The 138,563-nt window shown below is 34.0% G+C and overlaps 17 protein-coding genes and 1 long non-coding RNA gene across 29 annotated transcripts in view; 7 read left to right on the forward strand and 11 right to left on the reverse strand.

Moving 5' to 3' along the window:
- Positions 1-3,081: 3,081 nt before the first annotated feature.
- Positions 3,082-7,981, reverse strand: LOC127901915 (uncharacterized). The gene is made up of 2 exons (XR_008054241.1): positions 6,135-7,981; positions 3,082-5,275 (listed from the first exon to the last, which is right to left on the reverse strand). It is a non-coding gene; the product is annotated as an uncharacterized LOC127901915 (long non-coding RNA).
- Positions 7,982-8,686: 705 nt separating this feature from the next.
- Positions 8,687-10,831, forward strand: LOC102630467 (uncharacterized). The gene is made up of 5 exons (XM_006484378.4): positions 8,687-9,050; positions 9,177-9,280; positions 9,382-9,553; positions 9,778-9,900; positions 10,011-10,831. Exons 1-5 carry the CDS (start codon positions 8,862-8,864, stop codon positions 10,677-10,679), a joined length of 1,257 nt encoding a protein of 418 aa, XP_006484441.1. The 5' UTR covers positions 8,687-8,861; the 3' UTR covers positions 10,680-10,831.
- Positions 10,832-11,347: 516 nt separating this feature from the next.
- LOC102630171 (homologous-pairing protein 2 homolog) lies at positions 11,348-13,058 on the reverse strand. The gene is made up of 6 exons (XM_006484377.4): positions 12,937-13,058; positions 12,801-12,826; positions 12,191-12,458; positions 11,992-12,062; positions 11,706-11,894; positions 11,348-11,622 (listed from the first exon to the last, which is right to left on the reverse strand). The coding sequence occupies exons 1-6, from the start codon at positions 12,962-12,964 to the stop codon at positions 11,524-11,526; spliced, it is 681 nt and encodes a 226-aa protein (XP_006484440.1). The 5' UTR covers positions 12,965-13,058; the 3' UTR covers positions 11,348-11,523.
- Positions 13,059-13,200: 142 nt separating this feature from the next.
- LOC102629880 (uncharacterized) lies at positions 13,201-16,080 on the forward strand. Its single transcript, XM_006484376.4, has 5 exons — positions 13,201-13,622; positions 14,078-14,171; positions 14,781-14,818; positions 14,951-15,086; positions 15,463-16,080. Exons 1-5 carry the CDS (start codon positions 13,287-13,289, stop codon positions 15,876-15,878), a joined length of 1,020 nt encoding a protein of 339 aa, XP_006484439.1. The 5' UTR covers positions 13,201-13,286; the 3' UTR covers positions 15,879-16,080.
- A 355-nt stretch (positions 16,081-16,435) lies between these two features.
- Positions 16,436-17,479, reverse strand: LOC102629405 (30S ribosomal protein 3-1, chloroplastic). Of its 2 annotated transcripts, none has more exons than XM_006484375.4 (2): positions 17,108-17,479; positions 16,436-16,987 (listed from the first exon to the last, which is right to left on the reverse strand). In XM_006484375.4, the coding sequence occupies exons 1-2, from the start codon at positions 17,345-17,347 to the stop codon at positions 16,706-16,708; spliced, it is 522 nt and encodes a 173-aa protein (XP_006484438.1). In that variant the 5' UTR covers positions 17,348-17,479; the 3' UTR covers positions 16,436-16,705. The 2 variants fall into 2 exon arrangements, with proteins under 2 accessions (XP_006484438.1, XP_006484437.1); XM_006484374.4 differs by having other exon boundaries at positions 16,436-16,990; positions 17,108-17,474.
- Positions 17,480-21,341: 3,862 nt separating this feature from the next.
- On the forward strand, positions 21,342-25,226 carry LOC102629114 (aluminum-activated malate transporter 4). The gene is made up of 6 exons (XM_006484373.4): positions 21,342-21,879; positions 21,986-22,123; positions 22,219-22,485; positions 22,581-22,717; positions 22,847-22,993; positions 24,392-25,226. The coding sequence occupies exons 1-6, from the start codon at positions 21,504-21,506 to the stop codon at positions 25,043-25,045; spliced, it is 1,719 nt and encodes a 572-aa protein (XP_006484436.1). The 5' UTR covers positions 21,342-21,503; the 3' UTR covers positions 25,046-25,226.
- Positions 25,227-26,033: 807 nt separating this feature from the next.
- On the forward strand, positions 26,034-35,208 carry LOC102628650 (serine/threonine-protein phosphatase 2A 65 kDa regulatory subunit A beta isoform). Of its 2 annotated transcripts, none has more exons than XM_006484372.4 (13): positions 26,034-26,189; positions 26,917-27,349; positions 27,890-28,136; positions 29,708-29,820; positions 30,987-31,066; positions 31,271-31,412; positions 31,499-31,579; positions 31,851-31,955; positions 32,762-32,944; positions 33,193-33,285; positions 34,274-34,413; positions 34,500-34,566; positions 34,698-35,208. In XM_006484372.4, exons 2-13 carry the CDS (start codon positions 26,957-26,959, stop codon positions 34,815-34,817), a joined length of 1,764 nt encoding a protein of 587 aa, XP_006484435.1. In that variant the 5' UTR covers positions 26,034-26,189; positions 26,917-26,956; the 3' UTR covers positions 34,818-35,208. The 2 variants fall into 2 exon arrangements, with proteins under 2 accessions (XP_006484435.1, XP_006484434.1); XM_006484371.4 differs by having other exon boundaries at positions 26,042-26,189; positions 26,904-27,349.
- An 8,499-nt stretch (positions 35,209-43,707) lies between these two features.
- Positions 43,708-45,048, reverse strand: LOC102628354 (probable carboxylesterase 6). Its single transcript, XM_006484370.4, has one exon. The coding sequence runs from the start codon at positions 44,991-44,993 to the stop codon at positions 43,938-43,940; it is 1,056 nt and encodes a 351-aa protein (XP_006484433.1). The 5' UTR covers positions 44,994-45,048; the 3' UTR covers positions 43,708-43,937.
- Positions 45,049-48,845: 3,797 nt separating this feature from the next.
- LOC102621888 (protein PLANT CADMIUM RESISTANCE 2-like) lies at positions 48,846-49,619 on the reverse strand. The gene is made up of 3 exons (XM_025100712.1): positions 49,403-49,619; positions 49,225-49,296; positions 48,846-49,105 (listed from the first exon to the last, which is right to left on the reverse strand). The coding sequence occupies exons 1-3, from the start codon at positions 49,608-49,610 to the stop codon at positions 48,846-48,848; spliced, it is 540 nt and encodes a 179-aa protein (XP_024956480.1). The 5' UTR covers positions 49,611-49,619.
- Positions 49,620-67,345: 17,726 nt separating this feature from the next.
- On the forward strand, positions 67,346-70,150 carry LOC102627865 (protein PIN-LIKES 3-like). 2 transcript variants are annotated; one of them, XM_006484368.4, is made up of 11 exons: positions 67,346-67,562; positions 67,645-67,814; positions 68,059-68,138; positions 68,227-68,351; positions 68,444-68,565; positions 68,675-68,908; positions 69,081-69,173; positions 69,286-69,386; positions 69,466-69,518; positions 69,601-69,786; positions 69,921-70,150. In XM_006484368.4, exons 2-11 carry the CDS (start codon positions 67,680-67,682, stop codon positions 70,043-70,045), a joined length of 1,254 nt encoding a protein of 417 aa, XP_006484431.1. In that variant the 5' UTR covers positions 67,346-67,562; positions 67,645-67,679; the 3' UTR covers positions 70,046-70,150. The 2 variants fall into 2 exon arrangements, with proteins under 2 accessions (XP_006484431.1, XP_052296052.1); XM_052440092.1 differs by lacking the exons at positions 67,346-67,562; positions 68,059-68,138 and having other exon boundaries at positions 67,666-67,814.
- Positions 70,151-70,288: 138 nt separating this feature from the next.
- On the forward strand, positions 70,289-73,333 carry LOC112498819 (uncharacterized). Its single transcript, XM_025100427.2, has 2 exons — positions 70,289-73,107; positions 73,194-73,333. Exons 1-2 carry the CDS (start codon positions 72,756-72,758, stop codon positions 73,247-73,249), a joined length of 408 nt encoding a protein of 135 aa, XP_024956195.1. The 5' UTR covers positions 70,289-72,755; the 3' UTR covers positions 73,250-73,333.
- A 244-nt stretch (positions 73,334-73,577) lies between these two features.
- On the reverse strand, positions 73,578-78,567 carry LOC102627577 (transcription factor TGA2.3). Of its 4 annotated transcripts, none has more exons than XM_025100425.2 (12): positions 78,411-78,567; positions 78,203-78,327; positions 77,914-78,008; positions 77,709-77,800; positions 77,373-77,582; positions 76,740-76,817; positions 76,583-76,642; positions 75,876-75,953; positions 75,733-75,790; positions 74,390-74,661; positions 74,036-74,281; positions 73,578-73,926 (listed from the first exon to the last, which is right to left on the reverse strand). In XM_025100425.2, exons 2-12 carry the CDS (start codon positions 78,265-78,267, stop codon positions 73,780-73,782), a joined length of 1,401 nt encoding a protein of 466 aa, XP_024956193.1. In that variant the 5' UTR covers positions 78,268-78,327; positions 78,411-78,567; the 3' UTR covers positions 73,578-73,779. The 4 variants fall into 4 exon arrangements, with proteins under 4 accessions (XP_024956193.1, XP_024956192.1, XP_052296051.1 ...); XM_025100424.2 differs by having other exon boundaries at positions 77,914-78,011; XM_052440091.1 differs by lacking the exon at positions 78,411-78,567 and having other exon boundaries at positions 78,203-78,404.
- Positions 78,568-84,911: 6,344 nt separating this feature from the next.
- LOC102627086 (uncharacterized) lies at positions 84,912-90,447 on the reverse strand. 2 transcript variants are annotated; one of them, XM_006484366.4, is made up of 8 exons: positions 89,993-90,441; positions 89,095-89,174; positions 88,717-88,954; positions 88,016-88,199; positions 87,697-87,921; positions 87,449-87,565; positions 85,566-85,799; positions 84,912-85,222 (listed from the first exon to the last, which is right to left on the reverse strand). In XM_006484366.4, exons 2-8 carry the CDS (start codon positions 89,144-89,146, stop codon positions 85,007-85,009), a joined length of 1,266 nt encoding a protein of 421 aa, XP_006484429.1. In that variant the 5' UTR covers positions 89,147-89,174; positions 89,993-90,441; the 3' UTR covers positions 84,912-85,006. The 2 variants fall into 2 exon arrangements, with proteins under 2 accessions (XP_006484429.1, XP_006484428.1); XM_006484365.4 differs by having other exon boundaries at positions 88,717-89,174; positions 89,993-90,447.
- Positions 90,448-98,438: 7,991 nt separating this feature from the next.
- LOC102626321 (protein ASPARTIC PROTEASE IN GUARD CELL 1) lies at positions 98,439-100,324 on the reverse strand. The gene has a single exon (XM_006484362.4). The coding sequence runs from the start codon at positions 100,158-100,160 to the stop codon at positions 98,703-98,705; it is 1,458 nt and encodes a 485-aa protein (XP_006484425.1). The 5' UTR covers positions 100,161-100,324; the 3' UTR covers positions 98,439-98,702.
- Positions 100,325-105,931: 5,607 nt separating this feature from the next.
- On the forward strand, positions 105,932-111,361 carry LOC102626621 (GDT1-like protein 4). Of its 2 annotated transcripts, none has more exons than XM_006484364.4 (13): positions 105,932-106,234; positions 106,325-106,393; positions 107,033-107,092; positions 107,192-107,239; positions 108,033-108,121; positions 108,259-108,295; positions 108,376-108,423; positions 109,976-110,044; positions 110,129-110,173; positions 110,252-110,313; positions 110,408-110,480; positions 110,567-110,651; positions 111,094-111,361. In XM_006484364.4, the coding sequence occupies exons 1-12, from the start codon at positions 106,217-106,219 to the stop codon at positions 110,636-110,638; spliced, it is 690 nt and encodes a 229-aa protein (XP_006484427.1). In that variant the 5' UTR covers positions 105,932-106,216; the 3' UTR covers positions 110,639-110,651; positions 111,094-111,361. The 2 variants fall into 2 exon arrangements, with proteins under 2 accessions (XP_006484427.1, XP_006484426.1); XM_006484363.4 differs by having other exon boundaries at positions 105,935-106,234; positions 110,567-110,658.
- A 9,426-nt stretch (positions 111,362-120,787) lies between these two features.
- On the reverse strand, positions 120,788-122,778 carry LOC102625837 (ATP-dependent Clp protease adapter protein CLPS1, chloroplastic). Of its 2 annotated transcripts, none has more exons than XM_006484360.4 (3): positions 122,525-122,778; positions 121,828-121,975; positions 120,788-121,239 (listed from the first exon to the last, which is right to left on the reverse strand). In XM_006484360.4, exons 1-3 carry the CDS (start codon positions 122,586-122,588, stop codon positions 120,978-120,980), a joined length of 474 nt encoding a protein of 157 aa, XP_006484423.1. In that variant the 5' UTR covers positions 122,589-122,778; the 3' UTR covers positions 120,788-120,977. The 2 variants fall into 2 exon arrangements, with proteins under 2 accessions (XP_006484423.1, XP_006484424.1); XM_006484361.4 differs by having other exon boundaries at positions 121,828-121,972; positions 122,525-122,768.
- A 2,975-nt stretch (positions 122,779-125,753) lies between these two features.
- LOC102625370 (lysine histidine transporter-like 6) lies at positions 125,754-128,916 on the reverse strand. Of its 2 annotated transcripts, none has more exons than XM_006484359.4 (8): positions 128,799-128,916; positions 128,543-128,692; positions 127,987-128,370; positions 126,693-127,086; positions 126,500-126,605; positions 126,296-126,387; positions 126,127-126,195; positions 125,754-126,012 (listed from the first exon to the last, which is right to left on the reverse strand). In XM_006484359.4, the coding sequence occupies exons 2-8, from the start codon at positions 128,572-128,574 to the stop codon at positions 125,914-125,916; spliced, it is 1,176 nt and encodes a 391-aa protein (XP_006484422.1). In that variant the 5' UTR covers positions 128,575-128,692; positions 128,799-128,916; the 3' UTR covers positions 125,754-125,913. The 2 variants fall into 2 exon arrangements, with proteins under 2 accessions (XP_006484422.1, XP_006484421.1); XM_006484358.3 differs by having other exon boundaries at positions 128,553-128,692; positions 128,799-128,913.
- A 2,245-nt stretch (positions 128,917-131,161) lies between these two features.
- LOC102624904 (mediator of RNA polymerase II transcription subunit 25) overlaps positions 131,162-138,563 on the reverse strand; it is a 12,768-nt gene continuing 5,366 nt past the window's right edge. For both annotated transcript variants that reach the window (XM_006484357.4, XM_006484356.4), the window contains exons 7-15: positions 137,968-138,178; positions 137,189-137,250; positions 136,226-137,071; positions 135,544-135,597; positions 135,333-135,361; positions 133,739-133,807; positions 133,550-133,634; positions 132,354-132,440; positions 131,162-132,118 (exon numbers count right to left, since the gene is read on the reverse strand). In XM_006484357.4, coding sequence (XP_006484420.1) covers positions 131,669-132,118; positions 132,354-132,440; positions 133,550-133,634; positions 133,739-133,807; positions 135,333-135,361; positions 135,544-135,597; positions 136,226-137,071; positions 137,189-137,250; positions 137,968-138,178 — 1,893 coding nt within the window. In that variant the 3' untranslated portion in view covers positions 131,162-131,668. The remainder of the gene's footprint in view (positions 132,119-132,353; positions 132,441-133,549; positions 133,635-133,738; positions 133,808-135,332; positions 135,362-135,543; positions 135,598-136,225; positions 137,072-137,188; positions 137,251-137,967; positions 138,179-138,563) is intronic.

The raw sequence follows: 138,563 nt of genomic DNA on the forward strand, positions 1-138,563 counted from the left end.
TTTGAAACTTATCCCGATTAAACGAATTACCCAATGAAAAACAACACTGGATGGTAACCCGATTCTTTTTGGAAAGCACGCCAGAGTTGTTAGCGAAAAGAGTTGTTACGTTGTTGGGCTATATCTTAAAATCCTTTTGGAGCCTGGGAATAAGTGTTTTGAGATTGATAATAAAATTCATTCTGGATTTCTGTTAAGAAATTATGGAAAGCGCCCATTAGAGTATTTGACAAGGGAGGAGGTAGCGTATCAGCAATCGATTGAAAAGTCATCACTTGCTAACCTACAAAAACAGATTGCAAAGACATTTACTTCTAGATTCAAGGTGAGAGCGTCAGTCCACATTTGACTATTTCCGATGTATATAATTATTTGATAGATTTTTCTTGTCTGTGTTACTATAGAAGAATTCTGTCCAATTTGGATTATGAACGTGGACCCATAGCAGTTTTATTCGATGTAACGTCACAAGTAATGTCTCTAAATTTCTTGCTAGGCAGGTTGAGGAAGTTTTTCTAATAATAAGAAAGGATGGAGTAATTTCGGTCGTGCTTCCTTGTATATTCAATAAGATCTCTTTCTTAAAAATAAATAAATAAATAAAAAATAGTAATAATAATAGTAGCAATAAAATTTATCACTCAGGTGATGTTGGACTTTCCATGTTCTATCACATGTTCAATTAAATGACAATCAAATATCTTGATTAAACCCAATATTTTTATTCTTATGTTTCATGTAATCAAACACAAAAACTAATGCGACAAGCCACATGATATTTGATATGAATAAGTAGAATCATTTTTACAAAGTTTGATATCCGAAGTGTCTGATACTAATTTTGGAATGCCGCACTTCTCCAAAATAAATAAATAAAAATGTCACACAGATGACGGAATAATGTGACAAGCAATAATAAAAAGTGTACATTTTACATCTAAGATGTAGTTCGAGAGTGGTGTGACTCAAATTGTTGTCGGAAACAACTTATAATTTGGTGATTTATATGTTTAATATTTAAAATGGGTTATTATTTGTTGATGCTAAAAAATGACTTCAACAGTTGAATTTGATTATGGTGGGAAATTAGTACGAACCAAGCTTGAATATTGATATGAACTTCAAGTCTGCAACTTGAAAACCACATAAATTGGTTAGGACTCGCCGGTGGGGGTTCCAGCTAGAACCCTCCGATGCTTAAGTTAAATTAGGAGTAAATTTAATAGTTGACTGGAAGGGAAATAACTCAAGCCAAATAACACAAAAAAAAAGATGAAAAAACCGAAATCCCTCCCCCTCTCCATGGAAGATTAATTTTCTTTTTTCATTCTCCTTAAAAGTGGCTCATGTTCTCAACATGGGTAGTTGGCTCACATAGAATAACTGAACCCAACATAAGTCCCCTAGTTTTCAAGATCAAGAACTTGTGATTGGTCTTGGAAACTTAAGAATAATGAAAGAAAAAGAGAAAAAAAAATCAACTTAACAATATCTCGATCTTAATAAAATCAGGCGACGACCACGATCTCAATAAGATCAAATGACCTCGCTGTCGATCTCAATAAGATTGGATGACAACTTCAATATCAATAAGGCCAAAAATGACGACCTCGATCTCAATAAGATCGAATCAAATAATTTATTCACATTAGACTTCAATAAGGCCAAGATAGCGACCTCGATTTCAATAAGATCGAATCATACGATTTATTCACGTTGGACCTCAACAAGGCAAAAACAATTTATCAAGCTAGACCTCAATAAGGCAAGCAGAACAAAGTCAATTGGACCTCAATAAGGCCAAAATGAACTCCACAAAATTTCCAACTTCATTCTCAATAAGATTCGATCAAATAATTAAATGAAGTTATCAAATAATTAAATTAAGATGGACCCCGATAAGATCAAAAATAACAACCTCGATCTCAATATGTAGATGTCGAATATATAGATGTAATCTCAAAATGTAGAATCAAATATGTAGATGCAAATCTCAAATTGTAAAACCAAATATATAGATTTGGATCTCAAATTGTATAATTAAATACGTAGATGTAGATCTCACATTGTAGGATCAAATATGTAAATGTCGAACTCAGATTGTAGAATCAAATATGTAGATGTACATTTTAAATTGTAGAACTAGAATGTAGACTTAGATCTCAAATTGTAGAATCAGATATGTAGGTGTCGATCTTAAATTGTGAAATCAAATATATAGATATAGATCTCAAATTGTAGAATCAGATATGTGGATGCCGATCTCAAATTGTAGAATCAAATATATAGATTTGGATCTCAAATTGTAGAATTAAATATGTAGATGTAGATCTCACATTGTAGAATCAAATATGCAAACGTCGAACTCAGATTGTAGAATCAAAATGTAGATGTAAATCTCAAATTGTAGAATTAAATATGTAGATGTAGATCTCACATTGTAGAATCAAATATGCAAACGTCGAACTCAGATTGTAGAATCAAAATGTAGATGTAGATCTCAAATTGTAGAATTAAATATGTAGATGTAGATCTCACATTGTAGAATCAAATATGCAAACGTCGAACTCAGATTGTAGAATCAAAATGTAGATGTAGATCTCAAATTGTAGAACTAAAATGTAGACTTAGATCTCAAATTGTAGAATCAGATATGTAGATGCCGATCTCAAATTGTGAAATCAAATATGGAGATGTAGATCTTAAATTGTATAATCAGATATGTAGATGCCGATCTCAAATTGTAGAATCAAATATGTAGATGTAGATCTCAAATTGTAGAATCAAATGTGTAGATGTCGATTTTAAATTATAAAATCAAACGCAGAAGTCGAAGTGGACAAAAGTCAGTATTGAGAAATCAAATATGTTGTAAGCATATGTAAAAATAACTAGTATATGCCACAACTTACGAGGACAACCACACGGCAGGTTCAATAAATTCCAGAACTTTTATCAACTATCATAAAATTAACGGTAGCTTCATTTCAAGCATTTAATTTAAGTAATATCAGTAAAATATGCAATCCCAGAAAAGTTAATTGAGGAATGGGGATGCTTTATAAACAATGACATCTCCAATTCCGAAAACTTATGCTTCATAACCAATTCTTAGAACTTTAGATAGAGGCAATTATTAACAAATATCATAAGTAGATGTACCCTGTAAATAGATAATTCACAAAATATTCAAACACTATGTGACATTGTCTCCCTCACCCTAACTGATTCCATTTGACTTTTCAAAAGTATTCAATAAGAAATACCATGAAATTTGTATAGCCTACAGACGTGATAGTAGACAATTGCAATACTTTGGACAAAGCACACCCAATTGATAGTTGGATAGAATTTTAGGCACAACCTTGAAGTAAGCTTAACAAAATTAAACTAATAAATCATGGTTAGTGAATTGGTAGATAATAAGCATATCACCATGAAGTTCACTATTTCCTCATGGTATTTTTTACCTTTGAAAAATATAATTTTGCTTTAAAGATCAAACTTGCTCCTAACAAAGATTTATAGCACATTGTCCAAGGATGAATAGCATTTGATCATGTTGTTGGTGCGTTTGAGACTAATAAATTTACACATGCATTATCACAATGAATAAAAACCGAAACTAGTAGGCATTTCAAGCTTAAGTAGTAACTTGACTTTGAAAGATAATCTACGAAATTAAGAATTAGAACAAATGCACATGATCAAAGGGCTTGTAGTATTTGATATTTTTGATAAGAAAAGTCATTTCACCAACAACTCGTGAGCTTAGCTTTGCATCCAAAACTTTACGGCAACACCTCGTAGTATAATTCATGTTGTAACATAACCCAAGAAATAGCAGTAAAACTAGAAAGAAATTTCAGCCTTGTTAAGAAAATGCTTTAAAGTCAAACCATATATAAACAATGAGTTTTTCTATCCTTAGTCGACTATGAGGATTTTGTGATCGAAGACACGATTAAAATCAGCCATGGCCAACACTTGGCCTTAACAAATTTGTGCTATTTCCTTTTCATACTTCTAACAGTTTTCAACAGTTATTGGAAATTATGCAATGTGAACTAGAGCCATCGTTTCAAGAAAACAAATATAGCTAATATTTAATATTTTCCCATGCGAAAGTAGTAGTTGAGCAAATATATATATATAGCTCTTCAAATAGTTTCATGCTTATATTAAATAAATTGAAATAGAACCTGGATTTTAGTCCTTGGCTTATGGCAGAGTTCTCTTAAGCAAACAAATTTACATGTTTAACCGCAATATATAATGGCTATATTGCCTAACACAAGTTCCAAACATTCAGTTACTATATTGTTAAAGACAATATAATTTCACGCATTTAGGATTTAGATTAGTAGTCTAAATCGGTTCTTTAAAATGACCATCTTTCAGATATCATGTTGAGCCTTTTGTTAATACAGCTCTGATGCAAAAACAATATTGATAAAAATTGCAGAGCTAGAGTTTAGCCATTTTATCAAAACAAGGAAAATAAATTGACCAACCAATATTATAAATTAGTCTAGTAGAGATTTCAAAACAACTAACCAATAGCCTTTAAGTGAAAATATAATCGATGGAGTTAAAATCTAGAACAAATGCACCTGAGATGGTACTTTGTTGTCTATTAACTCCTCTCAGCTATTTCATCAACATGTAGTAAGCATATACTAACTTGTATATGCAGTAACTTGCAAGGATAACCACACGGCATGTTCAACAAGCAATTATCATAAAATTAAAGGTAGCTTCATTTCATGCATTTTTGGTAATATCAGTGTTGCAAACATAAATCAGTTCTAAAAAATAGTTATACTCTCAAAGATATCATACTAGACCTTTTGTGACTATAGCTCTTACGATTTACATGCAAAATTAAGATTGATAAAAGGCTATACAGCCAGAGTTTTACAAAAATTTTATCTTTTACCAAATTTTTATCAATAAATGACCAATCAGTATTTTAATTTCATGTCTCAAATCAAAAGGCAAACTTTAAGTGAAAATATTACTTGAGGAACTGAAGTTTAAAACAAATGCACCTGATTGGAGTCTTTGCGGAGAGTGGTTTCTTGAGGATCACAGTCTTGGCTTTGATTCTCTTCTTCCCATGAATGTAAATTTAATGGATTCATGATATCCATGCAGGTTCGAAGTGAATCCCGAAGAACAACCACAAGCTTTTTCTTTATAGCTTCTCCCTTTAATCCCTTCCTTACATTTGTTAATAGCAAATTTCTTGCCACTAAAATTTTCCTGGTCAACTCTTTATAAACAAGACATATAATTTTGAAATAAGAAAAAAAAAGGAAAAATGTACAGGGATTCCAAGCATATGTGTAGTTTCGAGTTTGTATGGTGCCAGCCCAGTTTGACTTGGAAACGAGATAAAAATAAATAAATAAATAAAATATATCTAGCAGGAACAAGATCATTGAAGCTTTCACTCTTTATTTAACTTATTACTTCATTTACTAACTTGTAGCATATAAAAAAAAATGTAAGGTATGTTGGAAATAATTAATGTAAAAATCTCTTGGTCATATACCAGTTTATGATTCTTGTAGGACCATTGTTTTGCAATTCTTGTTTTGCCACAACTACTTCCCTTTTTTATGTTGCCAGAACATCCTTAATGTTGCTTTTTAGCTATCTTCTGGTATTGTTGTTGTGACCTTTTAGAAATCATCTTACTCAATTATTTTAAATAAAGTTACGGAATAATTCTTACACCCTGAGATATTTTATCAAACACCTCTTGCGCCAAAGCCACAACTACAAGACTGGATTGGTTACTACATAGCAAGATGCTAAGCTTTTGAACCCAGTGAGTAATGCCAAACCACTCCAAATAGGGTCCAATCAAATTAACCCATTAATTCATTGCTATTAATCTTATCGGTTATTTGATTTCTCCCCAATTCTCAGCTATTTCTCAATCAAATAAAATAATTTTGGCTAATTAGCATTTGTTTGAAAAGAAATTGCACAAGTAGTTCAATCACCTCAGAATCGAGAAACACCATCATAATCAACAAATAATAAAACAATGATTAATCTGTAATTCACGCCCCTTAGTTTTGGTTATACTAAATAATTAAATTGAAACCGAACCTGATTCTCACCTCTGAGAAGTGTTCTTTCGAGCTGTACTTGCCAAAAACAATTTGTTATACTGCCCTCCTATTTCCCATCCAATGAATCTCATCATTTTCTTATGGCTTTTTGTACCGTTCCACAGACGGCGCCAAGATGTTGATGCCAAAAAATGACCTCAACAGCTGAATTTGTTTATGGTGGGAAATTAGTACGAACCAAGCTTGAATATTGATATGAACTTCAAGTCTGCAACCTGAAAACCACAGAAATCGGTCAGGACTCGCCGGTGGGGGTTCCGGCTAGAACCCTCCGATGCTTAAGTTAGATTAGGAGTAAATTTAATAGTTGACTGGAAGGGAAATAACTCAAGCCAAATAACACAAAAAAAAAAGATGAAAAAACCGAAATCCCTCCCCCTCTCCATGGAAGATTAATTTTCTTTTTTCATTCTCCTTAAAAGTCGCTCATGTTCTCAACATGGGTAGTTGGCTCACATAGAATAACTTAACCCAACATTAAGGTGTTGATGCCAAAAAATGACCTCAACAGCTGAATTTGTTTATGGTGGGAAATTAGTACGAACCAAGCTTGAATATTGATATGAACTTTAAGACTGCAACCAAGCTTGAATATTGATCTGAACTTCAAGACTGCAACCTGAAAACCACAAAAATCGACCAGGACTCGTTGGTGGGGGTTCCAGCTAGAACCCTCTGATGCTTAAGTTAGATTAGGAGTAAATTTAATAATTGACTGGAAGGGAAATAACTCCAGCAAAATAACACAAAAAAAAGATTAAAAAAACCGACATCCCCGACCCATCTCCCTGGAAGATTAATTTTCTTTTTTCATTCTCCTTAAAAGTCGCTCAATGTTCTCAACATGGGTAGTTGGCTCACATAGAATAACTTAACCCAACATAAGTCCCCTAGTTTTCAAGATCAAGAACTTGTGATTGGTCTTGGAAACTTAAGAATAATGAAAGAAAAAGAGAAAAAAAAATCAACTTAACAATATCTCGATCTTAATAAAATCAGGTGACGACCATGGTCTCAATAAGATCAAATGACCTCGCTGCCGATCTCAATAAGATTGGATGACAACTTCACTCTCAATAAGACCAAAAATGACGACCTTGATCTCAATAAGATCGAATCAAATAATTTATTCACATTAGACTTCAATAAGGCCAAGATAGCGACCTCGATTTCAATAAGATCAAATCATACAATTTATTCACGTTGGACCTCAACAAGGCAAAAACAATTTATCAAGCTAGACCTCAATAAAGCAAGCAGAACAAAGTCAATTGGACCTCAATAAGGCCAAAATGAACTCCACAAAATTTCCAACTTCATTCTCAATAAGATTCGATCAAATAATTAAATGAAGTTATTAAATAATTAAATTAAGATGGACCCCGATAAGATCAAAAATGACAACCTCGATCTCAATATGTAGATGTCGAATATATAGATGTAATCTCAAAATGTAGAATCAAATATGTAGATGCAAATCTCAAATTGTAAAACCAGATATATAGATTTGGATCCCAAATTGTATAATTAAATATGTAGATGTAGATCTCACATTGTAGGATCAAATATGTAAATGTCGAACTCAGATTGTAGAATCAAATATGTAGATGTAGATCTCAAATTGTAGAACTAGAATGTAGACTTAGATCTCAAATTGTAGAATCAGATATGTAGGTGCCGATCTCAAATTGTGAAATCAAATATGTAGATATAGATCTCAAATTATAGAATCAAATATGTAGATGCCGATCTCAAATTGTAGAATCAAATCTATAGATTTGGATCTCAAATTGTAGAATTAAATATGTAGATGTAGATCTCACATTGTAGAATCAAATATGTAGATGTAGATCTCAAATTGTAGAACTAGAATGTAGACTTAGATCTCAAATTGTAGAATCAGATATGTAGGTGCCGATCTCAAATTATGAAATCAAATATGTAGATATAGATCTCAAATTATAGAATCAAATATGTAGATGCCGATCTCAAATTATAGAATCAAATCTATAGATTTGGATCTCAAATTGTAGAATTAAATATGTAGATGTAGATCTCACATTGTAGAACCAAATATGCAAACGTCGAACTCAAATTGTAGAATCAAATATGTAGATGTAGATCTCAAATTGTAGAACTAAAATGTAGACTTAGATCTCAAATTGTAGAATCAGATATGTAGATGCCGATCTCAAATTGTAAAATTAAATATGGAGATGTAGATCTCAAATTGTAATTTGGTGATTTATATGTTTAATATTTAAAATGGGTTATTATTTTACACAGCCCTTGTTAATGATATGCAATCATATGTTCAAAGACGGAGAATGCCATCTCAGCTAAGAAAACTCTGCCAACTCTTCAATCGAAAATTGAATTGCAAGTGGACAAATTCCTCCGGAAACATTCCTGAACTGCAAGTGGACAAAGTCGCTTCTATGGTAGTAATACAATGGGGTCAGAGCCTCTATTTCCTCGAAGTTAACGCTCTAAACGCGTTTAAAAAAAGTCCCATTAAGCCCTTGCGAAAAGACTTAAATCAGAAGCAAACACAGCAGTAATATTATTACGCGGGCACGTTCACTCGTCATCTCAAAAAGGAGCAAACAAGCCTTCGTTTGCTTGTTTCTTCTCCTTCTCTCTGTCACTGTGCGTTGGGTGATTGCGTTGGAAGCGTGATCAGCTCAGTTACTCATCAGAAGAGCAGGCGTCGGCATGGGAAAGAAACTCGATTATCTTCTTAGAAAAAACAACTTCAAGACCTACAAATTCAAGCCGCAGGTCAACCTTGCAATCTCTCGCCTGGCCGTTCTCAAAAACCAGCGCCAAGTCAAGTGCTCCCAAGCACGTTCCGACGTCGTTCAGTTCCTCCAACAAGGCTTTCAAGAACGTGCTCTCCTTCGCGTAAGACATATGTACATGCATGAAGAATCAAAATCACTCATGCATGGTCTCTTTTTCTGTTTGATTTGTTATAATTATTGATTAGTTCAATTGCATTTGTCTAATGACCTGGTTTGGTTTTTGCAGGTTGAGCATGTGATGAAGGAGCAAAATATGTTGGATGCTTTTGGTATGGTGGAAGGCTACTGCAATTTATTGATCGAAAGGGTCCATCTCATCGAACAAGAGAAGTTGGCTTCTTTTTCCATTTCTTAATATTTTTATGTATTTTTTATTTTATATATTGTTATTATTCTGAGTGTTCTTTTTTTTTTTTCGGTTTTGGTTATAGAATGTGCCCGGATGAATTGAAAGAGGCAATATCAACCTTGCTTTATGCAGCTTCGAGGTGTGGTGAATTCCCAGAGCTTCAAGAGATTCGTGGCTTGTTCACGTCTCATTATGGCAAGGAATTTGTTGGCCGTGCTATTGAATTGCGCAACAATTGTGGAGTGAACCCCAAGGTATTAATTTGATTCACATATTTGTTAGAAAAAGAACGGAGTCTGCCTGCATTGTCAATGAGCGCATACGAATTAGTATTAGTCAAAGCAGCAATTTAGACATTTATCAAAATACATTTTCAAAGCTTTATAGGACCACAAAAGTGAGAAAAGTTTTTTCTGTCAATGTTCACATTTTAAACTGAATTCTATTGGACGTGTTATTATTTCTTTGGTTCCTGTAGATGATTCAGAAGCTGTCAACTAGACCGCCGGATCTGGAGAACAGAATAAAAGTTCTCGAGGAGATTGCTGCTGAGAGTGGCATTCCTTTGCAACTTCACGAAGGCTCTTCTGCTTCCACGGAGGTATCCAAGTTTAACAAACAGAAAGTACTACGATACTAATGTTACAATGAGCACCTAAACATTGATAATTATATATTAATGATCTTGTGGTTTTATTTATGAAAATGCAGAACTTAAGCAGCGTGGCTCACAGTAAACCAGAAGACAGTTCAGAAACTTCACCTAGAGAGATGAGGAAAGAGGATGGGTTGTCTGATTCAGTGAAAGCAAGGAAGAAGTATAAGGATGTAGCTGATGCAGCTCAAGCAGCTTTTGAGTCAGCTGCCTATGCAGCAGAAGCTGCACGAGCAGCTGTGGAACTCTCTCGAACTGGGTCTCATGATCCTGGTGATCACGATAGTCCTAGTAACCATCAAAGAAAGGTAATTGATGGACAGCAACCTGTGAACATTGTCTCCCGATCTAAAAATCAGGAAATTCATGGTGAAATTCAAGCTGAGTCGTCAAAAAAAAGCAAGAATATAGCAGAACTGGAGAGGGCAATGTCTACTTCAAATTCAGATTCAACAGAAGAAAATTTAAATGTGCCTACAATGTCATTTGATGAAGTGGATCCTATCAAGCTACTGGAGAAGGATACAGTTTTTTATGACAGTGACAAGGAGGACGTAGGATCATCTCTTAAGCAGATACCTTCAAGCTCTAAAGCCGTTCTGAAGGTGAAGAGTGGACAACCTGCAGCAGATGCTGCCAAAGGATCTGAGTTTCAAAGCAAGCAGCATTTAGATATGGTGAAGGGACCAATTTCAGTAAGGACTAGGCAAGTGCGTGGATACTGAGAAGCATGAGTATACTAAATATAGTTGTGTGAGTTCTGATTTGTATTAGCTTTTTCTGCTCCATATTCTTCCATTAAGATTTCCAAACAGTTTAACTGTGTCATTATTTTTGAATGTCAGTTTTTGTGTGCAGTTAATTCTTTTTACATCTACATCAAACTAAGGCCAATTTGTACATTATGTTGGATGCTCTTGGTAACATGACGCTAAAAAAAGTGCAATTGCAGATCTTCACCATTTATAAGAGCCTAAGCTTTTCCAAAAATGAAATAGAATAGAAAGAAATACATAAAGTTTTATTTTTATGGCAGAATCAGGAATGTGCTGAATACCCCTATGCAATGCTGCACCTGCCTCAATGATCACTGATGCATTGATACCAAATCAATCATTTGCATCCATCCATTATCTTCCCCCCCCCCCCAAAAAAAAAAAAAAAAAGACCGCCTATACCAGAAGAATGACATCCTTGGGCAGAAAAATATTCATTTACCAATCTAAGAATATCCTTGGTTATGTAAGTGTTCTGTTCGTGCAAGTACTCCAACATAAAACTCATTAATTGAAGATTTAACAAAGTAACCGCTCAATGTTATATTCTCCATGTGCCAAAACTCATAAAAGGAGAAAGCTCTTTACAGAATCAGTTAAAAGTATCATTCAGTGTAGTAAAAGAAAATTTTAACACATTAATGCTTGTGACAAATAAACTAATCACTGTATTTGGAGAAACAAAGATCTAGATCTTACAAAGATGCAGAATCCACAAATATTGTAACATATTAATGATAAGACAATACCAATTAAATGCTCGATCCTTGATTATGTAACATTTTTTATAGGGTCAGCGGCCTCCTTTCGGCTTCTTACCACGCTGCAGCAGATCAGAAAATGACTGCAAACTCACACCAACATCTTCATCATATTCAATTCCAAGTTCTTCCTGTGAAAAACAAAATCAACCACTGTAAACAAGTTCTGCAAAAGCAAACAGTTTTGCTTTACTAGACAAACGACAGAAAGTACCTTAAATTCCTTCAGATTCTTGGGTGAGTTCTCCATTATGGGATCCCATATATCCCTGAGCATCCTTTTACGCTTTCTCCATTGGCTTAATTTTTCCAAGAACATCTCTTCAACTGCCATTCGATCCTCTGGCTTCACCAGGGTTACTCCTCCGCGCAATTTAGCCAATTTGTTCTCCATTTCCTTTACCTGACACAGAAGCAGAGGAAACATAAGTCTTCCCCATACTTCTTCACAAATTAAAACCAACAAAAAATCAAACATATCCATAATTTATGCCACATACCTCCTTTACCAATTGGGCTTCTTTCTCTCGAATCTGTTCCAGGGTCAAATTTGACTGCAGAGTCCTAATTTCTGAAACAACAATGTATGCCAATTGAACATCATTTTTATGTCCAGTTCAATGATTCAAGTCCGATTAATTTCTAATCAAAGAAATTTCCTCTACAGAATATAAATGGATATATTAAAAATAACTATACCTCCCTCAAGTTTGCTGATTGCCTTCCTCTGTTCCTCAAGCTGCTCCTGCAATTTGGCATTTTCTTCCTTCATCTGATTAAGCTCTTCGCTGTTTGGAATGTCAAATTGGTCTTGCCTAGCAATGTATATCTTCTGCTTACCATACTCCTTAAATGAAATCTTTCCATTATCAGCAAGACTATCCAATGCTTTTTGAATTCCTGCCTTTTTAAGATTGTACTTTTGCAAAGCATCGGCCACATTTTGAGAATTTAATGGCCGATTTTGCTGTAAGAAGAAAAAATAAAATTAATAAACAGCAATATTAAAGCTCACACAGCAAAATCGGCATATCAACAAGGAACAAGAGCTTGCCAATTTTTAAAGAAAGAATTATCTCTATTTTCTAGCACAAAGTATTTATGGAATGACGTTTCTCAGGAAATTTGAGATCTAAAAAATAAAAAAGAAAGAAAAAACGACGACAAAAATAATGATAAGCAAATAATTTCCAATTAAATCACAAACCCCTCGGTCAAAATGAGGGTAACTGTATATGTACATAAAACTGATTATTTCTCTGATCACGAATAATTAATAATTTAATGGAACCACGAAAGGAAAACTCACCTCATTGACGTAGTTGAGCACGATTGCTGAAAAATTAACACAAAAAAAATGAAAAAGAAAATGAGATAAAATATGACTCTGGAGATTCAGAAAGCGGAAAATAGCCAACTAAAATCAAAATTGAAAGAACTCTTACCTTCGGTGTTGTCGGATTTAGGAGCCATGAATGAAACTGCGCGGGAAAGTAATTTTAAAAGGAAAAATGAAATATGTGTTATTGTGCTTGGCGAGAACGAAACTTACCCAATAAGTAGACGAAACAGATTCTTCTAACCGGTGTCGTTTAACGGTTGGGTATTGTTTTTTTTCTAAAAATAATTCTTTTCGAAAATGACAATTACAATTTTAGCCTTCTGTAGATGTTATATTACGCTTCTCATGCATCACTATTTGGCGCCTGAAGTTGTCCACGTATGATGAAATGAAGTGAATTGACGCGAGACGTCTAGCGAACAAGCAATTGTTAACAGCACAGCTGATGCGAAAATGATAACGATGAGCGTAGCAGCAGCTACTCCCTTGCCCTGCTTCAAAAATCACTCAATTCTTTCGACCAAATCCTTCAATTCGAAACCACCTCGCCGCCATTTTGACAATGCAACCATCGGTAGCCAATCATTGCCCCCGGTGCAAAAACAAAGGAGAGTACATTTGACGAGGACTGTCGTTTGCCACGCGGCCCGCCGCAAGCCAACCGTTGCTGCTGATGCTAGCAAAGCCTCTGCAGAGGGAAATGATAACGTACGGCGAGTGCTTCAGATTGTCCTGTGGGCTGCTGAGGCTGTTTATATTTTGTGGCTTTTCTTGCTTCCTTATGCTCCTGTACGTTTTAACCTCTCTGCACTCTGCAATTTCTTTCTTGTCAAGTCTCTGCTTTCATTTTAATTGGGTATTTCACCAAGTTTCTTATATGTTTTCTGAGTTTGAATTATCTTATTATGTTTGTGTAAATTTGTTTCTTCCCTATAACATTGTGTAAAAGGAAAAATTTGTTTCTTCCCTATAACATTGTGCAAAAACCTTTCGCCAGTCTCTATTTTCTTCATTTTCAAATTCAATTGCTCTTTTATCATTTAGTACATGTTATTTGACTGTGTATAAGTCTTTGATTATATTGATGATGCTTTTGAAGAATGCTTCAACTTACTTTCATAGCCCACATGAGACATGTCTTATATGTTTTTGTTTGGGGAATAATTTGTCAAACCGAACACTTCAGCAATTGTTTATGTTCTGTATTTACAGAAGAAAGATTAAATAGTTTGTATATCTAACAGGGAGATCCTGTGTGGGCCATCAGTTCGGAAACAGTAAATTCTCTCGTTGGCCTTTCTCTGAACTTCTTCTTTGTCTTGCCCTTGATGAACTCTGGTAAGCTCAACTCTTTCCAATGACTCTTATGCTTTTTCTATTCCAATAATCAAATAGCTGTCAACGACCAGAGTTTTGTTCTTCATTGTTAGAACTCTGGCTTCTTGAATTAAGTTATCTCTTACAAAAGGAACTCATAAGAGCTATACCTACAAGGCAGGGCATGCAATTTGTACGCTGATCGATATGTGAAAAACATGTTTTATTATCATGTGACGTGTTCCTATCTTCTTCATTTGCTTCATTTGTAACTCAACTTGTTTCGGGCCATTTTATACTTCATAGGGAGCATTATATTTCTGTAATTCTTAAACAAATTTTCTTCATGTAATCCTTTTTAAAAACAGTTAAATCTGGTCCGTTTTAATTTATGGCATTTTGAATATTGGGAATCAAATTTTATTAATTTTTTTCCTCATCAGCTGAGTAGACATTTCTGTACTTTTTGTTTTTCTCCTTTTACTTGTGGGGGGTTGAGGATGAAGGGCTCCAGAACTCACCTTGTCTAACAGGACTGAAAGTTGATTTGCTTTTCATTATCGAATTTTAAACGAAACATTCTCCATGCTCTATACTTCATAATTTTTTCATGAACTTTTGGCAGAGTAGTCGGGATTCGTCTGATTGATGCGCCAGTGCTTCATCCGGTAAGGATCACTATATGAACAGTATGTGATTGCCATTGATTATCTAGACCATGCTTTTTAATTTCATGTGGCTGTCAAGAGGCATTTACATCATAGTATGAACATCCATGCTGATATTGGTTCTTCCATCAGATGTCTGAAGGATTGTTCAACTTTGTTATTGGGTGGACTTTTATGTTTGCTCCTTTGCTATTCACGGATTGTAAGAGGGACAGATACAAGGGTTCTCTTGACGTTTTATGGGGCTTCCAGATGTTCCTTACCAACAGTAAGCTTTGCAAACTCTCTCATTTCTGTTACATTAGCTGGACTAGGTCAGATATATACATCCTTTCCCTAAACTTTTGAGGCTGTGGTTCCCAGGCCTGAGATAACCATGATAATATGATCCCGGCGTTATCTCTCAGGATGATGTAGTTCCAAACAATAGCATTATTGCTCTTATGTAGATTGTTTTTCTCTTTGAGATGGTTGTCTTTTCAACAATGGGGGAATGGAGAGGATCCTTAAACTTAAAGCCTCTGGGACATATATGTGCAGTATAAAACTATAGCTCCCCCTTTGATTTTTATTTTTACCCTTCAATTTTGTTTAAGAATTTGAGGCTATCTGCAGTTTTTGATTTATTCCTGTTCTGATGCCAGCATTCTTAATTCCTTATATGGCCATTCGGCTCAATGAGGCTTGCTCTGAAGATACACCAAGGGATCACTCTCAGCTAGCCTCTGTGATGACAAATGGTGCACCCATTGTAGGACTGATTGGTGGTGCCATTTGCCTGCTATCAACACTCTGGGCTCTCTATGGCCGGATGGATGGAGATTTTGGAGGAATAACAGAGAGATGGGAGTTCCTAGTTAGTTATCTAGGATCAGAAAGACTGGCTTATGCCTTCATATGGGATATATTTCTTTACATTATTTTCCAGGCTTGGTTGATAGGTGACAACCTACAAAATGTTCAGCTGAGCAAGGTAGGAACAGTGAATTATCTTAGATTTGTGCCGGTGGTTGGATTAACTGCATACCTTCTCTTTTTGAATCTTGATGAAGAGCAATAGCCGAAATGTTATTTACTACTTGTTATTAACAGCGATTGTCAATCACTCCATGAGGCAAAATAGAAATTATAAGAGAGAAAATAAATTTGTCTCATTTTTGTTGTTGTTGGATTCATCGATTGAGATGTGTAATTGATTACAATGAAGTTCGGATGAGATTGGAGAATTTTGTTATGTATAAGACCCCAAGTGTTTATCCGCATTTGTTTTTGAAAATTTGGAATTTCTACAATAGTGATTGTTATGAACGCCTTGTATAGTTGTATCCCAAGATCACCTCACGTCCTCACCTTCCATTTTCTGCAAGCACTGGTTACATAAGGTTCCATTTTCAAGAATCTAAAAACCTCCAAGAACAAACAGAATCACGATAATTGTGTTTATTTTTTCACGCTTCATTAAGCCGAAGATTCACCCACATAATGGGAGCAGGCACGTATTTAACTAACCATATAGAGATGTGTGTTTCCAAACGTGTTTATACTATCAGTCAAATATCTCATCATGGATTTATTGCAATAGCTGAATTCATCGACATAATTCCATACAAATTCTAGTTACTCAGCAACAACCTGAAAACAAGCTTGCTAATTTTAGCCGTCAACTTACAAGTCTTTATATGTCTTCAAACGGGCTTTCTAGTACACATGATTATCATTTCATTACGCCCATTAATTAAAAAATTTGCCAACACCAACCAAATTACAGAGCCAACTCGTGTCCAATGTAATGCAGATATGAACAAGGTTTCAATTATACAAATCAAATCCAATAACTGAAATACAAAAACGATGAGAACTCACAGAGAAACCGGAATTTTCATCCAACTAAGTAGTAAGATTGCCACCGCTCTGCTGCCACAAATTGATAATATCAGTGGCCTGATTTAGAAGTATAATCATCATTTTCTGGGAAATCCAGGGTTTGCTCTCAAGAGTTGTCTTGAGCTCTTCCCATGCATCTTTTCTCGGCCAAAAGAAGTATTGACTCAAAGGAATGGTGCCATACCCAGGTATCGTCTGGTCAAGAGCTAGACCAATGTTCTTCTCCATCCATATAAACTTCAATACCAGCCTTGGCTTCTCCAATTGCTTCACTGACACCCCCGCCTTCTGCCCAGAAGAAAAGAAAAAGAAAACACACAACTTTTATTAAGTGAAACAGTACACATAGAAACAGTACACATAAACACACATATGTAGAGAGGGAGAGAGAGATTTGGTTTGGACCTTAGTTTCTACTGGGGTTGCTGGGATGGTCTCTGTGGATGTTGTTGTTGCTTCTTCAGCTGTGAGTGATTCTGGGGTTGCTAAAGCAACGAGCCTTTGGTTTCTTGAAATGGGTTTGGTTCTATTTTGGTGAAGAATGGTGGTTTTGGTGGGTTTGACAGTGAGTTTTTGGGAAGGGAATGAGGAGCGTGTGGTGAATGCACCATTAACAGTAGATTGAAGTGCCATTGATGATAACATTTTGTGTTCTTCAAAGAGAAGGAGAGCAAGCACAGATTTGTTTATTTATCAACCAGTTCACTCCTCACTGGTTAGAATTGCCATTGCTTTTAGATAAGGCAGTTTAAGCGGGCGCCCACTGGTTACTGTAATGAAACTCAACGCAACCCAGCCCATCAAAAATGCGAAAGGCAGTTTAAGCAAAACAACTCTTGAGAGCCAAGACAATTTCAGTTGGGTTGGGTTGGGTTTGCCGATTGGGGCTTATGCGTACTTTCCCATTTTTGAGGCCCAATTTTGCAACACACAGATATAGCCAAATTTCCAACTAATGGCGTGTAACTCTCATTCTAATCCAACGCCCCTTTGAAGTTCGTCAGCGCTCACAAGTCACAACTTCACTGCTTTCACATGTATGGAAACTAATTTTGAAGAAAGAGATGACTTCTAAATTAAGCTAATTTCTTTTATCAACTCGTGACAGATTTAATTGCCTTATCGTTTCCTTTTTCATTTGACCTAATAATCTAACCATAACTTTTATTATTATTGTGTTTTTTTTTAGGGGCTTAAATGGTTCACAAAAGTTTCATGATATTTCTTGGTTGCGGCTGCCCATCATGGGAATTTGCCTTCTTTACGTGCTAAAGGCATATTTACCAACCTGCTTGGGCCGTCAATTCAATAGGGTTAGGTTTCATGAATCTTGGTACCCTCATTTATCAAGTGGGAGAACTTTCCCAATTTTCACATGCAGAATATTGAACCCAAGTTATTAAACTTGTAAATGTAGCGTTTGGATGTAGAGAAAATAAAGTGAAATGCAATGAATCTCGTATATTGTTGAATGTGTGATCAGATCTGTACAATGTGTTATATTTGTAGTAGTAAAGCTAACAAAATAACTAAGCTAAGTTATTGAATTAGTAACAAATCTAATGAGTACCTTATACAAATGCGACAACTGGTAGTCAATCACTAATTGTTGTCACACTGGCTTATGCACAAATCAAGCATACAATTCTCATGTCTTAAGCCAAGTTATAATTTAAAAGCTGCAACACTAAAGTGTTTGGTAGATGTTAATTGTTGTATCTTAAAAGCTAAGTTAAATTAATCAAATATATGTATGATAAAAAATCTATAATATTTTTATTAACTTTTATCAAAATTATTTATTTAAAAATCAAATTTATCATACATTATTAGTTTTTATTTCATAATTATTATATTTTTCTAGTAGTAGTTGTGGCTTAAAAGCCACGACACCTTAGTACCAAACAAACGGAGCAATGATTGTTAAGCATTGCTCCTAACACATGTTATTGTTAAATTTCTAAATATGACATATCTAAAAATTCTAATGGCTTAATTTAAGTCTAATACGTTTTTCATCATACCTGATATCGATACTGAAGTTTTAGAATTTAGATGGTATCCTTAAATTTCACAGAACATCCTTTAGAGAATTTGTACTGTGCAAGCAATGAAGAAATTTTATCATTCGAAACTCAAAAACATGGCCACCAAGGCGCAACCAAAGTGCCGGCAGGCAGCAAAGCTAAGGTTGAAAGTTGAAAATGATGTGTTACGGAGAAAAGTATACGACGGCAAGTCAAAAACATTGTTAAATACAGAAGGGATAAGAACAGATTGAGCGGTTTTTTATCTTGTTTTTCTCATGTAGAAAATTTTTAAATAAGGATTGAATCATTATACTTCTGGTTATGATGCCTCTTCGAAACTCGGACCAAATATCTGATCTCGTTTCTTCAACTAAACTCGTGTCAAGTATTATTGTAATGGAACCCGACAGCATGCTATTGTTAGATTCAGCTATTTCACAATTAAAAGGGCAAATAGCCTTTCAATACTTTGAAAAAGGATCAGATAGATCCAAGAAAATGGGCGGTTGGGTAACCCTGCCACGGATTCCCACCATCAAATCTAGTCAATAAAATACAACATGAAATAAGATTTCAGACCAGAGTAGACATGAACTTATCATTAATTAATTTTCTAGCCCATTTTTCAAATCTATTTTTAATTTAAGATCTACTGTACAAGTATAATCAACTTTGTTATAATATGGTGTATTGTCTATATAGCTACATAGTGTGATAGGCCATTAAAATAATATATATGGTATTTATTTTCATTTGACCAATTTGACCGAATTTAGATTTTATAAGCAGTTTTAATCCTAGATTCAACAGGTTGTGATTTTTAATTTGTGTGTCGAACCAAACTTGTTACAAACCGAATCAAATCGAGCCGATACGGTCAAGTTGGCTTGATCTAACCGCCTAACCGGTTTTGTTTTGAAATGCCCACCCCAACGAATAACATTTGAGTTTTACATCATTGGCTTATTGCAGATTTTTCCACCATTCCTTATTTAATTGATATAGATATTTGTCACTTTATTTATCAAAAAAAGCAAATTAATATCTAAGGAATATAGGAATTAAACATGGGAATATAAGAAGTACAAAACCACACTAAAATCCCTAGATAAAAAATAAGTTGTTTATAAGTATTTAATGTTCTTTTCATACCTTTTGTGGAAATTTTCTAATCTTTTTTTTTTTGTTTTGGTCAAAGTGGCATTGTTCTTTTTTTTTTTAAAAAAAAGGAGGGTAGACAAAGTATAAATTTATTTTTTTTAGCCCTAGCCCTCTATTTTCTCTAAAATTTAAATATGAATGATCACTTGAAAAGACTCGCCACTAGTCGACGCTGAACGTTACTCAAAATGTTATCAATAAAAATGTGATCTATGCAACTGAACATATACTGATATACCATTAGGAGTGAACAACTTTCCAATAAAAACAGAAATTGAGCTAGAAAAGACAACTGAGTGAACGACTTTGCAATAAAAACAGAAAATGTAGATCCAAGACAAATGGTTTTTGTGTATATTATTAATGTTGTGTTTACTTGCTGGAGTGGGAGTGAGGAGTGTGGATTCCTCCCACTCCCGCGTTTACTTACTTAAAATAAGGAGGGATTGGGAGTCCCACTCCGTGGGCCCCACTCATTTTTGGAGTGGGGAGTGGGAGTGGGACTCCTATTGGGGGAGGTGGGAGTGAGAATCCACTCCCACCTCTCCCATTTCTACCCTTTTTTTTATTTTATGTTTTATAATTAATAAAATAAAATAAATAATATTATATTTATTTAAATAATAATATTATATTTATTTAAATAATAATATTATATTTAACTAAATAATAATTTACATTGATTCTAAGTTTAAATTATTTTAAATTAATATTATTATATTAATAGAGAATTAATAAATATAATATTATTATATTTATTTTAAAAATAATAGTACTATATTTATTTAATAATAATAATAAATACTTTATTCTAAGAAAATATTAATTTTGTACTAAATAATATTATATTATTATTTTATATAATAATAAATTTAATATAATTATATTAAATAAAATAACATTTCATTTTATATTAAAATTACAATTAATAATTTATTGTTCATAATTAAGAATATTAATAATTATAATAAATTTACAAATATAATAAAATAAATATTATTCATTAAATATATTTTTTATTAGTTTTGTAATTAAAAATTATAATTCTTTAAATAAGGATAAAATTGTAATTTGAAACTATTTACTCCCAATCCAAGACAAAGTAAAAATATAAATTGGATTCTGATCTCCATTCCATGCTTCCATTTCAGTGTAAGTAAACAACCTACTCCCACTCCCACTCCACACTCCCAATCCTAGAATTTCTACTCCCTAGGATTCCCAATCCAATTCAAAAAGTAAACGCTACCTAATTTGATTTGTCGTTTAAAGAAGTTTTCAACCATGGCATGTGACACGTGGCGCGTCCGTCTGACCTCATCCTACGGTTGACCAATAACCAATAGCCAACACTCAATCGTTTTTAAAAAAATCACCCCGCACAGAGAAAACGACGTCGTGAGCAACCCTCGCACGTACCATTTAAGAAAAAAACTGCAGTTGTATGTATCGCCATCATTATTGCTCCCCTTAATCACGTACAATAACGTGTCCATGTCTATCGTCTCACTTTGATTCATTTTCTCATCAGACACCCACTTTACTGCTTCTCTTCATCTTTTAATTTAAAAACCAAATATTGTTTTTTTTCCTTTTCTTATGATTAAGAAATGTCTGCGAAAATTGGATCATTCAGACACAGTTTTGCAGAAAGGAGCAAAGAAAGATTGCTATCTAGAAAGGGTTATTCAGACTTTGGCCTGAACAGCACGGATGACGATGCCAGCGAAGATGGAATCAAATGCAGATGTTTCCGTTGGATATCAGACGGAGTCATCAATTTTTGGACCAATTTGCAAAACATTTTTATTCAATTCTATGACATGGGTCGTAAGGATCCTCGTAAAGCCGTTTTTGCTGCCAAGATGGGCTTGTCATTGGCACTTGTATCATTAGTTGTCTTTTTCAAAGAGCCACTCAGTAATGTTAGCCAATACTCGATCTGGGCAATTCTTACTGTCGTTGTAGTTTTTGAATTCAGCGTAGGTACTAGTTTACAATCATGCGATGCGACTAAAACAAGCAAAATCGTATTGAGATTTGCATATGGAAGTGATTTTGTAATGTTATTGAATCAATTTCTTTCACGTAGGTGCAACGCTTAATAAAGGATTCAATCGCGCTTTAGGGACGTTTTCTGCTGGTGGCCTTGCTCTGGGCATTGCGGAGCTCTCTCTGTATGCCGGGGCTTATCAGGAAGTTATTATTGTCATCAGTATTTTTATAGCAGGTTGGCATCTTGTTAGCAATTAATATCTATCAATCATTGCCTTGGAGCCCATTTCTTGAATTGTTGTTCTTATATTTTTATTTTGTCCTTTTCAGGATTCTGTGCAAGTTATGCTAAATTGTACCCCAAATTGAAACCATACGAATACGGATTTCGAGTCTTCTTGTTGACGTATTGCATTGTACTTGTGTCTGGAACTTCAACAACATTTTTCCGCACAGCATTTTATCGGTTAGTGCTTATTGCAGTCGGTGCTGGGATATGTTTGGTTGTAAATGTGTGCATATATCCCATCTGGGCAGGGGAGGATCTGCACAAGTTGGTGGTCAAAAATTTCAAAGGCCTCGCTACTTCCTTGGAAGGTTAGACGTTTGCTTCTTAGATATTCGGTTCTCTTCGATTTGAGCTGAATTCTGATGAGTAGTTGATTGATTTATCATATTGGACTTGGATTTAGGTTGTGTTAGTGACTACTTGCAGTGTGTTGAATATGAGAGAGTCCCTTCAAAAATTCTTACATATCAAGCTTCTGATGACCCAGTGTATAGTGGCTATAGATCGGCTGTACAGTCTACGAGCCAAGAGGAATCTCTGGTATAATCAGTATAACTTTGCTGGTTCTTTCCTCAACTCCGTCATCTTTTATTTCTTTTTCTTTCCTGTAAGACCTGTCCTTTTGACAGACCAGAAAGTTAGGATCTCTTGTACTCTTGTACTCTGCAGATGGAGTTTGCAATATGGGAGCCACCTCACGGCCCTTACAGGTCATTCAATTATCCCTGGAAAAATTATGTTAAAGTAAGCGGTGCATTGAGGCACTGTGCATTCATGGTCATGGCTATGCACGGATGTATACTTTCTGAAATACAGGTAAGTGGCTTTTTTTAATTTTATTGCTTTAGCTGCTGTTTTAGCAACTTAGGCTTATGGTTAAATCCATACTTGGAGAATGAAAGTGTCATTCAAGGATCCTTTGATTATCTCAAATATGTCTAGTGAACCATATTTCTCTTGGAGTAATGGTAGCCCATCTAGGTAACTGGTCGTTTCAGTCATTCATAGTGAGTTTCTGAGCTTCAATGTACTAATGAAGTTTAGCTCTAGTCCCATCTTTCCAATCTTTTGCCGGTCCCTCTTCTTGATAATTGGTGCAAACCAGCTTAATCAGTACATATCCCCACCAGATTTTTCTCAATCAGAAGCACTTGAATTGCGATCCTCGAACTCCTTTCACAAACTAATAGTTTCAGCTTTGTCAGCACAGCTTTGATGGTCTCAAATGCCAAAACTCCCCTTTTCTTCTCCCCATTCACTCTGCAAATTGCCATCAAATTTGGTTAATTGGCATTTTATTTATTTATTTATTCCCATATTGCAATTCAAAAGAATAGTATATATTCATGCATGCTGGTTTGGTAGCATTATTTTGTTCTTCTTAATCTTAATTAAATTTTTTATATATACGCTATCACTTTCCAAATTCATGGGAATTACATGGTATGTGAAGAAATAAATTGAAAAAAAAGGAAAATTTCAGATGCAAGGTTCTTAATTAAAGAGTGCAGTTAATGAATCAAATTGCCTTGAAACTTTATACTTCAGGAAACATTAGCAATAAAGCAGAAGAAGTCTTGATCAAGTTGAAGTTTGTAGAATTTATGAGTATTATATTTAATTTAGGTTTATTAAAATTTACTTTCTTTCATAGTGGTTTTATTTAATTTAAGTTTATTAAAAAAAATTGAGTGAGAGGTAGGAAGGGTATGAAAAAGCATAGAGAACAAACAACAAATTGTGATTGCCATGTCAGGGACCTCTTTCTATTCTATGGCCCTCATTCCATGTCTAATTTCTGTGAGAAACAAAGGTCTAGATTCTAGAAATAAGAGATAAATAGAGAAGATAAAACATCCTTATAATCTACTGAATGTATAAATCTGCACCTGCATCTGCATATTATATTGCAAACAAAATTAAATAGTTTCAGTCTTATGAAGTTTTGAAATTGATTTCCCTTTCTTTAGCTGTTGCCAAGTCATTTCCATGTGATTCTGTTGTTCATAACCAGTAATTTTTCTCTCCGCTGTTCTAATGCAGCAGATGTCTTGTGGTGATTCCTTTTTGTAAGCTCCATTTCTTTGTTTCATTCTTGAGTGAGTTAACAAAATATGTGGCAAAAACATTCAGGATTCTAAATTTTGTGTTAGGCTGCAAGTATTTGGAGTCTGGATTTAGACGTATGTTTGGTTTGCAAATTTTAATGTGCAGGCACCACCAGAGAAGAGACAGGTTTTTGCTAGTGAGCTCCAAAATGTTGGCAATGAAGGAGCTAAAGTATTACGCAAGCTTGGAGACAAAGTTGAGAAGATGGAAAGGTTAAGCCCTGAAGGCATACTATTTGAAGTTCATGAGGCAGCAGAAGAGTTGCAAATGAAGATAGACCAAAAATCATATCTTCTGGTCAATTCAGAAAGCTGGGCAGCCGTAGCACAGCGCAAGGAACTGCAAGATTCTGAGAACTTTAATGAAGTCAAAGATGATGAAAACAAAGTGATTAACTCCTTGAGCGAAGTGTGCGATGCTCAGAACCCAAACATGGGCATGAACCCTCCTATGCAAGAATGGATTTCCTCGGAAAATATGTCGAGAAATCCAGTCTCGTGGCCACGGATGTCATTTCATAATATTGAGTCCACGCTTGGCTTACAGGAATCAAAAGTATATGAAAGTGCCAGCTCTTTGTCACTAGCGACATTTGCTTCACTCTTGATTGAATTTGTTGCGAGGCTCCAAAATCTTGTTGAAGCCTTTGAAGAACTATGTGAAAAAGCAAATTTCAAGGAACCGGTTGAGCCGCCAATTGGGAAAGGGGAAGTAGGATTTTGGAGCAGACTTAGCAGATGCTTTAAGTTGAAGCGCTGAGATAGCGTTAAAGATCATTATTTCCGGTCCATAAGTTGAAGACATGTCGTTTTTAACTGAGAGTTTGATAAGCTGATGCTTTGTGACTTGTGAATGTGGGTGCTTTAGCTTGCTCTGCCCCCCATATGCATAAAAAATGTAGTAATGCGGTGGAGAGGTTTTGTCATAGAAATTCTTCATAGCATATGGGGTTTAGAAATCAATACATATAAAATCCATTTTCAAAAAATTTTATTGAAACATTAGTCTACAGTATTTCAAAAAAATTTTAACCAAATATTTATATTTTAAGTGTAAAAATATATATATTTTTTAAGTAGTTACAGTAGCTGCAACATAAAATCTACAACACTTCATTATCAAACAAGCCGTACGTTTGAATCATCTAAACAACTTACTAAGATGCCATGATTCACATAAAATTTTATGATTACCCATGAAAGTGAAGTATTTTAGTATGAATCTATTTGACATTTTATCAATAAACATCTTCGTGCTCGAAAATGTAATAACACAGGAAAAAGTTTCTCAATATGTCAATCAAAATACGAAAGCTATGTGTTTTACATTTTTTTCATAGGCGAAATCTCTGTCATCATTAGTTAATTTTATTATAAACATATTTGTTTGTCAAGATTTTACCAGATGAGTCCAGAGACTACGTGTTATGTGCGCTCCACCTCAACTATTTCATGGGAGTAACACTGCAATCCCCTAATAACATCTAACATTTTTTAATTATTACTCAACTAGCACATAATGAGTAGTATGGTACGTCCGAAATTATTTATTTCAAAAAATTATCTCAAATGACGTGACATTTATTAATTTATTAATAAAAATAATATAATTAATTCAATTAAATCTTATAAAAAATTATCGATAATTAATGAATACCATATTATTTAGGATGAAAATTGAAATAAAAAATTTGTGAGATCTATTATTACTATGAAATTATCTTTTAGCTATTCAACCTTTCACTTGAGCCCGAAGAAAGCCCATCGAGGATAATTTACCACAGGCCCAGGTTTGTGGGCTTGGGTAGATAATTACAAGAAATTTACTAGAAAGCAAACAAACAGATTCGTAAATCTCTCTCTTCTCTCTGAGCAGAGGTCGCTGCGGGAGGATATTGAGATCGGTGAGAACATCTTCAGTTCTCAGTCATTTCCATTTATCGTAATTTTAATTATTAGTTTTGTTATTTATCTTCACCAATCAATATTAAAACATTTAATTCTCGCTTAATGATTAGTTGGCGCACAATTTTCAATCAAGAAAATAAAATAGAAATTTTAAAAATTTTAATTATTCTATTTAATGATTTTAGTCACTCTTAGAAATGATTAATGAAAAAACTGAATTCAGTTTAGCCTAGTTGTACTATTAGGCACCTTTTGATTTGGTAACTATTTTTTTTTCTTTTATTTAATTTCTCGTGCCCTTGTTAACTGATCAATTTTACTTTCGTTTTCGTTTTCTTTCGTTTTCTTTCGTTTTCCCAGTTACCAAACGCATCATTAGTGTTTGAGGCCTCAAACTCTTCCTTTTGTTTTCTTTATGGTTACCTTAGTTTCTGGAGTTGAACTCTAGGGCTTGTTGCAGATCTCAACGTTATTGTTTCACATGATTTTTCCTTTTATGCTCTGTTTAATTGTCAGCCAAAAACTATCCGAATGAAAGTACTTCATAAAATTTGGGATCTTGGTGCTGGACAATGTGGAATTGGCATCTTATAGTTACTGGAAAATTCAAACCATTTATTAGTCATCAAATCGGTTTTGAATTTGAATTTTGGAAATCTTTTTGTTGAATTTTGTGATAATATATAAGTTGCAATTCATCTGATTTGCAGTGCTTCTGGGTAGATAGTTGATCATAAGGGTTTTCCAAGCGTTTTGAAACACAATGGCAATGGTTGATGAACCATTATACCCAATAGCCGTTCTCATAGACGAGCTGAAAAATGATGACATACAGCTTAGGTTGAACTCAATACGTAGGCTGTCAACAATTGCACGCGCTCTTGGGGAGGAGCGGACTCGGAAGGAATTAATTCCATTTCTGAGCGAAAACAATGACGATGATGATGAGGTACTTCTTGCAATGGCAGAAGAGCTTGGTGTTTTCATTCCATATGTGGGAGGAGTTGAGCATGCCCATGTTTTGCTTCCGCCTCTGGAGACCCTTTGTACTGTTGAGGAGACCTGCGTGAGGGACAAAGCCGTTGAGTCTTTGTGTAGAATTGGGTCTCAGATGAGGGAGAGTGATTTGGTTGATTGGTATATTCCTCTGGTCAAGGTTAGATTACACCATTCTCGTGTTTGTTTATTGAATTCTTGTTTTGTAATGTTGATCTTCTATGTTCAAGAAACAAAACTGCAGTCTGTTTGGAAGAATTTTCATTTCCTTTAAATTGTTTACTATGCCCTCATTTTGTGAAGCACTTCCCAAACATCTAGAAAAATATGCATCTTGCTGAGTGTTTACCTCTGTATTGGCTTTTGAAGCTTGTTAGTACTTCACATTGTCCATTTCTTACCTGCCTTAATGAAATTATGTTATATTGAAAGAAAACTTTAGTAAAGCAAGCTATTTAATATGAGTAACTTGAGATGGGTATGAAGGTCTTTCCACGGTTCCCTGCATTTATTTTTCTTGAAAAAAGAATTTACTTATATATTTTTGCTATGGCTGCATATAGAAACATTATCTCTTGCAGTTTAACCACGTGCTTCTGTGTAAATGCTTGCTTTTTCCTAATTCCTTTGGTATTTCATTATTCTCATGTGTTTTTTCTGAGTCTCTGCTTTCTACATGTTTTAAACCTTGTATATTCAGAGACTAGCGGCTGGTGAATGGTTTACGGCTCGGGTTTCTGCATGTGGGCTGTTTCACATTGCTTATCCAAGTGCCCCAGATATTTTAAAGACAGAATTGCGGTCAATATACACCCAATTGTGTCAAGATGACATGCCCATGGTTAGGAGGTCTGCTGCATCCAATCTGGGCAAATTTGCTGCAACTGTTGAACCTGCTCATTTGAAGACAGACATCATGTCAATATTTGAGGATCTGACTCAGGATGGTAATTAAATAATTACTTTATGTTTTATGGAGAACATGTTTCTATTTGTTTCAATTGTTGGATATTGCCCCTGTCACTTTGTGGTTCACGCTTCTCCTTCAAGTGTCTTCTAATTATGCAACCTGAATTCTCTGCTGCCTATTTGAATTGAGTGCTCTCCTGATAACTGTTGTCTAGGGTTACCTATGTCCTGACATAGAAGTACTGCATCCTTTCTTGCAACTTCAGTACATGTATGGTGCATACAATGTGTAAAACAAGTATGAGCTGCTAACATGAAATTATAATAGCTGTGCAAAATACATGCAACGTAATTAAAGTTTATTTGAGATGAATATACTTCTGAATGTGAGATAAAAATTATATTAATATGGCTAGGAGAGTAAAGTTGCAGCAAGTCAAGGATGGATTTAATGAGAACGCATGATAGCCTGGCAGCAATCCAATGGTAGGACTGTCGTCTTTCCACTGAGATAGATTCAATGCAGTGAAAATCATCTGGCTTTTTTTTCCAGTTTGCTTATTGTGATCATCCGGTTTGACAAGGAGATGGATTCTATGAAAATGCTTTATGCTTTATTCATCTTTTGGGTTGGGGTTTTCTGGCTGACACTTCATGATGGATTTCTTTTGCATTCAATGGGACTCTTGGCTTTGAAAAATATAATATATTACTGCTAATAGAAGTCGGGGTAGACATAAAATGAACAATTAGATTGAACTAACTGGAACAGGATTGGTATTCCTAAAACATTTGGTTCATGCGAACACTAGCAATTGTGGTGGGCTGGCTGCTTGTTGACATGTCTATGTTTATTGTTACTTATTTTTCTTTCATGAATTATCTTCCGAAATCTGGAAATTGAAGACAGTAAATGTTTATTGTAACACTGAAGTATGACCTCTTTCTTTTTCTTTTTTTCCCCAAGTAACAGAACTTTGTGTGATATTCCTAAACTTAAAACTTTATTAGCAAAGAGATGCTATTTCAATAAATTTAAACTTATGGTCCTTAGATGGTGGATGAACCTAGTTGGCTTGTGAATAACTCCTGGGTAATTTTCTTTATTGGTAGAAGACAAGTGAATTGATTTGGGTGCAGTGCAAAAGGATTAATTTTGATCATGCCTCAGATTGATGCTATTGTGAGATTTTCCACATGACTATCTGAGGATAGTTTAAGAAACTTTCCGTCATGACACATAGCTATATGTTTTATTGTGGTAAATAGGTCAAGAAAGCAATATCCTGAACAACAACAACACCCCCCCCCCCCCCCCCCCCAAAAAAAATCCTTCCAAATAATAATAACAAATAAATAAATGATCTTAGGATATTGATCAATCTTGACAAAGAATCATGTTGAGTTCAAAACAATGTATGAATGGTCAAACAGATGTGTCATATGGTGTTCGGAACATAATTCATTCATTTCATGTATTAAATTTTCGAGTAAATTACTATGTGAATACTAACTTATTGTTTTGCTTACATAGATGCATGTTATATTTTAAAGTTCATTTCATATATGAATAACCCACATGAGGTTTTTTAATTAACTTTTGTCTCAGATCAAGATTCTGTTCGATTATTGGCTGTTGAGGGTTGTGCAGCACTTGGAAAGCTGTTGGAACCTCAGGATTGTGTAGCACATATTCTCCCTGTTATTGTGAATTTCTCTCAGGTACGCTTGTATTGATGATTCTTGCTTCAATGCTAGTTATCTGATTTGTGATTAGTGTGTATTTGGAGAAGTCTTTCCTGTCGATGACACTTCTATAGTTGATTTGTATAAACCCGCTTTTGCTGGAAAGTTCTAATGTACTTCTCCATATGCAATGTGAATTGAACTTGTTGGATCAATTCTTTGGTTGCCTATGACACCACTAGCAAATTGTCAATTTGGTGATTCAACAACACACAGAATATTACAAGCATTACAAGTGTGGAGTTATAGTGAGGAGTGAAGATTTAAAAGTATTGAAGGGCTAATGCACAAAACTCAACAGAAAAATGATTAAGGCCGAAATCCCAAGCTGCTCACTGCTGTACTACGCTTCAAGATCTGAGATAAAGATGCATATAGAAATTTATACCCTCTTTAAGTTTTCCTTGCCCTTGCTCTTTGTACTTCTTTCACCTTTGGATGAATTTTATGTGTCCCTCTGAAATTCAGATGAGATTAGCTTAAAGTGGAGTAGTTACCCCTCAGCTAGCTATTGATGTCAACATAAGATTCACACCTACCTTGGAGAGAAAAATCATAAATTTTTAGGTAATAAGGGCTAGATACTTAAATCTACTTTGTGAGGATTCATATGTTGTTGTTCTGATATCCTACCCTAATTGGCTCTGTATGTTTTTGAGAAATAATCTGTTGGTCACAGCTGTAAGAGAAGAATGAGGCGCTGTGTGTTGATGTTTACAATGCCAAATGGATACTTGGGGAGTTGGGTTTCAGAGAAAGAGAGCAATTTGGCTACATTATAACGGCACTTTGAAATTTGATATACTTTTTGAAATGCTTAACAAATGAATGTTATTCATTGGTTTTCCTGAAGAATGGTGCTTATGATGATGCCCAGGTTTTGTGTAGTAGTGAACAATCATTATCTTCATATTTTATTGGCAACATTTCTGTAGTCTGATCTGATTCCATGTTACAGGAAAAGTATCCTGTGGCTGTTTTAGTTACATTATTTGCATGAAACGTTATGATTTTTATTTTTGTATAAAGCGATTGAGTTTTCCTTGTATGCCTGATGCTAAGGAAAACCTTTTTGCTTTCTGTATCTTGATATTTCTTTCCTTCATTCCATAAGCTCTTAATTCATTATTGACTCTGAACAGGATAAGTCTTGGCGTGTGCGCTATATGGTTGCAAATCAACTGTATGAACTTTGTGAAGCTGTGGGTCCTGAGCCTACTAGGTATATATTACATGCTGTTTGAGTTTTATACTTCCAATACAGCATATGGTCTCTCACCAATTTAATATCTTGGAAATTTAATAGTAGATACCCCTTTCATGTGTGTTAATTCTGTTAAGAATTGCTTTCATGCATGATGTTGTGGGCTAATTTATTTTGTCTCTTCTTTGTGCTATTTATGTAAAATTTTGGTTGTGTTTTAAGGACGGACTTGGTTCCTGCATATGTGCGATTACTTCGAGATAATGAGGCTGAAGTACGTATAGCGGCTGCTGGCAAAGTCACTAAGTTCTGCCGAATTTTGAATCCAGAACTTGCAATTCAACATATTCTTCCTTGCGTTAAGGTGCTCATGCTTTGAGGATTTGGAAATTTTTTTCTTCTATGATGATGGGTTATTTGGTTCTCAATGCTTTGAACAATCTTCTGCAGGAGTTGTCATCAGATTCCTCCCAGCATGTCCGCTCTGCTTTGGCTTCAGTAATCATGGGGATGGCTCCACTCCTAGGGAAGGTAAGAATATCATATATTGGTCTGGCACTAGTCACGAAGGCTCGAGGTTTGGAAGACCTACCAGCATGTCATGCCTTGTATTATAGTGGCTTATTCATCTTTATTTGGCTCATTAGCTATCTGGTTTTTGCTTGACGGGTTACATTCAATCTTTTCAGGTTTACTGTAGTTTTAGCTATGCTCGATCTTCCAATTTTATCTACTGCTATACGAATGCACAATGGTTTAATTGCATGCATTGTAATTCAACTCCATTTTACTGTTTGTGTAGGATGCAACAATTGAGCAGCTTCTTCCAATATTTCTCTCTCTTTTGAAGGATGAATTTCCCGATGTGCGCCTCAATATCATCAGCAAGCTTGATCAAGTGAATCAGGTGTGTTGTGTCTTAAGGATTTAACCTGAATCTTCTATGTCACATGCTGTACTTACTAATTTTGGCATCTATATTTTTGGGTTTTGGTTGAGAAATCAGATTTATTGAACAAATTAGGTTTAGTGTTTGAAAAAATAAGCACAACTTGTAACATATTGTTTGAATTGAGTGGCTAGAAGTGACAACCATTTAACGAACTATCATCATGGCCTGCTGATAACGTTCGCATATTTCATAGTATATTCATGTATATTTTCCTTTTCCTTTTCTTTCATCCATAGCATAAATGGGAGTGGATTTATGTGCATACCAGTCCATGCTGTGGTTTGCATATCAGCTTACTAGTCACTATAGCGTATTTGAATAGGGAGGATGGGCAGATAAGGGGCATGGATGTATACTGGAGAGAATTCAGTAGGTTTGATTATAAAATTTCTAGTTCTATTTGGTTTTGGTGATTGTTTAACTTTTTCTCTTTTGATTTTAGTTTGTCACAGATTTTAGTTTGTCACAGATTTTAGTTTTGTAATCCCTTGAACTTATAATAAGTTGAAAAGTAATGTATTCCATTCTTTGCTTCTTTGGAAGCTGTTGTTTGATTGCAATTCTCGTATCACTGATGGATGCCGTTTGCTGCAAGTAGACACATTGTATGATTAATTATTTACCCCTTTTAGCAGTCCTTATACTCTTTGAGATGTTACCACCAAGTCTGTTGTCAGTGGTGATACTGCATATGCAACTCTATTGTATTTGCTTCATTTTTGTTTACTTTTCAGCCTTGTTTAACAAATATATTCTTGCAGGTTATTGGAATTGATCTACTGTCGCAATCCCTATTACCAGCCATTGTTGAGCTTGCGGAGGATAGACATTGGAGAGTTCGTCTTGCAATAATAGAGTACATTCCTTTATTGGCCAGTCAGTTGGGCGTAGGATTCTTTGATGACAAACTTGGTGCTCTTTGTATGCAATGGTTACAGGATAAGGTTTGTGTTTCCTATCTTGTTTGCACTATTTTAAAACATAAAATGATTCCTTTATGTTTTGGTTATGATTGTGAACAGTTTTATCCATTTATGCAAGTTGTAATGTCTATGTAACTTTTTGTTTACATGATTTTATTGTCTCCCATTAGTGTTTGACATTTGTGCACTTTTGTTTGTCTTGGCATTGCACTGCATTGAAGTGAACTCCTTGCAGTTTATTAACTATTTCACCTGCATATTTGTTGCAGGTTTATTCTATTCGAGATGCTGCTGCTAACAACTTGAAGCGTCTTGCTGAAGAATTTGGTCCAGAGTGGGCAATGCAGCACATAACTCCTCAGGTTTGTCCAATGATTTCGACAATTAATTGCTGCCGCCTTCCCGATAGACCTTTTTATTTTTTTAAATGAAACACAAATAAAGAGCTTTTAGATCCTGTTTGGGATTGCAGTTGAAATGCTATAAGCAATTTATTTCATGAGTTCCGACAAAAGTGGTATTTGGTAAATTTTTTAAGAGTTGTCTATAAGTTTTTTCATTTTGACAGAAGCTTTTAAAAGTAAGTAGGGGGTTGTTTTTTTATAAGCAACTTATTAAATAAGCCGCTACAACTTTTTAAAGTTCTTATTATAACCTTAAAATTTCAATAAAATCATAATTATGTTTTACTTTCCGATAAACCCTAATATACAAATAAAAGATAGTTTAAACTTGTCTATTTTGGTCATTTCATAATAAAATAGCACTTTCGTAATAAAATTTATCAAATGCATATGCTATGCTTTTCAAACTCAACAACTGCAACAGCTCAATCTACCAAACACCGAGCTATTTTTTCTTTTAATCAGCAGTTTATTTCATCAGCCATTGCAATTCCAAATTGACCCTTAGTTTGAAGGGGAATTTCATTGAAATTCATACATGCCTCAAGCTTGTGGTATAATAATTTATCCTGATGCTGGGTTTTTCTGGCATTACCACTGCCAACGAGATCTGAAAGGATGATGTCGTGTTGTAATGATTTCCTTCTCAGCATTTGTTGCATACTGTAATTTTGTTGCGTGTTGTAATGATTTCCTTCTCAGCCTTTGTTGCATACTGTAATTTTGTTGCGTGTTGTAATGATTTCCTTCTCAGCCTTTGTTGCATACTGTAATTTTGTTGCATGTACGGTACCTTGCAGAGTAATGTGTTTGCACATGAATCTCTTGAAGCTTTTGTCTTTTTCCTTCAGTTTGTTGATAAAACCACCACGACCTCACTTTTGTTTCAGTCCTTATTTTCATTTTCTTTTTTCTTCTGCTCATTATTGCTTTGTCATCTGAGCAGGTTTTGGAGATGATTAATAATCCCCACTACTTGTACCGGATGACCATTTTGCGTGCCATCTCTCTCCTTGCTCCTGTCATGGGATCAGAAATCACATGTTCTAGACTGTTGCCAGTGGTCATTAATGCATCAAAAGACAGGTATCTGAACTTATGAAAACTCGTGGTTGACATGAATGATGTCAATAGTTTGTTTCTCATTGTTGGTCTGATTCACCTTTTGGCAGAGTACCTAACATCAAGTTTAATGTGGCAAAAGTGCTACAGTCTCTCATTCCCATTGTTGACCAGTCTGTAAGTACTTTTTCAGTTTCTCCATTTTCTTTTATGCTTCATTTGAACGTCAATAATTTTAATGTGGGCTTCATTTTTGCTGTGTTTCCTTTAGTCCTTTTTTCATGTCTTGCTCTGAATTATTGTCATAGATGGTGGAGAAAACAATCCGTCCCTGTTTGGTTGAGCTCACTGAGGATCCCGATGTTGATGTCCGTTTTTTTGCCACTCAAGCCATTCAGTCGATTGATCATGTGATGATGTCTAGCTAGGCTGATCAGAGTTTATTGTTTGAATTCCCCCCCTGAAGGTACACTAGCGTTGAAGACCTTTTAGGTTGAAGACCTTTTAGCTGGAGATGGTATTTTTCGCTCACCAGATTAGTGCCATCATTGTTGCCTGAGTGTTGGGGCAGTTGTATCTTCCGACTAACATGCAAAGCCATTTTGGGCTACTGAACTTATGTGTTATAGTTTATTAGAAAACAACACATTGACTCGGAGATACGTTGTCTTTGGCTTGTATTTTGTTTCAGTGCTGTGTTCGTTTCTTCCAATTTTTATAAGGGAAATGATTTTTGTAGATGGGTGCACCATACAATTGAGTCACTGATTCCTGCAAATGTATTTTCATTGGTGAATGCAAATGTTGTCATCTTCTCTATCGGTGAGACGCTGGATTTTTTTTACGCACATTTGTTTATCGATTAAAGAAAACTTCATCTCTTTCTGATGTCGAGGTGTGTGGGAACAAGAGTTTGGTGCGGTTTCGTAAGGGAGATTTTGATTCACATTTCACAGTTATGAGATTCTATGATGTAAATGCGGTATGTGATTCTCTCTTTCTCTCTCTCTCTCTCTCTCTCTATATATATATATGTGTATGTATGTATGTATGTATTATGTAAGTATCTTGATATTACATTTTGAATCACCTTTGACATTCATTTTTTTCCTTTTAATACTGTATCTTTATAATCAGAAGTAGGGTTGACAATGAACCAAGGTAGGATGGGATTTGTGAATTTTAATTCTATCTCGTATATGCGATTGGGATAAATAAATATTTTATTCCCGTCTTTTTATTTTGAGTAATGATACAGTCACAAACTCTTGTACAAACTTATTTTGTACAAACTGACATGGCATTAATTCATTGGTTGAATGAAAATATAAATTAATAAAAATAAATCATGTGGGTCAAGTGATGTTTAATTCAACCAATCTTATCATGCCACATCAGTTTGTACAAAATAAATTTGTACAAGAGTTTGTGGCTGTATCATTACTCTTTTATTTTTTGAGATAAAAATTTGTCTTAATCCTGTCTCATTAAAAATATCTTTTCTTCTCACTATCTTGAATAGTTCTAAATGTAAATAAATGAATTTTAATTTTTTTTTAAGGATCATCGTAAATCAATATAACAAAAATTTTAAATAAATACAAAGTAGTATAATCAAATTAATAATTTTATCTTGAATATATGCATGTTCAAATATAATTTTATATTAACATTTTTTGTTTGTCTGTTTGCTTTTATTAAACATTTATATTAAGATTTATCTTTCAAAAATTATAGATTTAGACAATAACTAACTTCAGTTATGTTAAAATATCCAATAATTCAATAACATAATAATAAACTAAACCAAGTTAGGGTTGGCAAAAAATGAGATGGGATGGAACGAAATTTGTCAATTTTAGTTTTGTTACATATATACAAATGAGATAAAAAAAAATATTTTATTTTCATCTCTTTATTCGATAATTACACAATTTCAAAATATCCTAAGACTTAATGCTTATAATTATCTTAATATGCAATTAACTAAGAAATGCATCATTAGGTGAAAAACAAATATATTTTTCAATTAACTAAGAAATGCATCATTAGGTGAAAAACAAATATATTTTTTGGGAAAAAAATTCATCATTTATAGTTGGATGTAAAAACTAAAAAGCTAGTACAGTATTGTAGATTTGTTTGTTTATATAATTATAATTTAAAGGAATCATATTTATCTTCAATTCTTCGTTGAATATCGAAACCCTATTTTGAAGACCTCTTTTCTTAAATCTGCGATGATTTATTTATCCTGTCCTTTTCACACGCACGCCTTAAACCCTAGAAGCAAGTATGGGGAACCCAAAAAAAGAAATAAAACAATAAAAATAATAATTGAAGGAATCTGATGGCAGGTGCAGCTGCCCTTCGCACGTGAAATTGATTCAATTCGAAGGGATGGATACAACTGAAATCCATGCAACCGTTCTAGAATATTTCATGCAGAGTCCGTACATTTATTATCATTATATTTTCTGGAATGGAAATGTATTTGCATTAGATAAAATCTAGGGGGAGCCCTGCTCTTATTATGGTGTGTAATACTGTATTGTATTTTCACATTGCACTTATGGTGTATGTATTAAACTGAAATCAAAATAGGTTCGAATCAAAATGAGGAATGAAAATTAGAATAAATTATTTACTTTAATTGTAAAAATCGAAATCATAAGGAGTTGTATTGTCATTAATCATTATATTTTATCTTGAAATCAAAATCGAAATAAGTTAGATTGTTATAAATTATTAAAAAATCATTAATTAACTATTGTCATAATTATCATTTTGTATTTTAGTTATTGTGATGATGATTATTATTATTATTAATTATTATTGTTAACATCAATATTAATTAATTATAAAAAAATTTATCATTAATATATGGGCAATCATCCATTGATCAGCTGTTTGTTATACTTTTTAAAAAATATACATTTTTTTTTTCAAAATTCCACCTGAAGTTTATATTATGTTGCACCCATCCACATCCATCTGTAGGCCATTATAATCTTGTTCAGATTATAGGAGTAAAATTGTCATAAAAAACAGCATCGTTTCGACGCGATAGAAAGGGAACAAAAAGGCAACAGTGGTCCAGTTAAGCAATACAGCGAGCCACAAAAGCACGTCATTGTTAAGTCTCATCTCCATCAACCTTTGTGACCCACCACCATTGCCTCCTACGCCGTCTGATCTCAAAACAAATAACACACACTCCACAATATCGTCACCACGTGCTCCATAGCCGCACCCGATACTTTTAGCATCCTCTGGACGATGCCATTTAACAGTGTTGTGTCCCGATATATCTCCATTCTCCCTTGCTTGCTCGAACTCATATCTCTGCTTCTTTTCGCGCGTTTTGAGGATGCCTATGATTAATCAACATTGTTTTCACAAATAGCAATTAGGCAAGACAAGTTAGCCTCGTTTAGTCTCTGATTGAAACCTAAGCTCAGTGATTTCACGATTTCGACCAATAGTCTATCTTTATCAGGAGAGAAATTCTAAAATACATCAGATGTATTACAACTAATTGATACATGAATGACATGTGTAGTTGAATTTAATACAACCACCATTTGCAAGGTGGTTTTTGAAAATAAATCACACATGTCATGACATTATTTGTTTGTTGTATATCTGACATGATACCTCAGATGTATTCTAGAATTTCTACTTTATCAGCGATTTTTACTTTCAAATCATTAGCGAGTTCAAGCAATCTTGATCCCATTTCAGTATCATGTTCATGTTGATCTTCAATTTTGTTCAAAATCAAGTCCAAATCGGGGATTAATAGGTTGTTTTAGAGCTGTTGAGATGCAAATGCATCAAGTATTGTTGATGGTATGATTCAATGCATGTTTATCCCCTACCTAGATATGTATCTCAATTGTGATTTACAAAATTTTAGGTTTTTAAAAATTTGTAGTTACTGAACTATGGCTCGTGGTTCCATTTGAAATATTTTCAATCTTTGTTGTTTGTTTATCGTAATGCAAATATTTTTATTTTGAAACTTATTTATGGCATAACAGTAAATTTATATTTGGGGGCAAAAACGTTATTTGATCAATATTCCTTTAAATCTATTAACAGAGTTAAGATGAAAGTGGATGGGTGCAACACAATGTAAACTTTCAGTGAAATTTGTAAAAAAGAAATGTTTATCTTTGAAAAAGATTGAAAAATCAAGTGGCCGGTGAATAATTGCTCTTTTTAATAGTAGTAGTAGTAGTAGTAGTAGTAGTAGTAGTAGTAGTAGTAATAGTAGTAGCAGTAGTAATAATAATAATAATATCATCATCACCATCATCTTTGTCATCGTCATCAACAATAACAACATTGTTAACATCTTAGCATTGTTGGCGTCATCGTCATTGTCGACATCATCATTGGCGATGACTGTCATTGTTGGATTGGGCTGCTGCTGCTCAACGGCTGACGATGTTGATTTTGGCAACGATAGTTTGGTGAAGACAATGAAGATTTTTGTTGTGTTTTCTTTTTTCTATTTATATTTTTTAATTGAATGAGGGTATTTTTGAAATTTTAAAATTTTGATGTGGCAAATAGGAAATCCAGATAATAGGAGACTAATGAAATGGCGTGGGCCCCATAATTCTAATTCTAATTCCCACCCTTATTTTATAAAGTAAACCCTATCAATAATTTTGATTTCAAATTCTAATTCCTCAATTTGGGAAATGAGAAGTAATGACACTATCAATGTCATTTGGTTAATCAACCACTTTAGTATCATATACAGCAATAGAATCGAGCATTATATTATAAAGTCCAGCAACATGTGTAATTGCTTATTGCAAACTCTAGTATATTTATTTTAATCTACAAAATAAGTTTTTTCATTTTTTTTTATGATTTAGTGCTAAAGCTTTAACATTGTGATATTTTAACCCCAAATTAATATACTTCTTTTAAATTTGACCATTAAAAGTTTACCCTTGGAGCTTTTGGCTCCCATTATATTTCTAATCATAGCTCTACCTTTGTATAGTGTGAGGCAACAAAAAGTATATATGACCCTTATCAAACTAAACTTCCGATTATGCCATTGCCTGCTAAATTTATATGCAAATCAATGACACATTATGACAAACAAATTATGATTCCCTCGTGACCTAATTTTGTATTGAGTAAAAAATGTAAGTAAAATTTGATGGTTAATATATAAATAAAATAAAGAAACTAAATTCCACCCATACGCTGTGACTAAAAGGTTTAAGGTACATGATTCTTAGAAGTTAAGAAGAAATCCTCATCCATGATTGATACTATAAAATTAGCGTATTAAATAAAATATTAAAAACTTTAAAATAATTTTATATCCAAGTTATATGTTTAAAAAAAAAAAACCGAAAGCAAACAGTAGCCATAAATAATAGCGCCAAAAAAAAAGTGCCAAAGAAAAAGTACTATTAATTGGGACTTGACAATTGACATAGTCGCATTGATGATGATTGATGGATGCAGCAACTTTCTTCGAGAATCGAAACTAGGGATTGGCTCGACCGATCGAGAGGATGCATGTGCCTGCATGGTAGCTCTCAGTCGTCACTGGTCAGTTCCATTAAATAAAAGTCGGTTCAGGTTTAGCCAACATGTACGTAATGATATATATGCAAGCAAACAAACCAATAACTGGTGAATGATGCCAAGAGCCTGTGCCCTTCGCCCACGTTGCTAGTCCGATGTGATCAGCTGTAAGCCTCAGTATCTAATGGTTACATTGAGTACAGTATGGGGGTTGGGGCTTATATGCTACGTACCGGTAGCCAACCCTCCAACCACCATATTTTAATTTCTTCCAACTTACCATATTATAAATACAAATCTTTAAGCTTTGAGTAAATTCATCTTAAGCTACCTAGCTTACCCTTTTCATTGTTAGCAAAAAGAAATAATAATAATAATAATGATGAAAAGGGAAGAAGCCAATGAAGAAGAAAACGGAGAAGAAGGGGGGAAAACAAACAACCTTCACAATGAAACTCAGGTATTCAGGTAATTAAAGCTTGGAGATTTATGTCATTCTCATACATATGCTCAAGCTGCATATATAAAATTATAAGTTTTAACATAGCATATAATTTGTACGACTCTCATTCTCAAGCTGCATGTATGAATTATTTTCTAGTCAATAAGCTTCATCATGTCATATATACAGTTAGCAATGGGCAAATTCTGAATTATTTCCTTTTGGAGTAAACTTTTAATCAGTTGTGCCCTGGGGAGAAAAGCTTTTCTTTTCTTTTATTTTGATTATTATAGCTTCTTTATCTTTTACCATTGACATACTATATATAAGGTTTATATACTTACATAGCTTCATTTAAATTGTCATTTATACTAATTTGGAATGTATACTTTGGTTTCTGCAGCTGGGATTAAATATCCTGTAAGTTCATATGTGGAAAATTCATTTGAGCAAGAAGTTTTGAGCCAATCTCAGTGAAGAAGGACGATGTCAAAATGGTAGTGGGGAACCTCGACCTCGGACCTTCATGGTCATTGGGAGTGTTTAGGTATTTAAATTTTCTCCATGCCATTGAAGAGACCACAGCCACAAGAAGCCGCTTCTTCTATTCAGTGCTTGTACGTCATTTTTTTTCATAAACACATAATTAATTAAATATAAGTGATAGACACCGGAAGAAAATGTGTCTCATATTAGAAAAATTGTACAAATTAGAAAATTAATTAAACGTGTTACACATGTGCCAATTCTTAGAAGATTCATATACAAATATGCGAGAATACACTTCAAGGCCAAGCTTAGTTACAATAACTCAGCAAATTAAGACAAATTATCATCTTGAGGCTATTGAGATTCGAGCACCAAATCTCTCGTAGCATGCATATTGGTCTTGGCCGCATATTTGTTCAATAAGTAAATCGCCTAGAATCAATCTAAACAGTATGTAAACCTTTACCTGTGTTATTCTGAAATCAAATTCAGTACGAGAAATTTTGTGTTAGCACTTGTGCATGTGATGCGGGAGATGGAAAAGTCTGCACGTAATATTCGATTTTCTTATATAAAAGAATGATTATGGGGCCACAACCCCACAAACACTTAATAAAAAATTAAAAAAAAATAACATTGTGCAAATTGAAGTGGGAGATATGATTAGTTAATAAAAATATAAAAAATTTAAACTAAATCGCGTAATATACTTTTAATTCAACTAATAATATTATGTCATATCAATCTATATAGTCATTACTCTTCTTAGAAATTCTTACAGTTGAAATTGTACTTGGAGCAATGTCTAATTTTTGGTGGACGCCATTTATTAAAGCAAGCAGCCTCGATTGTATAAGCAATAATTAATAACGAGAAAAATTACAAAAATAGAAATATCGACCTTTGCTTCTTAAAATATTTTCTACGAGTTTAGAATAATTACAAATACAAGAAAAAGAAGGTAAACTTTAATTTTAGTCCTTAAAAAATGTTTAGGCATATTATTCAACCGAAAAATTCCATAAATCAAGAAAGAGAGAGAAAGATTCGCTTAACGATAAAGATTCAGTCTCATAATTCGTTGTTGCCTAGTGTGATCACTGATTATCTCCAGAATTCGGGACAAAGAGGAGGGTCATTATAAACATCAATCAAGACAACTGAATGTGAAAAGGCCACAACTGATGGGAGAGGGTATCATATCTTCTCAAAATTTGCGTGGGGTCAATTTGGGTAGGCTAAAATTTGGATAAAGATTTGACAAAACATCCTACATGCTTTTCTTTCAAAGAGAGAGACTGATGTGGGCGGTGGATCCTACACTAGTGGATTCCATCTCAGCACCAGACTTGCCAAAATGGCATGTCCTTACCATCTCAGTATATCTCATTGAAATGGTGCCTTCTTTTAATCGTGTGATAGATATGTCATTTGGTAGATTTGGTGGATTCCTTGGTGAAACTCGCAAGGTTATTAATGGTTTGAGGCCCTCAAAAGCGTAAAATGAAAGTTGTGGATCTCATCATTGAACTCATCAAACCTGCCAATATTGAGGTGTCTAGCGTGAGTATTTGTTTGTTTCAAGGGATGTGTGGTGCCAGGTTCTGCCATATCATTTAGTTGGTTCAGAATTTACAGAAAGAATTTTCATAAGAACTTACTAAATTACTATTAAATTTGATCTACTGATATATATATGTTAGCATATAGCAAGTCGTTAAGCTACCATATTTTTTACTTATTATGTTGCGTCATCACTTGAGTAAAAGTAAAAGATAAGGTTGTTTTTAGTAGATACGAGATTTTTCATTCTGTCCAAACCTTTTATTTTTTTTTTAAAAAAAAATTTAAACTCGTTATATTCGATTATATTTGATATGATTAAAAAATAATCTCAAAATTCTCTCTACTACCTAAGATAAAATTCTTTTCTTTTTTCAAAATGTATTAATATTTTTAACCATAAACATTATTCAGCCCATCATTAAATTAAACATATTTTCTAGAAACTGAACTGTTGATGTTTTGTCCCCTAACTGGGTATACCTATTTATTGTATTAACAAAGCTTCCTTTACCACCACCGATGTTTGCCCTTCAAAAAAAAAATCTTATTATTATTTTTTTTTGTGCATGGAAAGAGACCAACAAACTGTGCTATCCTTCAAAGATAGAGAGAATTATTTTCAATTTAAAAAGATGATAATTTTTTTTTTAATTTTTACAAAAGTTTCCATTCAATTATAATCAAATAAAATTAAAATTATTATAAAATAAATCTCAATTAATTAATTAAGTCATCGAGAATTAAGATGTTGCAGAATTTACATAAAAGTTCTCTTTGGCCGATAAAAGAAATCAAAGAGAAATTGGTGCAAACTCCTCTCCTCCTCTTCTCTTCCATTTTCTCTAAAGGAAATCATTGCAAGATTACATATAGGCATTACATTCGTGCTTGACGGAATAATCCACAATAATAAATCTATTCACTACTCATTTTAACTCTTATCATACCATCACGCACTGATTTGATTTGGATTTGATGATGATGTGAGCTTTTATCTGTCGAATAAATTATTAGATTGTGGCTAGTGATTATTACATAAGAATTCATAAATAAATAAAACTCAACCATAGATTATTGTTATTATTCAAGAGATCAAGATTCTTACAGTTAATTATCTAGTAGATTTACAAAAGATCCTCCTCGATTTCACCGCATCATCATGAAAACTATGACAGCAGTGGAATACTATATACACTTCCAGACAAGAAACAGTACTGATAATGCAGTAATCATAATAATATTTGATGAGCCCTAGCAAATACAATAACAATTAAATTTTAATTCATTAGTACTTTTACAAGAGACAACATGGAGAGATCTATTTGAACAGCAATAAAATATCAGGAAGACAGAAATGATAACATTGTAGCATGAACAGTGGTGTTATTTTATACGTTACAATGGCTTTGTAGTATGAACAGCACCCATATTTTTATCTTTCTAATACCTTAGTGCCGTCAAATAGGAGTGCTCAGTCCATAAATGAATCTCACGAGCGAGTAGTAATAAAAGCCTTGATATGGACCACCATTTCATGAGTTCGAGTAAGGGAAAGCTGAGACTTACTGAGAATCTGAAATGCATGGCCTACACCTTTATACATCACGTGCTCCACTCTCTTATCTGCTCTGCCTAAAGCAGAACAAAACTCCAAGTTCCTGTCTTTCAGTATGTCCATCTCAGAAATGCACACCAATGTGGGCAAAGGCAAAAGCCCGCAATATTGCTCCAACTCTGTTGAGCCCTTGGACATCGGATTGCTCCAAGGATGATCACGGTTTGATCCACGAGGCAAGGCTAATCGCCAGTAAGTATCCGAGGCGGCCAAGCTCAGCGCCGACCGTGGTGGCTGTGCCAAATACTTCTCAGAATTTGTACGTGCTTCTCCTCCGAAAAATGGTTGAATTAAAATCGTACCCTTGAAAGTTAATGGCTTCAAGGTTGCAACTTTATTGTTAGAATTACCAAGCCTTAAGGCTACATTGTGGGCTATATTGGCACCAGCACTATCACCAGCTAAGAATATGCTACTGAAATTGCATTGCCTTGACAACCAGTCAACACTACCCCCACATGATGACGTTGCCTGTTGTTTAAGCCACATTAGGGAAGTAAACCCATCTTCATAAGCAGCTGGCAGAGGATTTTCAGGGGCTAAACGGTAATTGACAGACATGATTATGCAACCGGCTTTCTTCGCTAGCGTTGCTAGGAACTCGTGGTAGCAACTCCAAGCAGCCGAGCCGACGCAAAATCCTCCTCCGTGGAAGTAGACAAGCAAAGGAAGTTTAGTACTTTGGCATAGGATTGGGACATAAAAAAGTGCCCAAATGTTTGTGAATTTGTCAATGACTATGTCTCTTGATGTCACGCCCATGTCCGGAGCCAAAGCACACGTGACACATGGAACAATAGGGAGTCTCTCCACATGTCCATCTTTGTAAACTCTAATGAGCCCTTCAATTTCATCAATAACAGCTCCCTGTGGATTGAGATTTTTATGCATCTCTAAGCCGCTTAAACTTGGATCTATAGTGGCTGCCATTCTTCTTTTTTTCTCACTGAAAGAGAATGAGACTTGAAAATTTGTTAGCTGAGTCCTGAGTGAATGCCTGATACTTGATACTAGTTTATATAGGAAAAAGAAAGAAACGGCAAGGGGTAATTTGGGTATATAACAAAAGTGGAATAAGAAACCACCATCATATCTTTTTTTGCCAAATGGGCAAATTGGGTTTTAGCCACATGTCATCACGTGGATCCCGTGAGATGGTGGTCTGCGGCTTTTGATATTCATCCAAACAATAAAGTAATATTATTCTCATTAGATTAATCGCATTTTTGTAATTTTCATCACTTTCTTGTTTGGTGGATTGTCACGGCCTGCACGCACAAAACAACTCTAAAAATCCTCTTTGTTGAGATCCATCACAATTTAAATGCCATTTTATTGTTACGCAATGTGTGTGATTTGAAAAACATGTTAAAATAAACAACAACCAATGTATCTAACAATAATTGTTTGCCACGTGGCTGGAGCAAAATGTTGTTGAATTTTTTTATCATTAACACAGTAATTTCCATCCATTAATCGCCACCAACTCCCAGATTTGATCACTTGACTAGCCACTTGGGTTTGTAGCCCAGTGGTGAATCATTGCTCTTAAAGTAAAGAATGACTATGATGGCAATGGTTTGGGTTCCCATGGACTTAAACTCCCTTAATTAAGTATAATTGTGTGAAGATTGCTTATAACATCTTTCTCCCTTGTGAAATGCGAGTGGAGTAGAGACATCTCTTTCCCATGAAGGGTATTTGGTTGGGCATGTACTTCATAAAATAAAAATGTAATAATGTAAGTTTCAGGTATATATCTGATTGTAAATATCAGTGCAATGATATGTTGTCATTTGTAAATATCATCCCTTTCTCATGAAGGGTATTTGGCTGGGCATGTACTTCATATAATAAAAATATAATAATGTAAGTCCCAGGTATATATCTGATTGTAAATATCAGTGCAATGATATGTTGTCATTTGTAAATATCTCTGTGTAATACAGTAACCTGATGCTTAATCAGTTTCAAAAAAAAAAAAAAAGATCACTTGACTAGCAGCGCCATTTCACAAATATTGCTACATTCTAATTAAAGCCGATAGATAAATCCAAAGCTGACAGTGCCCTGTAAGTGCACGCAGCAAATTCAAACTTAAGAGGTAGGCGGAAGGTCAAAGATGAAATGTTGCAGCCGTATCATGTGTGTATGTCGTTTGATTTGCACCAAACTCTTAAAGAATGAGTTTTCATTACACTGTCGACATTTTGAGAAACAGAGGCAATGGGCAATGCAGTAGTGGACCAGACGTTAGGCTGCCTCCCATTAACATCTTTTCAAGGCTACTGTTTGAGGCATTAGCAATTTAGCATTCTGGATTTTTCTTTGAGTGGAGAGAAGATACGTGTATGTTTGGGACTTGGATTGGGCAAGTCGTCAGGTTAAACTTGCAATAATGGTAGCTTTTTCAGTATCAGGCCCGGCCCCCTCCATGTTTTCAGGGCTGCCGTGGAATATGGTAGCTGTCTTTTCAACGTTACACATACATCTTTCGGAGCCGAAAAGCTGGAGCAATTTTTAAGACTTTAAGGTCAAAAGCTTTGGCTTGTCAATAAAGCCAGGCTTTGGATACAGTCAACGAGTCATTCGATTCACCTAACATTAATCATGCATGTTCCAAAATCTGAGTTCTGTGCGAATGAATCAAAACCAAGCCACTTTATCATAAAAGCAGATTAAAAGGAAAAGCAAAAATGTTCTTTTTTTTTTTTCAAAAAATTATTAAACACCCATATAGAAGTTTCATGACATATCATTTTTCTATTAAGATTTTCTAACAGTTATATTTTATTGCCTAATTTTTCAGCCGTTATCATTTTATTATTAAAATCTCAACACTGTTAAAATTTTGTGGAGGTCATAATGGTATTTGAGAAATTTTAAACTGAATTTATTTTCTTACTTTCTTAATTTTTTTTACATATTTTTTATTTTTTCTAGAATTTTGATTTACGAGCCCTTTTTTTCATTTCTTTATTTCAATTATTACAATTTTATTATATTAAACTATCCTCAAAATAGAATTCTAGGTTTTCTGACAAGGTAACAATAATGGAAAATTTTTCATGCATCCTCCATAAATAAACTAATTTATGAGATTATTTTCACTTATTAAAAAAATCAACATATAAAGTTCAATTGTAATGAAATCCCCAAAAAAAATTCATATAATTTTATATTATTATATTTAATTGATTTAATTATAATTGATGGTGAAATTTAGTTTTGTACAAGTGAAAATAAAATCAAGAATTAGTTTTTTCTGGTTGCATGAAAAATTTTCAATCATTGTCACTCTGTCAAAAAACCTAGAATTCTATTATGAAAATATTTTAATGTAATAAAATTTTAATAACTAAAACAAAGAAGAAAAGCTTCGTAAATTGGATGTTTGAGAGAAAAATATAAAAATTCATAAAACAACTAAAAAAAATAGAGGATAACTTCAGTTTGAAATTCCTTAAATACCCCTTGTGACCTCATCAATTTTTTAATAATTTTAAAATTTTAGTAATAAAATAATAACAATCGAAATATTAAGTGATAAAATGTAGTTGTCATAAATTATGATGATAAATGGATATGTCAAAAAAAAAAAAAACTTTAGTGGATATTTGGTTAATATCCTTTAAAAAATAAAGGAGGGAGGGGCCTGGGGCCAGTGGGTAACTCAATCTGGAAGGTGGAAGCTTGTGCAAATGGGCTTATGGCCAGCAATGTTAATTCGAATGCCGTATCCATCGCCTTTGTATCTCAAAATTGATAAAGGGTAAAGGGACAGGAAGAAAAGGAATTAAAGCCCATGCCATCATATATGAGGCGCACGGGACGAGATATGGAATAATAGAATATTTTCACCAGCTGTGGTGCATGAAAAAGATCCGTTATGTAATATGACATGTGAATAAAGCAAACAAATCTGAGGATTTGAATTCAAATTAAATCCGGACATTACAAAATCGATAGATTAATTAGATAGACCAAACAGGTCCTATCTTAATTCTTAAGGGAAAGTATATAGATCTCATTATTTCAAAAAATGAATGATACACAAACTTTTAGCCATAATTTTTCATGTTTCTAAGATATTAAAATTTATATATTTTTTTAAAATTTTATTAAAATATGATGTTCTCAGTAAAGAATAATCTAAATGTAAATATATTAAGTGCAAACTACAACTCCTAGAAATAAAAATTGGTTATCATCACATCTTTGAACTCTAACGAGTCATGCCACCTTCCACTTTTGCAGCCAATCGTTTCTGCCTTGCCATGTTCCCATGCCAACCTTATATTTAATTCAAGAGCAACAAAAAAGCTTAATTAGAACATTATTAACAGGATATTTACATTTTAGCATTGAGAAAAAAGTTTTACGACACAGTTTTTCTTTATTATGATTGGTCAATTTCAAAATGAATCTATATTCATTCAAATGTGGGAAAAAAAATTACTTATTATCTGTATGCTTCAATTAATTATAATAATTTACATACATACATGGCGAACACTGAATAATTAACAAGTAATGCTCTAGGAGCACCAAAGACATTCTCTTCAAATGTTTCTAAGTGGGCCCACAAATGACAGTGTGTTGTTCCAGGTAAGTGTTTTTCTCGTATTGAGAAAATGGAATAATATCAGAAGGCAAATACTAAGTTACAATAATTGTAACATACATCTCTCACGTGAACCACATAAATTGTGGGTCCTACAATTTTGTGTGGTTCACATGAGAGATGTATGGTACAATTATTGTAACTTAGAGACTCCCATATCAGAAATGTACGTAACCAATAAAGAAAGAAATGAAAGTAATTAGACCTATAGACATGTCAAAGCCCTGGTGGGTAAGCTCTCTATATTCTTGACACAAAGAGCATTCCTCACAGCAACAATGGATGCAGCAATCAGTGCAGGGACTCTCCTCCAAGAAATATTGTCCCCTCAATTTTGATCGGTAGAAGCACGAGTACAGGCACGAACATCCCGTCAGGCACAATATTATGGCGTAAAGCGATCCACTCACTCCACATGCTGCGCCATTTTATATTTTCATTAAAAACACTGTCCCAATTAATATTTAAGCAATAATATGCATGTCGGTTCAATTATCATAGAAAGAAATTACACTAATTAATATCAAATTAACTTACAAGTAGATCCTCTGTCAACAATTTCAGCAATACGTCCGAAAGCAACGCAGGGGCACCAGCACGTTAAGCAACCTGTAAGAGAATATATGTTTTAATTAATTACTTAATTAAACATGAAAATAACTAATTAATTGGTATAGAAACGATTAAACTAATCCAAGAAGCGACAGTATATTACAAGAGCTAACGTCGTCACAGCAATCACAGAGACCCGTGGACCAAGGTTTTGGTGCAGAAGCAATCGCGTTATTGCTTGTGGTTGTGTTGGCCAAACGGGAAGCAAGTGGCGGTGGTGGCCACGGTGGAGGCTGTGGACATGGCGGCGCTGTTGGTGCCAATGATGGTGACTCTTCATGAAAATGACCAATTGCATTTGAAGAGTACATAGTGTTGGTTTTAGAGGGAACAAAGAAGAGAGTTTGGATTTTAAATTCCAACGAAGTCAAGAACGTGTCTCTTCAAGATGAGAAGCCGTTGTGGGACCGTTTTAATTTTATAATGTAGATTCTGTTCTTGTAGTAAAATGGGCCTCGTCTAATATAAATGGACTGAAGGCTTTCGTTATAAAACCCAATTAGTTTTCGACTAGTGACAGTTTCACCCCCCCCACCCCCCCCCCCCCCGTTTTGTTCAATATTACCCACAATTAATATAATCTATACTGTTTGCCTGAACTTCAATAAAATCAATAATTTACACAGTTAATTAATTAATTTTTCTTTTGTATTCAGGTCTAATGTTTTCGCGATAATTTGGTCATTTTATAAAAAAATAAAGAAAATTTATCAAATTAATCTTATACTAAGGTAATCTTAATTGTCAAATATGATCAAGGGGACTAAGGGTCAATTTGGTAATGTTACAGTTTTTAAAATAATTGCTATTATTTTGTGACGTATAAGCAATCAACCGTGAAGAGAGTCATTTAAAATGTTTAGTAAAATTTATTTTTAAAAGTGTTGTAAGTTTTAAAAGTAATAACATTTGTTTGATAAATTTTACTGTTAAAGTGCTGTAAGAATATAAATGATTGAATTGGACATAATGTAGAATAAAATTTATTTACACATTTATGCACATGTATATCAAATATTTTTATACTATTAATTTTATTTTTATTTTGTTATCTCAATATAATTGGTAGTAATAATAATAATCTCTTTAAAGTTAATGACTTTATTTCTTAATTAATAAGGATAATTTTAAATTTTTATAATATATGTGAGGCTATATATGGAATTGTATCAAGTTTAAAAGTGATTCTCAAAATCAGATTTTGGAAAGTTGCTTCTTTCAGGTTTTTCAAAATCTAATGTAAAATAAAGTGTATTTTTAAAAGTAATTTAAAAAAAATTACCAAACACCAAAATTAATTTTTAACTTTTTAGAATCACTTTTAAGTATCTTAAAAGTAATTTCAAACTAGCCCTAGATGACAAAAAGAAAACTAGGGAGAATGTACTTGATTGATTATCCAAAATACTAAATGCTGTGTTTGGTCTAGTTTTTCGAATGGTGTATTTACATTTGTTTTAGAATATGAATAGTTAGTTTTCAGTGAATTTGAAAGCATCTTTATTAGTTTAGAGTGAAGCTATTGTCACCTCTCAGAAATTCTCATCAAACACCACTTTTGCATTAATAAATCTATCTTTATTCATAATTACAAAAATGGACAAATAGGGATACAGTTGAACTTAGCTCTTATCTTCATATACCACATTTATCATAATATTTTTCAGAAAATTTCTTTTATTTGAAATGTTATTTCACATAGACTACTAATCACTTAGACTACTAATAAGTATATTATAGATTCGAAGATATATATATTTTTTAAAATGTCAATTGGAAATTCTCGATAAGAGGGATGTTTATTAGTATTAGGGGCTGGAACTCATGTCAATTGCGAAACCGCTCATTTTTTGTCAAGATTCCTAGTGCAATTCGTAAAGGAGGAGTTATTTTGTTTAAATAACTAAATTTAATAATTCAAAACAATTTTTTTGTGAATTTATATCCTTAATTATCTAATTCATCTGCTTTCATTATCATATTTTTCTTCCACTCACTAACGGTCCAGTTGGTTTGTTGAGTATTCAACAAATTTTTTTCACAGAGATTTTCAAAATACTTGTGCAAATCTCGTAAATCTTTGTTATTGTGTCCAACTTCGAAAAAATTAAATAACAACGACAAAAGAATTTTTAAATTAAAATCTACAGAAACATGATAATAACAAAATAATAATAATTCTAAGCATACATGCTTCTATACTTCGTTGCTTTAAATTATTTAGAATTGAATCAAAGGTAAACTAATTAAATTTCAAAAAGGAAAAGAGGTTTAAATGTTTGGTTGAATGATATTTTAATCTTTTAAAAGAATGTGTTGGGATTTAATTAGATTTATATGTCCTTAAATGTAATTTACTTTAGTGATTAACTTATAAATACAAAAGACGTGTTTTTAAGGACAACGAGGGGTGCCAACGGCTGTACTCATTTGTTTATCGTGAAACTAATCTTCAAAAAAGAAAACATTAAAATGTGTCTTGATAATTTGTTAGCAATTACGAAAAACAGTGAAAATACGCGGGGACAAAAAAAAATGAGTACATTCATCAGGGGACCCACCAACAGCTTAATGGTTAGGGATGACAAAAATTCCCACAGGGACAGGTACCCTAGGGGATTTTTCCCATTTAGAGAGGGTATGAGGGTAATTTCATACCTAATTTCTTATTCGGGAAAGGGAGGGAGAAAATTTTTTACCCAATTTCTTATTCGGGGAGGGGGTGGAATCCCCATCCCCTACCCATTTCCCCATTTTAATTTTTAATTTTATTTTTATTTTTTAAATTACTAGTAAATAAATAATAAATTTTGAATTATAAAATTATAAATATTGGTAAAAATAAAAAATAAAAATATTTATATTATTAAACTTTTAGACATAATTAACTGATTAAAGTCCTAAATTTTTATTTAGGACATTAAAAAGGGTAAATTCTATTAGCCCAAAAATTTTGTTTTAATTTTAATATTTATTAAATGTTTTAAACTTAAATCTATTTTATTTATTTATTTTTAGATGTTATAATTGCCCACAGCAAATAACAATTTTAATATCTAATCTAATCTAATCTAATCTAATATAATATTTGCTCTTGATTTGCTCCGACTTAACTATTATGCTGTAAAGGGAATAGTCCACATTTATAAAGTGCCTAGGCCACCATTGAAAAAGTTAATTTTGAATCTAAATTCGATTTTATTTGTAACAATTTTGTATTAGACTATTAATTTATTCACGATAGTTTGTAAAAGAAGTTTGTATCTCTTATATGCTGCGTTACTTACTAATTTAATGTATGTGACTTTTGTAATGGATATTAATGTAAGATACTTTTTAAACTTTACTTTTATTTGAATTTTTTATTTTAATGTGATTAAGTAAAAAAATATGTATTAGTTATTCGGGGATCGAAAACCTTTAGGGATCTCCTATTATTATTCAGAGAAAAAATATGAATTCTCTCAAGTATTTCTGACGAGGACAAATAGGAGATGAAAACATACGCAAAATATTAAAAATAAATACAGAGCAATTGATCTCCTCCCCTCCCCTTCCCATTGCCAACCATATTAATGATAAATATTGGCATTTCATTCAGAAAAAAAAAAGTGAAAAAAATGCTGACCCATGCGTTAATAAATGCATGCAATGAAAGAAAACGGGGTTTGGTGAATTCGAAGTTGTTCTAGGTCCAGGCGTCCATTAAGCTTTGATGGAGTATAGCTGGACAAAGTAGATGTTTTTAGAAATTAGAATTATATTGTTGATAATTATGACTTTTGAGTCGCTTTAGCTTGGAAAGTATTAACGACGTTAGGTGGTAACCGGTAACGGCTGCTTGTTTGTTTTCGCAATTAATTATTATATTTTATTGTTTTATTGTACAAAGACCAAATTATCCTCAATCAACAATAGTTACCAGGTGAAATTTCGCAGAATTTTCAATTTATTACAAGTGCATTGAAATGCGTCAAAACATTTGGGGTAGGCTAAGATTTTTTGTTTTGAATAAGCCAGGTCTTGAATATTGGCGCTAATTGTATAAAATAGTAATTGCGTGTCGTAATATTCCAAGTGATTTTCATGTGAGCGCTGCTATATGCCCCGAAAGTTAACCCCGAATTTGCGCCCCGAATTTGCCTAAACAGTGCGTTTTAAAATGGTCACTTTTACTTTTTTATTTCACGTGTTTGAGAAGACTGGAGCTGTTTCTATGTACGTGTTTCTCTACCTTTTTAATTACACGTGTTTGACAAGACCGAAGCACGTGTTCCTCTTCGTTTCAACCCAACACTCAAGAATATATGCAGGCACCTTGGAATTGGAACTGGAATTACGATCCAGTCCTTCGTCGCCAGATTTATTTACGTTTACGGCCGCCATCCATGACGGTAAACACCGCCTGCTTCCATCCCCAGCTCCACTGCCACTGCCGCCGACTCCAATCATTTTTTTTGCCACAAATAATTTTACATAAATTCAAACTTCCGAATTTCGTTAACGAAATTAACTCATGATTAATAATGTATAATAATTGCCAATTTCTACAACATATAAGTTCATTACGGAAGCAGTTGTAGTCCAACGATTCTTCACCACCAAACCAAATCGTCCCGTTCGATCAATATCCAATTTGTTGAAAAATAAGAAAGCCACTTGCATTTTGCTAACAATTTGTCAAGGTTAGCCGAAATGTTGAATTCAAATTTGAAGAATTTGTCAAGCATGTGGCAATTTTTCAAAGAGCTACCAAACATTTGAAGAAAAAATAGAAAGTTGGCAAATTTGTCAAATTTGCCAAATGGACACCATTGACTATTTGCTTAGGTTAGGTGGAATAGTAAAAGGGTTGGTGCAATAGTGCCATTATTTTCCCTATAAATAGATGGCACTTCTTCCATTCTAAATCATCCCAAAATTGTTAAGCTTATAAGTTTCTAAGCTTTTGAGAGAAGTGAGAGAAGTGTGTCTGAGGAATTCATCTTTCCTGCAGAGTGTGAGAGTACTGGGTATATTTGGGTTTCTGGGAAGTGAGATTCGTTACTCAAATATTGTATTCTATTAATTGTTAAATAAACAATTATTCTTTCTTACCTCCGTGGATGTAGGTTTAATTACCGAACCACGTAAATTCTTGTGTCCTTTATTTTTCAGTAATTTTTGGTGCGCTTGATTCCGCATTCCGCGCACAACAAGTGGTATCAGAGCCGACGGTTCGTACTTGGGGGGATACGGTACTGTTCACGTATACGGTACTATTCCCGTATACGGTACTGTTCACATACGGTACTGTTCACGAATACGGTGGAGACGGCCATTTGTACTTGGGAGACAGTCTATTGTAAGTAGTGTGTATTTTTGCATGTCTAGGAAAGTTCTGTCAACAAAGGCGATAAGAGTCTAAGGATTCTGGTTTTTAATTGGGACCGAGTTCCCGTCCAGTTTCCTGGGAACTATCCTGGTGCATTTATTCACGCGAAATTAACATCATAGAGGCTGTTTTTCAAGTGGAAATAGTTCGTTGAAAAAATGGTAGAAGGTGAAACTTCCAGAATTGGGGAGAGATCTACCGAGACTATTTCAGGAGACACTTCAGGTGGGAGGCGAGATTTGTCAAATCGCTATTCAGCACCTGTTATAGGAGGCCAGAAGATCGATGTTGAAAAGTTTGATGGGAAAATCAACTTCGGCATGTGGAGGCGCGAAGTTATGGATGCCCTTATTCAAATCGATCTCGATGTTGTCCTAAAAAATAAAAGACACTTGTATGATGAAGAAATTTGGGATCGTATGAACGAGAAAGCCTGTGGTAAGATCAGATCTTGTTTGACCAAGGAGGTGAAATACTTGGTGAAAGATGAGGAGTGTGCAGTGACTTTGTGGCGTACATTGGAAGAGAAGTACCTGGTGAAAAGTCCTGAAAATCGTCTTCATGCAATGAGCCAAGTATATGGCTTTCGAATGAAGTCTGGGGTGTTAATGCACGATCATGTTTCAAGATTTGAAAAGTTACTTGCTGATTTGAAGAATCTTGATGAAGATATTAAAGATGAAGTCAAGGCTATGATTCTGTTACACTCACTACCAGAGGAATATAGCCATTTTGTGACTACTTTGATATATGGGAAGAGTGTGATCGTCTTTAAAGATGTTTGCACAGCATTAACTAGTTTGGAGATTCGGAATAATGATAAAAATTCTGAACGAGCATCGTCTGAAGCTTTGGTGAGCAGAGATTGGGCGATGGAGAAACAGAAGAAGCGTGGTGGAAAGAATTCTCGATCCAAATCGAGAAGCAGAAATATAGCTCGAGATGAGTGTGCCTTTTGTCATGAAAAGGGCCATTGGAGAAAAGATTGTCCAAAGGCTCAAAAGAGAGATGGGAAGAAACCAGCAGCAGCAAACATGGCACGGAAAGATGAGAACTCTGATTATTCACTAAGTATTACTCCTGCAGCATATGTGGCTAGTTCGAGTGAGTGGATACTTGATACAGGAGCAACCTATCATTTGTGTCCTATTAAAGAATGGTTTACGGATTTTCGTAATCTGGAATCCGGTGCAGTTATGATGGGGAATAATCAACCTTGTCGCACAATGGGGATAGGAACAATTCGGCTCAAAATGTTTGATGGAATGGTCAGAGAACTCAAAGAGGTTAGATTTGTTCCAGAGATAAAGAAAAATCTAATTTCTGTGGGTGCTTTGGAAGCTAAAGGTTACAAAGTTACCATTGAAGATGGCACAATGAAGTTTACACATGGGGCTATGGTGATTCTGCAAGGGGTTCGGCGTCACAATCTGTACTATTTGAAGGGAGGTACAACTGATGAAGCAAATGTTGTTGAGGCGCACAGTGACACCACCAAGCTATGGCATGTACGACTGGGACATGCAGGAGAGAAGTCTTTGCAAACTCTGATGAGGCATGGACTCTTAAAAGGTACCAAAACCTGTAAATTAAATTTCTGTGAGCATTGTGTAGTAGGCAAGAAAACAAGGGTCAAGTTTGGTACAGCTAATCACGATACTCGTGAGATCCTTGAATATGTTCATAGTGATGTATGGGGACCAACCAAGACTGCATCAATTGGTGGAAGCCATTATTTTGTTATATTTGTTGATGATTTCTCTAGACGTGTATGGGTGTACACCATGCGAGCAAAGGATGAGGTTCTAGAGATTTTCGTGAAGTGGAAGAAATTGGTGGAGACTCAAACTGGCAGAAAGATCAAAGTATTACGATCTGATAATGGGGGTGAATATACTTCTGATCCATTCTTGCAAGTATGCCAGAACGAGGGTATTAAAAGACATTTCACGGTGAGACATACTCCGCAACAGAACGGTGTGGCTGAGCGTATGAATCGTACTTTACTGGAGAAGGTACGATGTATGTTATCTAATGCTGGTTTAGATAAAAAGTTTTGGACTGAAACTGTGAGCTATGCAAGTCACTTGGTAAATCGGTTGCCTTCTGCTGCAATTGGAGGTAAAACTCCTATGGAAATGTGGTCTGGAAAGCATGCACAAGACTATGATTCCCTTCGTGTATTCGGGTGTCCAGCTTATTATCATGTCAAAGATGGTAAACTGGATCCTCGTGCTAGAAAATCTATCTTTGTGGGATTCAAAGGTGGAGTAAAGGGCTTCAAGCTTTGGGATCTCGAAGACAAAAAGTTTGTGTGTAGCAGAGATGTCACATTTGATGAAGCTTCAATGATAAAAGCTTCAAGTTCTCAGCAGGTGGAGAACAAGACCACAGAGGTATTGCAGCGGGTGGAGTTTGATGCAACTCCATATGTACCAGTTAGTTCTACATCAAAGAATGGTTCAACTATGGAGGTGACACCTAAAGTTGAAGAAGAAATTGTTTCTTCTGATGTCCCACAAAATGAAGAAACAATTGATGATGTAGATGATGATGATTTTATAGCAACAAGGAGGCCAAGAAGAGAGATAAAGAAACCCGGATGGCTTACTAAAGATATGGTGGTAGCCTATGCACTTCCAGTTATTGATGATGACATCCCCAATACTTTCGGTGAAGCATTACGCAACAATGAAAGTGATCAGTGGAAGCTAGCCATGGAGGAAGAGATGAAATCTCTCAATCAAAACCAGACTTGGGAACTTGTAAAGTTACCAAAGGGGAAAAGGGCTATTGGCAATAAATGGGTCTACACCAAAAAGCAAGGATCTCCGAATCAAACAACTCCTCGATACAAGGCAAGGCTCGTGGCAAAAGGTTTTGCTCAAAAGGAAGGTATTGACTACAATGAAGTTTTCTCTCCAGTTGTAAAACATACTTCCATTCGTATCCTACTTGCCTTAGTTGCAGAATATGAGTTAGAGTTGGCTCAGTTGGATGTTAAGACGGCGTTCTTACATGGAGATTTGGAGGAGGAAATCTATATGATTCAGCCTTGTGGTTTCAAAGTTGCTGGAAATGAGAATCATGTATGTAGGTTGATTAAATCTTTGTACGGACTGAAGCAATCGCCAAGGCAGTGGTACAAAAGATTTGATCAATTTATACAAGGGCAGAAATTCACCAGAAGTGAACACGATCATTGTGTTTACTTTAGAAGACTATCAGATGGAGCTTTCATCTATTTGTTACTCTATGTCGACGATATGCTTATAGCTTCGAAGAATAGAGATGAGATCGAAAGATTAAAGAAGCAGCTGGCTTCTGAGTTCGAGATGAAAGACTTGGGTGATGCACAGAGAATACTTGGGATGGAGATTCGTAGAGACAAGAAGAATGGAAGCGTATGGTTGACTCAAAAGTCTTATTTGAAGAAAGTGCTAGAAAGATTCGGTATGGATGACAAAACAAAACCGGTATGTACACCTCTAGCTCCTCATTTCAAATTAAGCTCTTCTTCATGTCCTAGATCTCAAGAGGAGCGCGATTACATGGCTCGTATTCCATATGCTAGTGCTGTGGGTAGTCTTATGTATGCTATGGTATGCACAAGGCCCGATATATCTCAAGCAGTGAGCATGGTTAGTAGATACATGCACAATCCGGGTAAAAATCAATGGCTTGCGGTAAAGTGGATTCTCCGATATCTGTATGGGACAGTTGATGTTGGGTTATTGTTCAAGAAGGATTGTGGTCAACAATGTGTTGGGTATTGTGATTCTGATTTCGCTGGAGACCTTGACAAGCGAAGATCAACAACGGGCTACGTATTCACATTGGGTGGAGGTCCGGTTAGCTGGAGGTCGATTCTACAATCGACAATTGCTCTGTCCACTACGGAAGCAGAGTATATGGCAGCAACTGAAGCTGTAAAAGAAGCTATCTGGTTGAAAGGCTTGTTAGGTGATTTGGGAGTAATCCAGGAGAATATTGCGGTCTTCTGTGATAATCAAAGTGCGATATTCCTTGCGAAGAATCAAACATATCACGCTCGGACGAAGCACATAGATGTGAAATATCATTATGTGAGAGAGATTATCGAGAGCGGTGTTGTGTTGTTGAGAAAGATCGATACCAAAGATAATCCATCAGATATGTTGACGAAGGTAGTTTCTGGAGTTAAGTTTCAACATTGCTTGAAATTAATTCAAATCCTTCGATTGTGTTAAGATATGTCCTTCGGGAATTTTGAACTACGGTTGGCTTGATCCCAAATTTTGGGTACGTAGGCAGTCACACAGATGCAGCCACTTTGGGGATGATGGTTCGTTGGTTGTCGGCTCAGATTTGGACAAATCTTTGCCGAGGTGGAGAATTGTTGAAAAATAAGAAAGCCACTTTCATTTTGCTAACAATTTGTCAAGGTTAGCCGAAATGTTGAATTCAAATTTGAAGAATTTGTCAAGCATGTGGCAATTTTTCAAAGAGCTACCAAACATTTGAAGAAAAAATAGAAAGTTGGCAAATTTGTCAAATTTGCCAAATGGACACCATTGACTATTTGCTTAGGTTAGGTGGAATAGTAAAAGGGTTGGTGCAATAGTGCCATTATTTTCCCTATAAATAGATGGCACTTCTTCCATTCTAAATCATCCCAAAATTGTTAAGCTTATAAGTTTCTAAGCTTTTGAGAGAAGTGAGAGAAGTGTGTCTGGGGAATTCATCTTTCCTGCAGAGTGTGAGAGTACTGGGTATATTTGGGTTTCTGGGAAGTGAGATTCGTTACTCAAATATTGTATTCTATTAATTGTTAAATAAACAATTATTCTTTCTTACCTCCGTGGATGTAGGTTTAATTACCGAACCACGTAAATTCTTGTGTCCTTTATTTTTCAGTAATTTTTGGTGCGCTTGATTCCGCATTCCGCGCACAACACAATTTACCGTAAATGAATGCAGCTAACTTGGCAAAACCCACGCGATGACGCCCAAACGAACTCCTCGTGCGTAAAATCAAACGCTTCCGTCACTTTAAATCCTCGTGCGTATAATTGAACCCAAGCTTCTCATTTGGGAAGGTTGTACACTCTCGCTTTAATTTATTTATATCATCCTTTTTGGTTAATTTAAGAAAAAATAGAAAAAGAAAAAAAATGGATCGCGCCATTCACAGAACCAAAATCATCAAAAATCATCTCTTGCAACCAAACTCGGATCAAATTCTCTAGCAAAAGTTAAACGAGAGAGATTTTGCGGGTGTAAGAGAGACTGAGAGAGAGATTTTGCAGAGAGAGATCGTGAAAAGCAAAAGTTAAACGCAAAGTTAAATGGTGCGTTTTTTATTTACCAAAACGGTGCGTTTCAATTCGGGGTGCAATTCGGGGTTTAAAATCGGGGGAAATAGCTTTTTCCTTTTCATGTACATTCATTTTCGTTGCCAACGTACAAACAGCTAACAATGGTTCAATGGTCAAAATATTTTTTTTATATAAATGGAATGACATTTTTCTCCTTTATTTCTTAGATTTATCTGTTAATCCTTATAATCTCTAAAATACTTCATTAATTTTATAATGTCAAAACTTTCGGTGGAAAAAATATGCGACAAATCAATCAGGGTTGTTTTTTTTTAATTTTTTATTCTATAATTTTGACGTCAAGGGTTATAATATGATTTTATGAAAACTACATCATAGCAACTAACCAAAACCGGGAGGAGGAAGTGTCTATCTAAAAGCAACGACAAAAAAAGATTAATTAAGACAAAGACAAGTAATTAGTCGGTCAATTGCCTAAAAACAATGACCAAACATTTTCCATTAACAGCACCGATATTCTCACAAAGCTAAGCACAAAGCTTTGCACAAAACAGTTCGTTTTGTGCAAAGTATAAAAGCCATTTACACTTGCAAGCAGCAACACCACACACGCACGGAACAAAGAGTGCAGCAATGTTTCTCCCGTCTCTGTCTCTCTCATTCTCCCTATTTTATCCCCCACCACACCGCAGTGCAGCAACCATACTAATGCTCATGATGTTACGAATGATACAAACCTTCCCATTCAGAGGAACAATTGTTGCAGCCCTTGGCAATCATAAGCAATTTTGAAGAACCCAATCAAACCAAACTGAGAAGGTCTCTCATATAAGAACAAAATTCAAGCAACCATAAGCAAAGCAATCAACGTTAATCACCAAATTAATATATGCTCTGTAAAATAATTTGAAGACCACGATATCCTTAACAAGAACAATAACCATTCAAAATCTATGAGACCTCAAAAACATATTAATTAATCTTTAACAATTAAGCAGTCTGCATCTTTAATTACAAATTAATCTTTAAGCAATTAAGTCGATTGTGTTGGGGGTTAGAGAGCGATGCAGCTGAGATCGACAAAATGAAGACAACGGAGCCGAGAGAGTGAGGGAGATCAGAGCCCAGGGAGCCAGTTAGATGCTTCAAGTGAGAGACGAGAGAGCTGTCACTGTTGCTACGTCGTGAGGGAGAACGGAGTTGATATCGAGCTTGTGTGCACACGGGAGAGAGAGAAAGATGTTGCTGTGTGGTGGGGGAGAAAAGAGGGAGACGGGAGAGAGAGATGGGAGGAACGTTGCTGCATGATTTGTTGCGTGCGTGTGTGGTGTTGTTACTTGCACGTGTGAATGACTTTTATACTTTGCAGAAAACGAACCGTTTTGTGCAAGGCTTTGTGCTGAGCTTTGTGAGAACATCATTTTCCATTAATTAATGCAAAGACAAGTCATTGGTCAACTTTTGTGAAACATCAATAAAGATAAACTCAAATTAAAAAAAAACAACTAATAATATCTAGTCAGGAACAACCAATTAAACTAAATGAAATTTGAAGTTCCTATGCAAATTCACCCAGACCCAGAGACTAAACAAATGTTGTAATTGTGTATACGTAAAGGAACTTGATCCATGACTCAAGAGATAACATACATAAAACAAGTAGCAATAATTAATAATGCATCCAAGGTACCCCAATTTGTGATAATCAGTAGGTCAACCTTTGCGAAACATCAATAAAGATAAACTCAAATTAAAAAAAAACAGTTAATATTATTTAGTCAATTGAATAACTAATTGAATTAAACAAATTTTGAAGTTTCAATGCATATTTACTTAGACCCAGAGACTCAACTAATTTTGTACATATAAAGGAACTTGATCCATGACTCAAAAGCTAACAAAAAACAAGTAGCTACAATAATGCATCCAAAAGACCCCAAACTTGTGAACCAATTACCTGAAGGGCAGTGGTCTACAGGCCTATACGACTGTTGCAATGATCCCTCTGATTGTAAGCTTTCACATTTTAAAATTTTCACAATGCTTATTATTGATTTTACTCTTTATATCCAAATTTTGTTCTTCTCAGCAAAGAAGTAGTTGTATGAATTTTCTAATTCTTTTAAAGGTCTCTTCACCTGTTTCTGTCCATGCGTGACCTTCGGCCGGATAGATGAGGTTATTGATGGAGGAAATTTATGTAAGTTCTGCTTAGAGTGTGCGAATTAATTTTCATGTGAACATTATAGTTTATACCTAGTTGCTAGCCAATCTCAAAGCTGAGTTTAACATTTATGAATTAATTGATTAATAAGTTGGTTTCCTCTGTGTTAATTGGGCAAGCAGCATGTAATATTCAGGGTCTCGTCTATTATGCAATGTGCCATATTGCTAGCGGATGGCTATATGGTGGTATTTATCGATCCAAATTGCGGCGACACTATTCATTACCAGAAGCTCCGTGCTCGGACTCGCTGATTCACTGTTGCTGCCGCGCTTGTGCCCTTACTCAAGAGTACACGGAACTCAAGATCCGCGGTGTTAATCCCTCCATAGGTAAAGCATTGATAAATTTATATATGTAAAGTCCATCGTAAAATTGAATAATATGACACTTATAAACTCTTTTTCAAACTAATTAGATATTGCATTGTTTGATATTGAAATTGGATAACTGAAGTTAATATAACTTGGAAGTTAAGATAATTTGATCTTACAATAAAAAATCTATAATATCTTTATTATTTTTGTTAAAATTTTTATTTAAAAGTCATATTTAATTATTTATTGTATATTGTCAATTTTTATTACTTAATTATTTTTTCTTACAACAACTGTAGCTTAAAATTAAGGTACTATAACTCAATATAAAATATGAACTAATATTGTGGCACTAATTTAATGATTATGTAATGAACTTTTGATTAAGCAAAGATATATAATACTGCTCTTATAATATTAACACATGATGATCCATTTTTTAAGGTTGGAAAGCAAATGTTGAGAAGTGGAATCGCGAGGGACTTGAACCCCCAATTGTTGCACCAGGCATGGCTCGTTAGCGCCACGAATCCATTATCCATACTATTAAATTCCATAATTTATTAGCACGTTGGTCATTGGTGTGTTGACCTGATCCCTAAAGCATTTTCGGTCGCGCGGCCATTGCAACATATGTCAAGTTTCGTGTGTCATGTAGTTTATGTTGCTTTCTTTGTTATTATGTGTCATAATTTAATCTGTCTGTTTAATAGCCTATGTTTAATGTTTTGGCATTATTATTAAAAGGAAATGAGAAAATTTGTATACATGATACTATATGTGCATGCATGGTCAGAACACTTTCACCTCATAAGTGTGTAGCATGCCAACAGCATGTTCTACTCCGCTTCCAAAAATTGATGATTGTTTAACAAAATACTTCCAAAAAGAATTTCACATTAGCTATTTGAAAGTCTTTTTATTGACGATGATACTTATGAGAATATCACGCGCACGCGCGCGCACACACACACACATATATATAGAGTCCTTATCTAGTGCAGGGTCATCGTATATTTTTTCATGACATGCTTTTAAGTTATGAAATTTAATAGAGTCACATTTTAATATTATTAAACTGCACGGTCCTATAGCACATTAAAAAATAACTATATTAAATTCTAAATTCTAAACCCTAAATATTGTTGATAAGTTTTTATGCATATCTTCAAAGACCACGTCTACATTACACTTGCTCATTGGATGACAAACCCCACGATAATTTCCAAGATCTGAGAAAGTAGCACAAGTTTAAAGTCTATGCAAAAGTGCAAATAGCCTCGTGTTTTTTTTTTTTTTTTCATGGGAACACGCTTTTAAACGGTGCAGTTTGATAAAGTTAGATTTTGATACTATTAAACCATACGACTTAATTGTGTGTCCGCATTTAAAAAAAAAAAAAGAGGGCCCTCGCAGCTTACTCACACACTTGTTTAAACTCAAATCTAAACTTGAGTTTTAAGAAAATCACTCATAACAATTAAAAGTAGACCTTAGCTTCTCTTACGGTTATTAAGGTTCTATTTGGTACAATTTTTCAAGTAAAACTTTTATTTGTAGAGATTTATAAATATAACTTTTACAACAACAACAACAAAAATTATTTGGTTGTCAATAAGAATTTTTATTAAAAATTTATGAAATTACTTTAATAGACTAGTTTTTTAAAGTTATGTTATGAAATGAATAAAATAAGATTGTTAAATAAACAGATGATATTTTAGATATTTTAACATTTAAAAAAAATTCAACATCTACTCTTAAAAGTCTAAAATTTGAGTTTTTACTAGTAGAGGTAAAATAACTTATTTAAACTTCAAAAGATCTATTAAAAAAATAATCAAACAACAATAATAATTATTATAAAAACTTATAAAATTAAATAAATACTTATAACCATACTTATAACCATTGAATAAGGCACACTAAATAAGCACTAAGTTGTTAACGAGAAAGTTTATTAAATGCGTGACAAAGAGGCATTTTGCACTCGTGCTTTGGAATAATAGTCTCGCGAACACAAAATGTGGGACTCCGAAAGTGGTTGCAAATCCACTAATGCTGCGTTTACTTTTTGGATTGGAGTGGGAATCCTGAGGAGTGGAAATCTTTGGATTAGGAGTGTGGAGTGGGAGTGGGAGTATGGTGTTTACTTAGACTAAATGAAAGTATGGATTGTCAATCAGAATCCTAATTATTTGTTTACTTTGTCTTGGATTGGGAGTAAATTATTTTAAATTATAATTTTATCCTTATGTACAGAATTATAATTTGTAATTAAAAAATTAATAAAAAATATTTGGAAAATAAAATAAATATTTTATTATATTTCTAAATTAATAATAATTACTAATATTCTTAATTATGTAAATCATAATTTTTTATTAATTTTAATTTAAATTATGTGAATAAAAATTATTAATAATAGCAACACAAATGAAATATTATTATTGATAATATAGTACAAAATTAATATTTTTTTAGAATAAAATATTTATTATTATTAATTAAATAAATAAATAATATTTATTAAAATTAATGTTTAATATTATTAATTTAAATATAATATTTATTTATTTTTATTTTATTAAATTTAATAAAATAAATATGATATAATTATTATTTTTAATAAATATGATATTATTTATTTTATTAAATATTATTTATTTATTTTATTAAATATTATTTATTTATTTTGTTATAGGGATAAAATGGGAAGAGGGGGGAATGGATTCCCACTCCCACCTCCCCCCATAGGAGTGGGAATCCCACTCCCCACTCTAAAATTGGGTGGGACCCACGGATTCCCACTCCCACTCTCTCCTTTTTTAAAGTAAGTAAACACTGGAGTGAGAGGAATCCACACTCCACACTCTCACTCCAGAAAGTAAACACTACCTAATATTATTAAAACACAAGTGAAGAAGGAAGAAGAAAAAATCTCATTCATTTCATAAAATCCTTTGAGGGTAAAGATGTCATTTTAACAGTTGAAGTCTGTCAATTTGTACGTTTGGCTAGTAGGATATTGTTCACAATTATTTTGCCTGACGGGATGAATCTATCAACATCATTGGAGTAGGTGCCAGCATAGTAACTGCACGTTAAAAATATGTATGAGAAATGAAATATTAATTCCTGCCATGGTATAGATTTAATATAAAATATATTATTCATTCATTAAGTTGTTTAAAATGTTTTGGAAAATTTGGTTGCTTGAAGAAATATTTATCTCTACCCGAGATGATAGAGACGTGGTTAAATTAGTTCTTATATAAAAAAAATGGTATTAAAAATGTTTTTATGAATGTTAAGGGGAAAAAAATGTAATAAAAAACATTTAGACTGGCACAAGTTTGATATTTGAAAGAGTGTGTTTAAAACATAATTGAGGTTGCAAATTACTCCATCTTTATATTACAAAATCTGATCAGCTAATCAAACTGAGTATTCCAATTGCTTGATATTCTTATCTTTCTTGGCTGTAGAACCAGACAATATGGCGGGGGACCATAGTGTTGTCACTCATATTCACATCATTTTCAAATTGACTTTTGAAGTACTAAACGATGAAATCTAGTTTCTTCTGATCGGATTTGTGCATCCCTTTTTAGTGCCCGACTTCAATAGAGATTGAGTTAAGCCCTTCTCCGGCCTCGTAAGTTTTGGCTGTGGTCGGTAAGGTCCACTCATGAAATGAAAGCCATAAAGGGGTGCTTTTCCCCGTCCCGTCAATAGCCTAGCTGTTCATCCCTTTCCTCAGAGAGTTCTTGATCGGAGCGCCATTCAGGACAGAGCTGCGCTTTTTCGCATCGGTCTTTCCAATCAGAGTTATACGCAGGGGATTGGCAAAGGGTTGGGTCTAGTTCGTTTTTATTGAACAGTAGGAAATGAACAAGATCATTTTTGTTCCCCTTATTTAGAACTTTAAATCGGTATACTATATATCTAAATTTGACATCATTTGTCCTATTTAAATCCTTGTTAAAAGAAGTCTTACTTGATAAGGTCAAATTACAGTACAAGAAAAAAATCGTCATTTCCCAAACATGCTCAAACAGATTCCGACACCTCAATTACACCATGGAAAATAATGCACTTTACAGACTTTTAGTGAAAAGCTGAGAATTAATTTTCCCCAAACTTCGGGTGAAAATTGATAATTTCCCAAAAATCAAATTTCAATTCACAAAAAGGTGGTTTCTTGATTTAACAACCCTGCCAGCCAGAATTTCTAAATATCACTTCGAACCATTGCTGAGCGTTCTTAATCCAACAAAAAATCATATGATATGCCTGCCTTTTCTTTTTTCTTTTTTTCAATAAACAGTCTTATTTTTGCTTTTTTTAAAGAGTGACGATATAGTCATAAATTTATCTTGTACAAACTGATGTGACATTAATTTATTAGTTGAATGAAAATATAAAATAACAAAAATAAATTATGTGGGATAAAAAATATTTAATTCAACTAATGAATTAATGATACATTAATTTATATAAAAAAAAAATTTATACAAAAATTTATGTATGTATCATTACTCTTTTTCAAACTGATTATTTATCTTATTCCCTTCTTTTCTTTCTTGGCTGCAGAACCAGACAGTTACTGAAGCGGGGACCATTGTGTTATCATCATGTTCATATCATTTTCAGGGGACAGCTTGATACATTATTATTAAAACCCTCTGCAACTCAAACACTGTTACAGATAACTACAATTAGATTTCTAGAGTAGACGTCGAGGCCTTTCCAAGCTCCAGGATATTTTCTTTTCTTTTTATTTCTTTCAATTTCGGAGAAACAAACGTATGGCGCCTACTTTATGCACATGAATTACGTGCTACGACGGCTCTCTATCTTTGTGCAGTTGGGGTGGGCCAGCATTTTTAGCGTGCTTGGCCAATTTTGAATTCCATCATTACTGCCTTGGTCCTTGGACACACCCAGTTCTTAGTTTTCTTGTTCAATTACAAATTAATTTCACAAGGATCTCTCAAATTTCTTGGATTGCTTTCTTGTTGCAAAACGTGAGCAATTTTTTTTCTTTAATCAAAAATTAGATTTTATGCTTGTTACAAGTGCATATGATAACATTTTCTTGTGTGGCAGGTTTGTGGAGGATATTTTAAATTAATTTATTGGCAATGGAGATCCTGGATCTGTTCGAAGTGGCATTAATGCCAATCCTGAAAGTACTCTTGGTTACTGCCCTTGGCTTGGTCCTCGCAATAGATCGGATAGATCTCTTAGGGCACAGTGTAACACATAGTTTAAATAACGTAAGTAATTAACAGCATCTTAGCTCTCATCTCTGCACATGTTCGTTTCACATGAATTCATCTTATCTTTTCTCTGTTTCATAACCAAGGCCTAATGACCATCAGTCTGTTATTTCGTATCCTGCTCACTTCAAAAATTGAACAATACCGTAGCTTTTGAAATGGTCAGTGAGTACTAGTTGCTGCGCCAGGCACATGCTCAAACAGGACTTACAAAACTGCTACTTTTTGCTTTCTTGATCAGCTTGTATTCTATGTGTTCAATCCAGCACTCATTGGTAGCAACCTCGCTGAAACCATTACTTACCAGAGTTTAATTAGCTTGTGAGTTCCTTACGATTCAATAGCCACTGCTGAATCTTAATTTGTTACCAAAACTTAGGAAATGGGTTGTTGCTTGACATTGCTGTAGGTGGTTCATGCCGGTGAATATTTTGCTGTCATTCCTAATTGGCTCAGCACTTGCTTGGATTCTAATTAAAATCACTCGAACTCCTCCACATCTCCAAGGCCTTGTCATTGGTTGCTGCTCTGCTGGTATATAGTTAAATTGCATCTTTTGTTCTTATTCTTCTTTTTCCCCAATGCAATCAACGTTGTTTGTTGATATAGTTGCTGAATGTTTGTAGGGAACATGGGAAACTTGCTTCTCATTATTGTCCCAGCTGTATGCGAGGAGTCGAACAGTCCATTTGGAGATACATCGGTCTGCTCCAGTTATGGAAAGGCCTATGCTTCACTTTCTATGGCAGTATGATTGATATTTATTTATTTATTGTCTTATTGCACACACACATGACTGCATGAGGAGGATTCAATGTAATTTGTCGTTGTCTTATGAACTTGTCTTTTGGCCGCAGGTGGGAGCAATTTATATATGGACTTATGTGTATTATGTCATGAGTCTATATTTGAATAAAAGCGTTTCTGATGCTGGTACAAATAAAGATTCAAGAATCCACATAATCTCTTCTGGAGAAAGCTCAACAGATATATTCTTAGAGAGTAGCAGGAAGCCACTTCTACATTCAAGCGATCGCCATAGCCCTGATGACTCTCAAATTCAAGCAGAAACGCGTAGCACTAAATCCAGGGTAACAAAGAAAGATTTTCCCTCTTAATACTTTTACCCCTAATGCTACATTAGCAGGAAATCCATTTACTTGATTTTTGTTTAATGCGCTTGTTTCAATTCTGTTTCAATCTATTTGCAGCTCCATTATTTCAGTTACTGCAAATGGGATAAATTCTTAAATCTTTTTGCAGTTTCCATTTCTGGATAAGATGCGTCAACGCATAAATAAGTTTACAGAAAAGATAGACCTCAAAATGATCTTTGCACCATCTACGATTGCAGCGGTATTATGCTTATTTGAATGTTTGTTGCAATTTTATGCTACCTCTGTCTCGGACTTTTCATTTTTTTTTAAAAATTTCTACCTCAAGTGATTTGTGCTTCTGGTTTTTCAAGATTATTGGCTTTGTCATTGGGACAATCTCTCCGTTTAGGAAAGTAATTGTTGGTGAGAGTGCTCCTCTTCGAGTACTCGACAGTTCTGCAGCATTGGTGGGGTAAGAATCATACTTACCCAGATGCTAATGAGCTTTAATTTTAATAGACTTTGATTCTGAAAATGTATCTGAGCTGCAGGGAGGCAGCAATCCCAGCAATGACTCTGGTAATTGGAGCAAATCTTCTTTCAGGTACTTTGATAATCATACTTATGTTGAGTTGGCCGAATCATTTTAGGATCCCTGATCATCATTATTTGAGTTGTTGTTTCAGGTTTAAAAAGATCAGGAGTAGGTGTTTCACTCATTATGGGAATTATAGCAATACGGTATATATTATTACCTCTACTGGGAATTGTGATTGTTAAAGCAGCATACCGGTTTGGCTTCATTGGATCAGACTCGTTATACCAATTCATTCTTTTGCTTCAGTATGCAGTCCCACCCGCACTGGCTGTAGGTATGATGACTAATGGTTTGGCCATTACACAACTTAATTGATCAACTGACCTACTTACTGCCTTAAACTTTTAGATTTTATTTTGAGAAAACAGTTAAAGTGTTTCATTGTTACTTTTTGATGAATTATTGCAGGTACAATCATCCAGTTATTTGAGACTAGCGAGAGTGAATGTTCTGTCATTTTGCTGTGGACTTATGCTGTGGCTGCCTTCGCTCTTACGCTTTGGATCACTTTTTACATTTGGCTTTTGACTTAAGCTTCATTTCTTATAACTTTTGAAATAGAGTTTATTTAAGTAAACCTCTTATTAGTAGAACCTTTATAAGTGGAGCTTGTGCTCAAAAAATCTTATTTATTTAGTTGTCAATGAGGACTTTTATTAAAATTTATAAAATTATTTTAATAGATAATTTTTTTAAAATTATGTTATAAAAAATGAAATAAAATTGTAAAATAAATAAAAAATATTTTAGATATTTTAATATTAAAATTTTTTTTCAATCTCTACTTTCAAAAGGGCAAAATTTGTACTTTTGCTAATAGACGCAAGATGACTTATTTAATCTTCAAAAACTTTACAGAAAAAATAATAAAAATTTTAAAAAATTTTGAGGATCTCCCCGAACTATCTCTAAATATGAACGAATCTTCGGGTGTGGGGACAAATTTGGGGATTGTTTCTAATTTAGAGATAGGGGCAGGAACCATAATCCCTCGCCCGAACTAGCCCCATTGTCATCCTTTTTTTTTTTGGTATTTAGAGTAATATAATACTTGTAAATGGGGTTTTGATAAGAACTTATTAAATTAAATAAACACTTATGACTATTAGATAAGTGATACTTAACAGGCAACTGTTATTTGGTTATATATTCTCTTTTATTGAATTTTGTCTAGTTCTAATGAAAGGGCATGGTCCAATTTAGAGGTTTGGGTTCGAGTCCTTCATAAGTGGATCTACATATGAGGTATAAAGGAAGTTTAAGGTGTGGCCCACATATTTTATATATTTTAATATTAAAAAAATTCTCAATCTCTATTCTCAAAGGTATAAATTTTGCACTTTTGTTAATAGAGGCAGAATGACTTATTTAATCATTAAAAGTTTTACAAAAAAACAATAATAAAAATTTTGATAAGAGTTTATGAAATTAAATAAACACTTATGACTATTAGATAAGTGATACCTAGCAGGCAAGTGTTATTTGGTTACATATTCTCTTTTATTGAATTTTGCCTAGTTCTAATGAAAGGGCATGGTCCAATTTAGAGGTTTGGGTTCGAGTCCTTCATATGTGGGTCTACACATGAGGTATAAAGGAAGTACAAGGTGGGGCCCACATACCTCTAGCATTTTGGTTTGGGTGGCAAAAATATCCGCCCGGTCCGGACCCGAACTGCACCTAGGTGTTGTGGGTCGGGTATTACTCGGCCCGAGTATAAAGTCAGACTGGTCTTAGACATAACTTGATAAACTTGGAACCCGGATTTTATTAAAAAAATTATAAAATATATATTATTTTAAATATTTATATTTATTTGACTCATCTATTACACATATCTAAATTTTTAAACACTCAAAGTTTATATTTTAATGTTAAATTTTATTGAAATAAATTTAAAACTTATAAAATTACAAAAACATTTAAAAAACTATACATATATAATATTTAAAATATAAAATTCGGGTACCCAGATTAAAATCATGCCGAGCTTAAAAAATCTGGTCCAGGCATGTAAAAATTACAGTCGAGCCGGGTTCAAGCATTGCGATACCCGAACCCGGACCTAGGTTTTGCCAACCATAATTTTGGTCCTATTTGATATCGTGGTTGCGTATCTATAACATAAAGTTGTAGTATTAAAATGTATGGTAAATACTTGTTATTTTAATTTGATAGTTAAATTGATATTATCTCAAAACTTTTATTTCTAGCTACATTTTATTATTATATGTCAAAATTATTATTTAAAAATTATATTTAACATATATTTTCAACTTTAATTTCATAACAAGTTACAATTACTCTAAACACACACAAACACAACCTCGACATTAAACAAGGTCTCAATTACATTCCACTACATATAATGTGTTATATAAATTCAGATTTTAAAGATTTTTAAATTCAGACATGGCTCAAAATAGGTATGCAAAGTTTATATCATAAATTATCTGTCACCACTCACCAATCAATGGTCGTTACATTTTATGTAAGAGTTAACTATTTATACCATCATTATTATGATAATTCTGTAACATTACTAACAAGTGACGCGTCAAATGTCGTTTGAGATATAAAAAATATGTTACCCTAAAATTAATCCAAGTCTCCACATGTTGATCCTGTTGTAAAAGCTATCTTGTAAATTCTTTGTTTGTTGTTGACTAAAATAAAATGATAAATTATTACAACTGAAAAAAACTGATAGCGAAATTCATCATATACAAAGGATTAATAGGAAATTTGAACATCGCGGTACTTTGTTAGGTCTAAACGCTCGGCTGAGAAGCACTCTGTCATGATGGTCAAGCAGCTTTGTTGCTGATACTCTAATTTGACATTATATATATCCATTGACTCAAGACTTTCAGTTTATTTAATCCTTTGAACTTAAGGCCATTGATTATTTGCCAAGCCTCCAAGAAAATGGCGGCCGGAATCTAATCAAGTAGTTAAATTCCCACCACTTGGATTAATAAAGCGGTCTTAGCAATTCTTAATTACGCAATTAAGAATATGACATGAACTAACGTACAAAATCAGAGACATTTCCTGTACTAAATCCATTTGGAGACATCTCACCAAACCTGTTTTCTTGGAGCAAGAAATTTTGACCACAAACAAAGAACTTTGTTTCCTTTGATTCCCTTATATAACCTTACAAGAACTTCACGCATCAGACACACATACCCCCCAAGTTTCCAAGATATTGGACTTTTGATTGTATTTTTGAACTCCAATATGAAGCTCAACAGAGACCCCAATGAAGAATATGGAGATTTTAACGAAGATGATGTCTTTTATTCAGAGCTTAGAAGGCAGATTCTGCTATTGACAGCAGATGAAGATGAAGATGAATATCATTTTCTTGAAAGGAAACACTCAAGCTCCATTAGTGCCGGCAAACGCGGTGGCTCGCATGGTTTAACAAGTTTCTCATCTGCGTTGCAACCTGGAAGCTATTTCAATTGGTGTGAGAGTGAGAAGAATTCTAATACAACACCAACTTGGCTTGTGAATTTGTGGAGATATGGCAATGGAACTGGAGTGTTCATCCCTCATATTGTAAAATCAAGAAGACATAATAAGCCCGGTAAGCACTTTCTCCATCAGATGGTTTAGATTTATTTAGTTAATCTAGTAGTTATCAATATCTAACAATCCTTTGATAATTTGCAGCAAGAACTAGAAATGAGAGGATGAAAGCATTCCGGCAGGTGTGGAGCCAGACATGAACATCCCCAACCTTAAGATTGGTTTAAAATGGAATGCACACAGGCAGAGATGCGTTAAATTTTCAAAATTATAGCTTCAGCAGTAGTTTAGTTGTATATGAATAGAAATATCAATCACTGTAGCAAATCAACAATGATGTAATCTAGCAACTATTAATATTACAATCGAAAATATGCTTAGACATTTTACAATTTCATATTTGAAGGATAAGTGAAGTACCTGTTAGTGTTGAACCCTTCCTACCATCAGGACTCTGATAATTTTATCATCGATTAAGATTACGTATTACAGAACTACCCCGGTATCCACACAGAAGATGCATACAGGTACTTCTTAACACTGGCATCTGGTAAAACGCAGCAATAAATACAAAAGTAACAACAATATCTGGGCTATCCAAGAGTGACTAACATGACACCTCACCACTTATGGTCCCAACATTTTCAATGGATCCAAAATTTAGGTGAAATAGCAGAACTTTTCTGTTACAAGCACTGATGAATTCCAGCGAAAGTGATATTGTCAGTCCCTACCCTCTAGGACGAGCCAACCACAGAGAGCTGAGTGCTCGAAGGCGTGAAGTGTAGTCATTTATTACTAGAAGGGCGCGGGCGGCTTGACGGGCAGTTAAAATTCTATGCATTTGTTGAAGTGTTTGCTGCCTCAAAAGGTCAGCCTGAAAGAGAAACCTCCAGTTACATTTCAGAAACAAAATACTAATAATAATAATAATAATGATGATGATAACAATAATGCTGCCTCAAGAAGTGAGGGGTTGAGTGTACCTGGTGGATAAAATTTTCTAATGTGGCAAGCTTGCCCATTGCAAGTGCCATTTGGCCCATGTAGTCGGCAACATTCCCAGAACTAGTAGGGCCAAGAGAAGAAGCTGAAAGTGTGTCTACAAGAGATTGCTGTAAAGCTTCCATTCCTTGGGATAAGGCATCTTCAGCCTGTTGAGATGATTGCTGTAGGTTACAAATGCCCATCAACTGCTGATCTGTCAAAGGTTCCAGATGGTTACCGATTACCTGAAATTCCAAATGTGAAGATATGATGATCAACCAGTTCCACTAATTCCTAGCCAATGAGAAAAATACAAGGGTAGTCAAAACATAAATATTAAATAGTAAAATTACCTTAAGGAGTTCAGATGAACGAAATCCGCCCAACCACATGAAACACCTCTCAACAGGTGTTTTCCACATGCCAGAAAGCATGTGAAAGACATCAGCCTTTGTGCCAATACTTTTTAGCTGAAATACTTCTTCATAGTGTGCCATCACACCATCAACAAGATGGCGCAATTCATTATCACCCATACTAGAGTTTACAGCTGATCTTAGGTCATTGATCAGCCTTTGATGTTCGTCAACCCAGTGTACATAGTCCAAATCAAATGCCAATACCCCTGAAAGTAAGGTCAATGACAAGACAAGGACATTCATTTTAGAAAGGAAATATTCTCTAGAAATTTTATATTTAATGATTAAAAAGTCACTCTGGCCTACAGCCTCCCCAAAAGGCAGCAGACTCTATTAAAAAAATAAAAGAAAGGCAAAAAGCTGACCACAGATCACACCAAACATTGAAGTAATCCCAAAATGATACCCACAGGCTTACAAGTTAAAAAAGACAACCAAGCCATTCTACAGTACACCATGATAAAGCAAACACACCCACAAGAGGTAACAATGTTTAATCAGCCATTTTTTCGCCCATTCCAAGAGGTCAAGCTGCATACTTATATTCCATCAGACATTGACACCACCTAATGATGCGACTCAATTCATCTTCTGTTGCTAAACTGCTTCTCTGCTTTTTAAAATTTTATCCACTGGAAACAGCCTTCGGTGATTCAATTGCAGTCACTGTGAAAAGTATCTGAAGCAAAGATCTTCATGGAGTCTACCTTCTTACAACAGGTCATTGTCCATATATCAGATATTTTCTCCGCGCATAGCACTTAAACCAGACTTGATCAAGGTTGTGCAGCAATAGTTGATCCTTACTTGTAAAAAATCTAAAGTAAGATATATTCGTCCTTCAAGCAAGATAAATTTGACTGCTCTAGCATACCAATCTAAATCACAATCCTACATTTCACTCTTTGAGATTAAGAGTTGATTATAAACACCATTCCTAATTTTGAAAGCTAACTTTATCATGGGAAGTGAAAATTTCAGACCATCAATGTTAAGTGTCAAGCCAAGAGGTTGCTAATTGTCAGATAAATGTTTGCATATCTCAATATTATACATTTTTGTTCTGGCACCAAAGACATAGTAAACAGAATGTTCAAACTATCATGTTGGCCTCCACTCAATTAATACAGCAATAAGTAGTTTGAGCATAAATGTTTGATCAAAACAACTACTACTATTCGTCCAATCTCTGGGACCACTGAATATCCCCAAACGTTCAGGGGTTAGTTATTTGGTTGTAGGAACAAATTTTTTTTTAGCAGCACAAAATTCCTCACCGTTTCCAGCTACTGAATGGCCTATATCCCCTGAAACTCCAGTTGCAATAAAAATACCCTACATTCATCAAACATAAAACAAGGGATAAGAGAAAGAGTTTGGCGCCAAAGCTGTGACCTTAAATCAACAACAATTCATGTACCTGCTGGCGAGCTCTTTGAAGCTCCTGCTCTAGTTGTGCAAGCCGGAGACGACTATTCTCGAGTTGCTGGACATATGCCTATCCAAAACCAAACCCTATAAATGATCCAAGTATGCTTCATTTGTTAACTTAAAACATCTCCATCCAAAGATTCTAGGAGGAAGATACTAATGCCAATTCATATTCATCACTAGGAACCTATAGATAAAGTATCATGGAGATGTGCATAGAATAACCAGGAGGGATGTTTAAAACTAATATGAAAGCACTAAATCAGAAAAGAACTTAGTAGAGGCGAACAATTCTTCTTGTTAGAAAATAATATTATTTAATGTCACATGAACTACCTAAGACATGAAGCCATGATCATGGTACTTTAAAAGCTACAGAGTTGCAAACAAACAGCCAACATAAAGTCTGATAAAGGTAAAAACTGTCTGATTAGCAAACAGACGAAAATTTCAAAATTATCAACAGTAGGATGATCATCAACTGTTATAACAGCAATTTTGTTTTTTCATTTTTTATGGGATTTGGAACAGCAAAGGTTATTCAAACGTACTCAGATATGTATGACCATACTGTGACAATAACACTATTTAAATAAGAAAAGCTTCTAGACAAAAAATATATAAGTTTGAATAATTACTGAAATCATTTCATTAATTCATGTGAGAAGAGATTATAACTAACAGAAACAACATTACTTTCTTCCTCAGTCGACTCTTTCTTGCAGCTTCTCGATTCTGAGCCAGCCTGCGAAGTGCCTGCAGAATTGTATGTGGAACAACACCTTCGAATTAGCCTTCAAATCTAGAAAAGATCTTTTAACCACACCTACTAAAGACGCACATAGTCAACAACCTTTTGGTCACCAGTTTTTATCTTGGACTGCTCCATGGAACCAGTGACTATGGGTACTCCACGTCGGACTCCATTAACCTACAGCAGTATCCAAATACCAAAATAAATTTGAATCCCACAAAATCAGGGTAATAAAAACACAATATTAGCATAACAGCCTAGGCATAGATAAATCATTTAGTATGCAACTCTGGCTGGCCAAATTTCATATGCTTTGAATCCCATCAGCTAATTCAATGGGGATTAACTATTAATAATATGATACATCAGCTAAATTTTCTTATCAGTCCCATCAGCATGAGTTTGAAGATTTCTTTAGCAAAATGAATGCAGCATATACTAACGAATTGATACCCCAAATCAGATAGTGCCCCCAGAGATCAAATTTTATAACGTCATAACCAACATCACCCAACAGAAATCGGATTACTGTACATCTACAAAAATTCTGTAGGTACTACAATCCAAATTCACTGTAGGTTCTCAATTAACAAGATGACCCACCATCAAGGCTAAGCCCAAAGATTCCCACTTCACGGTAAGTGCAGATAAAAGAAAACAGATGATTTACAGAAAACAAAAACATATAGTCGTATATACAAAGAATAAAATCAAGAAAGAGACAAAGCTCACCTGGTTTTTGTCATCAGTGTCAACATCTGTAGAAGTGTCAGTCTGCTGGCTGTTATCACCGATACCTGACTCACCCCAGTTCTCAATATGCCCGCTTCCCAACGAGGAACCAATCGTTGTCCCCTTCTGGAACATGAATTGCCCTGTATCCAAACACCCCCCAGCAGCAGCCCCAGTAGTAGCCACTGTATCTGTAGCACAACCAATGCTCTATGCAGCAAACAAGAACACCATGAAGCATCATTCGATCGTAAAAACAAAAAGAAACAAACATGAAAATGAAACCCCATCATATATATGTATAAACATATTATGTTAGGTGGTAAAGATGAGTACCGAGCTCAAGGTATTATAGTGCAAGTTATTTGAAGCAACAGTGATATTTGAAGCAACGGTGATATTATTGGATTTTAAACTGAACATTGAACCTACAAGGAACATAAAATGAAAAAATAATTTATTAAACGAACTCAACTGTTTGATACATATATACAAACATATATGTATATATGTGAGAAAAAGAGAGTAAAAGAAAGCATACTTGGGCTTAAATCAACATGGTTGTGGAAAGGTTGTTGTTCAAGCTCTCCAAGATCCGCAAAACGCGCCTGGTTACGGCTGTTTTCATCTATTCCGCTGCTTTTTCACCCAACAAAATGAGACACAAAATATAGAAAACTTAAAACACAAACAACCCATTGCCACCTTATCTTCAAAGCCATGCACTAAACAAAAACTTCAACGACAAAAGAAAAAAAAAAGAAGGAATGGAAGAAAGAATGAGTCATATACATATATATGTATGTATGCATGCATGTATGTATTCATACCGGAGGAAGAGAGAAGAATGGCAAAATACATCAGGGTTAATATGAGGTGGCTTGAAGCTTTGCATGACTAAGCTCTTTGAACTTCCAGTGTTGCTTTCTTGTCTTTGCTGTGTTGTTGTGTTTATCTGTAAGAGAGCATGAAGAAGCGAAGTTGATGAGAATGATTTTATGAAGGAGAAGAAGAAGAAGGAAAGGGAAAAAAACGGACGTCAGTAGAGAAAATCTTCGAGTATCTTTATTGAAGAAGATAGCGGATCAGTACGGCTACTTTATTTGTGCATTATTTTGATATAAAAACCACCAGCCTTTTTATTATTGCTTTCTGACTTGGGATTTTAGCTTCCCAATACTACTCCCCTCCCACGCATTTCTATATTCTGCTCAATCTCTTTTTTCAGAGCGTTCTTTTCACTCTCTTTGCTTACCTTAGTTACCTGTAAAAATTTGGAGGTTAATAACAAAAAAAAACTTATCGAGTGTAAATGCAATTGAAAATTTGGATTTTGCAGCAAGAAAGGACAGACATTGTAGTTGATCGAGACACGAATTTATTCAATTTTTTTTTTTTTGTGTGTATAGACTTGCATAATCATCCCAATGAAATCAATAATAATCTTATTTTCTTTTTTTGTGAGCACATGTTTATTATTGAAGGTCTTTATAATATTCATGATTCAGAAGCGATGAAATTAAATTATCTCTAAAGTCGCTAAAAAGAAATAGTATGTAAAAAAAAAGACTCGAACACTCAAAATTATACTTAAATCATTCTTCGCTTTTCGTTCATGTCATATGCTTTCTCGAGTGAACATTGTGAATTTTAGAGTCATAACATGCTTGCTATATGTTCTATTAACAAGGCGCATGAGATTTGTTTTCTTATATAGTAGTTATCCTAATCTTAAAATTCATCAATAATTAATCCTTCTATTATTTTTACCTAAACAGAACACATGGCTAGATGTTGACACTCTAAAAATAGAATACAACCTACAAATAATAAATGCTAATTATCCATTTTCATACATTTATTTCAGTTAGCCCTTCAAATTCATTTTAGTTATCATAAACGTAATGAAATCATTAAATACTTGCACGGATCATGAATAAAAGCAATAAAAAAATGAAAACAAAAAAGTTGAAAAACAAAAAATGAGCCAATTTTATTTTCCGTAATTAGTTTGGCCACGCTCTTTATCGACGTGTGCGTGAATATCGAGTTCGTTCCCCAAAAATGCCATCTCCAAGATTTTCAGTCACCGTAAGTTTTGAACTTCGATGAGTTGTGTTGTGATTCTCTCACATATCTTATTCAATCAAAAGTTTCTTTCTTCTCGTTCATACGAGCTTTTGAGTCGATGAATGTTGATATAGAGACACTTTTGTTTCTTTCCTTTCTGTGGAATCTCTCTCACAGTCTCGCTCTGCCTATACGCTATTCTAGTTACAACGACAGCGTTTTTAGGCACAGAGCTTTTGATTTGATGCCCCTTGTTTTGCTTTCACCAGTGTACACGCCATGGGAAACTGTGTTCCCCTCGCAAGATGGTGATGATGTGATGGTGATGCGATGCCGTTGAAATGAATTATTGGAACCCACATTGCCTTATAATAATCAATGAATATTATTAATAGAAAAGGAAAACATTTAACACCAAAAATTAAATATGTCTTTGCTTGAAAGGAACCTCTTGTTTCTAAAAAGGACGCTAGGGATAGCTCGTCCAGACCAGACCCCAGAAGGCCAGAAGCCAGGGAAGCGAGCTGCAGGAGAAATCAGAATCTCTGTTAATAAATTAAAAATTTCTTTGAAAGTATTGGCATTAATTATCGTATATTCAATTATTTTTATTATTTATTGTGCGTGCACCCGCCGAGCCCAACAAACACCGAAGAGAAAAATTTGGTGACGCACGCATCTTACTTATACGGAAATTGAATGTATGCTGTTCGTTCGTTTTTATGACGTGTCAGGTTTTGAATAGTACTGCATCTGGTGTTTATATGAGATTGGGAATTTTGTTTGTCTTTTCACCGTCTGCGATGATGTCATTTGTCTTATTTGAATGTCACGTTTTTGGAATTTATTTGTCGCACTATTTCTTTGTTTCTCTTTTTTTTTTTTTCAGATCGAATTGAAATATGTTACTTGGTTCGGTTTGGTTCAGTCCGAATAGTTTGAGTCGATGTTTAATTATTTAAAAAAGAAAAATTATTTAGTTATATATACAATAATATTTTTTGTTATAAAATTATTTTATATTAATATTTTTACATAAAACATAAATGATTACAATTTAATTGAACTAAAAAAAATCAAATTTAGGTTAACAATAAAAAATTATTCACATAAAAGAAAATTATTAAATTTCTTGAACACCGAATTGAATTATTTCGGTTCAATTCGATTCCTAAGGTCGGTTCGCATTTGGTTCATAAATTCTTGACTCAATCGAGTTCAGTTGGTTCGATTTTTGGGTAAAACAAAACCGAACAGGTTAATGTCAACCCCTAATAAATACTACAATATAAAGTCTATTGATAATTAAAATATGTATGTTTGTAATGTGGAAGATTATCGAAACCGACTCAAAACTCTACTAGTGCTTATATTTAAAAAAATATTAGTGGGAAGAATCTTAACAATTCTCAATTTGACTCATAACTGCTATACGTCATTCATTTATTAAATAGTAAAATTTTAAATTAATAAAATTAATATCCTACCATTTAATAATTGAATGTCACGTAGTTAGACTGAATTACCACTAAACCACAGCATCGTGATTAAGCTATTTCTTTCTTATGCTTTATTATTTTGCACGTTGGATCCTGTCCCCCCCTACAATTTTTGGCAATGTTCCATTTATAATCGTAACAACCGATTTTTCTTTATTGTTTTTAAATGAATGAACAGAGAATAGAGCATTTATACTAAACCAAAGCGTCATGATTAAGCTATTTCTTTCTTATGCATGTATTATTTTGTACGTTGGATCCTGTCCCCCTGCAATTTCTGGCAATGTTACATTTATAATCGTAACAACCGATTTTTCTTTTTTTTAAATGAATGAACAGAGAATAGAGCATTTATCCGCATACCTGTAACCCATATCATACATGCATGTATTAATTCTGGGGTCCTATTTTTTTTTATGTGATATCGGATCCTTATTTAATGTTTGATTTTAATGTCGGATCCGATCTCGATGTAAGATGACGTCTCGTAACTCTGAGATTCCATGTTACAGCCGATGTTACACATTATATAATATGTAAGTCATTATGATTTATGGATAAGAAATTTTAAATTTTGAGATAGACTTTTAAAAAAAATAAATAAAGGAGTAGTTATAAGGGTAATTTTTAAAAACCTCACCCGAGGTTTGGGCTTGTTGCAAGTAGATGGCGAGAATTGGTTTATTTGTAAAAAATCCTCTACCGTCAGTTAATTTTAACATTGACCGTTAGTTGACTGTGCAAAGACAATATTACCCTTAACAATAGTTTGTAGACGGGAATAGCTAAAAAAAAAAAACCAAAATTATTGGCTATTTTACCCTCTTTAAATTATTGATATTTTCTTAAAGTTCCTACAAAAAAAATAAAATTAAAAACTTGAAAACTCCTCTTTAAATTATTGATATTTCCTTAAAGTTCCTACAAGAAAGATAAAATTAAAAACTTAAAAATGAAATAGTCATAATCTTTACCTATGATATTGTAAATCTTTAAAATTGACAAGGATAAAATTGTCAAAAAATAGGATTTGTGCTTTTCGCGCCAACAATTTTAATTTTTTTTTAGGTTATGTTAGTCTACAAACTATGGTTAAGGACAATATTGTCTTTGCACAGTCAACTAACGGTCAATGTTAAAATTAACTAACAGTAGATGATTTTTTACAAATAAATAGATTCTCGCCATCTACTTGCAACAAACCCAAACTTCAGGGGAAGTTTTTAAAAATTACCCGTAATTATAATTATATAACTTTAGACGTTCAAAATTTCAAACATGGGGCTTGCGAAATTTTGCAATACGCTATTGTTAGATTTAAAATGGAAAAATGGACTTTTTGATTAAAAGCAAAAAAAAAGAAAAAAAAATGGACTTTCTGAAACTGGTAGCAGCTAGGGCCTAGGAGCAACAAACCTGTAAATTTCCTGTGTGTAAAACGATGGTTCAACTATGCATTTCTCAAAGACCGCAATAACTTACGTGGTGACAGAAAGTATCCCCGGTTGGCAGCAGCATTTATGCGTAAATGCCCTACACTTAGTAATTTCCCATGACAAGGAAAATTACAGAAACAAAAGGAGACTAATTTTATTGAGACAACTATGCAAAAGAATCCAATATTTTTTTGATTTGCCGAAATAAATAGTATAATCCAATATTTAATTTGTCGAAATAACTTGTCCAGTCTGTTCTTGCAAGTTGTTCACATATTAAAGTTTATAAGTAGCCCTGAGTACAATTACTTTGCATTTTTCAGTCCACCTGGTCACTACTTAAAAGAGAAATTAGCACTACAATGGTGTGTATCATATACACGAGCGGACACAATGTGCTATGTACCCATTCACTTATTACTAAGTGCTCACTTCCGATCTAACATACTGTCTGCACATGCGCCTACCTATTATAATTATATAATGATCATATATGTGCTTTATTACTAAGTTTTAGTAATAATAGAAAGTGAATGCTAGTGTTTAGTGGATGGAGTTTCCTATTTTTGTCTAAAATTTATAAAGATGTTTCAAATATTGAATTAGAGTTCCCATCTTGTACATCGAAGGATTCTCTTATTTTAGATGTGAAATTGAAAAATTCCTCCTCCCCCCCCCCCAAAAAGATGTGGAATTGAAATTTGCTCCCAAGTTTTTTTTTTTTTTTGAATTACATGAAATTATTGCTTAGATTACAACTTATATTTAATGAGATTATTATACTCATATTTACAATCAGACAATTACTGAAATTAAATTTACCAATCTTATATATCATTGTCCAAATTTTTACCCTTCCTAATATTCGAGAGATATCTACTTCACTAACGTTTCGAAAGGGAGAAAATTATCTTCACTCAAATTGAAAAAAAAAAAAAAAAACTCAACAATACTTTGTGGGGGCTCGGACTCGTACCTTCACACTTGTAAGGGGAGAGTTTTTACCCTCATGCCCTCGCAAAGGCCAGAGTGGCTTGAAATTTGCCCAAATTGTTAAGCAAACTTGTTGAGTTTTCAACCCTTTTGAAATTCAGTCAACTTTAGTAATATATTTCCCACATGATCTCCTTGTTACCGACAAATGTGGAGTAAAAAAATAATGCATTTCGAATACATTTAGCACTATAATAAGTTAAAAAACAAACAACTTAATATTTATTTTTAGCGATTCAGACAAAAAAAAAACATATCATTCAAATTCATACATTCAACTCTATTCAGAATTTAAACTAATTGAGGTCTATTCAGATTTCAAATTAAAAAACAAACGCCACCTTAATTTAAATGGTAAATAAAAGTAGCACTAAGGAGTACTAATGGGTACTAAGGTTTTGTTTGGTATAGGATTTCAAATAGAGTTTATTCAAGTTGAACTTCTGTTAACAGAATTTTTATAAGTGGAACTTTTACCAAAATAATTTAGTTGTTCAATTATTAATGAGAGCTTTTATTAAAAATTATAAAATTACTTTAATAGGCAAATTTTTTAAAGTTACGTTATGAAAAGAATAAAATAAAATAGTCAAAATAAGTAAAAGATATTTTAGATATTTTAGCATTAAAAAAAAATCAACCTTTATTCCCAAAAATCCAAAATTTGAACTTTTATTAGTAGGGGTAAAATTTCTTATTTAATCTTCAAAAATTCTATTAAAAAAACTAAATAACAAAAAAAAAATTGATAAAAGGTTATGGAATTAAATATGCATTCATGACAACTAGATAAATCATACCAAATAAGCATTAAAAAAAGGTAAAAAATAAATGTTATATAGAATTATATATAATATTTCCAAAAGAGTAGCGGACCGTGTTGCTAATTGGAATACGAAAAAGCAACTTCTCATTTCCCTAAAGAGAAAATATGTACTAAAAAATTGCAAAGGAAATTATAAGAAAATGTTCACATTTTCATTTCACTCTTCACCTTTCAGAAGAAGCAAATGTTGGGGAAACAAAAAGAAATTGAAGTTACAAAAACAATACATGAAAATATATTTTTCAATTAATGCGCCCCACTGCCCCATCTCACCTAAATAAGAATAATCCCCATCCTAAATTAGGAAATTTGCAATTCCGAATCCTTTACCATTGAAAAAGAAAAGCAACTGAAAAGGAGTCAAATAGTTGATGTATCTGGATTTGGATACAATATTTTTTTGGATAGTCAAATGTAATGGTACACTCAATAAGGGGTGATTGGCCACTAGAAAATTTATTAGGTTCCAGACTTTTGAAACTTCCAATACAAAAGATGAAACCTCTAACATGAAACTTTGAAAGGTCAATGTGCATACTCCTAAGATTATATCCAAAACAGGTTTATAAAATAATTTATCCTTATGTCGAGGGATATGCCTATTTGGACCAACCTCTTTGTCCCTTTTCCCTCCAGTGCCACATAAGTGAGAAATGACCACTATATTTTTATCAAAAAGTATTGTTTTGTGTAAAGACATTAAGACACCCACACAAACTCCAAACCAAACACAAAAGATTTCATACATTTGGAAGAATAATTTAAGCACGAGGAATTACACTGTATAAATTTGCAACCATTTTCAACAACTTAAACAGAAAGTGATTCTTGTGTATGGGAATCAAACCGGTTGTTGGTCAAAACTTCCCTAGCTCGTGCACTCCTATATTGAAGACGTTGGTGTAGTGTCTCAGACATCTGATTAAAGAATTCAGCATCCCATCTGTGAATCAACAAAGGATCTTCTGCATAACAGATATATATGGAAGTAACAGCACTTTCTACTACAACCATTGCCAATCCCACCTGAAGCAAGTATAGCTCTTTTATCAGATAAAGAATTGATGTTAACATGTCTGCCATTCTGTTGTTAGGCTGTAACCCAATAAGAGCCTTTGTTTTTATTAATGAAAAGATAAGTCTGATTGACATCGTTTGAAGTTTAGATGAAAAGCACACAGACTACTGTTTCATAAATTTATCAGAAATCTCCAATAAAGTTTCATCAAATTTATCAAATTTCTACCGGAACGGTCACCAGCGAAAAACTAGAAAATTATTTCCATATATTCCATCTACGTTTTAGTCTAACCTTAAGAAAAACTCAATGTAAAATATAATTTTTTTGAGTGGTAAGTAGAAAACTTACTAAGACCATTCCCATCAGCATTGCTGTGGAACCCACCATAACCACTCTATCGTGCCATTTAGTATATGTCCAAGCACCTGCACAAGTTCCAGTGATAAGCCCACCCACAATAGTGCCCATCAGTAGAACAGCACCTGAACAATCATAGGCAACAAGTGCTTCAACACCAGTTGATTGAAATAACTCCCAGGCATCCCTTGCTGACCGGTTAAAACCTTTGCCATAGACAGCTATCTGCAGGTAATAGAAGTTGAAAACCATGCCACTCTCAAAATTTTATTGAAGTTGTCATTTACTGTTGCTACGTGAGCTACTGTCAACAAACTTCAAGCACCAAATCAACTACCACAAACTTTAAAAAGTTGTTCTTCATTAAAAGATACATCATACATTCACACTTAACAAAATTCAAGCACAAAATCAACTACTATAAACTTCAGAAAGTTGTTTCACAAAAGATAAATCATACATTACCCTCTAGCAGAATTGGAAGCGAGTATCTCACCCAAATATATATATATATATATATGGATAAAGAGGATGTGCCCTCTTTCATAAAAGCATCAACACAACCAGAAAATTGAGAAAAATAATTGACATTTCACAAGAAAGTGTAGAAAGAGATGAGTGCTTTTAATGGGAAATTTGAGGTAGCAGTTGTCAAGGAGATAAAATTGCCAAGATGCAAAACAAAAATGTATCATATTAATTTCGGTGAATGTAGGTATACTACCCATCAAGCGAACTAAATAATAGGCCTTAGAACTCAATGAACTAGCCCCTACTGAACACTGTGGAACAAAATTGTAAAATTCAATTCTAATGGATACATGGAAAGCTAATGCCAATCTTATTAATCAATCTGATCACAGAAAAAATGCTCTTGTTAAGTATCATTTCAGTGTTATTTCGGTTAAACTGGCATTAACAGAAATGCCTGGAAAACACAACGGGAACAATGACTAAATATAAAACCACAAGAAAACCTGTAAAATTAAAACATATATGAAATGAACTATTAATATGGTAGAACTGATGCTAAGTTTTGATGCACAATATTTTAGGTGAATGTGAATGCCAAATAAGGCTCCTGCTAGTGGTATAAGTGATCTGCTGAATGCCATTCACAACAGGGGTTGGCAGGTTTGGTTTACCTTTTCTTCCTTTTCAAGTATTAGATAATTCCTGAGATCAATCAGTGATCACCAAAGACAAATACAAGGTTGAAAGTGGCCAAAAGGAAAGAAATCTAATCCAAATAAGATAAGGAAACCACATATAACTTTCAAACATGTAATATCCCTCAAAATTGATTTCCTAAAATAATAATAGGCCTTGGACTTTCAATTCTGCATAGCTGCAGTAATACAGTTACAATATATCTGTATGTGTGGTTTTATTGTTTCAATTTACCATACTATTTCCCTTGACTAGTTGATAACATAATGCAGTAGTGCCGAACACTATTCTAACCACTTCTGTACTGAATTCCAAATAAGAAAATGCAACTTAAAGAAAATATTTGAGAAGCATCGTGAGAGCATCAGTCGGTTAAATAAGGAAGAAAACCAAAAACTAGGAAACTGGAAGGATGTTAGAAGTAGAGAAGCATAAAAGTATTAAGTTAATACATCACAGACCAACAATAAGTAATGCACTACTACCCAATGGGTCAATGCAAAGATGATAGCTTAAAACATTTAAAATCAAAGCAATAAATTAAATATGAGAGTTTCAAGTCCCTGATATTGTAAATCTTCAACCATTCACAAATACATGATCATAATAGACAAATTTCCAATTAAAGTCTAGGAACTGTTTATTATTGAAAAGTCATATACAAAAGAAATTACTGAAACAGATTTTAAAAAATAAATAAATACCTGGACATACGCATACTTGTTAAAAAACCTAACAAGAGTTTCCACAAGATGAAAAAGAAAATCAACACAGCAAAGCAAACACTCGTTGTTGCCAATCTTTGAACGGATCCCCCTGATCTAAGATAAAATTTTGAAAATTAAAGTTAAAACAATGAAAGGATAAAATAAAAACAATGACAAAGAAACATGAAACCTTGGAATTAAGATTGATGAACCAATCATCGAAAAGTGAACATCGGTGCTCTTACCTCCCACCTCAAAGTCCGAATAGCAGCTGTGAAGAGTGATCCATAGCAAATGCTGCCCAAAGATGTTGTTACAGCATACCGCAGAGACTTCACCAATGGGTTGTGAGGCATTGATACTGAATCTCGGCCATCATGAATAAGAACAAGAAACACCATCCCAGACACTATCACATGCACCGTGTTACAGAGGACTGCGCCAGTCCAAAATAAGCTTACAGAGAGAACCTGCAATATAGATAGTAGCATAATTACTGTCAATACTCATTATAATGCACATCCTAACAACAGATGCAATAAATAGCAAAACTTGCCAGCTCACCAAAAGAAGCCACCAGCGTCCACCATCATCCATGTCTGAAGCAACAACACCAGCTGTCCCAAAGGACCATATCCCCATCCACAAAAGCATGACTGCCATGAACACGTACGCAACTCTCTTAACTTCAGGAAGACTCCACACCATCTTCACTGCTTTTTGCAGCACTAGCATGGTAAATGAAAGTCTATGGAAGAATAATATGTTGTCAGAGAAGACTTTGGAGGATATTGGTAATTCCAATCCTGATATATCCCCTTCTTACTGTACTTAAAATATACATTAGAAAACATATCGATTATGCATGCACAATAAATTACCGGCATTAAGATTCTAGAATTGACCAACAAGGTGCATCTTCAAGGCAAGACTGCTAATGATATTCCTATTTGGATACAACCAATAGTATGAAATATATTTATATTAAGGTAATGAGAAGAAAATAGCATCTTCAATCATCTTCTAAATTTCTATGTTATTCTAATAATTCACCGATCAGCATGTTAATGAAAAATATACAATGTTGCAAACTGTGAAAATTTCAATGATGAATTGACCATATAATAATAAACTGATCAAGCAAACTTATGTGAATGTCTAAATATATCACATGGCAGTTGATTAAATATCTTTCTCTTTTAGAAAACACCAAAGAATTTAAGATAAGTGCAACTCAATAACTATAAGGATTTTCGAGCTCATACCTGTCTATAACAGATATAACATACAAGAACTGTAATGCAGCAGCGGTTGCAAATGCAACACCCCAGAAAAACTGATCGCACCAGAAACACAGAACACTGATCACAGCAAGGTAAGTAGTCAAAATGTGCACTGAAATCTTCAACATTTGGTTTGCCGGAGAACCAAGCAGCAGCAACCACATCCATCCAAGGAGAGCACCAACGCCACCAGCAACAGCATATATTGGCCAGTAGTCCTCTGTCAATTCACCTTTAGTCTCCACTTTTTGATTTGTGTATCTACTGATATTAAACCTATCTGTTTTCTTAAACCTATTGAGCCCAAGAACCGAAAGAAGAAATCCTAAACCAATCAAATGAATTACAAATATTCCTAACCAGAAAACATCTCGCCAATGACGTGACTCAGATAGCAGAGTTTGACTACCATCTGTACTTCTTCGACTCCTCCCACCAGTCTGAAATTTATCAAATGAACGTGACAATAATCAAAAGCAAATTCAGAAAGAAACAATAAGGTGCTTTTTGTCAAAGTACCTTTTCACAAAATCATCTGAGAGCAACACTTTCTTAAAAAACAAAAGCAATATAAGCGCTTCTCCCAAAAAATACTTCTGTCTTTATCCAAACACTACAAAATAAGTACAATAACAGTTTTGAGAATTTGAAAGCCTAAAAGCCACTCCCTAATAAACTACTACTGTGTTAAATAAATTGAAGTAAGGCTCTATTGGTATTATTGCCTATCATCTGTGCTGCCAAGGCAAGGTTGCTGAAGTGTTTGGTGAGCACTTACATCTGTACTATGGAAACTAAGAATATGAATTATTATGTAATTTACTAAATAAGAAAATGTCAATTATCCAACAAAACTTTGAAATTAAAAAAAAAAAAAGGAATTTTAAAAGTTTCCATTTTACTTTAGCTGCGGCTTAAAAGTAACTGAAAGAGCCTAAGCATAAATTCATCTAAATATCCTCAACCAATACATTTAACTGAAATTATCCCAAAAAAAGAAAATGATATCTATTATAAAAAAGCATCAGCTTTCAACAATAAATTGAACTGAAGTGACTAGAGAATAGAGATTAAGAAAGAAATAACAATACAATATCATTTATTTGCTAATAAGTAAATTACTAAATATATAATTAAAAAAAAAACACTCAATAACTAAAATCAAAGATCACGAGCAACAACAAATTGAACTGAATTAATTTTGTTTTAAGTGCACAGAGAAATCGAATGACAGTAACTGTAGTGAATTGAGAGTAACCTGATCGACGGCGGAGATTGAGCCGGGATCAGAGTTGGAAGAGGGAGCAGGAGAGTCGCTCATTGTGCAGTTGAATTTGATCAGAGCATTGCCAGGGTTCGATCAAACGGTGATATTTTGACGAGTTTCGTCAACGGTAAGCGCAGAGACATGATATGGAAATTACAGTGAAGAGATGAAGACGCGTGAAGCACAAAGTTTGGTGATGGTAAAGAGAGAAAAAGAAGAAGTCAAACGAAGAAATGGCAAGTTTAATTTTTGTTGGTCTGTTTGGTGGTTATATATAAATATAAAATTGGAGGGGAAAGACGAAACTGAAACTCAACGGCTAAAGAGAGAGGAATCATTTTGGACTTTCGAAAGAGATCCGTGTGTCCTCATTTGCCCAAATCCGTTCAGTTTCAGTGGGGGTTTTTTTTTTTTTTTTTTTCTCGTACAGGGAAATTTTTTCTTTCCGAGTAATATTAGTTTTTCAATAAATTATTACAAAAATAAAAATGAAGCAATTGATGAATGGATAATCATTTGAGAATAAATATAAAAAATAATTTGTTGACAAGACATTAGGTCCTTTGATGCTCATTTAACAGTTGACCTTGGAGTTCGTTCAAATTATGAAGTTCAAACATACAGTATTTGATCCAGTCTCAGTTTTTCTATTTTAATCGATTGAATTTAATAAACATTTTGAAAAGAAACTCATTCAAAAATGTAATATATCAAAGTTGGTATCGTGTTTGACATATTTCTTTCCGAATTATATTATAGTTTACTAATATTTAATTTAAGGGTGATGATAGGCTGGGTAATAATTAATTTTTTATATTATCATTAATGATATAATTTTACAATATCAATAAATTAATTAAAGATAAAGTTCCTCATAATTTAGTATATAAAATTAATACCCTAATTTTATAAATATATCAATTATCATTTTTTAATTTTATCTCCACTGTACATGTACAAGAACTCAAAACCTTTTTGTCGACAAACAAGTGGTTTATAGCGTTTTGTAGGATAGAATTGAATCTCAAACACCGTTGATTACATTGAATTTTAAACGTGCATTGAATCCGAATCTGGTGGCATATTCCATCTGCGTTCTCTTCACAACATTTTTTTTTTTTAGTAATTCTATAATTTTCGTGAATTAAAAATTATTTTAGCTCTTCTCAGACACTCTGACACTTCCAACGCAAATGCCGTGCCAGGTTGAATAAAATAATTAAAAATATATTTATAACAGTATCAGACTAATAGAGCTGAATCCACATCCAACTTCCATCGTGGAAGTCACGAGCCGTCAATCATGACCATTCAAAAGAAAGTTCCATTTGCCACCTGGCACCAAATCATACACCTCGCTTCACTTCACATTGTTTCCACTATCTAATCATAGTTCCTTTGTATGGTTTCTGATATCATAATGATTGCATGTTACGCATGTCCAATAAAGTCAGTACATTTGCTTGCAGTCCTTCCAATCATCCACTTTACACCGTTGCTTGAGCAGTGTTTTCCTGTTTGGCGCGTGTGTCAAGCGCGTTAACCGCTCGGATGATTTATGAGACCTGAGATTCAATTATTATAATAATTATTATTATTATAATAATTATTATTATTATTAGGAATATTATTATTTTACCATCAAAATTATTTTGACACATCATTTCAGTAACATAGTTTGTTGAAAAATATATTTTACTACTAAATGTTTGCGTTATTATTAATTTATCATTTCCGTTAAATAAAGTTAATGTTTAACAAAAAATAAGTTAAAAGTTGATTTTACCCTTTGAAAAGAAAGAAACAATCAACAAAAATAAGATTTAGAAAACAACTAAAAATTGTATTTAATAAAAAATAATTAATAACATGTACAATTACAATAAATGGCAAAGAAAACAATTAACAAAAATTTTATGTTTCAAAATTAATATTATAACCTATGAAATTCAAGTTTAATCACAACTAAAAACAATAACAATTTAATAATAATTTATAATAACAATAACAATTAATAAGATTTAGAAAACAACTGAAAATTTTAATTAATAAAAATAATGAACAATATGCAGAATTACGACAAACAATAAAAAATAATAATAAAAATTCGGCTTCAAAATTAATATTATAATCTATGAAATTCAAGTATTAATCACAACTAAAAATAATAACAATTTAATTTAAAAAATTAATGAGAGAGAGGGGCCGATTTTAGGGTTATCAATTTCCTAATTCTCTAATTATTTTCCTTAAAAAAATTTTACTTTGTTTTTTTTATTTATTTTACACTTGCAATGCAGTGTTTTGACTTCAATACGAAATGCCTTTAATGTTCTTATCACATCATCAAAACATCAGTAAATTTTTAATATTTTTAACGAAATGGTGTTAAATTGATAACGGCATAAATATTTGGTGGTAAAATATATTTTTCGACAAACCGTAGTACAGACATTATATATCAGAATAATTTTAATGGTAAAATAATAATATTCTTTATTATTATTATTATTGGCTAAAATAAAAGCCGGCAGATCCGTAAATGAGAATATTGATGAATCTGCTTGCTTCCCACAATTGGTTTTGTTTGTTTATATGTTGAATTATTTGGCTTATTTCTTACAGTTGTGCGCTTTATCCTGCAAATCCTCTTTCTTTGTTCTTTTAACATCACAAGCCACGACCGCGCCGCACAGGCACAACAACAACGCTAGGAAAGGGGTAGTTCAATGTAGTTCCCATTTCGCCGTCCAGTAACAGTTAATTCCAGTTGCTAGCTTTTGAATTACGGCTTGCCACGTTGCCGTTTTGTGGCACACCAACTGACCAACACGATCAATGAAAAAATTATTGGTGATTTAACCTGTGGATGTCGCTGTTGCATTTACACATTTACCCTCGAGAGAGATGTTCTTTACAGTTACAAAATGGTGACGATCATCTCAACGAGTCAAACAGTGGGGGACATGTAGAAGCACAATATCAGTCCAATCAATATGTATATTATTATGTCTATTACATATGGCATCTACAGCCACAAAACTTTAAAGAACCATTCAATGGTTGTTTAAAGAAGATTTTACTTATTATCTTCTCATTCCGAGAGATATATTATAACTATTAAAATAATATGACTTTTTTTTTTAAAGAGTAATTAGAGAGATGAGTAATTTTTTTCTCCTTTTTATTTACCACATAAATAAACAAATAGGTATTAAAATAATTAAATTAAAAGAGTATTTTGGTGATACTCTTATTAAATGGCTTGTTAGCATTTGTCTGCAATTGAAGTCAGAATTGGTACCTTGGCATTTCTTATTGCTCAAATTACGCAATCATATCTTTTATCACATTGGTTTGAACTTTTGTTATCGGCCAATTTTGACCTCTATAGTTTCGGCCAGTTTTGACGGCAAAGAGTGGTGCATCCCCTCTGCTGTTATGCAGGTCACCAACCGTTCTTCTTTATCTTCCACATAATCTCGATAATCATCAAGAAACCAATTTGCACAGTAGATTTCATGCCAACACATCATTTATATGGTGGCTTCAAAGGAAAATGTTCGAGTTTTATTTTGAACATAGTGATTAGTGAGTTTGGATTTACGAATTAGGATTATATGGCCTTGAACTTGGCATTCGCAAACCGAAATCCATCGGGTCCATCAAGCAGACTGAACTTAGCCCAAAAATGACATCAAATCAATCAGAGCCCAAGCAAGCAAAAAGATGTGGGACTATTGGCACGCCGATAAAATCCTTTTAAAACCCCTCTTCGAAATAATCTCCACTAAAAAAAAAATTAAGATTATTACCACCCACTTATTATATTCCACGAATAACCCTTCACAAATATTTAACTCTTGTGATTGTTTTTGTGGATGTCCAGTTGAAATTTCACTGCACATCATCCTGATTGGAAAGGAAAACAACCATGGAAAGATAAAATATTAATCCAAAACTTTGAGACAAACAACACAGAATTTTGAATAGAAAAATTACATATTTGATGACTGTGTTACAAAGGATCCAAATTTTTAATTTTAAATAGTCAAAAGGGAAAAAAAAAAAAATCTCTTTCCGGAAAGAGGCAAAGGATAATGCTCTGTCCACCAAACAAAGCAAGAAAGCCACCCCTTTGAAAAAAGGTTTATGACAACCATTATTTTCTCCGTCTTAAATTCCTAAAGGTGGGGGTTTGCAGCCCCTAAAGGGTGCCACTGCCACTCTGCCAGCCTGCCAAGCCACCACCACCAAAGGCATCTTCTCGGCTTCTTTAAACCCAGCTTTGTAAACCCCAAAGGAAATCTTGGACATTTGGCTATTGATTAGGATTTCTTTTTATCACTTATTCTAAAATTTATTAGGGATCAATTATTGATTTATTTTTTCCCCACTGATGCGCATCCAGAGGCACTTTAGCTATTTTACATAATGAAAACGTCAAAATTCTACACTATCGAGGCACAAAAGCCATCAAAAGTTGCATGGTGAACTGCTCCCACCAGCTCATACACTCGCCTCCCCATAAAAATCATGGCCCAAAAGCCCGAAAACGTCCATTTAGCTTGGAGCGATGATATTTGAACCCTCACTTCCTCTCACCAACCCCTTCTAATTACTTGTATATAATTTTTATTTTATCTTTATATAAAATTACTAAAAATAATAAATATTTTAGTCTGATTTTAGTTCAGCCTAAATCATTATAAGAATTGCTTTATAGAAGGTAGTTTCCTGCTAGTGATGGAGATGGAGGCGCCTAGAAAGTATTTTTCTAGGGAAGATTGCAGCAGAAATGAACCTGAAATCACAATAAATGACCATTAAAGGCAACAACGATGGTGGCCGGTGATGACGCTCCAATGGTTAAGTCTGGTGGGAGATTAAATGAGGTGATGGGTTTTCAAGAAACCTATAATATGATACGATACGAAGGTCGTCAAGAGTATCAAAGCCAAGCACTAGGTATGGAGGTTACACGTGAAGCATAATGGAATTATGCATGCAACATGCAAGTAGTAAAAGGATAAGTCTGGAGGAAAAGGATAAGTCTGGAGCAATCTTCGGGAGATCGTTGCCGACTTGGTGGAGAATTGTTATTGATTTATTTTATTTTGTTACCCTACTAGTTAGGATATTTAGCTAGTTGTTGAGTCAAGGTTGTTATCTTAGCCTACAATTTTGGCTGTTTAGTTGAGTTGTTTTGCTGTATTTCTTTTACTATAAATAAGCTCCAGTACTCATGAATAAAGGGGGCATTCAATATTACTCAAATTCAACTTTTGTGGTCGTTCTTACCCTGAACAGAACAACTATTATTAACACTTTGACTGGGACCTATCAATTGGTATCAGAGCGGGCTTAACAATGGCAACTAACAAAGAGAGAATCGAACTCTTGGAAGCTGGACTTGGCAGTTTGCAGGATGGCTTGCAACGAATGGAGATTGGAATGAGTAGCAAGTTACAACACTTGGAAGAAACACTCAACAAATTGACCGAAACAATTATGGCATCCAAAGGAGCATCAAGTCACAGTACTCATGATCAAATTGACTCATCACGCCCAAACCGTGAGAAGAATGAAGGTGGATGACAAAATCTTTCATCCAGAATCCCGAAATTAGAATTTCCACGCTACTCTGGAGATGATCCAACCGAGTGGTTTAATCGAGTGACGCAGTTCTTCGAATACCAAGACACAACGGATGACCAGAAAGTATCGTTAGCATCCTTCCACCTTGAGGGAGAGGCCAACCAATGGTGGCAATGGCTACGACAAGCTTACCGCGAAGAAGAACGGGTTGTGACATGGAAAATTTTTACAGAAGAACTTTGGGCTCGTTTTGGTCCTACAAAGTGTGAAGATTTTGATGAAGCCTTGTCTAGAGTGAGACAAACAGGTTCCCTTCGTGATTACCAAAGGGAATTTGAAAGGCTTGGCAACCGAGTTCATGGCTGGACACAGAAAGCCCTCGTGGGTACATTCATGGGAGGATTAAAGCCAGAGATATCCGAGGAAATCCGCATGTTCAAACCAAGAACACTGAAGGAAACAATTAGCTTGGCCCGCATGAAGGATGATCAACTATCAAGACAGAAGAAATTCTTGTGGCAGCCACCCTCCAACCGCGCACCATCACCTACTCGAGCATCACCAACCGCGCTTATCAAAAGATTACCGTGGGATGAAATGCAACGACGACGAGCACAGGGACTGTGTTTCACTTGCAACGAACGGTTCACTGCGGGTCATAAATGTCAAGGGCCTCAACTTCTACTTCTCGAGAGCTACAACAACACCAACGAGATCACTTGTGAAGAAGTTGCAGAGGAACTACTTGGAGAAGAAAACAAAGGAGAACAACCTGGGAAGACACGGCAGTGCTACAGCAACCATTTCAACACATGACCCTTGAGGACAAGGGTCCACTTCATGGGGAGGGTATTGATACGATACGAAGGTCGTCAAGAGTATCAAAGCCAAGCACTAGGTATGGAGGTTACACGTGAAGCATAATGGAATTATGCATGCAACATGCAAGTAGTAAAAGGATAAGTCTGGAGGAAAAGGATAAGTCTGGAGCAATCTTCGGGAGATCGTTGCCGACTTGGTGGAGAATTGTTATTGATTTATTTTATTTTGTTACCCTACTAGTTAGGATATTTAGCTAGTTGTTGAGTCAAGGTTGTTATCTTAGCCTACAATTTTGGTTGTTTAGTTGAGTTGTGTTTGTTGTATTTCTTTTACTATAAATAAGCTCCAGTACTCATGAATAAAGGGGGCATTCAATATTACTCAAATTCAACTTTTGTGGTCGTTCTTACCCTGAACAGAACAACTATTATTAACGCTTTGACTGGGACATATCATAATATGGATAAATTTTGAGCCTTTTATGAGTAAGTGAACTTATCTATTTGTGAACCTAGCATAACCTTTTAAGGTGGAGTACCCTGAGGGTATTTTTATGTCCTTTTAGACATGTGGCAAGCCACTATCGATTATTTCCCTCCTCGGGAACGATTTTAAGGGCACTTCTTATTGAACCTCTTGAGTTTGTTTGGATTGGATAACTATCCTCTGGGGGACAATCTTTGCTTGTAGCGTGTCGTCAATTCTAATTAGCTCATTTCAAATTAACTGATTGGGCTAAAGAACACCTAATTTTACTGAAGATTGTGTAGGTAGCTTCATCTATGATCCCCTTTTCTCAAATCTGATTTTGGTTATTTGTAAGGAGACATGTCCTGATTTTGATCCTCCTGTAATGATGTGTCTTGGTAATGACGTGTCTTGGTGCTGTCAGTAAGACTATCATTATTCTGTGGTCCCATAATGATACATGGCGACTTAAATATATTGTAGGAGATATTTTTTATTTTTCTCAGATAATTTGGGTGGCTAATGCTGACTTTTTGAAATCTTTCCATTCTACCCTTTCCTCTCCAACTTCCCCTTCATCTCTTAAAGGGCTTTAAAAGTCACGAGTTATATTATGATCTCCCATATGTCATGCCCTTAATACTTCTTGTCCACATTTTACCACCACCAATAAATATGTAATAAGTATCCACAACACATATTTTTTCACAAGGACAGAGCTATTCAATCAAATCCTTTATTTTGTCTCGTCTTTACATTTATGTGATTTAATTTTTTTTATTATTTAAGTTCTTAAACTGCCTCTGTTATCTAATTGCATAAGGAAGAAGAGGTCAAAACAACTGGAAACTCATGAATAACGATGAAGAACTAATACCCCCACCCCCACTTCGTAATTTGTTAGCCATAAGAAATGGGGTATTTACTAAGGAGAAAACCAATGGAAAAAAAAAAGATGTAAATAACCCTACAAAAACGTGTCAATGTGAAGAAAAATAACTGTTTACTAAATATCAGTTTTCTGTATGCCAATAGCTAAGATGGAAAAATAAGGAGGAGGATAATTCATTTTCAGGGGTTTTATTTTAAATTTTCTCAAGAATCATGTTTAATTTTGTTAGCATGCGCCTAAACTATCTTTCCAAAGTACGGTAAAAGTTAAGAACAAGATTTTTGGAGTTTTAAATGGTGGGGAGGATGAAAAAAAAATGATAATAACTTGAGGTATATGAGAGAGAAATCATTTTAAAATGTTTAATGAGATTAATTAAGAAATGTGATCTGTGAATCAATATTCAAACCCAAATGCATCAAACCAAATTTTTATTTATTTGAGGATGATTAGGTATATTCTAAGTATTCTTTTATAACTTAATGAAATTTTTGAAACTCTTCTTTCTTCTTTTTCCATTTGAATATATTTTCTGATTTATATTTAAAAAAAAAAGAAAAGAAAAGAAGATTCGGACCTAACCCTTTCTTTATACTACTTTATAATAATGTACCAAGATCAAGTACGCATCTATCCACGTATGCAACGGTAATATTCTTACCTTTCTTTTCATTAATACCCCGAAGCATACAATTAATTTTACTATACATGCCGTAACGTTGCAATAATAAACATCGACATTTGACGGGCCCCACCACACCGGTTACAGACCTTTGACCTTCGTCCTCACACTTATTCAGGGGGGCCCAATTCCAACTCACTCCGTCCAAGTGGTTAAAGTCCTGGATAACCAAGGATAAAACCGTCACTAAACTAAACAGCCTATGAGCTTCAAGTTTAAAACGCATTACAACAATTCGTTTAACATTTATTGGGCGTGAACCCAACGAGAGAATTCCGTAGATTGAAACTGACACGTGTCCCCTGCTGCTGCACGTTTCCAATGATTGACAGCGACGACGATGTTGGCGCAAACGCAAAACAAAACGTCCCGTTTGAGTCAACCGGTATTAAAAAATTCTTCGCCGGTAACGGTAAAACTTTTCCCTCGGGAAAATGAAACGACACCGTGGGGACCTCAACGCTACTCCGCGACGAGAAGTCATAGCACGTGTCAAACAACGCCACGCCGTCAGTTGGCGACAATGCTCGCGTTCCCCTAACGAATGCATCGCGCAAAGCGTTATACGTCTCCGTTTGCAGCCTCGTAACGGCCGTTCCAGAATCAACGATTATCCCTCCGTTACCTGACTCGTCTATCTTGAAAGCCGTCTCGGAAATCGGGAGTAAGTCGCCGCCAACACTGATTCCCGTTAAACCGAGGTAATAAAAAGTGTCAAGTTCGTGGTTGCGGAGTAACGGAGCAGTGACAGCGTTAGGGGGCAACGACGAGTCAAACTCAAGAGTCGAGGTCGAGTCAGAGTCACGGTCCACGAGACAGTAAGAGAAAGTGGAAGCATTAATCTGAGAGGGAAACGAAAGCAAGCCGCCGCCGAGTCCAAGCAAGCCGGCAGCTCCGACAAACAGCCCCTCGTTATTGTGTCCGCAGCCGATGGCTATGTTATCAACGGAAGCCGAGCCGAGAGTGACGGTCTCGGTAACGAAATCTCCGACAGTGTAGGAGCCGTCGCCGTACGAGACCTCGTAGAGGCACGTGTTGTTGCGGCACTCGGACTCATCGAGGGACTGACATTGCTTGGTGTTGCACGTGAGAGGCGAGTACGAAGAGGAGGAAGTTGGCTCGAAGATGGGGTCGGCTTGCTGGTAGCAGTCGGCGCAGGGTGCGCACTGCAGCCAGTTGACGTCACTTCCGGTGTCGAGCACCATGTAGACTTGACTCGGCGGTTTGCCGATTCCAACTCGGGAGAAGTACTCGCCGCTTCCCTGACTGCTTCCCGACACAATGGGGCTTTGTATCTCCTCAGCTTCGAATTCTGACCCGCTGTCGAGCGGTTTAAGATCCGAGGTTGCAATGCCTCTGATGGCCAGATCTAGACGAGCGGAGAGAGACCTGACTCGGGCAGAGTCACGCTCGAGACGGGCCAAGGTGAGTGACTTGTAGTCGTTATGTGAAGTTCTTTGGACGGATGTTCTCGAATGCAGTTGCAAGGCAAGCGAAGAAGAAGAGGAGGAGATTAAGCTCTGCGGTGTCGTTCTGGGATCAAATGAGAAGGGTTTAAGAGTGTTTTGAATGGAAGCTGAGACATCAAGAGTGGTGGTTGTTACGGAGATAGAAGCGTGTGGTGTGGTTCGAGAATCGCCAAAGGGTGATGATGCGAGGAGGAGAGCAGCGGAAAGAACGTGAAAGAGGAGCCACATTTTGGGGATTTTAGATAGATGCGAGATGGAGATAATGCTGCGTTTGGTTTGTGGGGTTTATTTATAAAGGGAGGAAAAGAGAAGAAGTCGGGTCCTTCTTTTTTCTTTTTTCTATTAACTGTGCCCACACTTGGCTCGTTACAAGGAGTAGGGAATTGAGAAGCTTTGAATGATGCTAAAGAATGCCTCGTTCAAAAGATTGCGGTAAGGCAAGGGGTGGATTTTTTTAATTTATTTTTCCTCTTTTTTTTTTGTTGCTACTGGGAATTAATTTGGGATGAGAACTATAGGAATGCAATTTAAGGTTTAAAATACCTAGGTTCTACCTGTAGACTTGGCCCATAGGCCCATATGTTATCTCGAGGACCAGATTATAAAACTCAAGTCACAAAATAAGTTAATTCACAGGTTACACTAATTTGTAATTTCTACCAAAAACTGGGATGAGAAATTAAATTCAAGACTCGCTTGGGAGAGTTGTGATGTGGTAGTCCAGCAGCTTAAAGACTGTTACTTGATGTTATATCTTCGTTTGGCTGTCACAGCCGCAGCACTGCCAAATGAAGCCTAAATCCATTATTTATGCCGCGGTAATCCTCCTATTCAACCGGTTTGTTGCTGCTTTGAAAAAGTTTCATTATTTATCACGCGCTTCCATCATGGCGTCGGTTGGAGCTAGTAACTTTGAGTCCCCCTCTTTTCGATAATGGTTTTAGCAACAATGTCATTCGCTTTTCGTTCGTCAATAAAATTTGTTTCTCCTGATATATTAATAAAGACTCCGTTGCAAAAGTTACAATACATAATCAACAAGTTTATATTTATCAGAAAGCAAGCTTGCAATTTATCATGTTTGGACCCATATAACCCATTGTCTCTGGAAGATTGCATGATAATGTTGCCACGGATCTCATCTCGGTAATTTAACAAATTATTTAATTTCCTTTTTAACATAGTCGTTAACTCTTATGCAAATCTAGTTAAGCCGTAGAGTTTGCATGCATGATTGGTGCTCCATTAATTATGATTGCTTTTCCTTTACTTCTTTGACCATTTGATTTAATTATTGCACAACATCAGAGTATTAGACCACATCAATGAATAAGATCTTTTGTGAGTTTGTGGGTCACAAATTCATAATTCAAAAGCAACCTGTTGGATTTCAATTGTGTGTCCGGGACGTGTACTTACACATCATCAACATCCACATTTGAACTGAAGAAAGTTCGTGATTTTGATGGTGCATCTTATTAATTCTTTAGCTTGTAACCATCTATGCGCCCATTTTACGTTCACAATTATTCCACCAACTTGGATCATGTGGTCTGAGAAAGTTAATGATTCTGGCATGGCAAAAGACCGAAGAAATTAAAGCCAAAATTTGATGGTGTTTTGTCGATACCTTGGGAGAGAACGATCATTAAAAAAATTAAATTAAATTCACTCATCCCTTTCGTTTATAATCTAATTAGCTGTATTTTTAACCGTATGTTATTTTGAGGTGTGCATTAAAAAAATAAATAAATAAATAAAAGAGGAAAAAAAATGTCATATCAAACTTTTGATAAACAAGAAACGTGAATATGTAAAATGTGATTGCAACTGTCTCAATTGTATGTAATGTAGTCAACTTTGATCAAATTCGTGTATTTTTTTTTTTTATATGTGTGATTAAATAACACGTTAAAGTAATTTTTGTTTTACATGACTGGATTGAAAACAGTAGTTACTGAACAATATTTAGTGAGAAATGAACCAGATTAGAGATGGCGAATGGGCCAGACGGCACATGTCCGTACAGCACGGCATGACATGAGCATGTTTTAGTGGGGCGCGTGGCATGGCACGGCACACACGTGGGTCGTTCCGGGCTTAGAATTTTAGGCACGCGGACCTTAAAAACATGGCACAATTAGATATGGGCTAAGCACGTCACGATAAAAAAACCCGCAATAAACACGTTTTTTTTTAATGAAAGTAAATTTAAAATTTTATAATTTTAAAAATAACTTGAAATTGAATTTTTTAAATTCATTTAATTCTTAGTTTAAAAAAATACTATAATTGATTTATATTTATAATTTATTAAATAAACAATTGATATCATGATTTTATAAATATGCATTAATAATATTGTGAACTATGATTTATGACTCTATGTAAGTTCAAGTTAACAATTAAGTTAACCCTTAAGAAAAATTTATTATTATTATTGTTGTTAAGTATTAAAAAAATTCTAATACTATAAGGTCAAGCTTAGTAATTAATATTATATTTTCTTACCATTATTAGTTTATTATTATTAAATATGGACTTGAGTTTTGAATTTTCAATTCTATTAAATTTGAATAAAAGTATAAACTAAAAAAAAAAGTATATAGACTTAAAAAAAATACGCCAACAACTTAGTATGCGCTCTTCAAATTTAAAAAAAAACAAAAGAAAAAAGCTTATTAAGCTTTTTTTTCTTAGGCACGGCACGTGTGGACACAACACATGTGCTGGGCCGGGTCTAAATAAAAATATTTAGACACAGTACGACACGGACACGAGCACACACGTGCCTTATTTTGGTGTCGGCTTGGCCCATTGGCCATCTCTAAACCAAACCCATAGTTATCTTCAAGCTGTTCATAAGTTATGGGAGATTTTAGCTCTAATTTTCCCTCGAATTAATGTATATTTTGAGTCTTGAGGGGATTGAAGTTTTCAATACATTAGAGGTTAGTTAAAATTTACCCAAAAAAATTTGTTGCCCATCAAAGTCATAAAAAGTGATTTAACCTTTAGAAAATTCATCCGAACATATATCTAATTTGAGAGTTGGCGGGGGCGGCTTTGACAGGTGAAGCATCTGGAGCTTGCAGTTCACACTTAACTACCATCACCAAAATTCCTTTCTAATTTTTGTTTGCTCTCTTTCTTGTCCATGGATAAAATTTCTTTGTACTTCAGCAATTTCCCTCCTTGGAATAGCACTCATGATGCAGCCTCACATAGAAAGCAAATCTTTCCTTCATGAATTTGACAAGTATGGGAAAAGGGGGGAAAAAGGGGTTAATTACCTTAAAACACATGTTTTGATAAATTTTAAAAGGTAACACATATTTTAAAAATACTGAGTGGGTGACAATCTGTTAATTTTGATCGTTATCTTTAATTAGTTGAGGGTAAAATTAAAAAAAAAAATCTTTTTGTTCATAAAGTCAAAGAGATAAAAATGTTGGATTTATATAATGTTTCACAATTCATAAGAGATTTGCATCTTTATGTTCACAAATTAGTTTGATTCAACAAGAATTTTTTTTAAATTTATTTGATTTAACAAAAAAAGGCCCTATTAATTAGACTTAAATTTAATTTTTATATTTTTCTATTTAAAAAATTAAAAATAAGTGAGTAGGGGTAGAAACATCATTTTGTAACTAATTGTAGGAGTATAAATGTCATTTTGTAACAAATTGTAGGGGGAGGAATGTTATTTCGTAATTAATTGTAGGGGCAGAAATGTTATTTTATAACTAATTTACTATTCTCGTTAAAGTTAACGGTAAAAGTTAACGAAATGTCAACCGCTTGAATATTTTAAAAACCCATTTTATCTTTTTAAAATTTATCAAAACATGTGTCACTTAAGGGTAATTAAAAAAAAAAACAGAGGGAGAAAGAGAGAAGTGTACTAGCCAAAGTTCTATGAGTTAACAAATATTTTTCCCGTTGGAGTACTGCACATTTACATTAAGAATATTGGTCAAAATTGGAACTGCATCCCGTCTCTTCAGCATTGGTTGATTCTTGACTCGAATTGTATGTAGTAGTAATTAAATTGAATTGAATCGAATTGATTTCTGAATTGATTTACAATCCAGTCATTGGTTGAGAATGAAAGTTATGGATTTTTGTTTTTTGCCAAGCAAGTCGTCTTCAACTAAACTTAAAAAAGTGATACCAATTACTTGCAATTGCCATCATATTTGATTTATTTTGTTCTATAATGATAGCACACTAAAATCATAAAACTATCCATTTTTTTTCCTCTTTTAAGTTTTCTTAACTAAAATTAATGGGTCTTTAGTCCAGTAGGAGAGTCCTTACACTAATAATAATGTGAATAAAGGTTTGAGTTTTCGTAAAGTATTATGAGGGTTAGTTTTAGTTTTCTTTCAATTATCAAATAATGGAGTGAAGACAATTTCTCCCTCACGAAATGTAAGTAGAGTGAGGATTAGTTTCAGTTGTTCTTCAATTATCAAATAATTGAATGTAGACGGTCTCTTCCTATGAGTTAATTTAGTTTTAAGATCAATGTACATACTATGAGGATGAAATGTGAATGAAATGAACACTCACAAATCTCCCAAGGGTTAATTTGGTTTGATGATCAATATACAATCAAATATATGTATTGAAGGTCAGAGTATGCTTGCTAATCATGGAGTATAAAATATGAACTTTATTCCTACTTCAAAAGAAAATTTTCAGCTTACTTTCAGTAGCAAGATGATATGACATTTTAATTTCCGCATAGTTTGTCGTGTAGCTCCGAGGTTTCGTAATTGGATAGACAACGATGAAACTTCATTCCGTACACACAAACAAGAAAATGACATTAATTTTTTTTTTTGCCTTGGTTTCTTGTTTTATAGCACATATTAATAAAGTTTACACCTATTTTTGGTTAACTTAACTTCTAATCACATGCTTCTCAACTAACTTTTAAATGTAGGATACAAATATGAATGAGATTTGTTCTTAATTAGTACAATCTCCATATATATTACAATTTGATGCCTGTTATTTATATATATATATATTAAGGTCTAGAATTTTATCAAAATTAATTTAAAAATCTACTGTTACTAACAATAGTTGAGAAAGAATCCCATAAATTTTGCATTTAGGTTTAAGGTTATAAAATTTTTTATTGGAATTTATAAATTTACGAGGAATGATTTGTATAATCAAATATTGATCTATCATAATATTTATAATTTTTTTGTTGGTAAAAGATATATTAAGAGTGATAAAAATGAACACTACGTCATGATTATATCAATTAATTAAACATTCCATATTTAACTATCATGTCGGGTAAATTTTTAATTGCTTATTTGATTATAAAGGTTATTGTAGTTAAATCGGGTTTGAGGTGGATTAAATAGAGTTCAATTCAGTGGTTTCAAAATAAATAAAAAAAATCAATTGATCCTGGGTCAGAAATTTGTTATTTGTTCTGGTTTTGATTCAATTTTAGAAGAATCAAACCGAACCGGAAAAAAAAAAGAAAAGATTTTTGAACCGATTCTCTAAAACGTTTTAATACGGGTCACAAAATTTTGCCAACCCTTAGTTGAATTTAAAATTTTGTAAAAATAATAATTATTTTAGAAAACTAAAAGTAACGTTTGATATTATTTTATTCTATATCTCCACTCGTGCATACAGAAATTCGTAAGGTGTGTTAATTTCTAACGTTTTGTGCTTTAAAGTTCAAAGGATGAGTTGATGACGCTATTCCATTCTCTGTAGAAAGAGCGATATTTGATTTAGCCATAACAGCTATAATTAGCCAACGATCGACGTAGGAAATTTACGTGAACTGGAAAAACCAATAACAACGATCCACGTAGGAAATTCCCTGATAGCAGCGTGTCGTACACGCTCCCAATACCCGCGTACTGGTTCTCTTTCTGGATCTCGCTTTATAAGCGCTTTCAGTCGAATCAAAATCTGTATCGATCCTAAAGCATCCCTTCTTTTTCTCCAATTCCTTATTCGCAGGTACTAATTACTAAACATCACGCTCCTCCTATGTTTTGTCTTCTTGTTCAATCAGCTTAATTAAAAAAACTCCCACCGAGTCAACTGAGCTGAGTCATTAACACCGAACTCAAAACCTCACTGCTCATATTATATATATATATATATATATATATATATATATATATATATATATATATATATATCTATACAGAGAGAGAGAGAGAGAGTCAGAACTTCTCTGAAGCGCGTACAAGCTTATAGTGACTCTCTCTGTTCGTTGAAGCATATCAAAGATGAGCTCAGTTGTGCAGGTAATTTGTTCATTAATTAAATTAATGTTATTTGAAACCTTTGCTTGTGGATAAAAATAAATTCTGAAAATTCTTTTTTGGTGGATTAAGGGTTTTACCAAGTCGCTTGCCATGACTGTTCTATCCGAGATCGGCGACAAGACGTTTTTTGCCGCTGCGGTTAGTGAATGTTTCATTTTTTTTTGTTATTATTATTAATTTTTTAGAAATTTTAATTTGATAGTGATGTTTGGGACAAATAATATGCATCGAAGAGGATTTTGGAATTAATATTTATTTTTTGTATTGTCATTAACGTCATTTGGGAGCTGAGGGGAGTGAAGAACTAAGGAATCAGGACTGTAAAATTGAAAATTGATTTGACGCTCAAAATCAATCAAAGTAGGATATATAGTCGATCTAACTTGTGACTGGTCAGAGGTGAGATTTTGGGATTAAATGGAAGTCCATTGTTTTGTATTTGTTAAAATGGCTCATTGCAATTCATGGGCGGCAGTCCATAAACCGCCAATGTAGAAAGAACATTCAAACTGCTGAGCTCAGTTCAAGGGGAGGAGTCGAACACTTAAGAATATGCTTGTCATTCTAGATGCGAAAATGATGCTTCTAAAATTTTTCATGCAGAAAAAGTCTTATTCCCTGAAAGCTTTTCTTTTATTGTTACTCTAAATACTTATTGTGATTAAATTCTTATATACATTTTCGATTCTAAGATCTTACTGTGCATTCTCGTCATTAAACGGGAAATATATTTCTTTCACCAATTTGCTTATTTTATATTATATTCTGTGTTACAAGATCTTGGCAATGCGTCACCCGCGGAGACTAGTCTTGTCAGGTTGCCTGGGAGCTTTGATTGTGAGTGGGTTTTAAATTTTTATTTATTTGTTGGCAAATCTGATCTCTGATTATCTTGCAAAGCCTCACAATGATGGGATATTTTGGAGTGGTGTTTAGGTGATGACTATTCTTTCTGCTGTTGTTGGCTGGGTCGCTCCAAATCTGGTAAGCTGTATGATTGCTCAGTAACAAGCTCTCACGCTTATGGCCTGTTTTTCAATCGGTTTCTACAGAGTGTCACCAACTGTCTTGAGCTGACTCATGATATAACTAGGCTTCTGTGTAAATTTCCATGATACCATTGCTGATATACTTTTAAATCATCATCTTCCAGAAATGTTATACGAGTAAGGGGAGAGGGGAAAAGTTACTAAATACAGATTAATCTAAATCCATGCCTTTCTTCACAGTTATGCATTACTTTTGGGATAAATAATTACCAAGCTGCCAGATTACAGCTGACATTAAATTTATTGTTCAGTGGTGGGATATTTCATGATTGCTTGGCCAAGAAGTGGCTCAAATCCATTACGCAATCGTATATATGCTTAATTGAATTGGGTTGGCGGGCTGGGCTGTTAGGGTCAGACCGAATTCAACACAGACTGAATTCTGACCTGTAACATGTATGGTTAAAGTAGGTCTACTGTGTGTTATAAAATTCACTGTACTTCTGGAGCAATGTTCACAGATATGTTATCATATTCATGACCTGTAAACATATTTGTTGTGATCTACTGTGATTGTGAAGACATTTGATAGTTTGACCTTATTTTTTCTATTGAATTTTTATAGATGTTAGCATAGAGGTTCTTTTTCTTAGATATCATGTCTACGCAAGTCGTTAGTACATTTTCATCATTAAATTTTGAATACGCATGAACCTGTTATGTTCTCAGTTTCATGTCATTTTCTGCTATAAGTATTTAGCTAATGCCTTCTGATCTCTAATATGTAGATCTCTCGTAAATTGACTCATCATATAACAACAGTGCTGTTCTTTGGATTTGGTCTATGGTCTTTATGGGATGCCTTTAGTGATGGAGGGTAATGGTTCCAATGCTTATGTTTCCGAATATGCATATTCTTTCATTTAAGCACGTGTACTCACCTTTATGCTTCAGCAAAATAGACTCTTGTTGTACAAGTGATTATTTTGTTTTATTTCTTTTTCCTTTTAACAGGGAGGCTGAAGAATTTGAAGAAGTTGAAAAAAAGCTGGTCAGTTTTCCCCTCATCATGACTTGCCTAATATTTAGGAACTTTGCCCTGTTTTGACTTTACTTTGGTCACATGAACAGGATGCTGACTTTAAAGCAAATGCAGGAGCAACCAAAGAGGGCAGCAAGGTATGGCTATAAAATCAAAATTCGATGAATCATTTTGTTGCATATATTAATTATTGATGGTTCTCGCTCCCTTTTCTCTTTTAAGTATATGTAAGTGCATGAGATGCGCATTTAACTACAGCAACATCACATGCGTATACTTTTCTACACTCATTTAATTTCTTTGATTTCTCTGATAAATTTGACCATATCTGCCTAGGGTAGCATATACCATCTTAGAGTACATAAATGCCAGTAGGACAATGATTTAACACTTTATTTTACCTTTTCTTTCCCTTGCTCCTTTTTATGGCTGGGTTATTGCCCCTTTCTTCAACAGTTTTATGTAGAGTTGCAAATGCTTTTGCAGGTGGTATTTATGTTATGAGCACTTTGCTATATTCTATATTGTGTCATTATTCACTTAAGTAGCATTTAGTAAAATATTTGATTTAATTGATTTCCCTTCTCTTTCTTGCACTCCCCCCCTCCCCCCCCTTTTGTATTTCTTCTTATAAGTTTCCCTATTTCATATAACTTTGCTTAATCACTTTCAAAGAAAGAAATTTTATGGTGACAGTGATTAGATGCAGGACTGCAGTGTTAGCCACATTATTTTATTTGGTATGTATTGTGCATAATTCGTGATAATGAGCGTCTGTTTTTAGGGTTATGTGAATCATTGCTGTTGTAGCTTAAAAACTCAACGTTTACAATAAATAAATAGCAGGTACACTAGGATTCATGTGTTTTGCAATATGATTTGTACGTACGCTATTTAAAACTTTTTGGATTATGGAATATGGCTAAAATAAAATTGCCATTCAAATTATCTCTTCCAAAATTTTATGCTCACCATGAATCTTATGTTTACCACGTTTATATCTATTAGAGGGGTTGAAGGATGCTAAAAGAATGTCCTTCTTACAATGCTTATGCAGAGTAAACATGCCGGCAGATACTTTACACTTTTTTTTTTTAAAATAAAGAGAGAGAGAATTTTTTTGACAGAAAATAAATACAAAATGGATTTTTGGAACTCGACCTGTTAAATCTTACCTACTTCATCTCTGAATGATTATCTATAACCAACAGCAAAAAGCAAAGACTCTGTCCCTGAACAGCCCCAAATCATGGAAATGTGTCCCAGCGGCACGAATAGCCCAAAATACCCTTTATCAAACCCTTCGTCAAAATGAAAATCATCATAAGAAAGAATTGTCTTGGAACTCTCAGTGATAGAGGGCATAAGAATGCATAAAACCAATTTCTATCTCATATGCAATTAGGATCCTCTTCTCTCTTGTGTAACTAACCATATGGATAGAACTTTCTCATCCAAATGTAAGGTTTATGCTCATTTATATGGAATCTTTTCTTAATATGTTGTAAAAGGAAAATCAATTCCTTTTGATGACATTATTGTTTGTGGAGCATCTTCTATTGCATAAATATGTTTAATCGTGGTGGCAATTATATTCGTGATGCAATTCAGCAAGTGTCCCAACATTTCATTATTTTAACATCTTGGTTTCATGGTCTTAGAATATCTAAATGCTTTTTCTCTTTCCAGGCTGATGATGAATTAAAAAAGCAAAGGCGGCCATTCCTCTTACAGTTCTTCTCTCCCATCTTTTTGAAGGTTATGTTTTCCTGTTAAATGTTGAATTCTAAACTCAGTAAAGCTATGAGTAACTTACCAATTTGACTTTTGTCTACCCTGCAGGCATTTTCAATTACTTTCTTTGGTGAATGGGGTGACAAGAGCCAGGTATAGCAACAACAAAGGGACTGAATATATCTGTCTATATTTCACAACTCTATGTTTCTCTGATATATTTTTTTACAGTTAGCTACCATTGGTTTAGCTGCCGATGAGAACCCATTTGGAGTTGTTCTTGGTGGAATTATGTAAGTTTTAACTACAAATCACACCATTTATTTATTTATGTATTGTGCTGTACAAGTATGGATTGCATGTGCTGATTGCTTTTCCTTCCCTCAGAGGACAAGCATTGTGTACGACTGCTGCTGTTGTTGGAGGAAAGAGCTTGGCGTCTCAGATATCTGAGAAAATAGTAATCATGGACATTTGCTTCTTCTTTTTTAACACGACATATCAATTTTTTTAAGCAACTGTAAAGCTGGTACTATTTGGATGCAGGTTGCACTCTCGGGTGGAGTTCTCTTCATTGTTTTTGGAATTCAATCCTTCCTTTCGCCGGTTAAGTCATAATCCCCACAATGATGTTAGTGGTTAGTACAAAATTCTGTTTTTTTAGCATTTCTAGAACATGTGGTAGTTGCAGACTTGCAGGTTGGATGAAAATGCACTTTTTGCTTTTGGCCAATAACAATATAATTCACCTAGAAGATATATCAGTTCAAATATTAGAACAAATATTTAAACCTATGTATCAGTTTATGGATTCGAACAAGTATTAATACCTATATATCAACTCTTAACTAGTATTGGTAAGTTTCCTATGTAGGCACTAGACATGCACAGTTAATATATGCTTACACTCAGACATCTATGCTTGTATGCACATGTACCAAATATACATTATTAAAATTGATTTGATGCATGCACATACTTGCACTCACATGGTCATGATAGTGGATGCCGTCCAGCATCTACTACATTGAAGCTTAATGGTGACTTTGCTTTATTCTACCATTTGTATGCAGGGATTGAAAGCTGATTTGGTGAATTGAAGAATATTTTTCACTGATACTTTCAAAGCTCTATCATTAGCCAAGTCAGTGATTATGATTATTACGAAAGCATGGCCTAGAAGCAAACTGGTTTAAGTCACTAAAAATATTCAATGGGTTATATCATACTGAATAGTTGATTATTATTTTTTGGCCTCTGCACTCATTGTTGTTCTCCATTGAAATAAGTTATTGTTTAATCCATCTCAAATGAGATATTTGAGGCATGCCATAAGCTAAATTTCTGTCTTGGCAGTCTGCTTTTCCCACCTTGTATTGCTCTGTATCATCTTCTCCCAGTATTGTTTGGTCTGGTTCTTGGTCAGATGTGAGATGACTCTTATCAAATTGTCTTAACAGCATTTTTTTTGTCTGAACTAATTAATGATCAGGGGTGTTTACTTGTCACACAGAAAGAGTTGTGTTCAAGTTCAAGCCTTACGATCACTATAGGCCTGTTTGGGAGAGTCGTGCTGTGGCAGTGTAACCTGCCAAACAAGATTTTTAGCTTTAATCTTCGTCTGTGCAGCACTTAGGCCATATCTGTAGCATCTCATTAGAGGGAATAGACGAATCTCGTGCTTTTTAAACTAAACTGATTACACGGTGACAGTACATCGGGGCAATGCATTTGTGTTCGCAACAGTTGCTGTATTGAGTGAGTGACATGTTTACTTCTGCACAGACTATAGTGACGGGAATGCTTTCTGGTCTGAGCAAATTTCAAATTGGTCTAATAGTTATAATCATCAAGTGCTTGGTTTATTCAATTTTTTTATAATTTTGATAATCAAGTTGTGAATCCGTACTCCCATGCGCAAATTTTAAATAAGTCATTGCTGAATTCATAAATTGGGGAGCGCCTACCTTACATATAATGTATCTTACAATTTTTATCTTATCCGTCTTTGCAAATTTCATACAAGTCCTTTAATTGGTATGGTTTTTTATAATTGAGGGAATATTTGTCTTCTTCCATCTCTTCTGCACCTATTTCTTATTCTTTTTAAGATTTCTTTTATTTCTTTAAATATCATGAGATGATTATCAAATTCATATAAATCAACAAATTCAGTATAAATTTCTGGTCCTAAGTTTATTATTCCTATTCTTTCTTGCTCAAGTAGATCTATTTTTTGATCTATGAGATTTATGTATGTATTTACTATATTTTCCCAACCTAACATCATACGATCTATGTTACTAGCTAATTCCTATATAACACCAACTGCTTGATTCATAATGTTTCTGTTTTATACCAATAAGCTAAAAATGTTATAAGTTTATCTATAAATTTCATCTTCTTTTCTATTAAGATTTCTCCTCCTGTTGTATCTATATTTCTTTCTCTTAATTCCTCAGTCAATTCAATTTCTATGTTTCTTATATTATTTTTCTCTGTTTTAATTGTTTTTATTAAATTTTTTATTTCTTCCTTATTATATACTTTTAATGTATATAAACTATTAGCTATTGCCTGACTTGGGTCCATATTGGGTCTATGGCTCTGATACCATTTTTGTGTCGTGGCACTTTTATACTTAAATAAAAAATAAAATTAAGATGTAAACAAAAATTAAAAAAAAAAAAACAAAAATGTAAATAGGCAAACCAAATAAAACAAGGTAATTATCTATGTTACTATTGTAGTGTGTATCTAGTATACCCGGAATTATTGTTATTCCTTAAATATACGGCTATAACCTGTTCTTCTCCAATTATTCTATGTATATTATCAGGTAGAGTATAAAAATCGTAGTAACTATTATTAGTTTCTAGAATATACGTAGGATTATTATCCAAATTTGAAATTTCTAGATTATGTGTATTATTTTCTGGATAGTAAAAAACTTCTATTTTTATAATATATATATTATTATTCATAATATCTGGTTTCCCTATGAGTTTCTATGTTTATTACTTACCTTGATTATAGGTACGTGGCTTGTTATCCCAAAATACAGAGGATATTAACGCCCATTCGGGATCGTCTATCCAATTTACGTCATGGGTTGCTTGCCTTTATACCTTATAATCTTTATATGTGTTAATTTCAACACTTCTTAGACTTCAAGATCTTCATTATCAGAATTTTCTATATAATTTATATATGATGGTCCAATTTCTCTACTTTCATTTTCAATATATGCTAATGCTATGTCAATTCCTTGCTCTACTGTTAACATAATTATATTATGTTTTAAATTATCTATTTCGATATGGTTTATAATTTTTCGTTTTATTTCTTTTGGTAAGTCAGTATCATATACTGCTTGTAGGTCTTCTGTTCTAACAAGCTCTTCTTTGCTTAAAAGATATGAACTTTGTTTAAAAGATCCTAAATTAAAATCTATTATCATCATATAATCATTATATGTTATCCTGGTTGTCGAATTTATTATATGTTCTTTAGAATTTCCTAACAATAGATGGTTATTCATGTTTAAGGATCAGCTCTTCCTCCATAATCTCCTCATCATCAATCATTAACAAACTTCCACCAAAGATAAGGTTAGGGAATTATTACCTAGCTTATTCTTGTTTCCTTGCCTTTCAATCCTTTTCCAGTGACCTGCAGCCTGATTGTCCTTATTCCCTCAACGGCCTCCTTACCTCAACGGGATCAGCGGACTCGATCGGCCTTACTGTATGGATTTTGATCGTCTGGCTTAGAAATGTTGAATAAATATAGGTTTCTCTTTCCTTTCTATGGGGTTATTTTGTTTTTGATTAGTGATGTCTTGATTTAGGAATTAGAGCTGGGAAGTTTTTTAGCTGTTCATTGTTTTTGGAGACTTAAGAAGATAATTGAATTATGGCTGAATGAGAAGCTCCCTGAGTTCTTCTCTCTTTCGTTTATTTATATCTTTCTTTGGTTACATTATTGCCCTTCTTTTATTGGGCTTTTTACATTGATATATTACATTTCTGCCCTTATATGATTGGGTTTTTACATCATTGCTTACGTATTATTCTCCACTTATTTCTATTATGCCTTTTCTTTTAGCTTTGTCGGGCATCTTCTTTATGCTTTTGCTTTGTCGGGCATCCTCTTTATGCTGTCTGCCACTTCCATGAGCTGGTAAGCCTGCTCCATGGTTTTACTGCTACTGGGGAAACGCATAGTGCTTATCTCGTTGATGAAGTCTAATAATAGATTAGAAGGTGTACGCCCATCCTCAGAAGTTATAAGGATGTAATTTTGGAACTTGATAATGGTTCTGAAATTTATTTTGTACAGATCTTTTGCTATGCTCCATATGGCTTTTATTCCTGTGGCTCTTCGTGTTCTGATCCAGGATTCATTTATGTGTGGAACATTTGTATATTCTGTCCCAACTTCAACTTTGAAATTTTTTGTGAGATGGCCTACAGAGATCATGTAAAAGGCCTGGTATTCTACATTTTGATAGTATTCCGGGCTAATGGTATAAAACTTCAGGTATATTGGTCTTTTTTGGGCAAACCTGGATACTTCCTTGACTAACAAATCATCAAAGCTAGCTATTTCTTGAAGGCTTATGTCCGGGTATACTAAATCTAGATATCCATATTTTGCTATTTTTCCAACAAGGAGTGGATCTGCTCCTTTAGTAGCAATCATTCTAGGGTATATATTTTTTCCCGGGGCTTTAAAAATTGTATTATTATGAGAACATGTGGAATATACCCATGTAGAGAATTGTTTATACTCTTCTTCTTTTGGATTTAGGGATTTCTCCTCTTCTTCTATGAAAGAATTGTTTATTTCGATAAACTTTTTTGGAGGATCTGATTTTGGTGACTCGACTTCTATTGATATGGTTTTATTTGGTTCTGGATCAGAGATTGGTTTATCTTCTCTGAATGGTCCACTGCTGCTTCCTACATTTATTGGGTTAGCGTTTATTGAGAGTGCCTTTGTTAGGTCGTCTATGTATGACTCTAACAAATTTACTCCTTTCTCATGGGCCTCGGAAGCCTCCTTTATATAGTTTATTGCATCAATTATGTCAGATGCTTCAGTTTTGAGTCTATGTATCTCAGCTTCTATTTTGCCGATGATTCTATTTACTTCTGGATTCATTCTCCAAATTCTATGTTCCTGCTTAAAAAATCTGCAAGGAAATTGTTAGTACCTTTGATATGTATTATTTTGAAATTATAATAAGACAAATAAGCTTGCCATCTATGCAACCTCCTGTACTGAGGTTCATTTGGTAAAATTCTATTGATAAGAGAACTTACTTGAGAATTATCTGTTTCTACAGTAAATTGTTTTTGAAGTAAAAATAATGAGAACATTTTAATTCCCTTGTATATTGCAAGGAGTTCTTTTTCATGTACAGGATAATTTATTTGTGCTTGGTTAAACGTTCCACTAGTATATCGACAAATTTCATTTATATCAGTTTTAAGAATTGCTCCCCAATATAAATCAGATGCATCTGTTTGTATTATAAGTTTATCTTTTTCATTTGGTAATCTTAAAGCAGGAAGATTTTTACATTCTTGTTTTAGGTTTTTTACAGTTTCTGTATGTTCCTTACCCCAACCTCTCGTATTGTTTTTTCTTAATAATTTCTGAAGCATATTTCTCTTTTTCGCTAGATCTTTTATAAATCCTTCAGCATAATTTAAGCATCCTAAAAATTTCTGTATTTGTTGTTTATTTTCTAATTTATCTGGGAACTCAGTTATTTTCCTTCCTATATGGCTCTGAAGTCTTATTCCTTGTTTATCAAGAATCATTCCTAAAAATTCTATTTTCTTATGTTCTATAACTGCTTTTTTACTGGATAAAACTATACCTTCTTTTATGCATATATTAACAAATTCCTTTAAATGACTTCTATGTTCTTCTATTGTTTCTGATGCTATTAATATGTTATCAACATAGACTATTATATAATTATAATTTCTAAATATTTTATCCATCCTACTTTGAAAAATTTGAAGGGCATTTTTTAATCCGAAAGGCATTACTAGCCATTCATAATGTCCCTGTGGAGTACTAAAGGCTGTATATGGAATACTATTTTCTTCTATTTTTATCTGCCAAAATCCTGACTTGCAGTCAAACTTAGAATAATAGGTTCTATTTTTTACAAGATTTATTAATACTTCTTTATTAGGGAGAAAATATCCATCAAATTTTGTATATTTATTTAGTTCTTTATAATTTATTACCATTCTTGCTTTTCCTCTAACATGTTCTGCTCTTTTTCTGACCATAAAAGCAGGACTGTTATGTGGACTATTACTATTTCTAATGAGTTTCAAGTTTAGTAGTTCTTTTATTTGAATTTTAAATTCTTCTCTATCCTCTTCTGTATACATCATGGGTCTCAATCTTATTATTCTATTTTCAATTAATTCTATTTTTGCTTTAGGATGATCTTGTTTCCATAATGCTAACGGGTTTTCTTTATAAACTTTTTCAAGTTGTGATTTTATTGTCTCTAATTGTATATTATAACTCTGTCCTTTTTGTATTAAATAATGTTTTTCATAAATATATTTATCACCACGCTGGGCTGGCTGAACTCGATAAGGTTTAAATTCCCGAGGAATACGAAGGATATGGTTACAAGGAGTTTTAAAAGTGATCATATAAGGAGTCTGCTGATAATATTGAAATTGTTGTATGAAATCATTACCTAAAAGGATATCACAATCCATAGTATTATATTGAAAGATTTGGTTAATACGAACTATTTTACTTCCTAATAATATTTCATAGTTTAAGATGGACTGATTTACTTGTTGTTTATCTCCAGTGATACCAATAATTTTTAAGTGTCCATTTGATTTCCATTGATTGGATATAAATGATTTCATGATAGTAATTTCACTACCTGTGTCTATTAAAGCACAAGTATCTATATCTTTTTCGGGTACATTTATTTGTATATAAACAGACATGGGGTATTTTATGTAAGCTTGTCTTAACATGTTTCACAAACTATCTTTTCACCTTGTATTAAGAAAGTTATCTTATTTGGTTCAATTTTGTAATATTCTAAATCATTTAAAAAACTATTTCTTAGTACTATATATTTTTCTGGATCTGTGGTCATAAATGAATCTATATAACAGGCTACTATTATTGTAAGTCCTTCTATGATTATTGGGACTTTAACTTCCTGTTTACATGTATGTTTATTTCCATTAAAATCAGTATATTCATATGGGATTTCTTTTTCTTTTACTAAAAGTCCTTTATTTTTTGTGTGATTCATATAATTATGGCTTGTACCAGTATCTAATAGTATAGGTATTCTTGCAGTATAGTCTATTCCATTAAAATATTGTCCAGGTATTCTTATTACATTAGATGTTGGTACAGGTCTGAGTATCTGTTTATCAGTACTTATTCTTCTAAAGGAACTTCCTTTCATTAAAGTTTTTCTAGCAAAGCTTATGGGAATAATGGAGTTTTCATTGTTGTTGTCTAAGAATTGTTTTTTATCATCTATTTTTAGTTCATAGTTAATAGGGATTTTATAATCTTGGATAACTGGTTCTATGTATGTTGCTATGTCTTCGCAGTCTTTATTTATTTCTATATAGGGTTTATTCCCATATATTTCTCCATAGTTTGAATTACAGAAACTATATAAAGCTTAGTAATGTATTGTCATTATTCTATTTCCCTCTTTCATGAGATTCTTTTTTAATAATTTCAAATGTAAACTTAATGTTTCATCTATATTCTTATCTTTTATATGTACGCAATACCTAGGGTGACAGGTAAATAATAATTTAGTATAACATAAATTTCCTTCTATTGTCCCTAAATGCCCTATACTAGGGTCAATAAATCTTTGGTCATGTAATGATAGAACTATGGGGCTATCTATTCCTTCTTTGAAAAGATATTTTATTAAGATTTGGATTTCTGCCAGATATGCATATTGAATTTTTTCTTTGGTTGACTCGCTTTTTATTTTTCTCAATGCTAACTCTATTGATCTTTTATTTATTAGGCTAAATCTAATATTCCCTTCTGCTTGTGTAATTGTTATAGCTTTTTCTTGTTCATAGTATTCGTGTAATATTATTCCGTTTCTTTTAAACATATCTCTAAATTTATGGATTATCCCATATTCTGGTTTTTCCATATTTAATTTTAAAAGTTTGTTGTATTTTTCTTTATTGAATGTAGCTACAAGACTATATCCATTTTTATTTTCTTCTTTTTCTATTTCTTCTTTTTCTGACAATCCTTCTTTATCCAGATTCATATTCTGAATCTTCTGCCATATAAACTTCCTTTCCTTCATAGTCTGATAAATTTGTTATTTCTTCTAAATCATTTTCTATGTCTTCAAAATCTTCTCTAAGGAGTCTAACTTTCTTTTTTGTACAATCTGTACTTATGTGCCATATTTCTCCACAATTCCAACATTTACACTTGGATTTATCTAATGTTTTCTTTTGATTTTTAAATTTTCTTTTATAATATTTTCTTCCTGATTTTTTGTATTTTCTTTTAAAGTTATTGTATTTTTTATATCTTTTTTCTTCATGATGAAACTTTCTACGTTTCTTATGAGGTATATAACATCCCCATTGGGTAGGCATTTCCGTTTTTTCACAACATATTTTTGTTATATTTTTACTCTTTTTTATTAAACTTCTTTGGATGCATATTTCATTTAATCTTATATTTAAGAATCTTATTCGTGCTCCTAATGTGTCTGGGAGTCTATTATTACTACTATTAGTGTACTTTTCGTATTCATTAATGAAGTATCCATTCCAGGGGTATGGTAATTTAGAGTAGTATAAATTTTTGTAAATATTTTGGTCTTTATGACTCATGAATTGGGTATAATAATATTTACTAAATTCACATGTATATTCTTTTACAAAACACATATTACAAATTGTCAAATTTATTAGTTTCATTCTAGCTTCTAATTTATCACTCTTTGCTTCATTTTCTGTATTTTCTATCCAATCTTCTCCTAAAAATTCATTAGCAATATATTCGATTATTCTTTCAATCCCTAATCCTTTATCTCTTCCTCGTGCTATTTTGGTTGAATCTTTTATTAGTTTTTGTGTATCTCCACTTAATCATTTCCACCAATTAAACACATTTCCTGTAAAACTTGCTATTAAAATATCGGCAAATATATTTACCTTTTCCTCTTCTGTTTCTACATTCCAATAATCTCTAGATCCATTAAATATAAAAAATAATTTCATTTGCATTCCTCATTCTACTAAAGCTTTTCGGGGATCTATTTTGCAGTCTAAATCTAAGAATGTACCTGCATTGCTTATTGGCATTAAATGATCATTATTAGGTTGATACTCTTTCTTCCAGTGAGTATCTTTAACGGGTGGATAATACTAAAAAAAATGGTCGGTTTTTCTTTTTATTTGTTTCGTACCTATGGCTTGGTTCTTCTATATCAGGTTTTAATTCTGGACCTCCAGCGACATTCATTTTTATGCAATATTCTTTTTCAAATGCCTCTAAGTCACTGAGATTTATATCACTAAATTTTTCTGTTAATTCTTCTATATTTTCCATTATTCTGAATCACTAGGTGTAACTTCTTTTATTTCCAATTTTTCTTTGCCTTTTTCTTTATTTTTTAATTCTGCTTTTAGTTTTTCAGATTCTTCTAATATTTTTGGGTATTGTGTTTTTATAAACCAATCATCATAACTTCCTATTTGAGGTTTCATTACAGGCTTTTTAAAGCTTGTTCCAATTATACCTGACTTTAATATTTCAAGTTTTTCTATCTTTTTATTCTTCTTTTGGGTCATTTGTATTGTAGATAGTTCTATTTTTATTTTTCCTATTTCTTGTTTAATTTCTTTCATTTCTTCTTTAAGATTTAAAAGGATCTCTTTTAATTCTATTAATGTAGTTTCCATTAGGTCTAAGGGTTCCAATTGATATTTTTCTTTTTAGAATGTTACTTACCTCAAATGTAAGTTAAGCGTTGCCCATAAATTGATATCATTATCAGAGTACGGAATCAGATCAATTAGTGGAGAAGCCACCCATCACTCAGTAGTTGCTCTTGCTCCCACTTGAGTTCAATTTCCCAAGAATTATAGTGCGCCAGATTTTTCCAACTCAAATAACTTGAGAATAAGACCCATCGTTATCGCCTTGTTGGTGCTTAATTTCTGACTATCCTGTCAACCTATCAGTTATTTAAGAACCAAAAAATCTCCCCTAGTAGCTTGAGATTCTATTTATTTACTTGTTTCGTGAGGTTCTTTGAGCCCTTAATTGAGCTGATTAATCTAAGTTGGTTGATTTATTGTTAAAACATTATAGCGTACATCATCCAAGGTTCCAGAATTAATGTGGAGCAGACTGACACATCAAACAGAGGGTAGAAGTTAAAAGATCAAATAAAAAATCTTAAGCACAAAACAAAACAAAGCAATGATGAAAACTATTATAGCCACTATTAAGATTTGATACGTGTCCTCCGGTAGTTGTTTATCTTCAAGTTCGGTCACCATTGTTTTTATTCATGATATTTTGGGCACGAATGTCTTCCAATCTATAAATCAAACAGAAACAGAAACGTCAATTTAGAGCAAAATCAATTTACCCCAATTGGCAGCTAATTGAGGACGATTTCGTTCCTTCTTGGAGTTATCTAACAATTTTTTTTTTTTCAAATTCTTAGGAAGAGGATAGCCATAACAACATAAAAATATTGGATTCTCACTTTATTCAAAATTACTACCACCCTTTTGTCTTTAATTTGACCATAGGATGACTTGATGTTCATACAAATATGATCACTGCTGACTTTATATACACTATCTACTTCTTAGAAAAGGGTATTTTGACAGTAATAAACCTATTGGAGTTTTCACCAGGACCATCTTTAGCATCCACCACTTGCAGGTTCGATGGAACTCAGCAGCCCATTGCCCCTCAGTTGCATGCAGTGTTCCTCAGCATCAGCCTGAGAACAAATAATTACAACAGACAAGCCATTGCAGTGCGCTTCTTGCATGATGTTTACTGCATTGTCAAGAGTCATCCCGGGTATAACCTTCATCAGCACTTGGACAACATACTCTCGTTTGTTAAAGTTGTCGTTGTGTAGTATAACACGGTAGGGTGGACTGGTTTTCCTTTTTTTCCTGAACAAGGTAAATGATAACATTGTCAAAGGAAAAGCTTGTTAGGTTCTTCCATTTTGATCTACATAAAAATGAAATATTCTTAACTCGTTTCAGTGCATCAAGACAAGAATGCAAAATAATTCAAGAGAAATTCGATGTGGCAAAAGGTGAAGGAATGTAAACACCATATTAAACAACCTCGACTACAGGTAGCAAAATACACAAAATGGACATTGGACATAAAAATGACAATTCTCTCTACTTACGTCAAAAAGAACATTACCCAGCACTGGTCTTATAAAATCGGGATCCTTGTAGGGCTGTTTTAGACATGTTCCTACCCTTAAATATTTGCACAAAGTAATCAATTTCAAGAATTATCAGTCCAAGACTTCTAAAGCACAAAGGCAATGGCCGTATTCTAAAATATCATATTTATAAAATAAATACCAGAGTCAGATTTCCCACAATCTAATCACTTTCATTACAATGCATTTCTTAGCTAATGGTTCTAAGAAATTATATGAAAAGCGTAAATGTATTCAGCTTTCCATGACATTCGGTATAATAAAGGAACAGCATAAAGTTGTCGGCACAAAGACTTACTTCAAATCAAACTCAGATTCACGACCAGGAGCAGTTATAACTGGCCTCTCCAACAGCCCTCCGCCTTTACCTGGTGCTGATGCTAACACAGTCATGAGGACGCTGCGGTTGATGCATGATCCTCCACAAAGCAAGGATTTGTCCCCTGCTGTACATCACCACCACCATCATCACTGATAATCACTCCAACATTAACAACATGTTCACAAATTCAGGTTACAATAAAACAGAAAATGAAAGTAACAAAAAGGAAGTGAATCAAATTAAAGTCCACTTGATCATATTTACAGTTTAGTGTTCACAACAGCGAGGAAAAGAGAAATCCAATAATTTTACCTAACTGGATTACATGAAATTCCAAAAATTCAAAACCCAAGAAACAACTCCAAAAGAAAAGTTTGAAATTCCAAAAAGAAGTTACAGTATTTCCTAAAATTGAAATGATAACCTGGTACACGTCATCAAACACATCAGTTTGATAGCTAAAATACTCAAATCAAAACCAGTGATTTTCTCTACAATAAATCCTGCACATAAGTAGCAGCTATCTCTCCAGTAATACTCAAAGAATTTTCTTTTAATTACCTTTTTATAGAGAAATGCAAAAATAAAATTCCCCTAAAGTTGTAGATAAATTTGAAACCGTCGGATGAATCAGATATCGAAAGTTTAAAAAAAATTAAAAAAAAAATCGAACCTGGTTTGGAATTGAAGACGGTGTGGGGTGACAGAGCTAGTCTCCCACAAATTGCAGTCTCCATTTCTCTCTCTCTCTCTCTCTCTAGCTCTCCCTCGCCCTCCCTCTCCCTCTCGCTCTCTCTCTCTCCCCAAAAACGAAATTATGTTAAAAAAATAAAACTAGTGGTTGAGGATGGCGTTACCATGAAAAGACGTCGTTTTCGACCCTCAGGTAGTGAGCGAAGGCAGCTCCTGAAACGATGCGTTTTGCCTCTTAATCTCTCCTTTTTCTTTCTTCCATTTTATTTTGTACTTTTATATACAGGATCCACATATACGGACTAAGCTATGTTGCAACCGTTATACCACACCACACTTTTTATCTTTATGTAATGTAACCATTGGATTTAAAAGGATCTGATCCAACGCTTTAGAGATGGCCACGTTTTTGTTAAAGGAAATGGAAAAGTCGGTTAAGAAAAAGTAAAATAAATTGAAAGGAGTCTGGCGGTGGGTAATGGAGCTATGTGAAAATAAAGGCGCTTTGATAAGTGACTTTTGCATTTCGGTTTAATGGGTTTCAATTAGCGATCCAACAGAAGAAAAATTTGTAAAAATAGAGAGGGAAATTCTAAGAAAATGGGCAGTCATGTAAGAGCATTTAAAAAAGCCTCTATAAATTTTACTCTTTAAATATTTATTTGCTTACTTATATAGTAAATAGATGAGTGAAAAAATATATTATTTTCTAAAAAATTCTTCAAATAAAAATGAATTAATATTATTTTAATTAAATAACTATTTTTTAAAGGAAAAGTCAATAATAATTAAAGCACATTTCTCTTTTTATTCAACAAAAAGTAATAAAATATAAATTGAAGAGGGAGAAAATAACTCTTCAAATTTGAAGAAAGAATATCATTTCTTATTTGAAGAATATTAATTGGAGTGTCTTTTGGAGCCTTAAATGTTGATGTAACTCTTCAAATAAGTAATAAAATCTTATTTAAAAAGTCTTTTAGTGATGCTCTAAGGTTGGATATCTTTTTTCTTTGATCTGAAATCAACTTCAATATTTGGGTGAATGATTTTATTTTTTTTTGGGAAGATGATTTAATGAATATTTGAACTTGGGATTTCTCTCGAAGAAATGTTTATTTTGTTTGATTTATTTATGGTTCATTGAAGTTGCTGTTGTTGGTATTACAAAAGTGGGTTGTTTGCAGCCATTTCAAGAGTATTGTTAGTCTATGCGATTTTTGTCAAGTTGAATGAAATATAAGAAAACCCAGTTGCTTGGTCTGTTCATGTGGCTTAGAGATTTGTGAGTGATTATGCAATGCATTTTCAACATGGTTTTGCAGCTGAAAATGGTTTGGTTGGGAAGGGCGAAATGGTGGTGAAGATAAGCTGGAATTGAAATCATGAAAGGGGTTTGAGCATTCTGTTTTCAGATATGCCTAATTCCTAAACTTTTACCTCTGCTCAATAGGGGTTGCAGTTAGACGCTTTGGTGGCAAATTCGCCATAGGCTGAGACCCTACGTTCATCGGAATCTCACCCCCACCAGCAATTGTAACCGACTTCTTTTGATTATGGTATCTCTAGATTAATTCTTAACTGCAATCGCGTTCGCTACAAAATCAAATTCGCCATTGGATTAGTACGGTTGAGAGCCCATGTTCATCTATGAATTATCAAAATCTTTTCCCCCCATAAATTGTGTTAATCTTCGTTCGATTATGATGACTATCCATTAATTAGTTGAACTTTAATTTTTTTTCCAAACATAAAATAAAGTTGTTGTTCAAGGGGTGAATTTTACCACCTTCTACGGTTGCCAGTGCTTACCTCACTTAATTTCAATCGTTAGATTTACTAACTTTTCATCCAACGGCTCTTTAGAATAATGACAAAAAGTGTGGTACGGTATTACTGTTGCAATATAGCTGGATCCTACATATACATACACACACGTGTAAGTACAATAAGGTAGTGTTCACTTCATAAATTAAAAAATAAAAATTAATGACAGTATTTATTTCACAAAATAAAGATAAAAATTAGAATCAAAATTTCCAGATTCCACTCAAATTTGAGAATAGAAAATGAGAGATTGATTCACAAACCCTTGGGATTCAATCTCCCATTTCTTATATTTTTATTTTACCCTCATTAAATTTTTATAATTTTTAAATTGTCCTCAATAAATTTTTGTCATTTTTACATTTTGATCCCTACAAAATTTATGAAAATACCTAAAAATTTTGTATTATTTACACATACGTCCTCTATTATTTTTAATAATAAAAATAACAGCAACAACAACAATAATAATTCAGTATTGTATTCTATATTTTACGTAAAAATTTTAAATTGTCTTCAATAAAATTTTGTCATTTTTATATTTTGGTCCCTACAAAATTTATGAAAATACCTAAAAAATTTGTATTATTTCCACATAGGTCCTCTTTTATTTAACAACAACAACAACATTAACAACAACAACAACAATAATAATTCGGTATTGTATTCTATATTTTATGTAAAATTTTATATTTTTAACTTATTCATTACTTTATAACGTAAGAGATTCTCTTATTGTAAAATTACTCTAATGTGAACATCATTCTTATAAAGACATCTTATATGTAAATGAAAGTTGAGAATTATAAATTCATGTGTATTTTTTCTCAATGACTCCAATTAAATTGAGAAATATAAACTGAATGAAATAGAACGAGACAAAATTGAGAGTTCGAATATGAATCACAATTTTAGTATTTTGACACCATGTGTTAGTAATATTATTTAATTCAAATGTTCATATTTCTAGTTAGATAAAGGTTTAAGATCTTAGGCTAATTTCCAAAAAATCTTTTAAATAAGCAGATTGATTGTATATAAATGTATAATGGATGCCCATTGCTTTCTATCACCATCCTCAACCAACACAGATGAGACCAGGGCGCAGTCTGCGGTTGAAAAATTAGGTAAAATTCATGCCATTGGTGTCTACTCTACTCTATATATATTCATAAAAGGATGGTTTGATTACCAAGTAGCCAAGCACGCCTGCTTGTCAAGTGAGGTCGAATCATGTAGGAGAAGTTATTTGCAGCATTGCTGTTCCTTTTTTAACCTACGCACAACTTGGACGTTGATTATGTAAATTTAATTCTGGCGTCCACTTCAATCTCATGATAATTATTTTGTGTATCAGAGAAAAATGAAGAAACTTGGAACAATTAACTGCCGCTAAACACATTTCATTTTAGTGATTAATTAATTTCTTGCTGAAAAGTACAGAGTCTTTCATGCCAAAAACATCACAATGAAGATGAGTTTTTGCAACTCAACCTAAATTGTATAATTAATTATTAATACTGGGTAACATATCATCAAAAATTAAGTATAGAAACTGTACGTAGAGGCGTCCGCCACAATATTTCGAAACCCTCCAATCGTTGATGCCAACATAATGAACACCCCGATGAATATGGAAGCCTGAAATGCACAAATTGCAAGACGCGTTATTGTTTCAAGTAATGAAAGCTCGCACACTATTCATTGCTGCTTCGGAAAGAATAGGTAAATTTTGCATCATTTTTATTTAATTACCCAATTGATGATCCATTTGGGGCTGAATCGCTTTGGTTTCTTGATTACCAGCCACATTACACTGGGAAGCTGCGATGATATTCTCAGATTAATGCATATTAGACCCCTCATTGTGCGCATAAGAGAATTTAATTATCAGGACAGTCGAAAGGATTCAAAAAGGGCTCACAAAATATGAAGTGGGTGTAAAGCCAAATCCGCCAAAGAAACCAAGAAGATCTCCAAAGAATGGGAAGGTTACTCCGACGAATAGTGTAAATGCTGCAAATTAATTTTAAGGTACACACGGTCATTAGCCTCAATTTTAGTCATTTTGAAAAATTAGATAATACATTATACATACCCTTGAAGAGTGACAATACAAGAGTCTCACCTACATAAGCAGATCGAGCAACAACTCTGACTGCAGCCCCTGGTGGAAAGTTCATTCTCTTAATCATCATCCCTTCTAGCAAGTGAAACACAGGCATAGCAAAGACCTACGCACATCATGTATTTAAGCATGCATATTGTATACACATTTAGCAGTTGAATTATATTAATGTAGTAATTGATTCAAAATTTACCTGATAGCTGCCAATGACATGAACGACCACCATTAAGTTAGCGGCAGCGATGAGCCATGCTGGCCTTTTGAGTGCCATTAGTACATTATCGTCAACATCTTGCCCAAATGCCCAGTACCCTATAAGGGCTACTGGAAAATAGCAAATTGCGTTGACAAAATAGGCCCCCAATGCACCTTTCCACATGAGTATTTTTGAAGGCTTCTCCGGGGTTGATGGGATAGTGGCCTGAATTTCAAGCGCCACTGCATGTCCAGCAAACGCGAATGAAATTTGTCCCAGAGCGTTGAACACTCGAAACATGTAGTCAGCTGAGCTCGTGTGTTTGTATGCGTAGCTCACGTTTTCAATCCTACCATGACTCAAGGAACCAGCCCAAGCTATAGTTGAATAGCTGCATCGGCCAGAACAGTAATTATGTAACATAAGAGCATCAATATATTGATGTTCTGGCAAAAACATCGCTCAATTTATGGAGTATGTTAATAATATATGTGACACACTCGTACATTTTTTATACCTGTAACATTGCCACTACATCATTATTTTTTACACATAAATTTTCTACACGGTTGTGTACCGAAATCTTTAGTTTAAATTCTAAATAATATAGAAAAGGATGTTCCAATAAGGTTAGGTCGTGACTTTCAGAGTACAAAGCAGCTGGCTTATATTTTGTATGATTCCTTACTGGTTTAATACTTTACTTCTGTCGGTTTTATGTTTTGCTTAAAGCTGCTTTATCCCAGCTCCTTCAACATCCACATAAATTAACTGCTATTGAAGCCTCTTATTCCACCAAGACCAAAAACTTTATCCCCTCAAATATCAACCAATAATTGACAAAAGCTAAATAAACGACTCAGGAAAAAAAATAAATAAAGGGCAAAGAGGAAAAGGCGAGAGGAGACTTCTTGTCACCCAAATTTCATGAGCGATTAAATTAAATTAATAATTGGACCTGCTGCCCCCTGCCCTGGCACCGGTGGAGACCTGTTGGCTGCCGGAGTTTGCAGTCTCTTTAGCACCATGTTAATTAATTAAGTTCTTAAGTTAATATGTTTACCTACTAAGTAATTTTAGCATATAAATGAAAAAAAAAAAGCATATATCGTTTTAATTTATTTCTAGACTTCTACGAATCCCATGCAACGACTTATCCAGTATGTATTTATTTTCTCAGGTCAAGTGAGTTGATAGAAGTTATTAGAATAGGTCGATGAGCCATGTGTAAAACTCAAGTAATATTCGTTATTAAACAAAAGGAGTAAGTAATTAAAGAAGTTATAAGAACCTGAGTGACATGACTGCTGCTGCCAGTGAAACACCGGAAACAGAGTTGATGTCGGGGAGCTGAGACAGGAAGAAATGGAGAGAGCCAAATATGAGGATCCAAAAGGTCTGCCTGAGCGGCTTGCAGTGGGAGCAGGCCATCTCCACGAATTTCTTCAAGCACTTGCCGCCGGTGACCATGTATACAATATCACATCCAACTTGCACGATCAACTGCTGAGGGAGCACAATCCATGGCCCGAGTTTTGGGCCAAAAGCATGCCTTCCGAGGTCAATATACCGATCAAAGCGTACTCCGGGGACGCATTCGTGGAGATTTATCATTTGCCACATTGTGTTCAACGTCGTCACCCAAGATATCACCAACACCATTGTTCCTGGACCCCTGGAATCAATATATACGATTAGTTAAAATTTCAATCCTAAGTGCTGCTACCGCACACGTGGTCTTAACATATTTAAAAATCTAGAAGAGGATATGAATTATTCATTAATATTAGCTAGCGAAGGATTCCAAAGCTTTAATTTGTTGAGTTTGAGATTGGAAGTATATGTACATATATATACCATCCCAAGTAAGCCATGGCATAGGGGAGGCTCAGGACGCCAGCGCCTATCATGGCTGTAACACAGTGGAAAGTCGAGTACCACCATTTGGCTCGGCGAGTTGGTTCCCCTTCGCTCCATTTTTTATTGGATTCAACTTCCTGTTACAGTTTAGAGCAAGCGTACATATAAGAACAGCGCATATATGTATATTTAGGACAAGCTGCTTAAAATTTAGAGTAAGAAATGCTGAGGGCATGCTCTCACCTTTTGGGGAGAAGGAGAAGCTGAAACCATGTTTTCTCAGTTAAAACAGTAAGACCCTTTGAATGTGGGAGTTGAGCGACCATCATCATGTATTTGTAGTGGTTGTGTAATCATGTGTTTGATGGAATATTAAAGCTAAGAAAAAGATATTTACTTATAATCGGGTTGTTATAACTTTTTAAGTAGAGATTATTTAAATAGAATTTTTGTTAGTAGAGTTTTTATAAATAAGACTTTTATTTAAAAAATTAGTTGTTTGGTTGTCAATAACAGTTTTTATTAAAAATTTATGAAATTATTTTAATAGATAAGTTTTTTAAAATTATATTATGAAAAGAATAAAATAAGATTATTAAATAAGTGAGGGATATTTTAGATATTTTAATATTAAAAAAAATTCAACCTCTATTATCATTAGTCCAAAATTTGATCTTTTCTTAGTAGAGGTAAAATAATTTATTTAAACTTTAAAAGTTCTATTAGAAAAATAATCAAACAACGAAAAAAATTATGATAAGAGCTTGCTTATGAGATTAAATAAATATTTATAACCATTAAATAAACCATACCAAATAGACACTTAGGTGGCGTTTGTTTTTTCATCTGAAATCTGAATAGACCTGAATTAATCTGAATTCTGAATAGATCTGAATGTCTCAATCTGAATAATATGTTTGTTTTTTTGTTTGAATTTCAAAAAATAAGTATTAAGTTGTTTGTTTTTTTCAACTTAAAAAGCTGAAAATATGTACTTTTACATTTGTATCCTTATTAAATTTGAATGTCAAATAAATAATAAATTAAATACCACAATATTTTAACATTTATAAGTAAAACTATATTCAAGTGAATACATAATTATTTTGGAATTTTAATAGATAAAATACCAAAAATTTTAAATTTTATCGTATATAATATAAGAAAGAAAAAATAGGAAAATTTTCATGTGGGGTAAATGTTTATGGGTGAGTTTTGGGATAGACATGAAAAATAAATTATAAAACAGGGATATTTTAGATATTAGCAAGTAATTGATTTAATTCAGATTTTTTTATTAAGTAAAAGGCTAAAAAAAATGGCTTATTTTATTAAGTCAAAATTATCTAAAAAGTCTCTTTAAGTTATAAAACAAACACCTCTAATTAACTTAATTAATTAAGTTAAGTCACTTTAAGTCATTAAGTTAAAAAACAAACGCTACCTTAAATTATTTACCCTTTATTTTTGAAAAATAAGAAGAGTAGTCAATGTAATTAGTCCTTCAATTGCATTAATATTCTATTCGTTTATCTAGTTAAACATTTTGTTCATTTCGAAAATAAATACATAGTGGTAAAATTTTATTGAATTTGTTTTACAAGATTTTGTACGGTTGTGCGAGTGTGCGCACGTCAAAATCTGGGAGAAAGAACTGCGCGCACATCATTATTATTCACATATAGTTTTTTTTCATTGAACATATTAGTGTATAATGATACAATAGTCCAAAAATTCACTAAAATAAGTAGATGATCCACACTTAGTAACAAAAGGAAAATATATTTGGCCTATACGGTAGCAGAGAGGCGACAAAAACGACACCAGTTTGTGTCTGCTTTTGTCAAAGAGAAAGACGAAAACGCCTCCGTCATCGCCTCTCTATCGCTGTGCGGGCCTAATAGCAGTGCTGGTAACAAAAACTTGTTGTCATCAGGTTATAATGGCTTCTCCTCTGGTTCAATGCTTTCATCCTTGTCCGTACGAAATGAAAATAAGTTTTAGGAGCTGCAGCAAGTTAGAAATAGTCAATTCAAAAACGGACAGTCAATGTTAGCCCACCACCCAGAAAGAAGTTAAAAGAAGCATTACGTTCTTTATCACTTTTTATCGTCTTTTCTTTTCGTATTTCTCCCACTTTCCCCGAAAAAGAAGACATGTAACATGTTCATTTCAAAGCGGGCTGTGATATAATCATACAAATCATCTTACTTGAATTTGCAGACTTAAGGAATCAAATGCGTTTATCGTGGGTGGCACTATCACAGTGTGTCGCACGATGATCCTCCATAATTCGTCTATCCTTCGTACTAAGGACATTGTCGTCATTTCCGTATTTCTTAATTTTGAGCCAATGATCAGACGTTTTGTTGGTTGGTGACTTGGATCCATCCTTAAATCATTACACCTTGAACTAGTAGCTTTAACACAGATCAAATTTTCAGGAATAATGATTAAAGTGAGGCCGCTAGCTATGCAAAGTAACTCGTGTGGGTCCTATACATTCTTTCCCATTTTCAGTGATCCCTAGTTCTGCATTAGCTTAGCTAAGTTCACTGCAAGGCCCCGCTGCATATCACGAAACGAAAGTATTAGGTTTTAATTAATTAGCGTCGAACACTTTGTGCAAATCTTATATCAATATCATCGTCATAAATACATCATAATGATCATGCTAAGTACAGCCAAATAGAAGAAACATGATTGTGTTTTGGAAACCCCCTTATCCATTTGAGCTCTAGCTACCCACGGTTTCTTTTCAAATGACAGATCTCTAAGCTCTTTTTGTATTGGTAGCTTCCGAGGCTTCCGTTCGAATCTCAAACAAAACACGTTCATTTTCTATTTTTCCCCCTTTGAAGCAACTGCTATACATTCATGGTACAGTATCGATTTTATATCTCCAAACATCAAACCACAGGCGATCAGACGGTTGATGACATAAGATATATTTACTTTTTGAGTGTAGCCCAGTTGATTAGCATACAGTAATCCAAGAATCAGATAGGCAGACCGTTGGTTCCTAGAGGAAGCGACTACAAACAGACTACAAACTAACTTGCGATGAAAGGTAATTCAAGCGGCCATCCATTTGTTGAGAAGCTACAGGTTATTTAACTCATAAAACCTCCTCCAGGTATGTTAGGAGCCCCTTGTGATGAAACTTGACCTTGAGAAACTAATTGTGTGCGGCCTGGACCTTGAACATAACCTTGACCCATTCCTGAACCAACCATCTGTTGCTGCTGTTGAAGCTGGGGTAGCTGCTGCTGTTGCTGCATCTGTGGCAGCTGCTGCTGCTGTTGAAGCTGTGGGAGCTGTTGTTGTTGTTGCAATTGAGGCATTGATTGCTGTTGCAACTGCGGAATTTGCTGCTGTTGTTGGAGCTGTGGAATCTGCTGTTGCAGTTGTGGTAGCTGTTGCTGCTGCTGCTGCTGCTGTAACTGTGAAAGCTGTTGGTGTTGCAGCTGTGATTGCATCTGCTGGTGTTGCTGTTGTTGCTGCTGCTGTTGCAACTGTTGTTGCTGCTGGCTCGATATTTGCGGTTTGAACACAACCATATCCTGATTAAACAGCAGAGTAGATCGTTAACTGCATAGTTCATAGTAAACAACCCAAGAAGCACAGGTTCTGATATTAGCAAGGAAAATACAAAAATGTATTAAAAAAAAAAAAAGAAAAGAAACCTAGAGGTGAAAGCAACTTGCAATCTAAATGCTCAAATTGAAAGAACTTCGCATTGTGAACAAACCAAACTTCTATTTACTACAAATCAGATTCGTGTTCACAAAATCTCACCCCAGGGAAGAGCATTCCTATCAACCGGCAAGCTTTGTCAGAAACAGAGAGCAGCAGTGTCTGTGATGGTAATTGGATAACTGCACACTAAAGAATGAGAAATGGCAAATTCAACATCAGAAAAACCGCATCAGACAGAAACCAACCAACAACTGATTTAAAAATGAAAAACACATAATAAAGCATAACCTAAAGCAATTTTCTAGTTTCATAGCAAAGGCCAAAAATATAATTAAAGGAACAAAACCAAAGCAAAGAAACATTTGTTCCTGGAAAATTTAGGCATGTGATCTTTAATTGTCAGGTAAAACCCACTCCCTTGAAAACTGCAACATCTTTGTCTACAAGAATCTAAATGTCATTTCTCAAAAGGAAGTAGAACTTTGAGTGTAATGCACCCTTCCAATAGATTATTTCCATGTTTGCATGCATATTTAAAACAACTAATAATGGCACGTTAATTGCCCACATGGAAAAATTTTATCGAGAAGTTGTCTTATAAATGGAATTCTGAAGACATTCTCCATCCGCATAAATTGAAGCATTTAACATATTTGCTCGTGAGTGGTGAGTTAATTAAAGAATCCAGCATTTTTCCTTTTTCCTCATGTGCAGGAGTACTGCACAGGTGATTTTAACTTTTTAAAATGTTCTCATATCATACCAAGCCTATAATTCAGTTATGGGAGAATTTTTAACTTTGAAAAAAACTAAATCCATAAAATTAGGTAAAGCAGCCTCAGACTCAGAATCAGGTTAAAGGCATCTCATTCAAGTCAGTTAAATAGGCGAAAAGATCAACATTGAAACATGTGGCAAGCAAATTGGTCCCAAATTCCAACCACTTCTCACAAAAGGCTTTGTTTGTTACTCTACAAATTGTAATATGGGGAACTTTGTTGATGAGAAATAAGCCATGGCTATTACATCATCTTTCACCTTCATTCCCACATTACCACAACTAAGTTTTTGGCAGTAATCCAGTTAGTTGACAATGATACTAGTACTACCTAAAAACATTTGAAAAAAATTCTAGAACTGACTTTAACTGCTGAATGGAGAAAGAAACCTACAGAATCAAAAATCAAATTTGACAAAATACTGGATCAATTGATACACTACTCCAAAGAATAAACCTTCATACAAGAAACAAATTTATAAATAAATTCAAAAGAAGGAGCCTTCAGATCACTTACAAGCTTCTTTTCTTGGAGCTGTCCAAGAAATCCATGCTGATTCATTGCCCGAAAGACTAAAAAATCTGCCTTTCCAACATATTGCCTGATTATTGAATAAAAAAAATGAACAATGACAGTCGGGGTAAATTAGCAAAGCAAGAAATTATAAAATAGGTCAAATAAAATTTTTTGAGTATGCTGATATACTTGTTATTCATGTGATCCTGAGATATAAGGCGGACAATTTGCATTGTTGGCGGCCAGTTAGCTGCCAGCCTGCAAAGAGCAGAAATGAACTTAGACAATAAGATTTTACATGCTTGAACTCAAATAAAAGAGTCAAGAGAATATATTAACAAGCTATCAACTGAATCACTAACATATGTATCTCATAAAGAAATGAAATCCAAAAATGGAATACAGTTCATTACGTCCTTTGTTTTGCTCATCCTAACACAATGAATTTTGAGTAAAGTCAGTACAAATGGTTTAAGAACATCAGGATAATGCATTCTTATATCAGCACGCAATGTTCAGTGGTACAGCAAGAAGAGTTCCATTTTGATTCTGCAATGTATGGTTGGGATCAATAGATGCTATAGATGACACATGAAAGGAAGCAATATGCCGTCCAGCAGTTAAATCATCATTAGGGATCTGTACAATTGATAAAACTTTCTTAAAGTACAAAACACTCATCACAACAAGACAGTAACGAGGACTTTCAAGTATGATCAATCAGTTCAACAGTATAAAATATAAATTCTTCTTACGTAAAATTCTCTCAGAAATTTTCTCAGGATGGGTCTATTATGGGTATCTGTATTACAACAATTAAACAGGTTCAACTTTCATAGCCTTTCAAAAATTAATTCCAGCGGTTTCTAACAAACTTTTAAATAAAGAATATTATTAGTTTAGCTAATTATTAATTATGAATTCATCAATAATTGTGTTAAAGAGAGGATAATATTTATTGCATGTGCTTACATTCAGATGTAGCATTCTTGGTGCCAAAAACTTTGTCAAAGTTGGGCCCATGCATGATTGCTACTTCAACAAAAGAATGAGCAACAGATTCAATAAAGCAATCAGTTTTCAGTGCAGGTCAGCCTAGTTGTCTAAAATAACCCGGGATCAGTACGTGTGGGTAGAATGTCTAGAGGCCCTGAAAATGAGTTGAACTACTTTTTCTTTTGTTTCCAGAGCCTTGGATTAAATTGCTGAATCCGGCCACTAGGTTTAGATGAATTTCCGTTTTAAGTTCATATTAATCAACATTCCATTGGATAATAAAATGATGTCGAAGGACTTTTTCCTACTAAATTGATATTATACTTATAAATGTCAATCTTAGCCCCATTTCATATTCGGGACCCAAGGAATGATCAATCTAATCCCACCCTACCCATTTCCAGCACTAGTTAAATGACTGGCGGGGACAACTGGATGACAAGATACTAAGAGACTGAAACATAAATTGCTGTTTCCTTCTGCACAAAAGAGAGAAATTTAATTCTATGCCATTTGTGGAGGTGAACATGTTCCTTGTAATGGTAATATAATAGGCAGCGGTAATTTTAACTGCTGACCATTTCAACATCCTATTAAATTGTTGAAACAAAACCTGAACTAAAGTGATCACTGACTTGTATGAAAGCAACAAGAAAAGTCTAGAGCAAACTCATTTAACATCAAATCTTTTCAGATAGTAAAAGAAAAGAGACGATAATTTAAGGCATCTTCAAGTTTTGACAACATAAACTTTCAATAAGAAATAAAAAATAATTCTTAAACTTACGTCTCAGAAGCTGATGCACTCCGGTAACCCTGCCATAATAAAAGAAGGAATCAGGTTAAGTCTGTTCAGTCTTGCAGATATGAGATGGTGGCAATGTAGAAGCTGAGACTGAACAGTAGGTATCTTAAGCATCAGGCATTGAACAAATGTAAGATGAAAAGTATATCTTGTCATATTTGAATAACAATTCATAAGGAGTTTGAGAGCATACTTCCAGTTTGGTGATAAAGACTGGCTGCCCTTGTCTCTGTCCAGATAAACTTCCCTGCAAGCCATTTGATGAAAAAATCAATGGTTTCACAGCCAATCAAACAATTTTAAAGAGTCAAACACTACTTTGAACCTTTATTTGTAACTTTTGACTTCCCATATCTGTGAGTGCAAGTATACAAGGAATCTAGCAGTTTAAGCAGATAGAGCTCATCTTTAAAATAATGATGTTGGGTTCTTAAAGATTAAAATGCTACAGACAGTTCTTAAACTAAACACGCATGATAGACAATAATCCCAAAATCTGTATGTAGCTTGTGCATACTTCCAGTTACAAGATTAGTTCAAACAATTTATTGAAGCTTCTCAACAATTCCCCTTTGGATTGCAAGTTCGGCAGTAGTATATTCCAAGTAATCTAACTGTAAAAAATTTAATAGGAGAATAACTGGAGGTGAACACATATGCAGCCATGAAATGGAAAAAAGGGTTCTACAATCTGTTATTTAGAGATTCAAAAACTACAAACTGTTGGCTATTTGCAGAATTAATGTCAATATTTCCAAAAACAGCCACAAGATTAACAGCCCAGGTTTTAATGTTAACGAGCTCCAAATAAGGATATCATCAGCTGTTCTCATATACATCTTCAGTATACTGAAAAAGATAAGTAAGTGACTAACCTCCCATACTTTAACATATTTGGATTGTGATGAATGCAAAGCACTTGACGTCTGTTGCGACAATTGCATATTCACTGCTGTATTGTTATTCACACTAAGTGGCTGCATTCCAGATTGTGCTTGTTGCGACATTCCTGGGGTAGGAATCATTGTACCTGTTCCAGAAGAGACACCTGATGGACCAAGACCACTCATCATGTTCTGATTCATGCTAATTCCATTTTGTACCATTTGTCCTCCTGAATGATTGCCTTGGCTCATACCTACCGACTGGCCCATACTAGCACCCCCTTGGAGAGTACCCATTGGTTGCGAAATACTAGGGTTTGAATTTCCAGACAAATTAGAAGGTGCAGAAGTGAATGAATTAAGACCTGAGTTTTGTGGGACCTGTGAAGTTCCTGTAAGAGTCCCTGACCCACCAATGGAAGTGATACCCGACTGTGCAGATGAAAATACAGGTTGAGAAGTAGGCACTGATGATGCCATTCCACTGGATATCATATTTGACATATGCATGGCCATAGGAGTTTGACCCATTGATTGAAGTCCAATAGAAGTTCCTCCAGTCAGGGCAGCATTGTTCATTACTTGCCTCGCTTGAGAAAGGTTGTTCAGTATGTTCACATTTGCTGCAGCAGGAGCCATAGGACGCAAGGGCTGTGACATGCCGCTAACTAAAGGTTTTACTTCTGGCACACTATCACCACTTGTGATCATCTCTTGAGAAGTAGAAGACGGAGAAGAAGTCTGCAAGCTTGGGACTCCTTGAGAAGCAGGACGGGAAACAGATGGAATATGTGGAAAAGTAGGTCCATTTACCATGGAAGTTACAGTGCTTGGTTCCTGAACAATTCAGTTATGAGCCTCTAACCACTTCATAACCCATCTCACAACAATTGTAGCAACAACCAATATTTCCATATATAAAGCATGAGAGTGAGAACTATATGCAAGACTTACAACTTTTACAGTAGCAGTTGGAACATTTCCAACAGAAATTGGTGGCCTGTTTATTCCATTCACTGAAAATCACAGACGTAAACCTCAAGGTAAGTGGTATGCAAGAATTAAACAAAATCACCAAAAAACTCTGTGAATGATGATGATTGACCAGTTATTTCAAGTGAGATCTTTCCAGTTCTATAGCTAATTCCCCACACACCCAAATACACAATATACAAATTCAGACCCAATGCAATTTACAATCTAGAAAAAGAAATAATCTATGCATCAGCATCCTATTATATTATTAGATAAACAAAAAAAATGCTTGAATCTTACAAAAATAGGATCTCTAGAGAAATTTCTAAAGCTAAAACAAGACAGGAGTTTCAAAGCCAGTATTTTCCATATTGGAGTCAACATAGAATAATACAAAAAGCACACATGTCCAAGAGCCATGCAACTATATAACTTGGCAATATGACTCCTCCGCATTTGAAAGCTACATTTAAGCAACATTCCATTTCCATACTTGGGGTTTGACAAAACTATACAAAAAGTAGAAGGCTTCCAAGTGATAGGCAACAGATGGAAAGTGATTGATGCATGTGTAATCTTCTCTTTTTCCTGTTCACATATGCAAAGTCAAGTTGCCATTTTTTTATGGGGTGGGTGGTGGTTTCAGTGAAGTAAGGAAGTGATAAAACTAATAGACCTTGCAAACACTTGGTCACACTCAAAGGTCAGCATGACAAAGACGTTGCACAAAAATAAAGCAGAATCATTGTATAAAAAACCTGATGGAATAGAAGTTGGAGCTGGCCCTGTAACTGATGTAACAGGAGCTATATCCATTTTCACAGGATTCTGGTTCGGCGCCAAATTAGCAACTCCAGGACGACTAAGGGCAGCACGAGCCTCCATAAAATTCTCTGAGATCAGAACAAGGAAATGAGGGTTTTTACTGTTGTCAACTGGTGGATCTGCTGCACGGGGGTTGCGCTTTGCCTGACTTAAGAATAGATGCAGTCAGTAAACAAGCCTGGCCACCATTAAGAGTAGAAAAGATGATTTCCTCTTCGTAATGCATAATTTTGAATAAAGTGTGCTCAAATTTCTGGACAGTTTACTCATTCATTTTTATGTATTTTATCTACATTATTTATTATGCATTTTCTGAAGATCATTTAAGATTTGGCAGGTATTTTCTTCAAAATGACAATCAAGTTATGAAGGAGTGTAACAGAAGTTTCAAAGCAGTTTGCTTGATTCATTTCAAAGCATGCAGCCTAAAAGATTTTGGAAGAATAGAAGAATTGTCAATAAACAAAGAGGAGCGCAGCTCAGATAGTAATCATGTTAGTATGTGATATTGCAATCTCAACAAAAATAT

This window comes from Citrus sinensis, chromosome 4, assembly GCF_022201045.2.
Source record: "Citrus sinensis cultivar Valencia sweet orange chromosome 4, DVS_A1.0, whole genome shotgun sequence".
Lineage (NCBI taxonomy): Eukaryota > Viridiplantae > Streptophyta > Magnoliopsida > Sapindales > Rutaceae > Citrus > Citrus sinensis.

What these genes read in the sequence shown, in the direction of transcription:
- LOC112498819 (XM_025100427.2), top strand. Translation starts at nt 72,756, where the DNA reads ATGAAGCTCAACAGAGACCCCAATGAAGAATATGGAGATTTTAACGAA. An exon ending in AAGAAGACATAATAAGCCCG is followed by an intron (nt 73,108 to 73,193) that starts GTAAGCACTTTC and finishes GATAATTTGCAG; the next exon opens with CAAGAACTAGAAATGAGAGG.
- LOC102621888 (XM_025100712.1), bottom strand. Translation starts at nt 49,610, where the DNA reads ATGTACTCTTCAAATGCAATTGGTCATTTTCATGAAGAGTCACCATCA. An exon ending in CTGTGACGACGTTAGCTCTT is followed by an intron (nt 49,297 to 49,402) that starts GTAATATACTGT and finishes ATTCTCTTACAG; the next exon opens with GTTGCTTAACGTGCTGGTGC. An exon ending in TGTTGACAGAGGATCTACTT is followed by an intron (nt 49,106 to 49,224) that starts GTAAGTTAATTT and finishes AAAATGGCGCAG; the next exon opens with CATGTGGAGTGAGTGGATCG.
- LOC102625837 (XM_006484360.4), bottom strand. Translation starts at nt 122,588, where the DNA reads ATGGAGACTGCAATTTGTGGGAGACTAGCTCTGTCACCCCACACCGTC. An exon ending in CGTCTTCAATTCCAAACCAG is followed by an intron (nt 121,976 to 122,524) that starts GTTCGATTTTTT and finishes GGTGATGTACAG; the next exon opens with CAGGGGACAAATCCTTGCTT. An exon ending in GAATCTGAGTTTGATTTGAA is followed by an intron (nt 121,240 to 121,827) that starts GTAAGTCTTTGT and finishes TACCTTGTTCAG; the next exon opens with GAAAAAAAGGAAAACCAGTC.
- LOC102630171 (XM_006484377.4), bottom strand. Translation starts at nt 12,964, where the DNA reads ATGGCTCCTAAATCCGACAACACCGAAG. An exon ending in TAAATCCGACAACACCGAAG is followed by an intron (nt 12,827 to 12,936) that starts GTAAGAGTTCTT and finishes TTAATTTTTCAG; the next exon opens with CAATCGTGCTCAACTACGTC. An exon ending in AGAATCTGAAGGAATTTAAG is followed by an intron (nt 11,623 to 11,705) that starts GTACTTTCTGTC and finishes TGTTTTTCACAG; the next exon opens with GAAGAACTTGGAATTGAATA.
- LOC102629405 (XM_006484374.4), bottom strand. Translation starts at nt 17,347, where the DNA reads ATGTTATCATCAATGGCACTTCAATCTACTGTTAATGGTGCATTCACC. An exon ending in CAACCCCAGTAGAAACTAAG is followed by an intron (nt 16,991 to 17,107) that starts GTCCAAACCAAA and finishes TCTTCTGGGCAG; the next exon opens with AAGGCGGGGGTGTCAGTGAA.
- LOC102629880 (XM_006484376.4), top strand. Translation starts at nt 13,287, where the DNA reads ATGATAACGATGAGCGTAGCAGCAGCTACTCCCTTGCCCTGCTTCAAA. An exon ending in TCTTGCTTCCTTATGCTCCT is followed by an intron (nt 13,623 to 14,077) that starts GTACGTTTTAAC and finishes TATATCTAACAG; the next exon opens with GGAGATCCTGTGTGGGCCAT. An exon ending in CCAGATGTTCCTTACCAACA is followed by an intron (nt 15,087 to 15,462) that starts GTAAGCTTTGCA and finishes TTCTGATGCCAG; the next exon opens with CATTCTTAATTCCTTATATG.
- LOC102629114 (XM_006484373.4), top strand. Translation starts at nt 21,504, where the DNA reads ATGTCTGCGAAAATTGGATCATTCAGACACAGTTTTGCAGAAAGGAGC. An exon ending in AGTTTTTGAATTCAGCGTAG is followed by an intron (nt 21,880 to 21,985) that starts GTACTAGTTTAC and finishes TCTTTCACGTAG; the next exon opens with GTGCAACGCTTAATAAAGGA. An exon ending in CCTCGCTACTTCCTTGGAAG is followed by an intron (nt 22,486 to 22,580) that starts GTTAGACGTTTG and finishes ACTTGGATTTAG; the next exon opens with GTTGTGTTAGTGACTACTTG.
- LOC102628650 (XM_006484372.4), top strand. Translation starts at nt 26,957, where the DNA reads ATGGCAATGGTTGATGAACCATTATACCCAATAGCCGTTCTCATAGAC. An exon ending in AGCTTGATCAAGTGAATCAG is followed by an intron (nt 31,956 to 32,761) that starts GTGTGTTGTGTC and finishes ATATTCTTGCAG; the next exon opens with GTTATTGGAATTGATCTACT. An exon ending in ATTAATGCATCAAAAGACAG is followed by an intron (nt 34,414 to 34,499) that starts GTATCTGAACTT and finishes ACCTTTTGGCAG; the next exon opens with AGTACCTAACATCAAGTTTA.
- LOC102627865 (XM_006484368.4), top strand. Translation starts at nt 67,680, where the DNA reads ATGGAGATCCTGGATCTGTTCGAAGTGGCATTAATGCCAATCCTGAAA. An exon ending in TAACACATAGTTTAAATAAC is followed by an intron (nt 67,815 to 68,058) that starts GTAAGTAATTAA and finishes TTTCTTGATCAG; the next exon opens with CTTGTATTCTATGTGTTCAA. An exon ending in CACCATCTACGATTGCAGCG is followed by an intron (nt 69,174 to 69,285) that starts GTATTATGCTTA and finishes TGGTTTTTCAAG; the next exon opens with ATTATTGGCTTTGTCATTGG.
- LOC102626621 (XM_006484364.4), top strand. An exon ending in GTTGCCTGGGAGCTTTGATT is followed by an intron (nt 107,093 to 107,191) that starts GTGAGTGGGTTT and finishes AGTGGTGTTTAG; the next exon opens with GTGATGACTATTCTTTCTGC. An exon ending in GATGCCTTTAGTGATGGAGG is followed by an intron (nt 108,122 to 108,258) that starts GTAATGGTTCCA and finishes TCCTTTTAACAG; the next exon opens with GGAGGCTGAAGAATTTGAAG.
- LOC102627577 (XM_025100424.2), bottom strand. Translation starts at nt 78,267, where the DNA reads ATGCAAAGCTTCAAGCCACCTCATATTAACCCTGATGTATTTTGCCAT. An exon ending in ACTATAATACCTTGAGCTCG is followed by an intron (nt 77,583 to 77,708) that starts GTACTCATCTTT and finishes TTTGCTGCATAG; the next exon opens with AGCATTGGTTGTGCTACAGA. An exon ending in ACACTGATGACAAAAACCAG is followed by an intron (nt 76,818 to 77,372) that starts GTGAGCTTTGTC and finishes ATACTGCTGTAG; the next exon opens with GTTAATGGAGTCCGACGTGG.
- LOC102630467 (XM_006484378.4), top strand. Translation starts at nt 8,862, where the DNA reads ATGGGAAAGAAACTCGATTATCTTCTTAGAAAAAACAACTTCAAGACC. An exon ending in AAGAACGTGCTCTCCTTCGC is followed by an intron (nt 9,051 to 9,176) that starts GTAAGACATATG and finishes TGGTTTTTGCAG; the next exon opens with GTTGAGCATGTGATGAAGGA. An exon ending in ATTGTGGAGTGAACCCCAAG is followed by an intron (nt 9,554 to 9,777) that starts GTATTAATTTGA and finishes TGGTTCCTGTAG; the next exon opens with ATGATTCAGAAGCTGTCAAC.
- LOC102627086 (XM_006484365.4), bottom strand. Translation starts at nt 90,055, where the DNA reads ATGAGCGACTCTCCTGCTCCCTCTTCCAACTCTGATCCCGGCTCAATC. An exon ending in GACGCTGGTGGCTTCTTTTG is followed by an intron (nt 87,922 to 88,015) that starts GTGAGCTGGCAA and finishes TCTATATTGCAG; the next exon opens with GTTCTCTCTGTAAGCTTATT. An exon ending in TTCGGACTTTGAGGTGGGAG is followed by an intron (nt 87,566 to 87,696) that starts GTAAGAGCACCG and finishes ATTTTATCTTAG; the next exon opens with ATCAGGGGGATCCGTTCAAA.
- LOC102626321 (XM_006484362.4), bottom strand. Translation starts at nt 100,160, where the DNA reads ATGTGGCTCCTCTTTCACGTTCTTTCCGCTGCTCTCCTCCTCGCATCA.
- LOC102628354 (XM_006484370.4), bottom strand. Translation starts at nt 44,993, where the DNA reads ATGGCAGCCACTATAGATCCAAGTTTAAGCGGCTTAGAGATGCATAAA.
- LOC102625370 (XM_006484358.3), bottom strand. Translation starts at nt 128,828, where the DNA reads ATGGTTTCAGCTTCTCCTTCTCCCCAAAAG. An exon ending in GCCATGGCTTACTTGGGATG is followed by an intron (nt 128,371 to 128,552) that starts GTATATATATGT and finishes TATTGATTCCAG; the next exon opens with GGGTCCAGGAACAATGGTGT. An exon ending in CCAAATGGATCATCAATTGG is followed by an intron (nt 126,013 to 126,126) that starts GTAATTAAATAA and finishes TGTGCATTTCAG; the next exon opens with GCTTCCATATTCATCGGGGT.